Source organism: Hyperolius riggenbachi, chromosome 2, assembly GCF_040937935.1.
Source record: "Hyperolius riggenbachi isolate aHypRig1 chromosome 2, aHypRig1.pri, whole genome shotgun sequence".
In the NCBI taxonomy this organism is placed as follows: Eukaryota; Metazoa; Chordata; class Amphibia; order Anura; family Hyperoliidae; genus Hyperolius; species Hyperolius riggenbachi.
The window spans coordinates 220,331,664-220,446,578 of NC_090647.1; the positions used below are offsets into that span (position 1 = coordinate 220,331,664).

Here is a 114,915-nt window from a genome sequence, read left to right on the forward strand (position 1 = left end):
AGCTACAGTTTTTCGTTTTGAACATGTCAACCTCCACTATTATCTTAGGCATGCCTTGGTTACAGGCCCACTCTCCACAAATCGACTGGGCCACGGGTCAGGTAACCAGATGGTCTGATCATTGTCACCAACAGTGTCTAGGAAAGGTGACATTGGGTCAGACCAAGGTGTACGTGGAGGGTGTTCCCGAGGTGTATTCCGATTTTTCTGATGTCTTTTGTCCCAAGTCTGCTGATCAATTACCTCCTCATCGCCCGTTCGATTGCCCCATTGATCTTCGTGCTGGTTGTATGCCCCCTAGGGGTCACCTGTATAACTTGTCCGGTCCCGAGAAGTTGGCCATGCAGGAGTACATTCGTGACAACCTGGCCAAGGGGTTTATTCGGCCCTCTCGGTCACCTGCTGGGGCCGGTTTCTTTTTCGTTAAGAAAAAAGACGGGGGTCTTCGACCTTGTATCGACTACCGAGGTCTCAATAAAATCACGGTGAAGAATCGCTATCCGTTACCATTGATAGACGACTTATTCACGCAGGTCACGACTGCAAAGATCTTTTCTAAGTTAGATCTGAGGGGGGCATACAACCTAATCCGCATTAGAAGGGGCGATGAATGGAAGACGGCCTTTAACACACCCGACGGGCATTACGAATACTTGGTGATGCCCTTCGGGTTGTGCAATGCGCCCGCCGTCTTCCAGGAACTAATCAATGAGGTATTCCGGGAGGTATTGGGTAAATTCGTACTGGTATACCTCGATGATATATTAATTTATTCCAATAACCTCCCCGAACACAGGGTCCATGTGAAATTTGTCCTAAACAAATTAAGGCAGCATAGACTCTACGCCAAGTTAGAAAAGTGTATTTTTGAGGTGACATCCGTCACGTTTCTGGGGTATGTGATTTCTACCTCAGGTCTGTCAATGGACCCTGCTAAAGTCACAGCTGTCCTAGAATGGCCGCAACCTGTGGGCCTGAAAGCCCTCCAGAGATTCCTGGGTTTTGCAAATTATTATAGGAGGTTTATAAAAGGGTACTCCACGATCATTGCACCCCTTACTAGTCTCACAAAAAAGGGGGCAGATACTACCCACTGGTCTCCGGAGGCTCAGAATGCATTTTCTAGTCTGAAAAAATTGTTTTGTTCCGCACCAATCCTGAGACATGTCGACACCGCTTATCCGTTCATTGTTGAGGTCGATGCCTCGGAGGTCGGGGTAGGGGCTGTGCTGTCTCAGCGATCAGGGTTACAGGGAAGACTACACCCCTGTGCGTACTTTTCCCGTAGGTTCTCTCCGGCGGAGAGAAACTACGATATAGGCAACAGAGAGCTCCTGGCCATTAAATTGGCATTTGAGGAGTGGCGCCACTGGTTGGAGGGGGCAGAGCACACGATCACTGTTTACACCGACCACAAGAACTTGGAGTACATCGAGGGGGCTAAGAGGCTTAGTCCCCGTCAGGCCCGGTGGTCCTTGTTTTTTACGAGATTCAGGTTTATAATCACATACACTCCAGGTAGCAAAAACATCAAGGCAGATGCCCTCTCCAGGTGTTTCGAACCTGAGACAGCACAGCCTTCCACTCCTGAATCCATCCTTCCGCAGAAACTGGTGTTAGCCGCCACGGAGTCTTGGGAAGAGTGGACAGAGATCTTGGGTCCCTTTCAGCAGGAGGTTCCTGAAGGGAAACCCGAAGGGGTCTTGTTCATACCACTACCATTCCGGTTACAGGTTCTGCAACTCTTTCACGCCCATAAGAATGCTGGTCATCCTGGAGCTGGCAGAACGCAGGATCTGATTGCCAGGTGTGCTTGGTGGCCTTCCTTGGCAACAGATTGCAAGGAGTATGTTAGGGAGTGTGCGGTGTGCGCCCAGAGTAAGCCCTCCCGGCTGGCACCTGTAGGAAGGTTGCAGCCTTTGCCCACCCCGAGTGAGCCATGGACCCACTTGTCCATGGATTTTGTGGGGGAATTGCCCAGATCTGAAGGCATGTCGGTCATTTGGGTGGTAGTCGACCGGTTTAGCAAAATGGCCCATTTTGTGCCCCTGAAAGGACTCCCCTCGGCTCAAGAACTGGCTAAATTGTTTATCATTCACATCTTCCGGCTGCATGGCATTCCGGAAGACATCGTGTCTGATAGGGGAGTCCAGTTTGTGTCTGGATTCTGGAGGGCATTTTGCCACCAAATGGGCATGAAATTGTCTTTCTCGTCAGGCTACCACCCACAGACCAATGGGCAGACAGAACGCATTAACCAATCCCTGGAGCAATTTCTGAGATGCTACGTTGCTGAGGCGCAGAGTGACTGGGTGAAATTTTTGCCCTTCGCGGAATTCGCTCAAAATAATTTAAAGAATTCCTCGTCGGGGTTTTCCCCATTTCAGATTGTAACAGGGAGGTCGCCCAAATTTTCCCCTTTTCCAGTTGTCTCGTCTCCATTTCCAGCACTGGAAGATTGGCAGAGATCACTCAGGGACAATTGGGGAATTGTTAAGGGGAATTTACAGAAGGCGTTCCAGAGTCAGAAGGGTCAAGCAGATAAGAGATGGTCCGTGGAATGGAAGTTTCGGCCAGGGGATCTAGTCTGGGTGTCCACACGTCACTTGACCCTGAAGCAGCCATCTGCCAAACTGGGTCCCAGGTTTGTGGGCCCATTCTCCGTGACCAAGAAGATTAATAATGTTACTTATTCCATTGACCTTCCCACCAGCATGCGGGGGGTGAGGTCCTTCCACGTGTCCCTTCTTAAACCAGCAGTCCAGGTGGGTCCTACTCCTCCTCCTCCCGTGTTGGTGGATGCCCAACCCGAGTACGAAGTGGAGAAGATCATAGATTCACGTACTGTACAGAACTCGGTACAGTACCTCGTACATTGGAAGGGGTACGGGATTGAGGAGAGGCAATGGGTACCTAGGAACCGCATGCATGCGGACGAGTTAGTGAAGGAATTTCATGCTGTACATCCCGAGAAGCCTGGTGGGAGTTGTCCGGAGTCCACTCCTCGGGAGGGGGGTACTGTGAGGAAACGCGGAAAAGCCGCCGTCTCTCGAGGTGAGGCGGCTGTTTCCGCGTCCAGCATGGCGTCACAACGCGGAAAAAATGCTGCATGCCGCATGGGCAGTGCGGCGGAATCCGCATTGGTAACGGCGGAATCCACTTCAGAGGCGACCCCCGCATTAGATACATTGCAAAACAGTACTGGTGTGGCTGGGACTGATAGTCCACCAAGATTTAGACTTACACGCGCGCGAGCACAGAGGCAGAGTTTAAATAGCAGTTAGAAGGGTGTCGGCTGACCAGCTGGGTCAGCTGACAAATTCCACTGCTCCCATTGGACCAGCAATTAGGGAGGTCCTGGAAAGGTCCTAGAGTATATATACTGCTGGTTGTTCACTTGCTCCTTGTCTGGCGTTGCGTTCACATATGTGGGAGCACCCAGATCCGTAGTCAGATCCGTTAGTGTGCCGGGACCAGCTGGAGCTGTAATCCTACACTAAGCTAGATTCTGTTGATAGCTAAAGTACTAGTTTGATTGTGATTATCTGTTATGACTTTTTGCCTGCCTTGACTATCCTCCTGAACTCTGATCTTGCACCTCGATATTTCTGATACTCTGTTGCCGAACCCCGGCTCGTTCCTTGACTCTGCTTCTGCCTACTGATTTTGTACCCCGATATTTCTGATACCCCGTTGCTGAACCCTGCCTGTACTTTGACTCTGCCTTTGCCTCCTGATCCTGTACTTTATCTGTCCGTGTGTGTGCGACCTGGCTTGTCCGACCTCGAGAACCGACCTTACCGTTAGAGGCGGTTCCTCGCTCTGTTAGCGATCCTTCCTCCTGAGGGTCACTTTCAGATATCCCTTCCTACTGTCAGACTGACTCCTCCCGTCTTGGAGAGCTCAGGTCTGCGGAAGGAATCTGTGCAGTACTCCTTACTGCATTGAGGCCTTGTCCTCTTAGTGTTACAGTTACACCAAACACTACACTCTACTCGGGTGATCAGAGGTTAGTTTGTATATCGGATTATCGGTGAGACTGCAGTTCACTTATAATCTGGTATATATCTGTATTTCCGGTGATACTGCAGATCACCGGTAATCAGATACTCTCTGCGCCCACCGATCGTTACAGATGTCATGTAATATAGGTATAGGTAGTCATGGCTAGACCCCTCCCCGGTATAGGTAGCAGATGTGACCCCCAAGTATAGGCAGGCAGATATGCCCCCAAAATTGGTTAACTCCCCAGTATAGGTAGGCAGATGTGCCACCAGTATTAGGTATCTTCCTCCCCCAGTATAGATAGCAGATGTGCCCAATTATTAGGTAGCCTTTTTCAGTATAAGCAGCCTTCCCTCAGGATAGGTAGACAAATGAGCCCTCAGTATTAGGTAGGCCCATCCAGTAGAGGTAGCAGTTGTGCTACCCCCAGTATAAACGTGTCCCCACTATTAGGTAGCCACCTCAATATAGGTAGCCAGGTGTGCGGCCATACCCAATATTAGGTGGGTCCCCCTCTTCCCCATATAGGTAGTAGATGTGCCCCAGTAATAAGTACCCTTAACTATAGATAGCAGAGGTGCTCCCCAGTATAGATAGCCAAATGTGATCCTTCTACTAGGTAGCCACCCTGTATAGGTAACATAGGTATAGGTAGCAGTGCACCCATTATTAGATGACCTCAGTAAGGAACCCAAATAGAATCGCATTAGTTAATTGCTACATGGCGGTGTAGTGCTGAAGTACTGTGCTGTGTATAGTGCTAAGGGGGGTTAGCAAATTATCAGCTCTGCATGTTAAATAAGTAAGAATGTTCAGCTCTACATGCCATAAAAAACGATGTACATATTTCACATTTTACCTAGTGTATATAGGATGGCAATAGTGATACATCCACTGCAGAATACATACTTTATTTTAAAATCCTCACCCTTCAATATTTTCATCCCACACATCTGAATCAGATTTATTCATTTGATGTCTCCCTTTATGATATACGCTGATATAATGTAACAAACTAGTTAATATTGCCAACATTGCAGTGCTGACATTAAATATAAAACAGACTGTGCTACACAAAGAGCATGTTAAGCAGTTTATCATAATCACAACACAGGAGTGCACGGGAGAGCTGTTTTTGTTCAGCACTGGCACAATCATAGGAGGAGGGAAAGCAGCAGGGCTGGATCAGTGTGTACTCAGCAGGTCGGAGAGCACTCGGGGGTCACACAGGAGCTGTCCACACTTATTGTGCTGAAGTCAGAGCGCACTCGGGAGCCATACAGGAGCTGTCCACACTCATGGTGCTGAAGTGTTCTTCACGGCACACAGCTGTACGTGCAGAGCTCAACACCGAGGAAAAGAGTCCCCAAATCAACTGCAAACGCTGTCACTGCTTGTATCCAGTCCATTACCCATAATGTAACCGGAGAGGGCGCTATTTGTCTCATCACTACAAGCCGAGGACGTGGTATGGACGGCTGCCGAAGTCTCTACAGCACAAATAATATGGAGAACTCGGGATGAAAGAGTCCATTGTGGGAAAAAAAGGCAGTGGAAACAGCGTCTAGAGTGGTAAGGCAAAGCTAGCATGATATCACACAACAGCAGCAGATTCTATGAGGACCAACCCGAGACGCTCTACCATGCCAAAGAGTTGTTGCAACTGCCTTTCCCCATCAACAGCAACATGAAACTTTTGAGAATGCTGGCAACGTGGATTTAAGGTAGGTACAGTGAAGGGATCTGGGGTATAGCATTTCATGTGGGACAACATAGACACAAACTTCCTTATAGTGCAGTGTGCATCCTCTTAGTAGACGGTCAGTTACCATGGAGACCGTAATTAATAAAGCACTTAATAAGATAGCTATCCCAGATCTCTTCTCTGTTCAGGGGAATTAGGCTTTCACCATAATTGTGTCATTGTCCAGACAAGTTTATCGTGATGTAATTTCAATTGCAAAGCAATGCTGTGTAATGAGATTATATATATATATATATATATATATATATATATATATATATATATATATATATATATATATATATATATATATATATATCCTCTCTCTCTCTCTCACACACACACACACACACTCAGACTGCATTTGCAAATGTCACTTAAATATTTAAAAAAATGGCACATTTGACAATGTTATGGAAGACACAGATACATATGGCTCTTGTGTACACACCAACAGAGGTACAACAACAATAGTTACACAAGCAGCATTCTGGACAGAGTATGTGATATTAACAGACCCACACATCAAGCATGTGTAGATGGCTATGGCTATAGTATATGATAAAGCTGTGATTTTTTTTTAACATGAAAGCATCACATTTTTACATTCTAAACATGTAAAACTACAGGTGGATTAAATAAATATGTCCTCCCTCCATTTTTGCAGTTGGAATCACTTTTGTTTTTGCTGGCAGAGATCAAAGGTAGACATTGACAGAAATGATACAGTGGTTGTACTATTTGCATGCAGGCATGGATGTCTATCCAAAATGGCCCTTCATTTCTAGAGAAATAATGCATTTTAGGGGGTAATCGATGTTACAGCTAATATTTGCCTATTTGTTATTTCCAAACAATATGTGTACCTGCAGGATTACCTATTGTGTTTTGTGAGGTAAAATTAAGTCGATAACGGATCGAGGTCTTTAACCCTCAGCTGTGAAGGGAGAATTGAAGTAATGCTTACTTTGTGATATTGTTATGGCAATTGATACTGTAAAATGTTATGGCATACCTGATGATGCCTTGTTTACTAACAGTTACATAGACCTTGACTGCCTTGTTTCCTCAGTAATTATTATTGCTGTAATACGGGTGATATATAGCACTGTGTGTGCAGAGTCAAAAACTCAAACAATGCTGGTCAATAATTTTACATAATATGCTCAGGGCACTGTCCCTCATTAAAAGTGTTATTGTTAGTTTATGCAGTGATATGACCAGGTTATTTATTTGGACAATGAATCCTCTTGTAAGTAAGTAAACAAACATTACGAATTTGCACATTACCATACTGCTTACGTTGATCTGCTGTATTCAAGTATGTGTGAACCAAGAATCCCTGCTTTAATAATAGAGTAAGCTGCATGTGCTGACATGAATAGTAGGGAGAGTGCGCGCACGCACGCACGCACACACACACACCGTAAGTAAATACAAGCTCCAATTTGTTTCCTACTATTTATCTTTGAAATAGAATCAGAGCAGGGCATGTTTATTCTGTACAAGTATTATGTCAACAAGTTTCAAGTAGAGAAGTAACATATGATGCAGAAACAATTTTACAGCAACTCTTCATTCTAGAAACATGCAAGTTATTTAAAATTCATATCATTAAATGTGTTCTTATTGGAAATAATAGAAATTACTATAGCTGTGCTCCTTATACAAAATACTAATCCTGTTTACCCCCTGCACAGCACGATATTTCAGCTTGCTTACACTAATATGCCAGCAAATATCAAACTGCACTTCAAACTGGTCTACAACTGAATGTGCTACCAATGTCCGTCTATAGTGCATAGTCTTCCGGCAGGTAGAGCAGGACTACGGGAAGATGGCGCCCGAAGCCCTGCACTGGAGACAATTTGTGTCTCCAGTACAGGGCTTCGGGTGCCATCTTCCCGTAGCCCTGCTATTCCATTCAGTGCGGGAGATTGCAGGAGCAAGATGGTCTGGGGAGTTGTGCGCCAGAGGCCGGCAGGTGAGGGGACCTTTGTCAGGTGAGTAAATTCCTTTTTTTGCAGGTGAAATGTTGCCCACTGCATTATTTTCTGTTGAAATGTTGCCCACTGCATTATTTTCTGCTGAAATGTTGCCCACTGCGTTACTTTCTGCTGAAATGTTGCCCACATTGCATTATTTTCTGCTGAAATGTTGCCAACATTGCATTATTTTCTGCTGAAATGTTGCCCACATTGCGTTTATTTTCTGGTGTCTGGGGTAACTGTTGCTGCATTTATTATTTAATGGTCATAGTTGGCTATATTTGCTGCTTCGGGGTTACGGCGGGTATACTAATAAATAGCATCACACAGTTTCTGCACACCCATGCGAATCTTTGTTTCACCACATCATGGCGGAAACACTGCTTTCTTATGCCTTGCTGTTACATCATTACATTAGCTCCGCCCATACAATGTCATGGCTACGCCCATTTTTTTTGGCGTGGAACACACCAACCCCCCCCCCCCCTCCTCCCCTGTCCAAGGTGGAACCCAGAAAAATCTGGTCACTGTAGGTTTGAGGGCCTGGTATTTGTCATCTCTTATGTTCTGAGGAGGGGGTCATTTTGTTCAAATTGGCGTGTTGGCATGTTACGAGAGACAAGAGACTTTTGAGTTAAAGTTTGGGCACTCGGTCTCGAAAAGGCTTGCCACCACTGGGCTAGACGGTTATCTGCTGCCTCTGCTGAGAATGTAACATGTTTATAGTGGCACCAGTTTTCTAAAACTCTAACCTATAAACTCTACTTGGTCCCAATACACAATGGCCTCGATTCATAAACAGCAGTGCGATAACAAAAATCTTGTCGGGAAAATACCGCACTCGGTATTTTCCCGGTCTGTGTGCTAATTCATAAAGATTTCCCCAGCTGCCCTTGGAGGTCGGTAAATTACCGCAGCCCATTGAGCGGTAGAGTAGAGCAGTGTCCCGATTCCCTCTTTGCCCTGCAGAAATGAATCACACAGACGGCTCTCTCTGGCTCTCCCACTGATGACTCAGACAGATGAGTCACACAGTCTTTCCCTGCCTGCAGAAATTACTCACACAGCCGGCTCTTTCCACTGATGACTCAGACAGATGAGTCACACAGTCTTTCCCTGCCTGCTGAAATGATTCACACAGAGGGCTCTCTGGCTCTCTCCACAGATGAATCAAACAGACTTTCGGATCTCTGCACTTTGCATTAATCAGAGCTGTCAGAGCTGTCGGTAACTTGTTAAGACCTCACCAGAGGTGTCGGTAACTACCGCCAGGCTTACCGCATGTTGAAGGCTTTATGAATTGACATTTGCTGACAATTTACTGACATGTGTTGTCGGTAACTGCAGCCAAGTCGGTAATTTAGCTCCCTGGTCGGTAATGTCAGCTTTTCATGCGGTAACAGCCTTTATGAATTGACATTTTGCTAAGTGGTCGGTAAAGTCTGCTGTTTTCAGCATTACCGCATGAGGTAATGCTTTATGAATCGAGGCCAATATAACAACTTCTGGTAAAAGGAGAGCAGATGAAACAAGCAAAAAGAGAACCAGCGAAAAACACTTTGAATAAAAAGTGATCGATAACTTTATTACATTGTTTTTGAAAATAAAGAATCTCCCATGAGGAGATGTACTAGTCCAGATCTGTGAGCTTTTTACAACCTATTGTGAGTGATAGTAACATATGAAAAATAAACTTATTGTGCATTTTATTCTGGGACAAATGTTCCAAACACATGCATATTAATTGATTACTTTTAGTGTCTGGAATACTAAATTGTTATACAGATATTCTTTTTCTGATAACTGCAAAATATCCACAGTACCAAAAACAATATATCCTGCTAAATTGTGACAACATACATGTAGACATACCACAAATTGTAATAATGTAAATGCTGATAAACAGGACCACAGATTGCTTTGGTGGAGAACCTAAATAATAGTCCATCTGATGGATTCAGAATCACAAGACGTTATTACAAAAAAAGGTGCTTTAAATTGACAAGATGCCCAGGCTCTATTTGTGGCAACTAGTATACAAAGTTAATGGAGCTTCCCAGGCCAATTGTAACCCTTTCCAATCCATTTTTGCCATCACCCATGTCCCCTCCCTTCCCCTATCCACCCCCAACACTTACTTTTGTGCAGTGTGGGGAGGGGACATGGGTAATCAGGCCAGCTAAATCCTTAACCCGGCAGTACCAGCTCGTCTGCTGTAGCCCCACCCCCATTGTACACGTGCCAGTATAATGAAGATATTATGTGCAGCAATGGGGGACTCTTATCCACATTGGCTGATGCCATGCTGGACTGGATCCAACAACAATGCCCTAAGTGTTAAGTCCAAATGCACCCACGTAATATCTATATATCATGGTGGAGCGGTGGGCCAGTGGCAATCAGTGTCAGACTGAGTCGGAAACTTTGGTCTAGAGGGGCCAATGCCGTGCCATTATCCAGCAACAGCAGCCCTAGCGGCAGCCATATTTTCCTGTTTCAGGCTATCTGTGACATTGGGCTTATTCTAGAAAATGCCACCGTCAGACATAGGATTGGAAGTGGTTAATAATCCTGCGTAGCACTGCCCATTTATAGAGGCACCAGGCAAACTTGAGCAAGTGTGTATCGGGACATAGTTGTTAAATCACAATGTATAGCAGCAGAATTCAGTGTTCCTGTAGGTTATAGAGGGCATGAAACATGTGGTAGTCACTTGTATATAGGATATCAAATACTCCTAATGTGTGCTAGGTGTGGTGAAGTGATGTCTCAAACCACACAACAGCTATGTATGGATTTGAATGGGCATTGCTGAATGCCTTGGCTGCACAGTGTTTGTACTTCTCATGTATCTATGCTCCCCATTATTCCACTGTTGTTTTTGTACTATGTACAGTGCTACTGAAGATGTTGACAAAATATAAATAAAAATATTTACCCCCCCCCCCGAGCATTGCGTACATTGCTGAACATACTGCGAGTTGTGCTATGTGTGGTGTTCATATATCTGGCCCATAGATAATACAATGCACACAATCCACATTACATTGCTTGCATTAACACTGGTAGATTTGCTGTGCACTAATAAAGACATGGCAATTTTCGGGAGGTTGTATGAATCAACCCCAAAAAGGGATAAATCACAACTTAAGATTTATAGGTGTCAATTCATTCAAAAACGTCTCATAAATTACTTATTTTTCTCCTTATTTTTCTCCTAATTAATACAAATAACCTTTCAGCACATTTACAAGCAAAATAATCACTCAGGCCTTGTTCACATTGTGTTCCGCTCGTGTGTCCGTCCGCGGTGGACTTTTTTTGAGGCTTTTTTTCTAATTTCCAGCGCTTGGGTGGGCGATTCGTTTTTGTTTATCGTTTTCCGACGTGTTTTTCCTGAGCATTTTGGTAATTCACTCCCTGACGCAAGTCAGGAAGTGAACTCTTTGATCCGGAAAAGAATAAATACATCACAATGTATTTATTCTTAAAAACGTGAACGCAATCGCTCCACAAATCGGTTTTGTGAGTGTTTTGCATTTTTTCTATACCTTCCATTGAGGCGAAATCACCTCAATAATGGCTCAAGCACCGCTTTACAAAGCGGAACACAAACGAGCCGCTCATACTGTATGTGAACTATCTCATACAGAATCATTGTGAAAGTGCTTTCAGGGCGATTTTGAAAAATCGCCCGCGCTTAAAAAATAACAAAAACGCCTGCAGTGTGAACAAGCCCTCAAAGTAAGTTGTTCCTTTGTGAATTATGTCCAAAATGGGATTTTCACTGGTCTGTATCCAAGTAACATATCTTGCATTGCGCTTCTGAGTGCTTTTCAAAACCCTAGCGTTGGCTAATGTATTTGTATGGGATGAACACACCAGAGCGATGATTTTTTCACAAATGGAAACGCGGGTCCTGCAGCATTTCTGAGGCGATTCAGCCTCAATGTTAAGCAGGGCCAGGCCGAGGCAAGAGAGGCTCCAGCCTCAGGGAGCAGTGTAGGAGGGGGCGCACAACTCACTCAGCTATCATTCCCCTATTGTGTTTGAAGCAGAGAGAAATAAGAAAATGGGATACATGGCAGTGACTGCAAGCCAGACAACTATAGATTAAGGTGAGGTGTTGGGGGGGGGGGGGGGGTTGGGGGCCCTGGGTCACCTCTCTCAGTCTGATAGCAATCAGTATGTGATAACTGGGGTGGGAGGGTTGGAGGGGTGCACTTTGGTGTCTCAGTCTTGGGTGCTGGAGGACCTTGTCCTGGCTCTGATGTTAAGTATAGGAAAGTGGAAAATTGCTCTAAAAAACGCTAGAATAGAGCAATTTTCCAAGCATTTTTTATACAAAAGCTGTATACTTGCAGCTCTACTGTTCAATGCCTCAATATGCATATCCGCATGCCTTGGCGTTCGCGATTCTATCAGGTGCCTCCAAGCACTTAAATGTACCCTTTTTGCCATAAATTGTGGCTTTACGGTGGGGATAGGTTAAGGAGGGTGGTTAAGTGTTTAGGGGAGTTAGACATCTGTAGAGGGAGGTCTTAGGGTCAGGCATCAGTACAGGGAGGTCTTAAGGTTAGGCACTGATAGAGGGAGGTCGTAGGGTTAGGTATAAGTAGAGGGAGGTCTTAGGGTTTGACATAGGTAGAGGGAGGTCTTGGAGTTGGGTATCAGTAGAGGGAGGGTTGGGTTAGGCATTTGTAGAGGGAGGTCTTAGGGTTAGGCATCAGGAGAGGGAGGGTTGCGTTAGGCATTGGTAGAGGGAGGGTTGGGTTAGGCATTTGTAGAGGCAGGTCTTAGGGTTAGGCATCAGGAGAGGGAGGGTTGCGTTAGACATTGGTAGAGGGAGGTCTTAGGGTTATGCATCCGTAGAGGGAAGTCTTAGGGTTAGGCATTGGTGGAGGGAGGTCTTAGTGTTATGCATCCGTAGAGGGAAGTCTTAGGGTTAGGCATTGGTAGAGGGAGGTCTTAGGGTTAGGCATTGGTAGAGGGAGGGACCTGTATGAGAGAAGGGTTAGGTTAAGACATAGTAAAACATCAGTAAAGATCACTGATATTTTACTATTGGAATTAAGTAGACCAATATCAGTAATTTTACCAATATTCTACTAGTGGCAATTCCTGGCGCCCTTTTTTCCCAGAGCCTTTTTTATATGTTCATGAAACATAAAACACTGATTTAAAGAGACACTGAAGCGAACTAATTTTGCCCATTTTACCTGATAATTCGCTTCAGTGCTCTCATGACAAGTAAACCGCCAGGTCCCCGCCGCAAAACGAGGGCTGCAGAGCCCCCAGATCCCCGGGGGACAATCCAGCCGGCATTTCCTGGAAGGGGCAGAGATTTCAGCTTCAGCTCTGCCCCTCCTGATGTCAATCACGGCGGATGGCCACCTCTCCCCGACCCTCTCACTCTTCCTTCACAGAGAGGGGCGGGGAGAGGTGGCGATCCGTGCGGCGATTGACGGCAAGAGAGGCAGAGCTACAGCTCATAGCTCTGCCTCTCAGAGCAGCAAAATCCACGACCAAGAAAGTTGTAGATTTTGCAGGGGGGATTTGGGGGCTCTGCAGCCCTTGTTTTGCGGCAGGGACGCGGCGGTTTACTTGTCATGAGAGCCCTGAAGCGAATTATAAGGTAAAATGGGCAAAATTAGTTTGCTTCAGTGTCTCTTTAAACACTTGATGACTGAGGGTTTTAACATACCTACTAAACAAGGATCATAAGATACTAACATAAAGAGGGTGACTCATATTCCAGGTTTTCTAAGTGAGTGGATGACACCACACTGATAATCAGACAAGGAACCTGGTTAGGATGTGTTTGATGTGAGAGGGTACTTCTAGGACAAATACCGTAACTGAAATAGGAGGCGGCACATTTCACACTGATTCTTACCAGCTGATCAGCAGATGCAGGTTCTGTATTCTTCTGATAGTCACAGGTCTTCTTTTGTCCTGTGACTGAATTGTTGCTGCTGAAGTGGCACAATAAACAGTTCCCAAAATGTGTCCCTTAAACAAAACACTTTCTATTTCCATCATTGGGAAGATTTTTTTGTCACAACTATTATTCTTGGTGCTGAAAACCCATCATAATACCTCTTGATAACAAATGAGAATTGAAACAACGAAAACAGGTGAACTGGAAGTGCTATACAAATGTTAGAATTATTATTTTATAGAGGGAGAACAACAAGAGGCATCAGGCCTCTCTAGTAATTTTGTTACCTAGGGTGTCAAAATTTTTTAAAACAAGACGTTCAAAAATCTCAACGTGTTTCGTGAAACATCTATACAGTAGTGTTCATTTCTTCAGGAGAGAATCCTGTCATCATGTGAGTGAAGCAGGTTTAAGAATAAGTCCGGGTTCCCATGGCATTCAAATTATGACTGACCTGTTGGAAATAGATTATATCACAATCTGATGGAGTCCAAGCAATTAGATACACTTGCTACCATGTCCACAAGTTTGGCAGAGTAACTTAGTTGGATCTGTGAACATGCTTGTCTAACTGGTATTATGTAAAAGGAAATAAATATGGCAGCCTCCACATTCTTCGTTGTCCTTTAAGCAAGTCTTCTGTAATAAACTCAGCTACTATATATAGCTTTCACCTTATCTCCTTATTCCTAATTGCTACTGCCCTGACCTGAACTGCTTGTCTGAATTTAAACCTGATAAAACCTTTAAGTCCTTTTCAGACAGAGAAGGGTCCTTTTCAGACAGCTGTGAAGGGTGTTCAAGGCACCCTATAAAGAAAAATCACAGAGACAACGGGAGCCCAGGTGGTGCAGTATGTCACGATTGGGTAATGAGATAAAAAGAAGAGTAAATAATACAAAGGTGGGTTGCAGAAGGGCAATCAACCACTGTAGACAGGTGAAGATGTATAAACCAGACTCCACTCAGGTGCCCAGGCAAATGGATTCGGTTACGCTTTTGATATATAAAATAACCAGAAGGTCCTGGGTGTAGCTAAACCACTAAGGCCCAAAAGGTAACACCCCTCCCAAAAGAGGGTGAAAGGCACAGAAGGGGAAAAAGGTGCCCAGAATATGATAAACCTAGATTCAAGTCAATAAAAATAAGAAAAATAAGAAAAATATGGTGGCTCAACTCAATGAAGACAAATGCATGTAATAAATTAATTTTAATATGCATTGGCTATGCATTTCATGGGTCTGTGCCTACTTCCTCAAGCCAATTAAAGTAATTAAGGGTGCTACAAACTGCAATTAAGGCGCCTCTATAGAGGTCATTACCACTATTCAAAGCATATATAGAAGTGATCATTGCCAGCATAGCCCCAATAAGAGCTTAAACTGTGGTTGAGGGAGGGCCCCTATTGGGCCCCCCTGGCCCAGAGGCTCTGGTGTGGTCGCAGCCTCTCCATCCCCTATTGCTGAGTGTGTGTGTGTGTGTTACTTCATGTTGCCCACAGATATGCTGGGAGCTTTGTTAGGCCTCATGGGTGGGATTATCAGATAACTATTTTCTCTGGTATTCTTGTCTTTCCCAAGCAACAATATCATACAATAAAATCTTCTGTGCAGCTGGACTGTCAGGAAATGTAATAGAACATCAACTGTGACCCCTTTAGTATTTTCAGATTATGATCACCAGTGTCGTGATTCTTTCTTCATGAATAAGTAGACATGCATACTGGCCTACTATAGCAAGCAACAGCAATATTAGGTGCAATAATCCATAGCAACTAATCAGAAAGCACTCTTCTCTAATGTGACTTCACCAAACTAATGAAAGGTAAATGCAGGGCTGTATTTAGGGTTTGGGCTCCCCTAGGCACCCCAAACCTACGGCGCCCCCCAGGAGAACGTTGGCGGCGCGCTAAGCACGCCGCTGCGAAAAATGGGCGTGGCCACAGAATGCAGTGGGCGTGCCCATAACACAGTGGGTGTGGTTAATTAAAATATCCTAGTAAGAGTGCAGCCCAAAGTCAGTGGTGCCATGGTTTCTCCCTGGGTATGAGTACAGTGACCTTAAAAAAGCAAGTAGGAAATCTCCCCCCCCCCCCCTAAAAAAAAAAACCCACACATTAGCCAGTGTTCTCTCGCACAAAATAGTGGTAGGTATTAGAGTGTGAGCTCCCCTGAGAAAAGTCAGTAACATGACTGTTCTCTGCAAAGTGCTGCAGAATATGCCAGTGCTATATAAATACATAATAATATGGTAGGACATTAGACTATGGGAGAATTAGATTGTAAGCTCCTCAGAGGATAGTCAGTGACATGACTACGTACTCCGTGAAGTACTGCTGAAGATGTAAGTACAATATAGTACAGTGGTATGGCAGCATGATGGCGTAGTGGTTAGCACTCTCGCCTTGCAGCGCTGGGTTCCTGGTTCGAATCCTAGCCAGGTCAACATCTGCAAGGAGTTTGTATGTTCTCCCTTTGTCTGTGTGGGTTTCCTTAAGACACTCTGGTTTTCTCCCACATCCCAACAACATACGATACAGATAAGTATAATGTTAATTGGCTTCCCCTAAAAATTGGCCCTAGACTACGATACATACATAGACATATGACTATGGTAGGGATTAGATTGTGAGCCCCTCTGTGGGACAGTTATGTGACAAAACAATACATACTCTGTACAGCGCTGCGTAATATGTTGGCGCTATATAAATAATTAGTATAAGTACAGTAGCCAGGTCTAAAGGTGTCCAAATGTAGACATACTATATGGTGTCCCCAGTATAGATATCCAGGTCTATAGGTATAACCAGTTTAGGTAGTAGTAAGGGGCGTAACTAGAAATCACTGGGCCCCCTTGCGAGAATTTGGATGCCCCCCCTCATAGGTGCCAAATAATCATAATGGGGCAGTGTTTCACCATAAAATAATCGCAATGTGTGCAGCATTTCAGCAGAGCATAATCACGAGTGCAACATTTCAGCAAAGAATAATCGCAATGTGGGCAACATTTCACCAGAAAATAATCGCAATGTGGGCAGCATTTCACCAGAAAATAATCGCAATGAGTGCAACATTTCAGCAAAGAATAATCGCAATGTGGGCAACATTTCACCAGAAAAGAATCGCAATGAGTGCAACATTTCAGCAGAGAATAATTGCAATGTGGGCAACATTTCACCAGAAAATAATCACAATGTGGGCAGCATTTCAGCAGTAAATCACACAGTGGGCAGCATAACACCAGTGGGCTGGCTGAGTACCTGGCTGGGTGAGCGGGTAGTGGGCTGGCTGGGTAAGCAGTGGGCTGACTGAGTAATTAATTGCAGTATTTGTATTGCGCCTTTCTCCTGTCGGACTCAAAGCACTTGCGAGGCAGCCACTAGAGCGCACTCAGTAGGCAGTAGCAGTGTTGAGGAGACTTGCCCAAGAAACTCCTTACTGAATAGGTGCTGGCTTACTGAACAGGCAGAGCCGAGATTTGAACCCAGGTCTCCTGTGTCAGAGGCAGAGCCCTTAACCATTACACTATCCAGCCACTGCCTGGCTAAACGAGCGGGCAGTGGGCTGGGTACCAGGCTGGGCGAGGGGGCTGTGGGTTGGCTGGGTACCTGGCTGGGCGAGTGGGCAGTGGACTGGCTTGGTACCTGGCTGGGCGAGCGGGCAGTGGGCTGGCTGGGTAAGCGGGCAGTGGGCTGGCTGGGCAAGCAGGCAGTGGGCTGGCTGGGTACCTGGCTGGGCATGCGGGCTGGCTGGATACCTGGCTGGGCATGCAGGTTGGCTGGATACCTGGCTGGGCATGCGGGCTGGCTGGATACCTGGCTGGGCATGTGGGCAGTGGGCTGGCTGGGTACCTGGCTGGGCATGTGGGCAGTGGGCTTGCTGGGTACCTGGCTGGGCATGCAGGCAGTGGGCTTGCTGGGTACCTGGCTGGGCATGCAGGCAGTGGGCTGGCTGGGTACCTGGCTGGACATGCAGGCAGTGGGCTGGCTAGGTACCTGGCTGGGCATGCGAGCTGGCTGGGCATGCGGGCTGGCTGGGTACCTGGCTGGGCAGCGGGCTGGCTGGGTACCTGGCTGGGCATGCGGGCTGACTGGGTACCTGGCTGGGCATGCGGGCTGGCTGGGTACCTGGCTGGGCATGCGGGCTGGCTAGGTACCTGGCTGGGCATTGGGCTGGCTGGGTACCTGGCTGGGCATTGGGCTGGCTGGGTACCTGGCTGGGCATGCGGGCTGGCTGGGTACCTGGCTGGGCATGCGGGCTGGCTGGGTACCTGGCTGGGCATGCGGGCTGGCTGGGTACCTGGCTGGGCATGCGGGCTGGCTGGGTACCTAACTGGGCGTGTGGGCTGGCTGGGTACCTGGCTGGGCGTGCGGGCTGGCTGGGTACCTGGCTGGGCGTGCGGGCTGGCTGGGTACCTGGCTGGGCGTGCGGGCTGGCTGGGTACCTGGCTGGGCGTGCGGGCTGGCTGGGTATCTGGCTGGGGCGTGCGGGCTGGCTGGGCGTGCGGGCTGGCTGGGTACCTGGCTGGGCATGCGAGCTGGCTGGGTACCTGGCTGGGCAGCGGGCTGGCTGGGTACCTGGCTGGGCAGCGGGCTGGCTGGGTACCTGGCTGGGCGTGCGGGCTGGCTGGGCGTGCGGGCTGGCTGGGTACCTGGCTGGGCGTGCGGGCTGGCTGGGTACCTGGCTGGGGCATGCGGGCTGGCTGGGTACCTGGCTGGGCGTGCAGGCTGGCTGGGTACCTGGCTGGGCGTGCGGGCTGGCTGGGTACCTGGCTGGGCGTGCGGGCTGGCTGGGTACCTGGCTGGGCAGCGGGCTGGCTGGGTACCTGGCTGGGCATGCGGGTTGGCTGGGTATGCGGGCTGGCTGGGTACCTGGCTGGGTACCTGGCTGGGCAGCGGGCTGGCTGGGCACCTGGCTGGGCAGCGGGCTGGCTGGGTACCTAACTGGGCGTGTGGGCTGGCTGGGTACCTGGCTGGGCGTGCGGGCTGGCTGGGTACCTGGCTGGGCATGCGGGCTGGCTGGGTACCTGGCTGGGCATGCGGGCTGGCTGGGTACCTGGCTGGGCATCGAACTGGCTGGGTACCTGGCTGGGCGTGCGGGCTGGCTGGGCGTGCGGGCTGGCTGGGTACCTGGCTGGGCGTGCGGGCTGGCTGGCTACCTGGCTGGGCATGCGGGCTGGCTGGGTACCTGGCTGGGCGTGCGGGCTGGCTGGGTATCTGGCTGGGGCGTGCGGGCTGGCTGGGCGTGCGGGCTGGCTGGGTACCTGGCTGGGCGTGCGGGCTGGCTGGGTACCTGGCTGGGCATGCGGGCTGGCTGGGTACCTGGCTGGGCATGCGGGCTGGCTGGGTACCTGGCTGGGCATGCGGGCTGGCTGGGTACCTGGCTGGGCATCGAACTGGCTGGGTACCTGGCTGGGCGTGCGGGCTGGCTGGGTACCTGGCTGGGCGTGCGGGCTGGCTGGGTATCTGGCTGGGGCGTGCGGGCTGGCTGGGCGTGCAGGCTGGCTGGGTACCTGGCTGGGCATGCGGGCTGGCTGGGTACCTGGCTGGGCATGCGGGCTGGCTGGGTACCTGGCTGGGCAGCGGGCTGGCTGGGTACCTGGCTGGGCGTGCGGGCTGGCTGGGTACCTGGCTGGGCGTGCGGGCTGGCTGGGTACCTGGCTGGGCATGCGGGCTGGCTGGGTACCTGGCTGGGCAGCGGGCTGGCTGGGTACCTGGCTGGGCATGCGGGCTGGCTGGGTACCTGGCTGGGCAGCGGGCTGGCTGGGTACCTGGCTGGGCATGCGGGCTGGCTGGGTACTGGGCTGGCTGGGTATCTGGCTGGGCAGCGGGCTGGCTGGGTACCTGGCTGGGCAGCGGGCTGGCTGGGTACCTGGCTGGGCACGCGGTCTGGCTGGGTACCTGGCTGGGCATGCGGGCTGGCTGGGTACCTGGCTGGGCATGTGGGCTGGCTGGGTACCTGGCTGGGCAGCGGACTGGCTGGGTATCGGGCTGGGCAGTGGGCTGGCTGGGTACCTACCTGGCTGGGCGAGCTGGCTCCTGGCTGGGTAGCTGGGCTGCAGTTGCCAGCGGCTCCTTCGCGCTTCTCCTGACTCGCTCCCGCCCTCCAGCAGAGTGGCAGACATGATCCTGAACTCTGCATGCCGCCGCCTGGTCTCGTGACATCACCAGACCAGGCGGCGGCATGCAGAGTTCAGGATCATGTCCTGGCCGGCCGCTGCCACTCTGCTGGAGGGTGGGGGTGAGCGAGCTTCCCTCATCTGTTGGTGCACTCTCCGCCGCTCCCCCCGCACCCCCCTCCTTCTCCCCCCCCCCCCCCCCCCCCCCCAACTAAAAAAAAAATATTTTGGATTTTATGAATAAAAAAATAATAATAATTAAAAAAAAAAATTTGAACTTTAGGTGGCCGCCCCCCCCCCGAGGACCCGCCAATGGCACCAGCCCATGGGTGCCTCTTAATACATACGGCCCTGGGTAAATGTCCTCCTTTGCATATCATCTTTGCTGCCGAATTGTCTATTGTTTAGTCTAACTTTATACCTTGACTTCATATACATAACAACTGATACGGGGCACCAAAACCTGCCAATGACAACTACAGTGTCAGAGGTGCAAGAAGGGGATAGAGAGCAGTTTGTTAATGATTACCACTATTCAAAGCATCTATAGAAGTGATTATTATGAGCACAGGACCAATAGAGAGCTAATATTGTAGTTGAGGGAGGGCCCTTTGGGGCCCCTCTGGCCCAAGGTCCCCGATGTGGTGGCTACCTCTGCACCCCCTATTGCTACGCCCCTGATCAGCTGTGTTGTGGATGTGATAGAAGAACAGATAATAAGCATTATGCCTTGCATGGCTCACAAATCGACTGTCATTTTCTTTTTCAAGCTAGAATTCATAGTAGGAGAAGAATCGGTCAAATCTGAAAGCATTTTGGTTAATCGGGTTAATTGGTCAATTTGGTTAATCAGTGTTTTAGTAGCCTTTCAAATTAAAAGTAACCCACTGTGAAAGTGACATCACCAGGTCTGTCATCTTGTCAAATCATCAGGCCCTGAGACTTTATAGCAATGTGTAATTTAAGCCCTGTTTTTGCCGGCTCAGGCTTTGGGCGTTCTAATGGCACTTTGGCGTGTCAACTGCTCCCAAAAATTAAAGCAGCACTTTTTAATCAGAATATGGCATCAAGTCAATTGAATTTCTGGTTCGTTAAAAAGCAGACTGGGGTTGTCAATCAGTTTCAACTGCTTTGGTGTTAATGAAATTGACAACGAATGGACTAAACAAGAATGGTTTAGCAGGTGAAGGCCACCAAGACAGGCACAACTGGCGCAGGGAAATTTGGGCACAACATGTGAATGTGAATTATGGCTATAGTGGCGCTCAGACAGCTTTACATTTATTTTACTATAAAAATAGTGTCATTCAGGCCGCCAGCAATAGCTGGCAGCCGAATTATGTCTTCCCACTGAGTCCATGGTGGCTTGGAGGGGCAATAGTAATAAACACAGTTTATAGGGAATAGTAATTAACTCTGGCACTACTGGTAGCATACCTGGACCCTACCGAGGTTACACAGGTAGCCCAACTCCTCCAGGATAGCTCATTAATATGTACCATAGTCAGAAAATTTGCTGTCTTCCAGCACAGTCTGAAGGGTATGGAGGAGATTCCAGGAGACAGGAAGTCACTATAGGAGAGCTGAACAGGGCTGTAGAAAGGTATCTGCTCCTCTGGGCAAGGTGGAACAGGATCAGCACTGCCAAAGTCCTAAAAAATGATCTCCAGCAGGCTGCTGGTTTGAATAGCCAAAAAAAATCAGAAACAAACTTCATGAGGGTGATATGAGGACCCAATGTCCCTTAGTGGGCCTGGTCCTTGCTGTCCAGCACCATGAAGCTCAGTTGGGATTTGCCATAGTATACCAGAATTGGTAGGTTTGCTACAGGCATCCTGTGCTTTTGACAGAAGTTATCAGGTTCACACTGAGCATTTGTGATAGATGTGAAAGGGGCTGGAGAAGCAATGGAGAAAGTTATGCTACCTGTAACATTGCTCAGCATAACCAGTTTGGTGGTGGGTCAGTGTTGGTCTATAGAGGCATATCCATAAAGGGACACACAGCCCTCTAAACTGCCATTAGGTATCGGGATGAAATTCTTGGACCCATTATTAGACTCTACACTGGTGCACGAGAATGCCTTGCCTCATGTGGTGAGGGTATGCAGTATATTGCGTTAAGCAGATTACATGCAGTAAGTCCTGCCACCTGATAAGTAGAGTGTAATACATTGCATTCTGCTCTACTCATCATGTGGTGAGACTTTATGCACATAATTCTGCTTAATGCAGTTTTTTGCATACACATTATGTCTAAGTCTGTCCAAAGCTGCCTACTTATACATCAGACTATCCAGGACCTCAGTGAAGCCTGTGTCTAGATCTGGGGGTAGATATCCGAGGGCACCATCCATAGTCTCATTAGGAACAAGCCTCAACATTGTTAGTTATGCATACAAACATGTGGGCGCCATAAAAAACACTAAGTATGATTTTGAATTATTGCAATGACATTTTGGAAAAATGTATTAGCCTGCCACAATATTTTTCACTTTAATTTTGGGGTGTCTTTGAATTCAGCCCTCTGTAGGTTGATAATTTTCATATACATTAAATGGTGCGACATGCTTTCGTCCCTCGCACATTGCCTAGTCCGTATCAGCATAGATATCCAACATGATGCGGTTGCCAAGTATTTTTCAATGTTGTTGTGAGCAGTGTATTTAGGAAAGATGCTATTAGCTAGTAATCTTTCTATAATGGATTTCCCACAGAAAAAAACTACATAGTAGCAGTGTATTAACATCTAACAGTAAATTAACAAACCCTTATTTCCATACCAGTGTAAGTGGTGTTGTTGTGATAATCTCCTAGTCAGTGTCTGTGATGGTGTAATGGTAATGTCCTTGTCAGTGTCTTTGATGGTGAAGTGGCAACGTCCTTGTCAATATTTGTGTGGAGGTGTAGTGTGAATATTCTTGTCAATGTTTTTGATAGTGGAGTGATAATGTCCTTGACAGTGTCTGTGGTTGTGAAGTGGTAATGTACTTGGCAGTGTTTCTTTTTTTATTGTATTTTTTGTATAAAAAAAAAAAAAACTGAAAAAAATGACATACAGTAGCAGTGTACTAACATCTAACAATAAATGAACAAACTCATACTTCCTTACCAGTGTAAGTGGTGTTTTTGTGATAATCTCCTTGTCAGTGCCTGTGATGGTGTGGTAATGTGCTTGCCAGTGACAGTGGTGGCGTAGTGACAATGCCCTTGTCAGTGCCTGTGGTGGTGGAGTGGTATTGTCCTTGGCAGTGTAGAGGTCATGCCTTTGTCAGTGTCTGTGGTGGTGGAGTGGTAATGTCCTTGCCAGTGTCTGTGGTAAAGTAGTAGTAATGTCCCTGTCAGTGTCTGTGGTTGTGGAGTGGTAATGTCCTTGCCAGTGTATGTGGTAAAGTAGTAGTAATGTCCTTGTCAGTGCCTGTGGTGGTGGAATGGTAATATCCTTGCCAGTGTCTGAGGCAGTGTAGTGGTCATGCCTTTGTCAGTGTCTGTGGTGGTGTAGTGGTCATGCCTTTGTCAGTGTCTGTGGTGGTGTAGTGGTCATGCCTTTGCAAGTGTCTGTGGTAGTGTAGTGGTAATATCCTTGTCAGTATCTGTGGTGGTGGAATGGTATTGTCCTTGGCAGTGTCTGTGGCAGTGTAGTGGTCATGCCTTTGTCAGTGTCTGTGGTGGTGGAGTGGTAATGTCCTTGCCAGTTTCTGTGGTGGTAGAGTGGTAATGTCCTTGCCAGTGTCTGTGGTAAAGTAGTAGTAATGTCTCTGTCAGTGTCTGTGGTTGTGGAGTGGTAATGTCCTTGCCAGTGTATGTGGTAAAGTAGTAGTAATGTCCTTGTCAGTGCCTGTGGTGGTGGAATGGTAATATCCTTGCCAGTGTCTGAGGCAGTGTAGTGGTCATGCCTTTGTCAGTGTCTGTGGTGGTGTAGTGGTCATGCCTTTGCAAGTGTCTGTGGTAGTGTAGTGGTAATATCCTTGTCAGTATCTGTGGTGGTGGAATGGTATTGTCCTTGGCAGTGTCTGTGGCAGTGTAGTGGTCATGCCTTTGTCAGTGTCTGTGGTGGTGGAGTGGTAATGTCCTTGCCAGTGTCTGTGGTAAAGTAGTAGTAATGTCCCTGTCAGTGTCTGTGGTTGTGGAGTGGTAATGTCCTTGCCAGTGTATGTGGTAAAGTAGTAGTAATGTCCTTGTCAGTCCCTGTGGTGGTGGAATGGTAATATCCTTGCCAGTGTCTGAGGCAGTGTAGTGGTCATGCCTTTGTCAGTGTCTGTGGTGGTGAAGTGGTCATGCCTTTGCAAGTGTCTGTGGTAGTGTAGTGGTAATATCCTTGTCAGTATCTGTGGTGGTGGAATGGTATTGTCCTTGGCAGTGTCTGTGGCAGTGTAGTGGTCATGCCTTTGTCAGTGTCTGTGGTGGTGTAGTGGTCATGCCTTTGCAAGTGTCTGTGGTAGTGTAGTGGTAATATCCTTGTCAGTATCTGTGGTGGTGGAATGGTATTGTCCTTGGCAGGGTCTGTGGCAGTGTAGTGGTCATGCCTTTGTCAGTGTCTGTGGTGGTGTAGTGGTCATGCCTTTGCAAGTGTCTGTGGTAGTGTAGTGGTAATATCCTTGTCAGTATCTGTGGTGGTGGAATGGTATTGTCCTTGGCAGTGTCTGTGGCAGTGTAGTGGTCATGCCTTTGTCAGTGTCTGTGGTGGTGGAGTGGTAATGTCCTTGCCACTGTCTGTGGTGGTGTAGTGGTAAGGTCCTTGTCAGTGTCTGTGGTAAAGTAGTAGTAATGTCCTTGTCAGTGTCTCTGGTGGTATAGTGGTAATGTCCTTGCCAGTGTCTGTGGCAGTGTTAGTGGTCATGCCTTTCTCAGTGTCTGTGGTGGTGGAGTGGTAAGGTCCTTGTCAATGTGCTTGGTGCTGTAGTCCTTGCCTGTGTATGTGGTAGTGTATAGGACAATATCTTTGGTGGTGCATTTGTGATTTCCCTAGAAATGCCCCTATTGGTGTCTTGGCCATGCCTCTGGCGATGTAATGGTGCACTTGGTGGATCACAAAATTTCCCTAGGTTTTGTAGTGATTATCGTTTTTAGAATTATTTCTGTTAACGTATAGAAAATGGTTTAGCTATATAGTACCTACAAATGACCATACAATGTCTGTGACTATTATTATGATATGTATTAGATTTTGAGCTCCTCAGAGGGACACTTAGTGACATGCAATGTTTGATGTATTCTTTGAATCACTGTGGAAAATGACAGTGCTATACAAATGCAGACTACTACTACTACTAATATTGCCTCTATGGCTGAGCTCAGAAGCCACTTCAGTAGGTGGCTTCTCCTGGGTTGTGAGATCAGGATTGATGAAGCAGGAAGGGAGTGTGAGGAAGGCTTTCAAACAGCTCAACCCACAGAGGTGACCAAAAGAATGTGAACATTTGCGGCAACCAAATTGCACTGTTTATACCACTGCGTGGCCATAGATGTAAAACTATTACATCTACAGTGATGCCCAGGTCAGTGCAGCTCCAAAGTGACCTGCTTCCATGAAAAACACATTCGGATCAAATGCACATTATACAGATAACATATAAATGATTGTGTTTCCAGATGTATTAGGCACAATTTGTACAAAACAGTTTCCTGCCTCTGTAAAGACATACAGGTTCATTTTATATTTACATATCTGACATTTTATAAAAAGCTGAACAGAAATTGAATAGTTGGAGTCAGAGCAAGCAGTTGTTGCTGAGTTGCTTTGTCTTATGTGTAATGTACTGGAATTATTCATGGCTGCATGGCTGTTTTGAGTAATCCAGCAACCTGTCTGGGTCACAGATGTCTGCTGAATACACTGTGAAGAACTGAATGCATTAAAAGAATGAAGAATCTAAAATAGCGGATAAGTGAAACACAAACATTTGTTGAGATTTGTGTGGCAAAGGGAATTCACCCGACCCGACTAATGAATAATATATGTTCCTTATTTGCAATAGTAAAATCATATGATTAGATTCACAATTTAAAATGTCTGGCTTTGTGCAGTTGTCAAACAGGGTTAGCACGGTGTGTACATGGTTTGCTAAGACTATACCAGATGGTCTCTGATCTCTATACTCCTTTATTATGGAGGTAGACTTTACTTTCTAGTATATACCTAATTAGTTGATATATAGACCTTTTTATTGACATAATTATGACCTCCATTATTTAGTTGTATGTTCCTGATGATGTGTACACTGATTCATAAACCACCTAGGGGGTTGATTCACTATAACAAATAGTGTGCCTTATCAGAGTTACCATGCCTTATCAGAGTTAACATGCCTTGTCGTAGCATAGCGAGTGCTAGGAACTTGTGCCTGCTAATTGGCAATGACGAGACCTCCACTCGTCCTGTCCTGAGCCCCTGCTGGTCCAATCAGTTTAAAGGACATTATCCCCGCACTTTGATTGGCCCAACAGGCTGCCTGTCAGGTTTCCTGTCAAGTGACAGGCAGCCTATTGGGCCAATCAAAGTGCGGGGATAATGTCCTTTAAACTGATTGGACCAGCAGGGGCTCAGGACAGGACGAGTGGAGCTCTTGTCATTGCCAATTAGCAGGCACAAGTTCGTAGCACTCGCTATGCTACGTTAAGGCATGTTAACTCTGATGAGGCATGTTAACTCTGATAAGGCACGCTATTTGTTATAGTGAATCAACCCCAAGAGCCACTCTAGAGACAATTATAAATCATATAATATTACTGTGGCATTGTGCTATATTCAAGTAAGTTACCCTCTAGGTGTCATGGCATCACATCAACTGCTGAACTTGGTGTTTGTTCATCCTTTACAATGGATATTGATTACAGTGTAGGTACTCAAACTGTTCTCCACCCCTGCCAGTGAGGATTATGTTATTTGATTTTATTTATATTATGTGTGTCATTATGATCAAGCCTGGCCCTACCATGAAGCTGATTGAATCACATGAATCAGGGCAGCGGACTGTAGGAGTTGGCATCAGCTCTACACGCAGCTGATCTTTTTCAGTTCCTCCCTCGGCTGCTTCTGCCTGACTCCCTGAGCACAGAGGTTGCCTGCTGTGTGTCTGGGCGTGCTGGTATGCCCCTTGATTAAATATGGACTGCTGTAACGATACAACCTGATCCCCGTGCCTGCGACGAGTCGGGCTCTTCCGGCTTGCGTTCCACGCCAGCTCAGTCTGCGGCTGCGGGCGGAGGCGTGCGTTCCAAAGGACGCATGGGACGTACGCGTTCAGCCTATGCAAGCAGGCGGCAGGCGTACCGGAAGTGACGCGTCGGAACGTACGCGTCTGACGCGGCGGAAGTGACGCATGCGGTAAGCTTATAAGCGTTTCCGGAACGCGGCCGCACGCCTGTTATAGCGTGTATTTTGCCGCATATAGGCTAGTGTGAGCTTGCTCCAGATATTGTTACTGTGATAAGCCTCTGTTTGGTTTCTGAGTCCCAGCATTGCTCTTGGCTAGGTTAGCCTGAGTTCCTGGCTGCTGCGACTCAGTTCCAGTCATTGCTCCCTGATCTGATACCTGTGAATGACCCGGCTTGTAGTTAGACCACTCTCTGTTTTGTCCCTTTGTACCTCAGTCATCTGACACCAGTGTTTGACCCGGCTTGTATTTGACCATTCTTGATCTTGTCCCTGTCTGCCATCTGACTCTGATAACGACCCGGCTTGCATTAGACCTTCCGCCTGTCTCTCTGCAACTCTGCAGGGCAGGAGACGGTGCCAGCCGTAACAGTACGGTCGGCCGACCGTTACATTATAACAGGCCCTAAAAATTTAATACCCCCTTGGGGATAGACACATTTACATGGAGGATTTGCAAAGGCAGATTGATCAGCTGGCCGCGGTGGTCCAGGGCCTCGCTGATATGGTGACTCCATTGGCACAGGCTGCGGCTGCGGCCATTCCTGTGGGAGAGGAGCTGGATGATGCTGCTGAATCCCCGGTGGCTCCGGCGGCCCAAGCAGTCCCACCACCTATTCCACCGATAGCACCTGCAGCACCAGTAGCACTTGTTGCAGAACCCAAACTTCCACTCCCTGAGAAGTTCTCAGGAGATCGTGGCACGTTTAGCAACTTCATGAACTCTTGCATGATGTATTTCTTTGTCAGGCCGCAAGCCACGGGAACAGAAACACAGAGGGTGGCCTTGGTAATCTCGCTGCTTCAGGGAGACCCACAGGCCTGGGCCTATAGCCTTCCTCAGGGGCATCCTGCTCTCACCACAGTGGAGGGATTCTTCCAAGCTATGGGGGTGCTGTACTCAGACCCCGATATTACCACCACCGCTTCACACAAGATCAGGGCCCTAAAGCAAGGGAAAAACACGGCTGAGGTATACGCGTCTGAGTTCAGGCGTTGGTCCGTGGCCTCCAGATGGAATGATCCAGCACTGGTGGATCAGTTCAATTTCGGCCTCTCAGAACCAGTTAAGGACCATTTGGTCAATTACCCTCCAGCGGAGACGCTGGATGAGACAATCACCCTTGCCATCAGGGTGGACCGCCGGATACGCCAGAGACGCTCTGAGCGGTCAGGAACAGGGAGTGTTGCACCCATGGTGGCAGGCCTACTCAGTCCACCTACTCCCACCGAAGAGCCCATGCAGATTGGGGCATCTAAGTTGTCAGCTGCGGAGAAGACACGCAGACGATCCCAGGGACTATGCCTGTACTGTGGGGGTGCCGGTCACATGGTCCGGGCTTGCCCCGAGAAGAAGTCGGGAAACGCCAGCGCCTAGATGAATTGGAGGAAGTTCATCCGGGCGGGCAGGTAATTCCTCTCAAAAGCCAACGTTTTTTAGTACCTTTCAGTCTGGATTGGAAGGAAAGGGGGATAACAGGGCAGGCATTTATTGACAGCGGGGCTGCAGGGAATTTTCTGGATATATCCGTAGCCGCTCGGTTAAATATTCCCTCGTTGCCTCTCCAAAGTCCGCTACAGGTCACAGCCATCGATGACTCCCCATTAGAGTTAGCCACTCCGGTAGCAAGAACCCCGGAGTTGCACCTGAAAATCGGGGCTCTGCATTCAGAGAAGATAACTTTCTTCCTTCTGAACATGCCATCCACACCGTTGGTACTTGGTTTGCCGTGGCTGAAACAACACAATCCAGTGTTGGATTGGCGTACAGGGCAACTGGTTAAATGGTCGGGATCCTGTTACCAGAATTGTCTGCAAACATTACCTCTCCTCAGCACCCAAGTAACGCCGTCCCAAATTCCATGGCCTTACAGGGAATTTGCTGACGTTTTTTCTCCCCAGGCAGCAGAGAAGCTACCGCCACACCGCCCCTACGACTGCCCAATAGATCTGTTGCCGGGAACCATGCCTCCCCGGGGTCATTTGTATAGCTTATCGGGCCCCGAGCGCTCGGCGATGCGGGAATATATCCAAGAAAACCTGGAGAAAGGGTTCATCCGACCTTCCAGCTCTCCGGCAGGGGCGGGATTCTTTTTTGTGGAAAAAAAAGATGGTGGGCTCAGACCCTGTATTGATTATAGGGGGCTGAACACCATCACTATAAAAAACCGCTATCCGCTTCCGTTGATCGAGGATCTATTTGGACAGGTGGCCGGGGCTCGAGTGTTCACTAAGTTAGACCTAAGAGGGGCGTACAACCTCATTCGTATGCGGCAGGGGGACGAATGGAAGACTGCGTTTAATACTCACGACGGGCATTATGAGTATTTGGTGATGCCTTTCGGGCTCTGTAATGCCCCCGCAGTCTTCCAGGAGTTCGTCAACGACATCTTTCGAGACTTCCTCGGGAAGTTCATCATTGTCTATCTAGATGATATTCTCATCTATTCCCCAACTCTCACAGAACATAGGCACCAGGTCCGTCAGGTGCTGCAGAAACTGAGAGAGAACCGTTTGTACGCCAAGCTCGAAAAATGTATCTTTGAAACCAACCAGGTACCATTTTTGGGGTACGTGGTATCGGATTCGGGGCTGACCATGGACGCAGCAAAAGTGTCCGCGGTCATCAACTGGCCACAACCCGGCAATCTCAAGGCTCTTCAGAGATTCTTGGGATTTGCCAACTACTATAGGCGGTTTATCCAGGGATATTCATTAAAGGTGGCGCCCTTGACCAATCTAACTAAGAAAGGAGCCGATCCCAGTCAGTGGTCACCTCAAGCCCAACTAGCATTCAAGACCCTAAAGGAGGCGTTCAGCTCCGCACCCATTCTCACGCACCCCGACGTCACTCGTCCCTTCATTGTGGAGGTGGATGCCTCTGAGATTGGGGTAGGAGCGGTCCTCTCTCAGTATTCAGGAAGCCCAGAAAAATTACATCCCTGTGCCTACCTGTCCAAGAGGTTCTCCCAGGCGGAGCGGAACTACGATATCGGGAACAGGGAGCTATTGGGAATTAAGTGGGCTTTCGAGGAATGGAGACAATGGCTAGAGGGGGCGACCCATCCTATCACCGTATACACAGATCACAAGAATCTGGAGTATATCAAGTCCGCCAAGAGATTGACTCCTAGACAGGCTCGGTGGGCGCTCTTTTTCTCTCGGTTCTATTTCACCATCACATACAAGCCAGGCCCTAAGAATGTGAAGGCAGACGCCTTGTCACGGGCGTTTAGACCCAGTTCCAAAGAAACCCAAAACCCCGAACCGATAGTGCCCGAGCAATGTATCATTGCAACTATGTCCACCTCAGTACCTGACACAGACTTAATGGATATTCTCTCTCCCTATCAAGGTGATGCTCCTTCGGGAAAACCTGCCGGACGGTTATACGTTCCCCCCCAGTGGAGGCTCAAGGTCTTACAGCATTTCCATGAGGATAAAGCAGCAGGTCATCCGGGAGAAAACAAGACAAGGGAGCTGCTGTCGCGTTGGGTGTGGTGGCCATCGTTGAATCAAGATTCCAAAGCATTTGTGAAAGAGTGTTCCACTTGTGCCCGCAGTAAAGTATCCCGGACTGCGCCCAGCGGGCTGCTACGGTCCTTACCTATTCCATCTAAGCCCTGGACAGACATATCCATGGACTTTATTGTAGATCTTCCTGCCTCCAAAGGGTATACGGTTATTTGGGTCACTGTGGACCGATTTAGCAAAATGGCACACCTTGTTCCTTTGATTAAATTACCTTCGGCAAAAGAACTGGCTGAGCTTTTTATTTCACATGTGTTCAGACTCCATGGGGTACCAGAAAGGATTGTCTCCGACAGGGGAGTCCAGTTTGTCTCTCGGTTCTGGCAGGCCTTTTGCTCCCGGCTGGGAGTTACCTTGTCCTTCTCATCAGGGTTCCACCCTGAAACCAATGGCCAGACCGAGAGAATAAATCAATCAATAGAGCAATACTTGCGATGCTATGTAGCCAGCAACCAGGAGGAATGGGCAGCATACCTCCCATTCGCAGAATTCGCCCTGAACAACCAGGTGAGTTCTTCTGCAGGCATGTCCCCGTTTCAAGTAGTCACTGGACTGAATCCAAAATTTTCTCCACTCTCAGGGACCCCGTCGAATCTACCCGCCGTCGAGAATTGGGTAACCCATATGATGGAAATTTGGAAACAGGTTCGGGCGAACCTAAGTAAGGCAGTAGACAAACAGAAACGTTCTTTTGACAAACGTCGGTCACGGGAACCGGATTTGTCTCCGGGGGATCTTGTTTGGGTATCCACCAGAAACATCCCGTTGCGACAGCCTACACCCAAGTTAGGTCCACGATTTATCGGACCATTCCCTATCATTAGAAGGTTGAATGAAGTGGCCTACAAGGTTAAGTTACCCGACTCCCTCAGAGTTGGAAATTCCTTTCACGTATCTCTACTGAAACCAGCTAAAGAGTCTCAGACCTCCACGTCCCCACCACCTCCCGTGTCAGTATTAGGTGAGACAGAATACGAGGTGGAGAAAATTCTGGACTCAAGAAAGGTTAGGAACTCTTTGCAGTATCTGATTGACTGGAAGGGATACGGACCAGAGGAGAGATGCTGGATTCCGGCAAGACAGGTGCATGCTCAAGAGCTGGTACAGGAATTTCATACGAATTTCCCCAGTAAACCAGGGGTAGAGTGCCCGGAGGACACTCCTCAGGGGGGGGGGTAGTGTAACGATACAACCTGATCCCCGTGCCTGCGACGAGTCGGGCTCTTCCGGCTTGCGTTCCACGCCAGCTCAGTCTGCGGCTGCGGGCGGAGGCGTGCGTTCCAAAGGACGCATGGGACGTACGCGTTCAGCCTATGCAAGCAGGCGGCAGGCGTACCGGAAGTGACGCGTCGGAACGTACGCGTCTGACGCGGCGGAAGTGACGCATGCGGTAAGCTTATAAGCGTTTCCGGAACGCGGCCGCACGCCTGTTATAGCGTGTATTTTGCCGCATATAGGCTAGTGTGAGCTTGCTCCAGATATTGTTACTGTGATAAGCCTCTGTTTGGTTTCTGAGTCCCAGCATTGCTCTTGGCTAGGTTAGCCTGAGTTCCTGGCTGCTGCGACTCAGTTCCAGTCATTGCTCCCTGATCTGATACCTGTGAATGACCCGGCTTGTAGTTAGACCACTCTCTGTTTTGTCCCTTTGTACCTCAGTCATCTGACACCAGTGTTTGACCCGGCTTGTATTTGACCATTCTTGATCTTGTCCCTGTCTGCCATCTGACTCTGATAACGACCCGGCTTGCATTAGACCTTCCGCCTGTCTCTCTGCAACTCTGCAGGGCAGGAGCCGGTGCCAGCCGTAACAGTACGGTCGGCCGACCGTTACAACTGCTCTCTGCTAGCCCCACCTCCTCTCCATGTGTCTTTCTGCCCTCTGGTTTCCCAGATGTACAAGAAAGCTGCTGTTTATATTGGGTTTGTAAAGTAAAAAAATGTCTGTACCTCAGTTAAGTAATCGATCTTCCCAACACTCCAGGAAATCTCATAAGTTAATAATTAATAATTATTACCTAAACAACTGTTGTTGTTATACCTTCAGATTTTCTCCATGACTAACACCAGACGACATCCAACTGGTGATGCTAAGTTTTAACTTCAATCGCCTCTGTGGATATGTAATATATCTGTAATGATCCGCTCAGCTGGCTGCACAGGCAGACAGCTGTTTGACCATTCCTCTTGTCTGTGGGCTGCAGGTCTCTGGAAGAGAGACCTGTCTTTCCTTTGCAAGTTTCTGATCTGCTCTGCTGCTGAGGAATTTGCATACATTGGTTATGCAAATCACCTAGCTGCCTCCTTTGTAACCTGGCAGTATAAAAAGCTATGTTTTCCCAGAGTCCTTGGCTGGTCATCCCTTCAAGGTTTGTTGAAACACTCCTAGAGTGTCAGCCATGCTATTTCTTGTCAAAGTTATCTTAGAGTAATTCTTGGGACTGCACTAGGCAGTTTCCCTAGTGCAGTTAGATTGTGATCTGTTTTGTCTGTATTGCCTCTCTGCTGCGATTGTCCTGTCGCCAACGGTGGGCGTCAGGAAATCGTTCTGTCTGTCTGGGGGTGCTAACCAGAGCAGCGGTTGCTACTGGTAGCCCCTTCTGTTCATCTTGCTTGGATCGCACTAGCCTCTAGCGGTAGCGGCTGTGGATTCTTCTGATCTATGTTCTTGGAGTGAAAGCTGAAGCAGCGGTTGCTACCGGCTACCTCATCTGTCTGTCGTGTTTGGATCGCACTAGCCTCTAGCGGTAGTGACTGTGGATCCTTCTGATCTGCTTTCTTGGAGTATAGCTGGAGCAGTGGTTGAAACCAGCTATCTCATCTGTCTGTCTTGCTTGGATCGCACTAGCCTCTAGCAGTAGCGGCTGTGGATCCTTCTGATCTGCTTTCTTGGAGTATAGCTGGAGCAGCGGTTGCTACCAGCTATCTTATCTGCCTGTCTTGCTTGGATTGCACTAGCCCCTAGCGGTAGCGGCTGTGGATCCTTCTGATCTGCAATCTTGTTTCTGTACCTGGATCGCACTCGCTCTGGCGGAAAGAGCAGTGGATCTTCCCTATCTTGTTTCTGGACCCAGATCGCACTTGCTCTGACGGAAAGAGCAGTGGATCTCTCCTTTCTTATTCCTGTTTTCCGTTTGTCTGTTTTGTCTGATACGAACGCTTGCTGTAGGCTCGGTGAGGTAACCGTTAAGCAAGCGCTCACGTCCTCTGTTTTGTGTTGGTCTGTCGGTGGTCAGTTAGGCGTGCTGTCTCTGTTGCGCTTAACATGCGGAGATCGCGCTGTAAACGCGTTCGCTGTTGCGAATGAGTGCGGTGTTCGTGTTTAGTTAGCGTTTGTTGTTTTCATTGTTTTCTCATTGTTGTTTGCTGTGCCTTTGCTCTTCTCGTGTTCTGTTCTGATCTGTCTTGTGTCACTTCTGGCGATCGCCTTTCTCGCGATCGCATTCTTGCTTTTGTTTCTGCTGATGTGTGTTCACCGTCGCAGGGTGGCGACTAGATTGGGGAACACATTCATCCTGTATCTGTGCTCCTTCTCTTTAAGGGCTGTTCAGCCCCGTATTGTCTTAGTTCTGTACAATTCTCATCTGGCATTTGTGGCTGTGCAGAGGCTGTGCTCGTCTGCACTCCACAGCGCCATCTGCCGGTGGGAGTTGCCCTCTGCTGGTGCATTGCACTTAGCCTGGGTTCACTTAATTATACGCTTGTGGAGGGTGTTCGTTGGGTCAGTGCGCATCTCGTGCGCTGACCGCGAATACGACTCTGCAAACATTACAATATCCCCCCTTAAAAGCCCAATTGATGCACCTGCAATGTTGATATCTATGTACATTCGGGATGTTGGGGAGGTTGATATTTAACTGAGGTATAGTCATTTTTTTACTTTACATACCCAATATGCTCATAGGTCCATATCTTAGCAATCTAATGCTATGTAACCCTAAGCGCCTATTGTCATATCCCAACAAGGACAAAGCACACAGTTTGTGTGTTTCCCAAGTGCAGAAGCTTTGATAGGTTCCTAAATGATCTGGCACTCCTTGCAAACCAGGAAAAAGACAATGTAAAGAATACAAATTGAGGATAGCGTTCAAACAGGTGTTAGTGCTTCCAAACCTAACTACAGGCAGTCAGCGCTATACTAGCATTTGCTAAAGCATTTGATTCAGGGCAGGACTGGCCAGGGGAGAATGGGGGAGATTTCTCCCCAGGTTGCCTCTCATTTAATGATTTAGGACTGGTGCAGGGGTGAGCCTTGGGGAATTAAGGTGGCCATACATCTGTTGAGTTGCTGATCAACCAATTGTTTTAATAATTACTATCAAATTGGATGAAAATTGGTGCTGCCACAAGCATGCTCAATTGACGATTTGACTGATTTTCTGTGGAAATTGGTCAAATGTGATATGCTGGAAATCTCAGGTCGATGTGGTTGCATGGCGGTAACATCGTGCGATAATCATGAATGACAGACACAATGGAAATCCATGGCTCCAAATGTATTATGTGACCCCCGGTGCCTGTGCATTTATACTTTACCTCTCACACTGTCCCTTGAGTGTCCTTGTTGTATTTTCTCAATAGCGCTCCATGTGACTACTGGCATACAGCATGTGGGGCATATGTGTGACGTCATTTCAGCTGAGGCTGCCATGAAAGTCTAGTTTGTGTTTCCCCCCCAGGCCGAAAGGTCCCAGTCCTCCCCTGATTTGATTGGCTTTTTCCAAACATTCACCAACTGTTTCAGGAAGCTTGTCTAATGCATGCTTGACATCAAGAAACTGTGATAATGGAAAGTCTAAAAACATTTATGAAAGGAACACTTAAAACCCGTATCGCATGTGAAATGCGATGGAGCGTGAAATGCAATGGAGCATGTTTTGTGATAGTGGTGGTTACAATTAAAAAAATTTAAATTTTACAAAAACTTGTAAATTTAAATTTTTTTGTGATAGTGGTGCCCCTGCTTCTAAGGGTCAAAAGAGAAGTAAAGGAGAGAAAGACAAGTGGCAGTAGGAGACCTGACTGATGTTTAAACTGATCCCAGGTCACACTGGTCAGAGGGACATCTGTGCAGATCATATTAGAGGCTCTGTTCCTTTTATGATTCTTGCCTGTGTACTCTCTCTTTACACATGCGACAAAGGTAAGTTTCTACATGAATGCTAAATTATTGTTATAAATCAGTAAATAAAGAAGATGAATACAGTGGTGTAGGATCTTGTGCCATGTACAGAATTAAGTGAATCAGAACTGATTTTATATTGAATCTTTGTAAGTAAAACAGAGTTCTGGTTCACAACGAGCTTGCTGGGCAAACTGTAACTCTTTGTAAGTACTAATTGTAGCATTTTTCCACAGCCATTTCCCACACTGTAAAGACCATTTGACTGTGACTCAAAATGGCTGCTCCTGTCAACACACACACATCGTACCCAGTGCTGCATAGGCTGTCTGTCAGAACTATCGATGAAGATATAGAAAGAACTGAATATGGGAACAGCAGGTAAGCTTATGTTGTGCAGCTTACACAAACATCAGATTTGAAGAAGAACAGATTTTTATTCAAATACAAATAAGGTACTATTTCTATAAATACTAATTTATAGGAATAATTTTTCCAGAACAAAAAGAACATCCCACTGTCATTTTGGTACAAGGATATGACAATACATTGTAACCAACAGGTAATTTTACAGCAGGTAGTACACATAGCATACGAGAAACATATCCAAGGGATCAATACATATGGTTAACCTAGTGTAAGGCCTCAAAGAGCTAGGGGGCCAGATATTAATGACCTGGATGTAAAAACAAAGGGGGTATTATAGTGGTTTTAGGACCTTAGGCCAAAGTGGCGTATCAAACCCTATAGTTCGAGGTGGGTATTACCATAAGTATAGCCATATCTGTTTTTATTTTAAAAGCACATTTATCAAATTCTGTATGACAGTGATAAGGTATAGGTAAAGAGAGGAAAGGAAGAGCACAGGAGATAGAGCTGGAACAACAGAGGGAAGGGGAGAAAAAGAAACTGAAGGAAGAGTATAGGAGTATTAGAACATAACTGGCAGAATCCGGGTAATTGGTAGCCAACATTATCTTAATGTAAGAGTATATGGTGGTGCTATTATTCAACATCTAGGGGGCGTCCTAACAGCTGGTTTCATGGTTGAGCTAGGAAGTTTTTGAATTCGTTCAATTCTCTGCAAAAAGGTCCAGAGTCTTCAAGTTTTAAAATATTGATCAGATTGGTCTTGTAAGGTCATTACTGTGTTTTCCATATCACTGATGTATCTAAGCTCATGGTCTAGTTCTTTTAAAGACGGTATATCACATGTTTCCCATTTGTGGACTATAAGTGACTTTGCTGCGTTTAATTAAGATATGTCTCACTATGGAATGTTTATAGGCTTTCATACTCCAGTTATTAAGATAGAGAACAAAAAAATCGTCCCTTGCTGTCATTTCTCTGATTAGGCGTTCCACCTTCTTCTAAAAAAAGGGATAAGTAAAGTACATTCCCAAAGGAGATGGAGTAGTGAACCCGCTAGTGGGCAGCCTCTCCAGCAGAGAGGATCTCTACTGGGAAAAATGCGGTGTAATTTCTGTGGTGTATAGTACCATTGTGATAATATCTTATAGTTTATCTCCTGTATTTTCACTGTAATAGAGGTTTTATGAGTGAATACACATACTTTAGATCTTTGGGCTTCAGAGAATGTGCATTGGAGGTCTCTCGTTTATTAAGATATGAAAGTGAGTTAAAGTGAAGTAGAGACAAAGCACCCTCATGTATTTTACCATATACAGTATATCAGTGGGAACATTAGAGAAAACACCTACCCTGCTTCTCTGCTTCATCCTTCACTGCTCAGCCTGCTTGTTAACAGCCATGATAAAATCCTGGACTGAGCATTCAGTCTGGCTTTGCTCAGGAATCATTATAGCTGAGTCTGTCTTCTCTGATGTCTTTTCAAGCCCAAGCCTGCCCTCTTCTGGCTCTGCTATAATGACGTAGGAACGAGTTAGGGATGTAGACTGGTAAAGTCTGAAATAAGTATAATAATCTGGGCATAATATTAATTTTTAGTATGGCGATTCTCCCCATCAAGGAAAAATGAGGATGGTTCCATTTTGCTGGTCTGTTTTTAGAGTCTCGAGGAGAAGAAAATATTTTAATCTACTTGCTCAATATTTAGTATAGTCTAAGATTGTTACTAGCTAACAATGTGAGTCTAGCTTGGTTCCAGAGCTACAGATAATACTTAAAAATAGGTGGTGATTGTGTAACCCATATTACCATATGTGCTTGAATAAAAAACAATATGAGCATCAACTGTGTCCTCATTTTTTACCTGGAAGTAAAAGTAAAAATGGTTGACTCCCATGTGCCTTCTGGCAAGGTATAGGTAGGATGGTTTGTGATTTTTCATTGACAATGGTGATAAAGCCACAACTAGTAAAGCATCCACACACAAGTTGTTCTGTGGATAGTCAGTTAAGTTTGAACCATTGAGACTTGTAACACCTTTAACCACTTGAGGACCTAGGGCTTTCTACCCCTTAAAGGAAAGGTTCAGGGAGGGTGGGTAAAAAATCAAAATCAATTTCCACTTACCTGGGGCTTCCTCCAGCCCGTGGCAGGCAGGAGGTGCCCTCGCCGCCGCTCCGCAGGCTCCCGGTGGTCTCCGGTGGCGCGCCCGACCTGGCCAGGCCGGCTGCCAGGTCGGGCTCTTCTGCGCTCTAAGGCCCGGAACTTCTGCGTCCCACGCCGGCGCTCTGACGTCATCGGACGTCCTCCGGGCTCTACTGCGCAGGCGCAGAACTACTGCGCCACCGGGAGCCTGCGGAGTGGCGGCGAGGGCACCTCCTGCCTGCCACGGGCTGGAGGAAGCCCCAGGTAAGTGGAAATTGATTTTGATTTTTTACCCACCCTCCCTGAACCTTCCCTTTAAGGACCGGCCACTTTTTTTCCATTCAGACCACTGCAGCTTTCACGGTTTATTGCTCGCTCATACAACCTACCACCTAAATGAATTTTGGCTCCTTTTCTTGTCACTAATAAAGCTTTCTTTTGGTGCTATTTGATTGCTCCTGCGATTTTTACTTTTTATTATATTCATCAAAAAAGACATGAATTTTGGCAAAAAAATGATTTTTTTTAACTTTCTGTGCTGACATTTTTCAAATAAAGTAAAAATTTTTGTATACATGCAGCGCGAAAAATGTGGACAAACATGTTTTGGATATAAAAAAAAAAACCATTCAGTGTATATTTATTGGTTTGGGTAAAAGTTATAGCGTTTACAAACTATGGTGCAAAAAGTGAATTTTCCCATTTTCAAGCATCTATGACTTTTTTGACCCCCTGTCATGTTTCATGAGGGGCTAGAATTCCAGGATAGTATAAATACCCCCCAAATGACCCCATTTTGGAAAGAAGACATCCCAAAGTATTCACTGAGAGGCATAGTAAGTTCATAGAAGATATTTTTTGTCACAAGTAAGCGGAAAATGACACTTTGTGACCAAAAAAAAAAAAAAGTTTCCATTTCTTCTAACTTGCGACAAAAAAAAATGAAATCTGCCACGGACTCACCATGCCCCTCTCTGAATACCTTGAAGTGTCTACTTTCCAAAATGGGGTCATTTGTGGGGTGTGTTTACTGTCCTCGCATTTTGGGGGGTGCTAATTTGTAAGCACCCATGTAAAGCCTAAAGGTGCTCATTGGACTTTGGGCCCCTTAGCGCAGTTAAGGTAGCCATACACTGGTCGATGTGCCATTAGATCGACCAGCTGACAGATCCCTATCTGATCGAATCTGATCAGAGAGGGATCGTATGGCTGCCTTTACTGCAAACAGATTGTGAATCGATTTCAGCCTGAAACCGATTCACCATCTGCTGAGCTGCTCCTGCCGCCTGCCCCCCTCCGTATACATTACCTGATGCTGGCTCCGGGTCCTCTTCTCCGCATTGCACGGCTCTGTTCCGGATCCATTACGGCGCTTCCTGTGTTACTCCGTGACCAGGAAGTTCAAATAGAGCGCCCTCTATTAGAACTTCCTGGTCACTGCAGTGACACAGGAAGCGCCGGGATGGATGGAGGCGGAAAAGAGCCGTGCAGCACGGAGAAGACGCCCGGGAGCCAGCCTCAGGTAATGTATACCTGATCGGATCGGCCGCCGCTAGCGACGATCGAGGGTAATTTCCCGCACGGCGCGATCGACGGACCGATCCGATTCCGGGAGGGATCGGATCGGCGGCTGCGTTTACCGCGAACGATTGGCAGCAGATTCGATCCCAGGATCGAATCTGCTGTCGAAACGGCCGGGAATCGAGCCAGTGTATGGCTACCTTTAGGCTGCAAAAAAGTGCCACACATGTGGTATTGCCGTACTCAGGAGAAGTAGTATAATGTGTTTTGGGGTGTATTTTTACACATACCCATGCTGGGTGGGAGAAATATCTCTGTAAATGACAATTTTTTTATTTTTTTTACACACAATTGTCCATTTACAGAGATCTTTCTCCCACTCAGCATGGGTATGTGTAAAAATACACCCCAAAACACATTATACTACTTCTCCTGAGTACGGCGATACCACATGTGTGGCACTTTTTTGCACCCTAACTGCGCTAAGGGGCCCAAAGTCCAATGAGTACCTTTAGGATTTCACAGGTCATTTTGAGAAATTTCGTTTCAAGACTACTCCTCACGGTTTAGGGCCCCTAAAATGCCAGGACAGTATAGCAACCCTACAAATGACCCCATTTTAGAAAGAAGACACCCCAAGGTATTCCGTTAGTAGTACGGTGAGTTCATAGAAGATTTTATTTTTTGTCACAAGTTAGCGGAAAATGACACTTTGTGAAAAAAAACAATAAAAATCAATTTCCGCAAAAGTTAGCGGAAATTTGTTTTTTGGTTTTTTTCACAAAGTGTCATTTTCTGCTAACTTGTGACAAAAAATAAAATCTTCTATGAACTCACCATACTCCTAACGGAATACGTTTGGGTGTCTTCTTTCTAGAATGGGGTCATTTGTGGGGTTCCTATACTGCCCTGGCATTTTAGGGGCCCTAAACCGTGAGGAGTAGTCTTGAAACAAAAATGACCTGTGAAATCCTAAAGGTACTCATTGGACTTTGGGCCCCTTAGCGCAGTTAGGCTGCAAAAAAGTGCCAATCATGTGGTATCGCCGTACTCGGGAGATGTAGTATAATGTGTTTTGGGGTGTATTTTTACACATACCCATGCTGGGTGGGAGAAATACCTCTGTAAATGACAATTGTTTGATTTTTTTTACACACAATTGTCCATTTACAGAGAGATTTCTCCCACCCAGCATGGGTATGTGTAAAAATACACCCCAAAACACAATATACTACTTCTCCTGAGTACGGCGATACCACATGTGTGACACTTTTTTGCAGCCTAGGTGCGCTAAGGGGCCCAACGTCCTAATCACAGGTCATTTTGAGGCATTTGTTTTCTAGACTACTCCTCACGGTTTAGGGCCCCTAAAATGCCAGGGCAGTATAGGAACCCCACAAGTGACCCCATTTTAGAAAGAAGACACCCCAAGGTATTCCGTTAGGTGTATGGCGAGTTCATAGAAGATTTTATTTTTTGTCACAAGTTAGTGAAAAATGACACTTTGTGAAAAAAAAATCAAAAAACAAATTTCCGCTAACTTTTGACAAAAAATAAAATCTTCTATGAACTCGTCATACACCTAACAGAATACATTGGGGTGTCTTTTTTCTAAAATGGGGTCAGTTTCTGGGGTTCCTATACCGCCCTGGCATTTTACGGGCCCAAAACCGTGAGTAGTCTGGAAACCAAATGTCTCAAAATGACTGTTCAGGGGTATAAGCATCTGCAAATTTCGATGACAGGTGGTCTATGAGGGGGCGAATTTTGTGGAACCGGTCATATGCAGGGTGGCCTTTTAGATGACAGGTTGTATTGGGCCTGATCTGATGGATAGGAGTGCTAGGGGGGTGACAGGAGGTGATTGATGGGTGTCTCAGGGGGTGGTTAGAGGGGAAAATAGATGCAATCAATGCACTGGGGAGGTGATCGGAAGGGGGTCTGAGGGGGATCTGAGGGTTTGGCCGAGTGATCAGGAGCCCACACGGGGCAAATTAGGGCCTGATCTGATGGGTAGGTGTGCTAGGGGGTGACAGGAGGTGATTAATGGGTGTCTCAAGGTGTGATTAGAGGGGGGAATAGATGCAAGCAATGCACTGGCGAGGTGATCAGGGCTGGGGCCTAAGGGCATTCTGAGGGTGTGGGCGGGTGATTGAGTACCCTAGGGGCAGATAGGGGTCTAATCTGATAGGTAGCAGTGACAGGGGGTGATTGATGGGTAATTAGTGGGTGTTTAGGGTAGAGAACAAATATAAACACTGCCCTTGGGAGGTGACCTGACGTCGGATCTGCGGGCGAACTATTGGTGTGGGTGGGTGATTAGATTGCCCGCAAGGGGCAGGTTAGGGGCTGATTGATGAGTGGCAGTGACAGGGGGTGATTGATGGGTGGCAGTGCCAGGGGGTGATTGATGGGTGGCAGTGACAGGGGGTGATTGATGGGTGATTGACAGGTGATCAGTGGGTTATTACAGGGAAGAACAGATGTAACTAATGCACTGGCGAATTGATAAGGGGGGGTCTGAGGGCAATCTGAGCGTGTAGGCGGGTGATTGGGTGCCCGCAAGGGGCAGATTAGGGTCTGATCTGATGGGTAACAGTGACAGGTGGTGATAGGGGGTGATTGATGGGTAATTAGTGGGTAATTAGTGGGTGTTTAGAGGAGACAATAGATGTAAACACTGCGCTTGGGTGGTGATCTGATGTCGGATCTGCGGGCGAACTATTGGCGTGGGTGGGTGATCAGATTGCCCGCAAGGGGCAGGTTAGGGGCTGATTGATGGGTGGCAGTGACAGGGGGTGATTGATGGGTGGCAGTGACAGGGGGTGATTGATGGGTGATTGACAGGTGATCAGTGGGTTATTACAGGGAAGGACAGATGTAAATAATGCCCTGGCGAATTGATAAGGGGGGGGTGGTCTGAGGGCAATCTGAGCGTGTAGGCGGGTGATTGGGTGCCCGCAAGGGGCAGATTAGGGTCTGATCTGATGGGTAACAGTGACAGGTGGTGATAGGGGGTGATTGATGGGTAATCAGTGGGTGTTTAGAGGAGAGAATAGATGTAAACACTGCGTTTGGGTGGTGATCTGATGTCGGATCTGCGGGCGATCTATTGGTGTGGGTGGGTGATCAGATTGCCCGCAAGGGGCAGGTTAGGGGATGATTGATGGGTGGCAGTGACAGGGGCAGGGGGTGATTGATGGGTGGCAGTGACAGGGGGTGATTGATGGGTGATTGACAGGTGATTGACAGGTGATCAGTGGGTTATTACAAGGAAGAACAGATGTAAATATTGCACTGGCAAATTGATAAGGGGGGGTCTGAGGGCAATCTGAGCATGTAGGCGGGTGATTGGGTGCCCGCAAGGGGCAGATTAGGGTCTGATCTGATGGGTAACAGTGACAGGTGGTGATAGGGGGTGATTGATGGGTGATTGATGGGTAATTAGTGGGTGTTTAGAGGAGAGAATAGATGTAAACACTGCGTTTGGGTGGTGATCTGATGTCGGATCTGCGGGCGATCTATTGGTGTGGGTGGGTGATCAGATTGCCCGCAAGGGGCAGGTTAGGGGCTGATTGATGGGTGGCAGTGACAGGGGGTGATTGATGGGTGATTGACAGGTGATTGACAGGTGATCAGGGGGGATAAATGCATACAGTACACGGGGGGGGGGGTCTGGGGAGAATCTGAGGGGTGGGGGGTGATCAGGAGGGGGCAGTGGGCAGGGGGGGAGATAAAAAAAAAATAGCGTTGACAGATAGTGACAGGGAGTGATTGATGGGTGATTAGGGGGGTGATTGGGTGCAAACAGGGGTCTGGGGGTGGGCAGGGGGGGGTCTGAGGGGTGCTGTGGGCGATCTGGGGCAGGGGGGGAGAAATCAGTGTGCTTGGGTGCAGACTAGGGTGGCTGCAGCCTGCCCTGGTGGTCCCTCGGACACTGGGACCACCAGGGCAGGAGGCAGCCTGTATAATACACTTTGTAAACATTACAAAGTGTATTATACACTTTGTATGCGGCGATCGCGGGGTTAACATTCCGCCGGCGCTTCCGTATAGCCGGCGGGATGTTGCGTCGGGCGAGCGGTGACAGGCGCCGGCGGAGGATCGCGTCACGGATGACGCGATCGCTCCGCCCATGCCCTTACAAGGACCGCCGCCTCTGTGGGTGAGCCGGTCCTTAAGGGCTCCACTTCCCGGCCGCCCCTGTGCGTTAGGCGGTCGGGAAGTGGTTAAAGTTCTCATTGGCCTCTTGGTGGCCTTTTTCACAAATCTCCATTATGCAGTGTCTGTGAGCCATAGAAACATCCCATACCGAACATTTAGCCTTTGGTGACACCCTGAAGACAATGACCTTGGATGTTTAAACTTTACTGGATAAAATATTCCTTTTCAGTTTGCAATGGCAGATCAGACTTTCGATTGATAAACTGCACACAGTTGATCAAAAGTGAATTGATTACATATGTTGGAACAATAGATAACTGGCAAATTCAATTCAAGAGTTTGAATTGCCCAGTGATAGGTCAATTTATTGATTAATGTGTGTATGGCCAGCTGTAGGAGGTGAAATTCTTCTATCACATGGTCAGGAAGAATTCATACTATGAAGATATTCACATTGCCTAGAATGTAAGACTTTTACCAATTAAGGTCACTAAATCACAACTGGAACCCCTACAAAAGGAAATGATCTGTTTACCTGGAAATACAAAAAACGACCCAACTGACTTTGAACTTTAGTCTAACACAGTAACCAAGCAGCTCTGGGAGACCCAAAACCACAAGTAAAGTATAGGGGACTAAAAGAGACAGAAAAGCCCTCCAGATCAACTGCCTGTGGAAATGAGCCCTTAAAGTGGTCTGAAAGCCAGCATTTCTACTTTGCTCTAAAAGATTCCTCACAGCTTGAAAGCTACTATCCCAGATTTTTTTTTAGCAGAGCATCACTGAAATGGTTAAACAAAAGCACATTGTCTTGCTATTCAGCTTCAATCCGCATCCAAACTGTAGATAACAGTATCTTTGTTTACATTCCAATCTTGTTACATTATGTATAAACAAAGTAACAAGTGAAAAGGAGCTCTCTGTACTTCAGACACACACACAGTTCAGAAAAGCTCATTAGAAGATGTTAATATATAATAAAAAGCAGTTGGAATAAAATGCAATGCCAGCTTTCAGGGTACGATAAACTACACTTTGGAAACTTGTAATTTGTAAACAGACAATATTACTTGTGCACAAAAGCAAATACGATAACTGTATGAGTAATAAAAAGTAGAAAAACACATTTTCATTGAATGTCATGTCTGAGTTTCAGACCACTTTCATCAGGTTGTTTGCTGGAGATCACCTGTGCTCTGTGTTCTGTGCATTTGGATTTGTGTCTACTCCCTGTATCTATTTGTTTGGACGTTGCTAAGAGTCCCATTGGTGTTGTGTGGGGTGTTTTACTGTATACTGTGAGGAGAGACAAGTGATAGTTGTATCCGTATAAATGCGTTTTTTTATCTGTGGTATCCTTGGTAATGTGTTAATGATCTGTAGGCTTACTCAATACACTGATTATTGTTAAACAACTAGGCTGCGCCGTCCACAATAATCATGCAATTTAGAGTATCAAAATTATATGTCACAATAAAGTTGTTTCCTAAATGTCCACAAACTTCAATGGGATCGCTGTCACACTTTTCCAAGGGATAATGTCAGTACAATAGCTGGACTGCGCTCTCCAATTCCTATAACAACACAAAATTGCACATAGCGTGACTCTGTTAGATACGTATTCACACCACCCGTGCTTCAGTGATCACAAGTGCAACACACGTGCCCGCACACTCCTTCTTTGAATCTGCTCACCGGATCTTTGCCACCTCAAACAACAGGTGGATCTAGCGTATGCATAAACTCCACAAGGCACTTTCTTTCTTAAATCTTCATCTCTTCTTTAATGTAAAACATCCTCAATAAAACACATAAAAGTACAATAGTGTAATCCTGTTTAAAATATAGCCACAATGCCCGCGCACCAGAGCGCACTCACATAATTCTTTCTTGAAATATAGCACATCAAAGCCTTAACAGCAAGGTCTGCCCGGCACCTGAATGGATGGCTGAGCGGCGTCCCGACTCCCCGTCCCTCCGCGGCGGGCCAGCTGCTTATACGGCGCTTGGATTTCCCTCTCCGAGCTCTCAATACATGATAGACCACGGACTACCCACTATAATTTAACACAAAGACATCCTGTTGGACAGGTGGAAACTGATAATTATGGGGAGGCCCCTTTAAGGAATAGATATCAAGAACTGGATGAGGTTGAGGATCAGGGGGATTATGATGAACATTTTTTGGGACTGGACCAGAGAGAATTATGGGACCAACGATACATACAAAACGAGAACGATTGGGAGGAGACGAGGCAAAAGGGGGGGGAGGAAGCAACAGGCCAAGATGAGACCAAAAGGGGGAGGGATTTTTAATATCAGTGGAATACCCCTCAACAATGAACAATTATCCTTATTGGATAAAGACCTCAACTTTGCCCCACCCAAAACACTAAACAAATTTGAGACTTATTTGGGGATAAACAAATATGTTAGGACCCTAAATATCAAAAAGTATTTTCTAAACAAACAGGGATTAACCACTAGAGATAAAGAGGTGCCACAGGAATATGTGCATACAAAATTAAAAAATAGATCACTTTTTAACCCACAAGATCAAACTAAAGGGGGCACCATAGAGACCTTTAAGAGAGCTGTGCTGACCGATCTGGAAACCTTAGAAGTAAAAAAACAGAGGAATAGTAAGCGATATGGAGAACAAATTAAAACATTAGTTCAGGAGAAGAATTACATCCTAAAGCCTGCGGACAAAGGGGGGGGGGCTGGTCATCATGAATAGGGAGCAATATAAAAATGAAATGACCAGAATTCTCGGTGATGAAGCAACATATAAAATTTTGAGAAAAAACCCCATCGTCGAATATAAGAATTCTCTAAAGGTCAAATTACTTGAAGGAGAGAAGGAGGGAATATTATCCACAGATGAATTAAAATATTTACTTCCCACGAATCCCCGCATACCAGTGATTTACTTTAATCCAAAGATACACAAGGATTTAGAAAACCCACCTGGAAGACCTATAGTAAGCGGGATGGGATTCCTTACACAAAGATTAGGAGAATACATAGACCTATACTTGCAACCAGAAGTAGCCAAGTTACCCTACCTTCTAAGGGATACGAAACACCTTTTACAAAGAATTAGCAACATAAAGGTGGAACCGGGGGATCTGATGGTAACGGGGGACGTTACATCCCTGTACACAGTAATACCCCATCAAAAAGGAGTACATATTGTTAAGGAAGCCCTCCAACAAGGAGGAAACCTTAAGGAAACCCAAATAGAGTTCTTGGTGGAATTATTACAATACTGTCTTTCACATAATTATTTTTGGTATCAGGGGGAGTACTATTTGCAACGGACTGGCTGCGCCATGGGGGCGAAATTCGCACCAAGCGTAGCCAACCTGTATATGGGGGTATGGGAACAAGAGGTCCTACGACGGAGGGGGAGTGAAAATATAGTGGCCTGGAATCGTTTTATTGATGATCTATTTTTCATCTGGAGAGGCCCTAGAAGTGCCTTGGAGGTTTTCTGTGAGGAAATCAATAGACATTGGTCAGAAGTTAAGATAACAGTAAAGATTGATGAGGGGAAAGTTGAGTTCCTGGATTTAAACATTTATATACAGGAGAATAAGTTATGTACTAACACTTTTTTCAAACCGACTGATAAAAATGGATATATTCCTAGAGATAGTTGCCACCATAATAGGTGGCTAAACAATATACCTAGAGGCCAATTTATGAGAATTCGCCGGAACTGTACGGAAATGAAGGATTTTAGGAGACAAAGTGGGGTGCTGATGCAGAGATTCTATGAGAAGGGATATAGCATGGGAGAATTGGAAGTAGAAATAGAGAGGGTAGCAGCTATGAATAGAGAGGAATTACTGCAGGATAGGGCTGGACCTGGTAAACAAGCAGGAGAATTTGATGTATTACTGGACTTTAATAGTCAGCATCGAGATATAGAAAATATTGTCAAGAAACATTGGAATATCCTGCAGCTAGACAATGCTCTTGGGAAGACACTGCCAGCAAAGCCGAGTTTCATCTACAGGAGGGCCCCTAACCTTAAGTCAAGACTAGTTACCAGCTATATAGACCCCCCTGTAACATTAACTGGGGACCTTCTGGGACAGAAGGGTTTCTTCCCTTGCAGGGGATGCAGAGGATGCAGGGAGGCCAAATCAATTAGGGGGAAGGAAATAACTTCCAGGAACACGGGGGCCATATGGGACATAAAGCAGTGTATCACCTGCAATAGTGCGGGTGTAGTGTACATACTATGGTGCCCTTGTGGGATGGAGTACGTGGGGAGAACCACGAGGGCACTCCATAAGCGTATTGGGCAGCATATTTACAATATTTCCAAGGGACTCCAGACACATAGTGTATCAAATCACTTTAGATTAAAACATGGGTCCAATCCCAGCCTTATGAGGTTTATGGGAATAGAAAAATATGTGAAGAAATGGAGGGGATCCAGTTTAGTCAGGGAGATATCAAAAGCTGAAGGGAGGTGGATTTATAATTTAAAAACTATGCACCCGGGAGGACTGAACATCGAGTTTGATTTAAATTGCTACATTAATAATGATTTGTAATTATATGGGAGGGGGTTGATGAGAGAAAAAAGGGGGGGGGGGGTGAATATGAATATGTGGGTAAGTGGTTTGCAGGGTAAATATTCACACTATACAGGAGATATAATGGAGCTTAGATTAATTGAATTTCCTTATTTCACCACAAGATGGAGAAAGAGGCAGTACCGGATTGATGTTATACTTAGACACAATTTATGCATTTTACTTGATCATTTTAATTGAATTTTTATTATAATGGTTGTTAACATTGATTACTGTGAGTAGTAATGTAAAACAGCAATGTCCGCCTGAAGTTGTGGGCTTCTGCTTGACGACGGAATACCAAGTGCCCGCAGTACAGCGGTAGCCATTTTGCCGAAGCCCATGTGTAAGGGGTGTAGTTTTAAGCACATCCTGGAGGAGGGGTTTATCACTATAAAGGGACGTTGACGCGCTGGTGACGTCAGCCCCTGATGAGACCGATTGGTCGAAACGCGTAGGGCGGAGCCACGTCCAGCGCGTCTGACGTCACCATACCGGAACTGTATTGAGAGCTCGGAGAGGGAAATCCAAGCGCCGTATAAGCAGCTGGCCCGCCGCGGAGGGACGGGGAGTCGGGACGCCGCTCAGCCATCCATTCAGGTGCCGGGCAGACCTTGCTGTTAAGGCTTTGATGTGCTATATTTCAAGAAAGAATTATGTGAGTGCGCTCTGGTGCGCGGGCATTGTGGCTATATTTTAAACAGGATTACACTATTGTACTTTTATGTGTTTTATTGAGGATGTTTTACATTAAAGAAGAGATGAAGATTTAAGAAAGAAAGTGCCTTGTGGAGTTTATGCATACGCTAGATCCACCTGTTGTTTGAGGTGGCAAAGATCCGGTGAGCAGATTCAAAGAAGGAGTGTGCGGGCACGTGTGTTGCACTTGTGATCACTGAAGCACGGGTGGTGTGAATACGTATCTAACAGAGTCACGCTATGTGCAATTTTGTGTTGTTATAGGAATTGGAGAGCGCAGTCCAGCTATTGTACTGACAATACACTGATTATTATTGACATCATTTAAGTAGCATTTATGCTTTTTTTAAATTGGTTTTAGTTGAAGATTTTTTTTACCCGTTTTTCAATACATGTCTATTAAGGCTTTTTTTTCTTGAAGTAAGCACTCCTAGTGCTGTAAAGTTTTTTACCATGTATTTTTTTCATCCATAGCTAAAGATAATATGGAAGTTATGTTAAGTTTCTAAGTTGTAATCCATTAGTTGAACCCAAACCCAGGCAGTAAAATTTGTCATAGACACATTTTGAAAAATTTGTGGGTAGCAGGTATGACTCTGACCCACAACCTGTACCAAAAGCATTTGAATATAGTTAAAGTGGACCCAAACTAAAAATACAAGATTTCAGAAATAAAATCTATTTTCTAAATTATAATGATAAATAGCAGCCTTTTTTCAGCTGCATGATGACAAATATAAAATATTTTACATTTATTGGAGAAACCCCTCCCTTCCTTTCATATTGCCGGCAAATAATCCGGCAAACTGGTGGAGTAGGTGGTGTCCGGCAAAGGAGGAATTGCTAATGGTTGCAACCTGTATAACCCTAGTTATGAAAAGAGAAGGGTGAAAAGCATGCACTGAAATGCTCATATGCTTGAAGGAGTGTTACTTTATCTTTGTATGTGTCAGAGTGGTGCAACTAAATATTTTGAATTAAAAAATGTTTGGTTTGGGTCCACTTTAATGCAGTTCTTTAGTGCAATGTGCATTGTGTATGCATCTTTCAGTTGTTACATGGTTAAAGTAAAGAGTAAAAAACACAATGGCCCATATGCAATTAACTTTTTCTCCTGAGTTTTCTCCTAGGTAATATTTTTAAACTTTGAATAAGAAGCTGAAAAATTATCTCTTAGGAGAAAAATGGGGAAAAATGGGGAAAAAGTGAATTGCATATGGGCCAATGTGATTTTATTGTTTGTCCCCAGGTAGCAAATGTGATGAGGATAAATGGAGTTGGCATGGAGAGGAGGTGGATCCATGTGCATCTGTACTATGGAGACACCCTGACATTTTTAACTTCTAAAAGAATCTGACTGTAATTCTGGCCATCTAACCAAGGCCTGATTTTCTGCAAGGTCCCAGAGGCCATGGCTTAAAGAGTCTCTGAAACGAGTATAAATTTACTTTTTTAACATGGAGTCATGTTAATCAGTAGAACCGCTGCTAAAACGCCGCTATCCCGCAGCAAAACGAGGGGTTTATATCCCCCAAATCCCCCTCTGCAAAATCCATGACTTTCTTGGTCATGGGTCTTTCTGCTCATGGAGGCAGAGGTTACAGCTGCAGCTCTGCCTCCATGCGCGTCAATCGCCGCACGGATCTTCGCCTCTCCTCCACCCCTCTCCGTGAAGGAAGATTGAGAGGGGCGGGGAGAGGCGGCGATCAGCGGGGATTGACGCGCTGAGAGGCAGAGCTACAGCCATAAGCTCTGCCTCATCAAGAAGTGCTCCCCGGAGGTAGGAGAGGGGATGTGAGGGTATAAACCCCTCGTTTTGCCGCGGGATAGTGGCGTTTTAGCAGCGGTTATACTGATTAACATGACTGCATGTTAAAAAATAAATGTATACTCGCTTCAGGGTCTCTTTAAAGAATGCTGCACATGGGGATGGCTGCACATGCATACGGTGCTAAAAATAGGATAGGCAAGTTCCTCATAAAATACTGTACATAGAAAAGAGAGGCAAAAGCACTAGGGGCAGAGCTTGAACATGGAAGAAGAAGTGTACTGTACATATAACAATGGCTTCACATGTAATAAAAGCTTCTGTTGCACATGGGTAAGAGGAGGAAGGAGAGTAGCTGCACATAGAAAGAAGAAGGGGCAAGGGAGCAAAATACATTTAGCCCAGAAAGGCAAAAGGTATAAATATGATAAACAGCTGCCAATAGTAATTTGTAAACCCTCCGTGTAGATCAGGTGTTTTTACTTTCTCTGGCCTTTCTGATCTGCACATGTATTTTAGAGGAGTGGCTGAACAGTTATTACAGTCAAAGGATTGGCGTTATGGCCAGGAAACTATCAAGTCAAACACAGTAGCCTCCATAACTCTCTATTGACATATAGGCCCATATGTAATTAACCTTGTTAATATAATGCTTTTAAATCCACCAGCAAGCAAGAAAATACTCAAAACAATTGCTAGTACTTTTTCATCTATTTTTTGATACTTTTGCAGTTGCAATATGCTGAAACGGTATTTCAAGGAGAAGATGAAAAATTCTCTCCTGAGAGAAAACTCAGGAGAAAAGGTTAATTTCATATGGGCCATGTTCTTTATTCTCTGTGAGGACCACTGAGACGGCACCTCATCAGTCTTGCCAACTATGGCCATGTTAATGTACTATAGAAAAATAAATCATCCACTGTGTAAAAACTTAATAAAATCATAAAGCAATTGTAATAATTTTATCAAAAAGAATTAGTTCTGAACTCTATGGAGCCTGTGCATTCAATTCATTACCCATTGGATATTTCTTCACTAAATATACTAGAACAGTTCTAACAGTTGACCAAGTAGAACTTACACTGTATTTCTGTATTGTGTCAATAGCTTATATTTTTCTTCCAGTAGCTTCTCCAAGCAAGGTGCTAAATGCATAGCTGACACATGAACTGCCTTAAAGGGAACTTAAACTGAGAAGGATATGGATTTTTCCTTTTAAAATTATACAAGTTGCCTGACTCTCCTCCTGCTGATCCTGTGTGTCTATTACTTTTAGCCACAGCCCCTCAACAAGCATGCAGATGAGGTGCTCTGACTGAAGTCAGACTGGATTAGCTGCATGCTTGTTTCAGGGTTGTGATTCAGCCACTACTGCAGCCAGAGATCAGCAGGACTGCCAGGCAACTGGTATGGTTTAAAAGGAAACATTACTATCCCTCTCAGTTAAGGTTCCCTTTAACTGCCAAAAGATGATATTTCTTTCAGTGACACTTGTGATTCTCCCAGACCTACTAGGAACATACTGTAAGTAGCTTAATTGCAGTTAGATTCCTACTTGAGCTGTATCAGCTGCAGTGTCTCTGAATGGAAAATAATATAATCATAACAGTTTATCAGCATACCCTATTAACTGTTCATTAGGGAAGTCATTGACACGGAAAGCTGCAAAGATGAAGAAATGAGGTGTCTCTTGAATGTGTAGTTAAGTATGCTGCTGAATAAATCACAGGACTGACTCAGTGCTACTGCTAACCAGTCACATATATGTTTTTCACCTTTGAAATTGGTTTGTTTACCTCAGTATCCGTTTAACGTGAAACTAAGCATGCTTTGGTTACAATGTCTGCCTTGTTTCATGACTGGTCACTGGTGATGGAGGGGAGATGCTGAAAGTGCATACTCTACAACTAAATCTGGAAAGTGTCACTCTTTGCAATGGCTACCTTGCCTTTGTATTGTTACAGAGGGTGGCACAGGAGTACTGGAACAGAATGGAAAACAATGTGACATGCACAATGATTTCATCATGTGTATTGAGGTGCAAATGGTGGTGGTGGAGGTGGGGTACTTCAGAAGGAGAGGGCTGCTAAGCAGCTGGAGAGGTAGGACTTAGATTGGTAGTTACTTTGAGAGTGCTTCTGGCATGACTATATACTCTTTACAGAGACACTGAAGCGAAAAAAAAAATATGATATCATGAATTGGTTGTGTAGTAGGTGGTAATTACTAGAACATTGGTAGCAAAAAAAAAAATATTCTCATACTTTTATTTTCAGTTATACAGCTTTTTTATAACATTGCATCATTCTCTAATACTTGCAGTTAATACATTAATCAGCAGTTTAAAAGTTTTTGCAGGCAGTGAACTTTTGACCTGTCCTGAACTGTTTTCTGCAAAAGAAAAACACAATACAGCTGAGATAACCTAATCAGAAGTCAGAGTTCTCCACCACTTTCAAAGTGGCAGAGCTCAATTGCTATTTGCATAGATAAAAACTGGAGTTTCTTAACTCTTCCTGTACTGGAAATAAATATTAGACTTATGTCTCTGCTCCTAATGCTTTATTTCTGAGCTATACTTACAACCCATTCATTAGATCATAATTTTCTCTCGCTTCAGTGTCTCTTTAAGTACTTCAGAAAATGCCAGCACTATTTAACGACGTATAATAAGTCTTTTTCTGCTTTCAAGTGAAGAAAGTGGACAAATGTCCATTAGAGGCCACCCTGCCCAGAGTCTGGGGCATCCCATTTGGACCTGCTTGGCTGTTTTTGGCAGAGAGGGAAGGTGCTGCTGCTTTACTAGTTTTTATGGAAGGAAGTGTTGACACTGAACAATACACATGGCATGGTTTCTCAAAGGAGATCTCCAAGGCAGAAAGTGTAATGTGACTGCATTCATTAAAGGTGGCAATGTGTGAAAACTCATTTATTTTCCAATCACAGACATGGAGAGGATGCTAATACAGTCACAGCACTGTAAACTAATAATGTCCATGCTCTCTGTTCAATCCTATTAGCTGGCAGAAATCCCTGAGCTGCATCCTCTTATAGAACACTGCCACCTACAGCATGCTTCACATCACAGTGCTACTGATGGAAAGCAGCAATTCTTTCTAACCAAGCCAGCCTGAATTCTGCAAGCCTGAATTCTAATTGTGATTTACGTTTTATACATTTAGACATTTGGCTGTTTATTGTGCAACTATCACATAGTATGTAAAGAAGCCTCTAAATACTATCGGGATAAGACTTTTACACATTTATGTTGAAAGAACTAAAATATCCTAGCTGAAAAATCTGCATGCAGAGGAGTAACTAGATGGGAGCAGCACCTGTGATCACAGGGGGAATCAGAGCTAGAGGATCCCTAACTACCAACCTTCCCTTCCTCCGATACAGGGGACTGTACTTCAGATCAGGCGTTTTGGGGCTACACTTGTTATGGGTGTGAAGATGATGATGGCCACACTTGCTTTATGACCCTTGTGAGATGGGTCCCTAGGCCGTGGAGGGCATCAAGGGGAGGCAAGCAAAGGGGTGTGAACATTGAGGGAGCCAATCAAAGTTTTGCAGGGCGGCCCCATGAATTATAGTTATGCCGCTGTTGCATATACTAGTGAAGTATCGCAACTGCAACACCCAAGTATACAAAACAACACTGCTTTAAAGAATAATAAGGAATGTAAAGAAAACTGAAACTGTAAAAAGGTAATCAGACTTGCAAAACTGGAAGAAGAAAAGCAAGTGACTAGTGATATATCATTTAAATCCCAAAAGGTTTTAAAATATTTAGATTCAGAAAGAATGAGAATAGCTGAAACTATTAGAGGATCAGGCAGGGAATTGGAATGTGGGATCACTGAGCTAAAGATGAGATTTAAAATGCATGCTTTCTTTACAAAACTGTCTGAAGCTTCATACGCAGATCTCCACGCATCCAGAAGAAAGCGGCATCTAGCAAATGAAAGGTTAATTAACACTTCCATAGGTAAACTAATCAGCACCTAGTAGCTTTCATTCGCTAGCTGCGGTTTCCTCTTCTCAGATTCGCATGTAAGTGTTTGTTCCCCATAAGGTGCCATTCAAAATTCAAACGCAGCACTTCAAAATCACAACTCAAAAGCATAATACACATGCCCACATGCACAACCCTTAGTGGAACAGTTTTCTTGGTTATATTGCAGGGCCCATTCCCTCTGTGAGGACACATCATCAGAACTCCAGCGTGTCATTACAATGGATCCCAGAGGCCTTACTGATTCTCGAAGAAGCTCTTTCACGGGAAGACAAGGAGTGGCCAGGTAAAAAAAAAAAAAATGAGGCTGGGGGAGGGGAGCATAAAAATATTATATGAGTAATTTATTTTGGAAGTAACAAATATATCTTAGGTAAAATACCACTGCTAAATCATAAACACATACTGTACTAATAGCTCCAGTGCACTAAATGTTTCCCATTAGGCTTCTCATTGATTCAATAAATTTTCCTTCTAAACTTTCTCACAAGATATTTTTATATTTTACCAATAAAATACCCCCTTTCACTCACTGGCAAGTAAAAAAGGTACTCACAATTTTATATGTTTAATAGCATTTTTGTACTTTTTAGTGTCTAGGTGCTGAAAAAGCATTTTTATTATTGAAACTAAGAAAACATATCTTGCAAGAAAACTCAAAATGCAAGCTGACTAAGTTAGCCAGTACATATTTTTGTTTATATATTCTTTAATAATCTGATGTGAAATCACTATAGAGGACATGCAAGAAACAGTAAACAATCTAAATGAAAATTAATATGCTCAATCTATTAAATACATGTAATAGGCACAAATATTATTGTTGTCATTTTATATAGTGACAATTAGTCCTTCAGTACTCAGTCAATAAACACTACACTGTATAATACAACACACAACATAGACAACCATCGGCAGTGCAGGTAAAACATAGTTAGAGATAAAAACTTGTATAATATGCATGTAGCTCAGGCAGCAAATTAAACATACTGATGCAGTACAAGTATACAATTTAAGAGACTTGAATGAAGCAAAAATGCAATATCTTTGTGAAGTGTTTAATATGAAGCATCTGAATGATTTTTTGTATTGCTCCATTTTGCAAAAAAAAGATCAGTTCAAATGTTTAGTGATAGCTGGAGTGGGTTTTTTTCTTTTAAATACATTTGTGTTAATTAGATTAGAGATGGCACAAACTTCAGATTTTCGGTTCGCGAACCATGGTAGCGAAATTCTGCGAAAGTTCGGTTCCCGCAAACTTTTGCGAACCGCAATAGACTTCAATGACCTCCCCACCTGCCTATACCTCTCTCTGCCATGTTGACTGGAATAGTAATGTATGCCTTTTAATCTTTTTCTAATAAACCTACAAGTTTTACATAGGGATGTGCAAGGCCTCTTTCTCTTTTTGATATAATAGACTTCAATGGGGAGGCGAACTTTGAAAACTAGAAACACTTATGCTTGCCACAAAAGACATGGAAAAGATGTTTCAAGGGGTCTAACACCTGGAGGGGGGCATGGCGGAGTGAGATAAACGCCAAAAGTCCCGGGGAAAAATGTGGATTTGACGCAAAGCAGCGTTTTAAGGGCAGAAGTCACATTGAAAGCTACATTGCAGGCCTAAAGTGCTTTAAAACATCTTGCATGTGTATACATCAATCATGGAGTGTAATTAGAGTACTGCTTCACACTGACACACCAAACTCACTGTGTAACGCACCACAAACAGCTGTTTGTGTAGTGACGGCCGTGCTGGACTGGTGCACACCATGGCGAGATTGCTCTTCCTCAGTGATATCAGGTGATGTCTGACTGCCTTATCAACTTTCGATGGTTCTTTCTCTACCATTGTTAAAGCTTACATCTATTTTTTTTATTACATTTTCTGCTGGCTGTTAAGTACCTGCAATGAGAATCTGTTATGGAGGGCAAGTCTGCCATTGTGAGTGACCACGGGTAATGGCCGGGGAATCAGGGTTCTATTCCAGTCTGGAGTGGGAGCCTGAGAACTGGCTACCACCACCACACATCCAAGTAAGGACCCATTTGCTGTATAAATAATGTACCTGCCCTGACCGTGCTTTGCAGACCAGGCATCTGTGGTCAGATAGACCCTTGACCCAGCGCTGTGTGCCAGAGATGACACCACTTGCCTTTAACGAGAATCTGTTATGGATGGCAAGTCAGCCATTTATTCAACTGTGTGAAACTTTCGATGGTACTTTCTCAGTAGCATGGTGACCACAGGTAATGGCCGGGGAATCCTGGTTCAATTCCGGTCCGGAGTGGGAGCCTGAGAAATGGCTACCACCACTACACATACAAGGAAGGCAGCAGGCACGCTGTGGGCAAGGAAGCAGGAATGGCTACCACACATCCAAGGAGGAAGTGACCAAAAATAACAATACAGGAGGACTTTCGAGGCCCTGCTGTATATAAGATGAATCAACTTTAAATCCTTTAACGAGAATCTGTTATGGAGGGCAAGTCTGCCATCCATTCAAGCGAAAGGTATGCACTGACTGGCAAGTATAATACAAGGTGCAGTGAAAGGCTATATGTGACTGCAAACAGCTGTTTTTGTAGTGACGGCCGTGCTGGACTGGTGCGCACCATGACGAGAGTTCAGGTTATGGCGTCTTTCCAGCCCATATGGTCGCCGTGCTGAGGTAGCTGAATGACAGAACAGAGACTGTCCAGCTGATCAAATTTGGTCTGTCCGCAAAGAAGCAATGACCTTATTATCTTGCGTGTGCCCCCCCCCCCCCCCCCCTGAGATAATCATATAGCCGGCTGTCATTGCTTCATTGTGATACGCAAGCCCCTTCACCGCGGCAAGGTAATGATCACAAAGGGGAATTGGCACATGTACATGCCTTTTGTTTTGTTGTTGCAGCTGCAGTGCAGCCAGAAAAATTAGGCAGGAAATGTACACGCACCAGAAAAATTAGTAGAGCGAAAAATTCAGGAATCCACCTGGAGTCCTGGACCCTGTTGGTGGTGGCGGAGAAGGCAGTCAAGCGGCCTGCAGGCAGAGATGCTGTGTGGGTAGCGACTTAGTCTTGGGGCAGGCAGTCACACGGCGTGCAGGCAGAGGTGCTGTGTGTGGGGACTGACTTAGTCTTCGGGCAGGCCTGAGCGTGCTTTGCAGACCAGGCATCCATTGTAAGATGGGCCCTTGACCCAATGCTGTGTGCCAGAGTTGTCACCACTTGCCTTTCAACATCACGGTACAGTTTAGGTATAGCATTTTTTGAGAAAAAATTGCGGCCTGGTATCTTCCACTGCGGTGTGTGGCTTTGCTTTTGTGTGCTGCTTTTCCTCAGGTGGTCATCCCATTGCAGTTTGTGCTTTGTAATCATGTACCTTCGTAAGGTACTTGTCCCTACACGGGTCTTGGTCTTTCCATGGCTCAATTTTCTATGGCAGAGAGTACAGATGGCATTGCTCTCATCTGAGGCAGACACACAAAAAAATTTCCACACCGCTGAGAGGGTGTTGGCACTTTGGTGGTGGCAGCCAACTGAGTGTTAAGTGGGGTGCCAGAATCCGAGCAGGAGGAGGAAAATATGTCACGCTTCCGTGCGGAAGCTGGGAAAGATGAGTTGTTCTGTGTTAAGTAGTCAACTACGTCCTGACAATATTGGGGGTTGATGGCACGTGCCTTCTTCTGAACACTGTACTTTGGTCGAGGGCTGCACAAGATTACGACAGCGCGACCTCGAACAGACCTGCCAGGTGGCCTGCCTCTGCCTTTTGTTTTGTCCATATTAGGGGGGATGAAGTGAAAGGTATGCACTGACTTGACTAATACAATGTGCAGTCACACAGGTGCAGTTAACAGGTACAGGCACTCACGTGGGTAGGTGGGTGCACTGAACACAACAGGTAGGTATATGCAGTGATGGGTTTCACAATGTGCTCCTGTCACACACAGACAGGTACCGGGCAGGCACAGTGACACTGCGTGCGCTCACATAGGTAGGTGGGTGCACTCACTGAAGTGAACAGGTAGGTATATGCAGTGATGGGTATTACAATGTGCACCTGTCACACGCAGACAGGTACCGGACAGGCACAGTGGCACTGCGTGCGCTCACGTAGGTGGGTGGGTGCACAGTGAACAACAGGTAGGTATATGCAGTGATGGGTAATGTGCGCCTGTCACACACACAGGTAGTCACTGAATGTGCTGGGGCTGGCAGTGGCACACACAGTAGGAATTACCAAGGCTGTCTATGCAACACAAGTGTCAGTGGGACACACACACACACACACACACACACACACACACACACACACACACACACAAAAACAGATCACAAGAACAAGATTAGCTCTCAAAAGAGCTGTTGTGGGGTGCTTTTTCAGCAATAAGAATCAGCAAGGAGCAAGCTAAGAAGCCTACAAGAGCCTAACTAAGCTTTCCCTATTCACAAAAGATACCGTGGTGCCCCAATTAGATAAGAGTATGTTGCTGCTGTGTAGGGATGAATCCTCACATCCAAGGAATAAATGTAATGTTGCTAATTAACAGTGCAGATATACTTTTCATTGAAGATGTATCTCTCCAATTCACCACCTGTATGCACTCAAGGTGCAAATAGAATAAACAGGGATGCTCTCAGTGGATAGTATGAATTTGTTTATTTCTGGATAAAATCAGGTACAGGCAATTCAGGGTGGGCACTTCCTTCTAGAGGGTCCCAATCCACTTAGGACCCTCCCTGGCTTGTTGTGCTTCCCACTTATGTGGTGCTCAGACCTCACCACTCGATCCTGTTTCTGTGTTGCCCGCTCTTGTCCCTACTAGTTTCGGCTCTTGCCGTCATCAGGGGATAAGCTTTCCCTATGACAGTCTCCAGCAGCTTTCCCTTTTCTAATTAATGCAGACACACGAGTGAGTCCAAAGCCTGACGCTGCTTGCCTTTTATAAGGGGCGGAGTAGCTCCAGGAGGGAGTGTAGCCTGATTGGCTACAATGTGCCTGCTGACTGTGATGTAAAGGGTCAAATAGACCCTCATGATGCACTATGGGCGTGAACCGAACTTCCGGAAAAGTTTGCAGTTCTCCGCAATCGCGAACCCCGGAAGTTTGCCGGGAAACGTTCGAAGGCGAACCGTTCGGGCCATCTCTAAATTAGATCTATTTAATTGGTTGGTCATTCATCTGGCTTGTTTAGACTATTCTGTATATGATCACACAAAAGAAAAATATGAATTTTTAGCTGCAAAGGTTTTTTTTTTTAATTTCAGCACCAAGGCTTTGCTTTTTTGCTGAAGAAAATACTTTGCAGAGACTTATTTGGATTATTGGACTTATTTACATTAAAGAACCATGGTTCACAGGGCCAGATTTACCCCTAGGCTCTGCAGTTGTGTCCCTAGAGGACGCTGAAGCTGAAGGGGTGGCTACATTTGCCAGCCCCACTCCCTTTCCACTGTTGGTTCATGTTTTCTCACATAGTAACTCTGACCTAAATCCATATAGCTTCAGATTAGTGGGCCCCGATGCAGAACTTACACATGGGCACCCCCACCCCGGTGACAATTCCCTTGCCACCTAGTTTGGCAAAGCCACCAACATTTGATTTCTGGGCAGCTGCACTCAAATTTTTCCCCTTCACCTGTATTTAGCTAGGAGTTTTGAATCAAAACTCCTTGCTTTTACTGATGGCTTCCACTGTACAACCTCTACTGTATTTAGCTGTAAAGTACACTTGTCTATGGCAGGCACTTACTGGCAGGCAGCAGACACGTGGACAGCATGCACTCTGGGCTCTGGCTGGCTCGCTCTGCAGCTCACTCACTCGAGAACGATTGGGAGGAGCCAGGCCAGCCAGAGATGACATCACTGAGGAGCCAACTAGAGGGGGCGGTGCAGAATGACAGGAGTGACTGACGTCACTACAGCAGCCGCCCAGCCACAGGAGACAAGTTGGAGAGGAGAGGGAGAAAGCGAGACGCAACAGAGGAGATTGAGGAGAAGGAGACCAGGCAGCAATCACGTGTCTGCGGTGCTGCAATATAGTAAGTGCCTGACGGCCGCCGTAAGCACACGTGCACAGGCAGGGGGGCCACTCCTGCACACGCCCCCGGGCCCCATCAGGAGACGGGCCCGGCTGCCATGGCGACCGCTGCGACATCAGGCCCTACGCCCCTGGATAAATCACACTTAAATGAGCACAAATGATTATATGGCTGCACAGGTTGTACTTGATATAGCATTGTTACCTCTTCTTCCTTAAAGTTAATTTATATCAGCATAGTTTTTTTCTGTTTATCAGCATAAAGGAGGCATGCCTGATGGTTTGGCATCTTCACATCAAAACACATTAAAAAAACAAAACCTAAAAACATTGTCAGAGTTATCCAAAAGTAAATAATGTAACCTATCGGTGTACACCATTGTCTTTATTATTATGTACCACATGTTTGTTTCTTACTTTGTACAGCGCCACGGAATATGTTGGCGCTTTATGAATCAATAATAATAATAATAATGTTCCAGTATGTATAACATGATTTGACTTACAATCAACATCCCAGAATGGATGTTGTTTGTAAGTGTGGGACTGCTTGTATATGGTTCTGATGACTTCTTAACCGAGACATGTTGGAAATAGAACAAATCAATACAGCAAATTTATCATAGTAATTTTCACAGACTGTCCAGATTTCTTCTCACGCTAAGGAACTGGGCGGTGAGACACCTTGTACGGGAAGATCAACGTCCAGACTCATTTCTGGAGCGTTTTCGAGGTCCAGAGATGAAAGAGGCTTCCAGCAGGAACAGCAACACTCATTCAGTGGTGGGAAACCAAGAGCGGATTGACAGAGCAAATAGGTATGTAGAGAGCAATACAAATGTTGTCTTTAATTGTCCTGTAAGAAACAATTGATCTTCCATTGGTCTAGCACAGGGGTAGGGAACCTTGGCTCTCCAGCTGTTAAGGAACTACAAGTCCCACAATGCATTGCAGGATTCTGACAGCCACAGTCATGATTAATAAAGGCAAATGCATGCTGGGATGTGTAGTTTTATCACAGCTGGAGAGCCAAGGTTCCCTACACCTGGTCTAGCATATCAACATAACTGCTAAATAAGTCAGGATTTTGTCTTAAAGAACCTCTTCATAAAAAAATGGTTGACACTCCCCACAAGTTGTGTTGCTATCACTGTAATTCTGCTGACAGAAAGACTCACTCTCACCCTCTGCAGGATCCTAATGGTAACACAGGTCACTGGCTGCATCTCTTTCCAGGCAACCCAATGGGTGGCAGGTTTAGTAGAATCTCATCTAGAGTTCCTTCTAGAAAGCAATGCAGTAGAGAGGTAGAGTTGTAGCCTGGACTAAGCTTGCGAACACGCTAAAACCAGCGCGTGGAGACTTGGGCGCAGCCGGCGCCACCATAGGCCATAATAGGAATTACGGCTATAGCAGCGCACAGGGAGTAACTTCGGCGCGGTCAGAAGACAGAGCTGAAGTTACTTTTAAAACACAATAATTCAGTTTCCAGCAATTGCTAGAAGCCAAATTATTTCATTCCCTACCATCCATGGAGGGGGAATAGTATTTCACACGGCCTGGAACTTGTGCGCTAGCAGGATCAGCCATATACCAGCTGAATCCTGCGCCCAAGTCTCCCGTGCCATTATCTCTCGTACGCCTAAGCTTGCCCTCCATTGCCCACAATGGGTAGGAGAGTGAGTGGCAATTAAGCCATGTGTCCTCGGTAAAGGTAGTGCACGTGGCCCAGGAAAGAAAGTGGAATACATCTACATCACCCACAAATAACACAACTACAGCAACACAAGAAGATATTTGGGCTTTTTGTTTCAATCTCACCATTTATATGTATTGCCTATACAGGTGCAAGGGGCACAGGGAGGCGTAAGACTGTTTACATGAAGAGGAGACTTTTAAGCATACCTAAAGTGAATATTAACAATAAATGAAATACATGCCTCAGTAGAGGGAAGCCTCTGGATAGTCCAGATGTTTCCTGGATGCGTCTGGTTCCCTCATTCCAGCGCTGGGTCCCTCACAGCTTATTCAACAAGGGCTTGTCAAATATGTTCTCGTGGTAAAGGTTAAAAAAAAATCTGACAACTCGGTTATGGACTAGTCCATCTCCTCATGGGGGATTCTCAGTGTTTCCTATATTCTGTATAAATGTATTCCTTGGAGGGGATCTATACAAAGATGCCAGCCATCTTCCACACACTGCTTTACCAGTTGGACTGAGCAATTGCCATTCAGTAGATGCTTTTGAAAATAAAATAAAAAAGACCCCTGTGAGGAGATGGACTAGCCTAAAATCTGTCAGATTATTACTACCTTCTGTGGGTAACAGTATTCTGGAATAAATGTACATTTTATACACATGCATACACATGTATTTTACATTTAACAATTTTTCATGATAGTGGTACTTTAAGGAATGTCTAATGAAAGAGTGTGGTTTCCTCTGACTTTCTCAAATGACAGAGTGGCAAAACAAGCCTAACGAGCCTAAACACTGTAAGAAAACCAGTTACCTATTCAGTAAGGACTCCTTGGGCAAGACTCCCCAATGTTCCAAGAAGGCGTATTGAGCACTTCGAAATTTGTGGGAGAGCTGGCAGGCACTCGGGTTATGCTGGAAAATTCAGGTGATTGTACACAGCACCCAGTAAAACTATGTGCTCAAGACTAATAGCAAAGTCCATGCAAAGTATCTGAGAGATAGAAAAGTCTGGCACTATAGCAGCAAAAATTGGAACAAACATTGTGAGCGTGATGCAGTGAAATGACACAGCGTGCAGTTGTAGGCTGACATACATCAGGATTGTGAAATCACAAATGAATGGTCACAAGAATGCTCAAAATGTTGTACCTGGGTGTAGGGAGGTGGCAGGTGTGGGCGCCAAATGGTGCACGGCCTTACAACCGTTTCGCAGGGCTCAACCCTAAGCTTCATCTGAGGTGTGGTTTGAGCACTTCCTTAGTGGCTGCAGCTCTCAAGGGCTTTGAGTCTGACAGGAAAAAAGCACTATACAAATATTAACATTATTAGTTATAAGTACATGATAGGGGTTTCTGTTGATTGCTGGTTCATAATCATTTGGTATCTGTATAACCGGTTCATTACCATGTAACTGATCCATAACCATCTGGTTACCGCATGGGATCTAGGCCTTAGGCCTGGAACCCACTAGCAGTACGTTACTAAGCCATTTCTAAGCACTTGTGATTTGAAAAGATCCTACTAATGTAATGCTATGGGTGTGATCTCACTTGAAGGATGTGATTTTATAAAAATCGCCCATAGCATTGCATTAGCAAGAGCTTTTCAATTCACTAACACTTAGAAAAGGCTGCTAGTGTTTTGAGCCCTTAGAGTTGGGTTAACATAGCTGCAGTAGGTAAGTGTTATGGCAGTAGCTGAAGATGAATTTCTAAGTAATTAAAAATAAGGGTAGGCAGGAAGATAAAAAGGCATTGTTAAGAAATGGGTTTTTGGTGCCTGTTGGAACTTGTTAGAGGTGAAGGCATGTTTAAGAGGATGAAGACGAGAAAAAAAGAGAAAAAATACTGTAAGTCCTCCGAAACATAAACTAAAAAACAATCTGCAGTGTAACATACAAGTGATTCTTTCATAGTGTACAGTAAGGCATTATTGGTTTGTTGTTCACTATTAACATAGAGTAACTTTATGTTACATACACAATTAGGTAAAGACTTATGCGCCCTGGTGGATAAAAGCTTTTAAAAGCAGTTTAAGATCCAAAAAGGAAACGAGGTAGCTTACCTCAATGACAAAATCTTTATTTTATTTAGCACAGGCAACGCGTTTCACGGGTCTTTAAACTGCTTTTAAAAGCTTTTATCCACCAGGGCTCCTCTTTCCCTAATTGTGCATATTATACCCACCTACATATCCTGTTCAAGGGGTGGAGACAGAACACACGTGGTTTCCACCACGGTGGGCATCTGTCCCTTTTTTTTTCCAGGAGTGCGACCAAAGCCAGGTCCGTAAGGGTCACCCCAAGTTTAGACGGGTTAAAGGTCTCCACCTGCTTCTTGTGGTCGGTTGCCCCCATGCAACTCTCCTTTGTGAGTAGTGTTTTACTTATTATCTTTACATTTATACTCAACATACCACACTATTGGGCTCCCGGTTTTGTTTCCTGTATCTTTTACTACAAGGTGTCAAGACATCTCCACTACACTATATATTTATGTTACATAAACCATTAATGTTCACTGAAAAGTAGAACCAGTGGCCATTGTACAGTAGATTTACTTTGAAAATATTTTTATTTTGCTTAGAATTTGTCACAAATCTGATTCCGATTTCTGCTTTTACTGTTTCTATTTAAATGTGGTGAGTACTACAAGGCCTGCAGATTTAACGGACCTCTGCAGAACTGTTAATTCTCAGTTGCTTGTATTAATAAAAACAAGTTTCACAGCACCCTACCGTAATAGTTACTTGGCACCTGGCCACAGTGTCTTGAGTGAGAATTGGTGCCAGAAGACCCATTTATCCATAACGTTTGCCCACACAGACAGATCTTGGTTATTGAGTTTATATATATGGCTACATTGTTTAGCAGTATTATGTTAATGGCAACAGTCTTATCTCAGTGTTGAGCTACCAAATGCTCTTATGCAGAGAATACTCAGGAAGTTAGTGTGTAAGTATAAGCAGTCTTGCACATGAAGAGGAGGAGTCAATCCATACATCACTGTTAGTTCTATAATGAGGAGAACATACTTGGCATAACCACCCCTGGGCAAATTGTGGCGGCTAGAATTTCTTGATGATAATAAAATGCCCAGTGTGCTTCCAGGTTGCTTCATAGGGTTCGTGTTTCTGTTCCACGTATTTTCTTAGCCTTTAATAAATTCATATTGGAGGATTGGCTGTGCTGCGGATCCTTTTTTCCCATCTTCATAATAAGAGGTGTGAAGGATGATGAAACCTGCTGGCAATAATAAGCTAAACTATCCATTTGTGGTGGATTGACAGAAGTTATAGTTAGTAAAATGATTCATTATATGTGAGAAGAGCATACTATTCTTGTCAAATGATGCTGTTTTCAGTTAGTAAGTATTCATTCTTCATGTATGTCTTCATTTCATTAAAGTCAGCACACTGTCTGGGCTCATGCCAGTTTCAATGTCAACAGGAACAACAACACGGATGAGTAAGTTAACATTAGATAATCCCTAGAAGGAAAATGCCTTCCCTAGTTGTGAAAACTGTGCTACTTTTTACAGCTCAAATTATGTTGTAGATGTGGTAGAATCCATAGCGTAATCCCGTAGGATGTGGTGCCACACCTTCCATGATCCCTGTTCTTTTTCCCTGAATTATAGTTAAAGTGACATGTTTTCAGCGAGGACAGACATTTCAGTTTATTAAAACTAACCTGGGTTTAGTTTGTACTTCAGAGATATTTTACATTGCTCCTAAAACTCCTATGTTGCTGGTCAGGTTCTCTTTAAAAAGAAAACTTGACACTTAAAATAAAACTTCACTTTTCGTTAGGAAAAGTAGAACTGCAGATCTGCATGCATTGCAAACATTTTTTATTAGAAAAACTAGAATTGCAGATCAGTTGCATGTGGTGCAAGCATTTTTTATTTTAAGCAAACTTTAACATATATTCTTAGATACTTTCGTAAAAGAGATGTTTTATAAACATGTTCCATGACAAAAAATGTCAGATATGATGTCTGTAAAATATTACTGCAAGCTGAAATAAGTAACATTTACATTTTTTTATAAAAAAAAAAAGCAAAGCCCCTTCCACTCCATCTAAACCTTTTATACACGAGGTAGTCTGGTGCTGACCAGGAAGAGGGAATTTGCAAGGGGCTAATAAAAAACTAAATGGCTATTAACATTGGGGGTACCTTCTTCTAATATTGCTGAAAGTCCTCTAATGGTGCTTGAAGAACCTTGTCAGCTTGCTTAAAGCCATGATTGAAGAGGTCCCATGCATGTTCATCGAAGTGTAGATGTAGCTGCACCTAGACGTGTTGTCTTGAAGCTCTCAAGCTCAAACCATGCTGATGGCCCACCTCAATTTATAGAAAAACGCATCTAGGTTACATCAGTGAGGTGGCAAAATCAAATAAGCCCTGACCAGTCATAATCATGTTAAATTATTTTCCCGACTATATACTAAAATGTAATATCATTGTAGAGTTCTGAAAATATCAAAGTACATTATATGTTACATACAGTATGCTAAACAAGAAATGTCCAGTAATCATACAGTAAAGCCATGGATGCAAGAAAGTATTTATATTATTAAATCAGAACTTGCTGAAAAATGGAAAACATTTACTTATAACAAGAAGTTACAAAATCGCTTCTATAGGAAATATAAATAACCTATCAATGTTTTTCATCAAAAGTGAAGTTTTCTTTTAAGATTATTCATGGGAGATGGGAGTTAACGTTAGAAAAACTGTAAGTTGTCACTAGGGGGCACTTTGTAGTCACATTATTTTTCAGCTGCAACATTATTTTTCTACTGAGTGCACCCTTGGTGGCTGCAGTTCTCAAGTGCTTTGAGTCTGACAGGAGAAAAATACTATACAATTGCCAGAATTATTTATTATTATTCACCCAAGGCTGAGAGACCAATGCGCGCCCCTCCATCCCTCCCACCCCATCCATCACACATTGATTGCTATTAGACTAAGAGGCTCCCCAGAACCCCTAAACCAACCAACCCCTTAATCTTTAGTTGTCTGGCTTGCAGTCACTGCCGTGTATCCCCTTTTCTTATTTCTCTCTGCTTCAAACACAATAAGGGAAAGATAGCTAAGTGAGTTGTGCTCCCCCTCCTATACTGCGCCCTGAGGCTGGAGCCTCTCTCACCTCTGCCTCGGCCCAGCCCTGAGCTGACAGGTGGTGGACATACTGCTTGTGGGCTGCTTTCAGGAATCTGCTGGGCAATGGCAATGGCTGGGCAATGGCACTCAGTAGAGGCAGTAGGGTGGAATCTGTCCCATGCATGTTCATCGAAGTGTAGATGTAGCTGCACCTAGACGTGTCAAGAAGCATTTTTTGGCTTATGTAGCCGCATAGTGAATCAACCATTGATACACATGTAGATACAACAACTGCCTTTTTGGTTGCAGCAACTTACAGCCCAAAGGTTCTTGTTGGTTAACAGATCATAGGCTGAGCCCAATGGCAAACGCACAGTTCGCCTATCTGTGTGAAAGAAGCCTATGGATAACACATCACTTCATTTTCAACTTGACCACTGCTATAGTGATGTAACAAGAGGGAATGCAGAGGTTGCGACCGCACAAGGCCCTCCGGCGCTGAGGGGCCCTCCTTCAACCACAGTATTAGCTCTCTATTGGTCCTGTGCTGGTAATAATCACTTCTATAGATGCTTTGAATAGTAGTAATCAGTAACAAACTGTTCCTCATACCTTCTTGCACCTGTGGTTGTCCTTAGCAGGTTTTGGTGTGCCGTATCAATTGTTTTGTAAAGTGTACTTGGGGGGGCCCATAGCACTGAGACTCGTAGCTCCTTTTTGGGGTAGGACATAGCTACACCACTGCACTGCTCTCTGAACAAGTTGGTTATACATAACGTTCCTCAATAATCCACAAGTAGCTCATACGAGGGTCCTTTAGTAGGAATTGATTATTTTATAAAAGCATTGGATTTGTAAGGATGAAGCAGAGTTACCGTATATAAATAATCTACATGCTCTTTTTTGCAGTCTCAAATGAAATAGCATATGTAGCTCGGTTCTGCTCTATCTAACAGCCGCTGCTCACGCTGGCTTTGCAAGGAAGCAACACATGAAATATGCATCATTTCAGATTGCATAATTATGGGTCATTCTTTTCTGTTCTCTTTTAAATAAGGCCATTTGTGAGTTCAGAGAAGGTGCATTAATAAAGTGGTTGCTGAAGAGCAGAATTTATACATTTATTATAAGGGAAAATCGTTACAAGATGCAGCTGAAACTAAGTAGCTAGCTGGTTTTGTTATTCTCCTCTGCTGAAAAGCCTCTGTCCCCTCTGCATGTAAAATCTAATGCATTAAGCAGCACAAAGAAAGAACAGAATGCTGTCAACAAGGACAAAGAGCAAAAAAAAGAAGACAAAAAAGATGCAAAAACGGATGATAAGAAAGAAAACGAGTAAGTACTGCACCCTTTCCTACACTCAGATTTAGGCCCGGTTCACATTAGCATTGTTTTAGGGAACCGGACATACAGATTAGGCCAGCTGGATGCGGTGAAAACGGTCCGTTTTACAGCCAGTGTGTTGTAAAACATCTGTTTTCATTGGTTCCTATACGCTGCAAAACATTCCGGTTCCGTTCCGCTGAGCGAAGCGGTCCAGAAAATTGGGTCCTGCAGTATTTTTTTGTCCGTTCAGCGTAACGGACCATGGATCCGTATGGCTGGTTCCGTTGGCAAACACTAATGTGAACCGGGCCTTATAGGAACTATGTTTTCATGTCAGCAGGGTTCACACTTGACTGCACAGAAAACACGCACATTTTTTATACACACAAATTCTGGGACACTTTTTGCGTTCATCTGCATTACGACACATGGTTTTACCATAGCATCTTATGATTTTTAATGAGAAAATGCATGTAGTGTGCAAAAATCGCATTTACCGGTAGATGTTAATGAGTTTGTTGACTAAAGGTGGCCATACACTTATAGATTAGCAGCAGATTCGACCATCAGATAGATTTCTGTCAGATGCGTGTCAAGTCGAATCTGACAGGAATCTATCTGATATGTGCTACACACTAGGAACACATTTCCAATAGATTTCAGAATGAAATCTATTGGAAATCGATCTAAATGCATTATTGGACCATTAGATCCAATGCAACTCTATAGGTGGCCATACACTTATAGATTTGCAGCAGATTCTACCATCAGATAGATTTCTGTCAGATGCCTATCAAGTCGAATCTGACAGGAATCTATCTGATGTGTGCCACACACTAGGAACATATTTCCAATAGATATTAGAATGAAATCTATTGGAAATATATTGAAAATTCATCTAAATGCATTATTGCACCATTAGATCCAAAGCAACTCTATGGGCCATCGATCTGCTGTCAGCAGCAGTTCGACCTAGATTTTCTATCCTGTCAGATAGATCAAATCGATAGAAATCGGCTGCATATCAATCGATTTGCTGATTTGAAAGAATCGTTTTCCGATCAATCGACTCTATAGAAACAATTGAAGACTGAAATCGACCAGTGTATGGGACCCTTTACATTGGTTGTAAATTCTAATGCAAATTCACATACAGGAAATGCATGTGAGTTTGACAAGTGTGAACCCTGACTCAGACATGACATTTCTTGAGCAGACTTAAAGTGACACAGAAGCGAGAGAAAAAAAACCTTATGATATAATGAATTCTCATAGCTCTAAATCTCATATTTTTATTTTCAGATACAGTATATAGCTTTCTTTTTTTTTAAATTACCTTATCTGAAGCTGTTTTTCACTGTTTCTTTGATGTATAAGTGCTTCAGAACATAGCACTGTAGCTGACCACGCTTGGAAGCTCTTTTGCATAGATTATAACTGAAGTTTTTTAACTCTTCCTGTACTGGAAACATGAGAATCATTCATTTTATTACTAAAGCTCTATTTCTTAGCTGTTCTACGCATACAATTCATTGTATCATACGTTTTTTTTGCTTCAGTGTCACTTTAAAAGAGTAGTTTAACATTTTTATTTTAATAACATGGAATGCTTGTAACAGAAGAATGGAAGTAAAAAAATATGACACAGAGAACTAATATGGAGCTTTTCGGAGAGATCTGTACATGAAAACCCCATTGGAGAAATGTCCATTTACTGTCACTGAGGAGGTGACGGCTAGGGCTCTGCTCATTCCTTCCTCTATAATACTTTGTCTATATGATTGTGCATAACCTCCATTAGTAACTGACCCTTGCCCATAAGGGTACACAAGAAAAAAAAAACTAAACTTTAGAAAAGTACCTAAAAGAGTTCTGTACAGGATACATGTTTACTGCCCAAGCACTGGTCATGGCGCACAAAGTCCTTAAACAGATCCGAGATGAAAAACAAACTATAGCAAGTAGCTTGTATATATATCTTCTCTAAAGTTTAAATGGTTTACACAGTAAATCTAGCCACAAACAGCTTCAACAGTATATGATTATTTCTTCCTGTGATCAAATGAGAGCAGCCATATTCTGCTTGTCATCATTACACAGGCAAGCTACTCTGCATCTGCACTGCTCAGCCTGTGAAAACTTCACTCCCCTCTTCTCCTCTCTCCTCCCCTCTCCACCCCCTTGCCTCTAAAATTTCGAGCATGCTTCAGCAAAAACCTCCTCCTCCCCAGGCTAAGCTCCCATGAGCACTTGCAGCATGGGACTTAGAATGCGTAGGCACTGGAGGAGCTGGGGGCATGGATACATTCATTAAAGGACCGCTACAGCTAAAAAAAAAGGAAGCAGTGTAAATCTGACAGAACCAACAGAGTATTGGACTAGCCCAAATGTGCATGGAAATCCTACACCATATTAACATACTGTACATATATATTATATATATATACACACACACATATATATATCATATCATATATCAGAGCAGGATTATCCACCAGGCAACCTAGGCAGGCACCTTGAGCCTAGTGGGTGTCAAGGGGCCCACCTGCCACCTTCTTTGACTTCTCTCCACTTCAGCTTACCAAAAGGACCACAAATGGATATACATAATGTACCATGCAGCTACTATTATTGATTGGTAATGTTAGTAATGTAATGTTGAAGTTCACCATCTAATCTGTATTACAGCACCTTATTAACTCATACATATTCAGAATGAAGTTGGTAGCGCAACTGTATTCAATCATTATTATTTTGGATGTATATAGCACCAGCATCCTCTTGGTGCAATACAATAGGGAATGCAAGATAACAGACAGAAAATGGCCTACATGCAATTCACTTGTTCCTGAGAGATTTTTTTTCATCTTCTCATTAAAATAACATTTCAGCACTCTGCAACTAAAAAAAAAAAAGAGCCAAAAAGTAGGTGAAATGTACTAACAAAATGATCCTGGGTATTTTCTTACTTACTGCTGCTTTAAAGGGCATTTATTATTATTATTATTTAGTATTTATATAGCACCAACATCTTCTGCAGCGCTTTACAGAGTATATTGTCTTGTCACTAACTGTCCCTCAGAGGTAGGGATGGTCGCTGGATTCTGCACTGGTATTCTGGGCGGAATTTGGTGATTCCGGCTCCGATATGACGGAACGGAATTGCTATAGCTCTAAAATGGAATTCTGCGGAAATTTTTTTAATTCCGCGGAGTTTTACGGAATTCAAATTTACTTTCTCACCTAACTAATACCTTCTTTCCTCTCCTCTCCTCCTCCCTCCTCCCGGAGGGAGGAGAGTCTCATCTTCCAGGGAATTGTAGTATTTCAAAAGTCAGCTTACATACCATGGCTGGGAATTGAACCCAGGCTGGGCTGGGAATTGAACCCAGGTCTCAGTGTGTGGTAGGTAACTCACTTAACCACTATACCACCACCAACACTACATGCTGAAGCCAGCCTAGCATGTACCATTATGATCTATCCAAGAGAAAAATTAGTTTGCTTAAGGATTTGTAGCATGTCAAAAGCCAACTCACATTGCCTGGGAATAGAACCTAGGCCTACCGCTCTGTAGGCTGCTATCCTAACCATTATACCACCAACACTACATGCTGAAACTTCTTGGAGCAGACTTACTACCTCCCTCCAGAAGACACACATACATCCCCATAAAATCATTCAACAGCAACTGCATGCACAGTCTTTGTGGTACACAGTCTGTGTGGCACAATTGGTTAGCGTGTTTGGCTGATAACTGCAAGGTTGGTGGTTCAAGCCCACCCAGGCATGGCCTTGCCTTTTGTTGTTCAACAGTTGTCCGAAGAGAACCCCAGATAGCCAGGTAGATTCATCTCTCTCTCTCTCTCTAGTGGGGATGGTCACCACTTTCCGCGGAATTGTATTTTCTGGAATTTTTAGGTGGAAGTTGGTCATTCCGTTCAATTTGGTCGGAACGGAATTGCCTTTTCAATCTGGTGGAATTCCGAAATTGCCTGTGATATTCTGCCGGTATCCGTTGATGGTTTTAAGCTGAAAATTCAGTTCAATGGCATCAAGTCCTAGAGAGAGAGAGAGAGAGAGCTCATTTTTCTTTTGGGTATATCACAATGGTACATGCTAGGCTGGCTTCAGCATGTAGTGTTGGTGGGGGTATAGTGGTTAAGTGAGTTACCTACCACACACACAGACCTGGGTTCTATTCCCAGCCAATGTGAGTTGGCTTTTGACATGCTACAAATCCTTAAGCAAGCTAATTTTTCTCTTGGATTGATCATAATGGTACATGCTAGGCTGGCTGTTGGTGGTTGTATAGTGGTTAAATTAGTTACCTACCACACACTCAGACCTGGGTTCTATTCCCAGCCAATGTGAGTTGGCTTTTGACATGCTACAAATCCTTAAGCAAGCTAATTTTTCTCTTGGATTGATCATAATGGCACATGCTAGGCTGGCTTCAGCATGTAGTGTTGGTGGTGGTATAGTGGTGTAACGATCGGTATCAGCACACAGAGAGAATCTGATTATTGGTGATCTGCAGTATCACCAAGAATACAGATATATACCCGATTATTGATGATCTGCAGAATCACCAATAATACAAGTATAACTAACCTCTGGACACCTGACAAAGTGTAAGTGTTTGGTGTGACAGTATATGAGCCAGTGATTCCCTGACTGCTGGGAATCAGACTCTACTGCAGTCAAAGGACACCTAAGAGATGGAGTCCCTGACTGGATTACGGAGAGGTCCCTTGAAGAGACAGGGAGCCTCTGCAGACAGTTAGAGGGGTCGGCCAGGCTGGGTTGGTAACACACGAGCAGATAAGGTACAGAGACAGAAGACTAATTCGGTAACCAGGGACAGGCAGGGTTGGCAACAAGTAATCAGATATGCGTACTGAATCAGAAAGCAGAAGGAGGGTCTGGAAAGCAATAGGTCATAACAGATATCAAGCATAGGCCTAGTCTAGAGTGTGAGGTCAGAGTTCTCAACATCCAGGAGCTGGTATAAAGAATAACACAGTAATGACACAGTATCCCTAGTCTTGGGTGTGAGGTCCGTGGTCTCAACACCCTGGAACTAGTCTGAAGTATAACAGTAATAGCACAGTATCTCTAGTCTTGGGTGTGAGGTCCGTGGTCTCAACACTCTGGAACTAGTCTGAAGTATAACACAGTAATCTGGTTAAGTGTGGATTCCCAGGTCCACCTGATTCAACCACACTGAAGGATCTGACTATGGTCTGAGTGCTAACACATAAGCATTCAAAACGGCAGACAACCGGCAACTGACAGGGAAGAAGTATATATAGCAGAGCGCTCCTCAGCACCGCCCAGTCCTATTCACCTGCTGCGCTGGGATCAGCTGATCGTCCAGATCAGCTGATCCCTCTCCTATTGGCATAAAGGGCTTGCCTGTTAGCGGGCGCGCGCGTAGCTCTCCATCTGTGTGCACTACTAGGCTCAGACAACCCAGGCGCACGTTGCTGTTGCGGAGAAACCGCCGGTCTAAACGCGGCCTCAGCCGCCTCGCTGTCAGACCGTGCGGCGGTGTCTCCGCAGTCCATTACAAGTGGTTAACCTATTTTAGTTCCTGGATGTAGAAACTACGTCCTGGAACCATGCGCACTCCCGCAGCCGATCGCGCGTGTGCACGCGCACTCCCGACCCCGCGGTTCGTTAGCCAGGCAATCAGTGAATTGGGCTATGGTGCCCGATCACTGATTCCTCTCCCCCGCTGAAAAAGCGACAGCTTCTCTCGGAAGCTAAGCTTTTTCTGGCTGTTGCCTCCCCCATGCGTCTCTCTAAGCGTATGTTATGCTTAGAGTGACGTCATGTAAACAAACTCATGGCCGCCATCTTGTGGCCAAAAAGTAAAACTACATCTAAAAGTTAAAAAAAATAGAACTCAAGACACATTTACATTATAAAACTATTGTTTACATCCCACCCTCCCAAAAATACCCAAATAAAAAAAAAAAAAAAAAAAAACATGTAAATATTTACCTAAGGGTCTAAACTTTTTAAATATCAATGTAAAGATGAAATATTTTTTTTTATTTTAAACTTGTAAATAGTGATAGATGCAAAACGGAAAAAATGCACCTTTATTTCCAAATAAAATATTGTCGCCATACATTGTGATAGGGACATAATTTTAATGGTGTAATAACCGGGACATATGGGCAAATACAATACGTGAGTTTTAATTATGGAGGCATGTATTATTTTTAAAACTATAATGGCTGAAAACTGAGAAATAATGAATTTTTTCAGTTTTTTTCTTATTCTTCCTGTTAAAATGCATTTACAGTAAAGTGGCTCTTAGCAAAATGTACCCCCAAAGAAAGCCTAATCGGTGGCGGAAAAAACAAGATATAGATCAGTTCATTGTGATAAGTAGTGATAAAGTTATAGGCTAATCAATGGGAGGTGAACATTGCTCAAGTGAAAATGACGGAACGCGAATGGGTTAAGTGAGTTACCTACCAGACACTGAGACCTTGGTTCAATTCCCAGCCCAGCCTGGGTTCAATTCCCAGCCACTGTATGTAAGCTGGCTTTTGAAATACTACAATTCCCTGGAAGACGAGACACTCCTCCCTCCGGGAGGAGGGGGAAGGGATAATAGGGTCTATGGGCTATCATATAGGATATCATATCATATATGATAAACAAGGTTACTTTAGCGATTTTTTCAATTTTTCCGACAGAATCCGGAATTCCGTACAAAGCGGAATTTTCATAGCGATGGAATTTAACACTGACGGAATCCGTGATTTCCGGCGGAACGGAATTTGTTCTTTCCGATCATCCCTACTCAGAGGTGCTCACAATCTAATCCCTACCAGTCATAGTCTAGGGCCAATTTTGGGGGAAGCCAATTAAACCTATCTGTATGTTTTGAGGGTGTGTGAGGAAACCGGAGTACCCAGAGGAAACCCACGCAGACAGGGGGAGAACATACAAACTCCTTACAGATGTTGACCTGGCTGGGATTCGAACCGGGGACCCAGTGCTTGCAAGGCAAGAGTGCTAACCACTACCTAGGAACCTAGGAGAAAACTCAGGAGAAAAAGTGAATTGCATATGGGCCAATGGGTTACGGATAAAAGACAATTCAACGGGTCAGCTATGCATCGTTCATGGATGTGGAAAAATATGTAACCACTTTACACTGTGGTAATAACACATAACGAAAAGAGAGCCCCACACATTTGAGCTTACAGTCTAAGGGGAGAACAACAGCTAGGAGGAAGATGTGTATGAGGTGGTAGTGTGTTGGTTGATGGCTAGTTTAAGTGTACCTGAGGCATAAAAAGGTTAAAAAAGCAAATACCTAAAAAGAGGGAAGCCCCTGGATCCCATAGAGGCTTCCCACACTGTCCTCCAGTCCCCATTGCCAAGTGTGGACCCCCTAAAGACAAGGGCTTGTCGTTAATCACATCAGAGCCAGCCTCCTCTTCAGGCACAAGCACGGCCATACTGTGCTTGTGCAAGTACATCCGCACCTGTGCAGTAAGCCAGTGCTGCTCGTACTGTCCTCTGGGCCCCCACAGCTCACTGGGACCCTCAACAACGGAGAGGTGTTCCTCCTCAAAACCAGAGAACAGCATGGGAAGATTCTGGAGAATCCAGAGGCGTACCTCTATGTAGGTGAGTATTTGCTTTTTCAACTTATTTACACAACGGGTTCTCTTTTAAGTGTAAAAATGGTAGACGTTACAGAGTTAAGTCAATTAATACATCTAGGCAGCAGGTTTGAGGAACAAGGATTATTGTATCGTCAACTTTAATAGTTTTGCCACGCACAGGAATTAAATCACGTGGTGGGAAAATAACTATTTCATTTGTTCATGTTAAGTTACAGAACGTGGGAGGATATGAAGGTGGAAATTGTGTTGAGGCTGTCGGGGACACGAGCTGTTAACATACCTAAATTAGGAGTCAGGAGATAGATTTGGGAGTATATGTGATACTGAAAATTAAAAGAACTGATAAGTCTCCCACATGACTATAAATATAGCGTAGAAGCAGTAAGAAGACCAAGCATTAGGATACCCCAACAGAGAGGAGGGTGAAGAGGAGATAGTGATGGAGTGAGAAACTCTGGAAGGCTCTATCTGAAAGTCCCAATATGGAAGATAAGATGAAAACCAGCAGGAAGCAAGACCCTAGACACCCAGAGCGGACAGGATTTGGAGAAGCAAAGGATGGTTTACATTGTCAAAGCACTCACTCATTTACTGTACTTGCCTAAGAAAAAAAAAAGAGATATTTCTGTGTTCTTCTGACTTTGTCCACTGAGCCTGTCACAATCGGTGCATATGGATGTAATTTATCAGTTATAAAGTTATAACAGGCAGCTCAAGAAATACATTTTAGGTTAAACCCTGAATGATTGCAGTTCTGACCTGTATACTCTTTTCTCAGTTGTCCTAATAACATATTTTACATATTTGTAAATAAAATAAGCAAGTTATGGAGTTCAAAGTCATGCTTACCTGCCTTTTGTAACTGCCTTCGGCCAAGTTCACAGTAGTGCGTTGCGGTGCAATGTAATGGAGGCATTTTAACACACAAAATTACACTGCAATAGTAAGTCCATGGAAATTTCAGAGTGCCATCCAATGCGATCCACTGGACTACAGTATCCCAGCACAGTGCATTATCGCATAACGGGCATGTTTACAGTGGCATTTTATTGACTGTATGCTTCACTTTATGTGACGCAATGCTTTCATAATATGCAATGCAACTTTTCCCTTCCATTGCAATGCAACGTAAGCCCCACTGTGAACATATCCTAAATGTATGTAAATATATTTGTTGTAAAAATGAATACATTGGACCATATCTACTGTATATCTGTCTTACCAAGAAAATTAACTAAAAAGCATTCACTGAAAGAAAATTAAACATGTAATTTGTTTTGCACATTAGAAGCTGTGGGGTTTTAAAGATGAATCAAAGGCCCTTATTCAATTCACTTTTTCTCCTACGTTTTCTCCTAGGAGATTATTTTTCATCTTCTGTTTAAAATAACCTTTCAGCACTCTGCAACTGAAAAACGACCTAAAAGTAGGTGAAGAAGTACTGGAAAAATTATTCCGAGTACGTTCTGGCTTAAAAGGCACTTTATTGATAATATGTGAAATATCACCTTGGAGAATACTTCAGAGGAAAAATTAATTGAACTGGGGTTCAACCTCCTTAGCGGTATGGACGAGCTCAGCTTGTCCATTACCGCTGCAGGGTGCCGCTCAGGCCCTGCTAGGCCGATTTGCGCCAAATAAAAAGGAGCACACGCAGCCGGCACTTTGCCAGCCGCGCGTGCTACCTGATCGCTGCCGCTGTGCGGCGATCCGCCGCGAGCAGTGGCGAAAGAGGGTCCCCCCAGCCACCCGAGCCCTGCGCAGCCGGACCAATCAGTTAAGGGCTGGATCGAAGGCGGCTGACGTCAAGACGTCGGCTGACGTCCATGACGTCACTCCGCTCGTTGCCATGGCAACGAGAAAAGCAAAACAAGGAGGGCCACTCATCGCGGCCCTTCTTGTTACTTCTGATCGCCTGAGGCGATCAGAAGTACGTGGCAGGAGCGCCCTCTAGTGGGCTTTCATGCAGCCAACTTTCAGTTGGCTGCATGAAATAGATTTTTTTTTTAATAGAAAAAAAAACCTCCCGCAGCCGCCCTGGCGATCTTGATAGAATGCCAGGGAAGTTAAGGCCCATATGCAATTAACTTTTTCTCACGAGTGTCCTAGGTGATATTTTTACAACTTGTCAATAAAATGCCTGTTAAAACCCAAGCTAGCAAGAAAATGCTCATAATTATTTCAATGGCCTTTTTTACTTACTTTTTGTTACTTTTTCAATTGCAAAGTGCTGAAAAATTATTTTAAAGAGAAGATGAAAAATGATCTCATAGGAGAAAACATAGCAAGAAAAGTTAATTGCATAAGGGGTCTAGTATTGGAGTAACACTGCAACTTGCAGCAAAGAGGAGCCGTGTATAAATCGACATCTTACCACTGCTTTATAAATTGTCCCCTTCATGGGGCTGAAGTTCATTTGCAATCTACATTTTTTTTCTTTTTTATTCTTGGTCACTTCTCAATATGTACCGTATGTCAAATACAAATATAATATGTATATTGTCATTAGAAACTATCTTAAGTTCTAATATATAGAAGTAAAGGTAAAAAGTTGTTACTAGTCAGCCTGGCACGGTGGTAAAAGACAAAATGTGTTGTCCTCCATTTCTGACAGAGATACAATATCAGGAGACAATAATACTGTATAACAATTATGCACATATATTCACATTAACCATATGTATTTTCAGAAAGAAAAGGGAAATATTTGTTGTTGATCCGGCAAGCAATTTCTACTACAGGTGGCTATCCATCATCTCAATACCTGTGCTTTACAACTGGTGCTTTCTTGTGTGCAGGTAAGATATATATATATATATATATATAGACTTTGCATGTAGAAAGCCACACAGGCATGAGGTATGATAGAGCTGTAAGAGTCTTTCCTTCTTTTTATTTTTTACAGAGCATGCTTTGATGAACTGCAGAAAAACAATATTATCCTTTGGCTGGTTTTGGATTATAGTGCTGATTTTGTCTACATTTTAGACGTACTAGTGAGATTCAGAACAGGTGAGTAGCCATGTTAATTGTGAGTGTCAGCAGCATATTTACAATTTACATTGATATGAGCTTCTAGAAATGCAGCTGTGCAGCAAAAAGGAAGCTATCACCTGGATTTCCCTGGTGTTACGCTTTGCAAAAATTAACTTCATTACCATTTACTATGAATGCAAAGGATAAGCACACTTGCTGCAAAAAAATAGGACCCATTTCTACTTGTGCCTGGTGTGCATTTCGGAATCAGATGCCGGCACTAGTTACAATGCATGTACGCATGCAATTCCTTCTAGCCACGTCATGCACGGCTATGCAGAATCGCAGGTGTGATGCAAAATTATGCTGCATGCCGTTAGTTTTTTCCACCGCATGTGGTTTGGACAGCAACCTATTGAATTCAAGTGGCTGCATTTCCTCGTTCGAATTGCATGCAGGGAACAGCCATGAATTCACAGCAGTGAAAACTTAGTGAAAAAAAAATGTACCAATCACAATATGTAAATACAATGGCAAAGCTGAGCAATTGCAAACACAATGGCATAAGTATACACTGATGCCATTAAATTAAATTGGAGAATATCTGTGTTTTTCACAGACATGGCCTTCACAAATTCAGAGTTCCTTCCCCTCTGGCTGCACACCTGGAAATAGAATCTCATTTGTGCGTGATGGTCTACAGTATATAACAGCTTTCTTTTGTCTAGTCATCCACATCTAGAGGAACTTAATTACAAAAGGAGGTATGGAGTGGTAATACTGCATTCCTTCAGAATAATATCAAGCCGCATGGCTGGCTCTATCTTCCCTTCAAGAATAGTAAGCAGCATGGTTGGCTCCATCTTCCATTCAATAGTAGCAAGTCACCTGGCTGGCTCCATCTTCCCTTCAGTAGTATAGTAAACTTCCTGGCTGGCTCTATCTTCCCTTGAAAAGTATAGCAAGAAACCTGGCTGGCTATTTTCCTTGCAATAATATAGCAAGCCACCTGGCCGGTTCCATCTTTCCTCCAATAGTAGCAAGTCACTTGGCTGGTTCCATCTTCCCTCCGATAGTAGCAAGCCACCTGGCCAGTTCCATTTTCCCTTCGATAGCAGCAAGCTGCATGGCCGGGTTCCATCTTCTCTCCAATAGTAGCAAGCCGCATGGCTGGTTCCATCTTCCCTCCGATAGTAGCAAGCCACGTGGCCGGTTCCATCTTCCCTCCGATAGTAGCAAGCTGCATGGCTGGTTCCATCTTCCCTCCGATAGTAGCAAGCCACCTGGCCGGTTCCATCTTCCCTCCGATAGTAGCAAGCTGCATGGTTGGTTCCATCTTCCCTCCGATAGTAGCAAGCCACCTGGCCGGTTCCATCTTCCCTCAGAAAGTAGCAAGCCGTATGGCTGATTCCATCCTCCCTCCGATAGTAGCAAGCCACCTGGCCGGGTCCATCTTTCCTTCAGAAAGTAGCAAGCCGCATGGCTGATTCCATCTTCCCTCCGATAGTAGCAAGCCGCATGGCTGGTTCCATCTTCCCTCCGATAGAGGCAATCTGCATGGCTGGGTCTATCTTCCATTCAATAGTAGAAAGCTGCCTGGCTGGCTCCATGTTCCTTTCAATAGTATAGCAAGCCACCTAGACGGTTGCATCTTCCCTGTGATAGTAGCAAGCTGCAAGGCCAGTTCCATCTTCCATTTAATAGTATCAAGCCACCTGGCTGGCTCTGTCTTCCCTTCTATAGTAGCAAGCCGCATGGCCGGTCCCATCTCACCTTCAATAGTAGCAAGCCACCTGGCCGGTTCCATCTTCCCTCATAAAGTAGCAAGCCGCATGGCTGGTTCCATCTTCCCTCTGATAGTAGTAAGCCGCATGGCTGGTTCCATCTTCCCTCCGATAGAGGCAATCTGCATGGCTGGTTCTATCTTCCATTCAATAGTAGAAAGCTGCCTGGCTGGCTCCATGTTCCTTTCAAAAGTATAGCAAGCCACCTAGCCGGTTGCATCTTCCCTGTGATAGTAGCAAGCTGCAAGGCCAGTTCCACCTTCCATTTAATAGTATCAAGCCACCTGGCTGGCTCTGTCTTCCCTTCTATAGTAGCAAGCCGCATGCCGGTCCTATCTCACCTTCAAAAGTAGCAAGCCGCTTGGCCAGTTCCATCTTCCATTTAATAGTAGCAAGCCACCTGGCTGGCTCTATCTTCTCTTCAATAGTACAGAAAGACACCTGGCTGGCTCTGTCTTCCCTTCAATAGCATAGCAAGCCTTCTGGCTGGCTCTATCTTCCCTTCTATAGTAGCAAGCCACATGGCTTGTTCCATCTTGACTTCAATGATATAGCAAGCCACCTGAATGGCTCTGTCTTTCAGTTAACAGTAGCAAAATACACTCCATCCTGTCACAGGTTCAAGGTTCACAGCAGCCATTTCACAAAGGAATGTCCTAGCCCAACACCTGACATTTTTAATCAAACATAAAAAAATCAAGATTGCAAGCAAAATGAGTAATAGAGGCTTAGAGTTGGCTCAATACCTGTATATGCCTTTTTTCAATTTTCCTTTTCAAGTCCCCTAAATCTTCATTTAATGGCTTGTAAATTGGTAGGGAATGAGAACTGGTGACATAGCTTTGCCTAGCCGTTGTAAGTGCACCAGCTTTTTGGCACTATAGAGAAAAGTGTTCTACAAAAGTGTTTCTAAAAATTAATGAATGTACCCTCTTTGAAAATGGTTATTATGACATCTAAATTACATTAGAACATTTATTCACAGTACACCCTAATTGTTCACCACAATATTAAATCATACCTGAAGTAAACAAACAAAAAAATCTAGATACTTAACTGAGTAGAAAGAAGCCTATGGAAAGTCTGGAGGCTTCCCTGATCTCCCCTCCATTGTAGCGCTTGCTTCCTCTGAGACATAATTGACAAAATTGTCAAATGTGTTGTTTGTGACCACGCTCCCAACCATGTAGGGTTAACGCCTGCACAATAGCACAAAGTCACTCATGAACAGAGAAAAACGCTGGGCGCAAGTGGCTTCATGCTAATGCTAATCTAAGTCCAAAGGACAAACCTATAAAGGTACTAGAGGTCAATAGTTGTAAGGTACACAACTTATAATATACAGGTGGAAAGGGAGATGAGGTGTAGCCAGCACTGCGATTCAAATGATTGTTTATTGAGATAAAAAGATGCACTTACAATTAATTCAGGTTGAGTCAGGTGGGATGCAGTGCGGATGTGGTGGGCGCCAGGTCTAGATCCCCCTGCGGACGTCCATTTCGCGCGTCTAGCGCTTGTTCACCGCAGTGGGGGAAAGGATGGGGGCGGGCCGTCTCGGCGCGAGTTTTATACTCGCGTCCTGGCGGCACTTCCGCCTACGTCGACCAACCACGCCCCCAGTTTCCATGGCAACCCGCGACGCCCGCCCGCCTAGTAAAGAGGACGAAGAGCGTCCCAGTAACAACGCAATACGACCATGCCTCTAATACAGTAGGCCCCCTGGATGCATGTTTTGCATCTATGTCGTCTGGCAGCTGGGCGTGGATTGGCTTGGCTGGCCGCCCCTGGCTGATACGTCACGTATTGCGTTGTTACTGGGACGCTCTTCGTCCTCTTTACGAGGCGGGCGGGCGTCGCGGGTTGCCATGGAAACTGGGGGCGTGGTTGGTCGACGTAGGCGGAAGTGCCGCCGGGACGCGAGTATGAAACTCGCGCCGAGACGGCCCGCCCCCATCTTTTTCCCCACTGCGGTGAACAAGCGCTAGACGCGCGAAACGGACGTCCGCAGGGGGATCTAGACCTGGCGCCCACCACATCCCACCTGACTCAACCTGAATTAATTGTAAGTGCATCTTTTTATCTCAATAAACAATCATTTGAATCGCAGTGCTGGCTACACCTCATCTCCCTTTCCACATCGATTTGCTGCATCTCACCCAGCCCGTGCACGCCCTTCAAAGAGACCACACTTACGCATTCAATGGTGCATCAGGCCTAAGTCCCATCTCCTACTGCAGTTAAGAGAGTGCTGGAACTCTCTTCTTCTTTCTCTTGATTCATCAATATAATATACAGGACATGTGAAGGGACCTCTCCACCTGAGTACATGTGGGAGTCTCACATGCCCTACAGGTGTCAGAATTCTAGCAGTTTATTTATGCAGGAAAAGCTGTAATATGTATATGCACAATTCAGTGTAAACTGTGATGTTAGGGTACCACTTTAAATATTACTCTGTGACTTTTTAACTAATGGAAATGTTCATTTGAGACAGTGAAACTTTCATATGAATATTTTACATTACTTTACATTACATTACTTGTAAGCTAGAATTTGTTGACATGTACTTGTTACAAAGTCGTTAAAGCCAGCAAAAAAAGCAGAGAAAGTCAAAATATGAAAAGCATAAACAAATTGTCGTTTAATACCATTGTCTTAAAGAGGAACTCCAGTGAAAATAATGTAATAAAAAAAAGTGCTTAATTTTTACAATAATTATGTATAAATGATTTAGTCAGTGTTTGCTCCTTGTAAAATCTTTCCTCTCCCAGATTCACATTCTGACATTTATTACATGGTGACATTGCTACTGTGGGCAGGTTATTTAGCTGTTTCTAGCTGTTCTGTCTGTTACAGACAGCTAATAACAGCTATTTCCTGTCTGTGAACATTGTTACATTGTAGCAGTTTGCCAGCAGTACCGCGGTATTCAGAGGTTCTTGTGGGAGGGGTTTCAGCACAAAATCAGTCACACAGCGCCCCCTGATGGTCTGTTTGTGAAAATCATTGAATTTCTCATGTAAAATGGGGTATCAGCTACTGATTGGGAAAAAGTTCAATTTTTGGTTGGAGTTTCTCTTTAAGAAGCACTGTTGCCACTGTTGAAAGAAATAGTTATTGTTAAACCCCATAATTAAATATAATAGAATTTATTACTTTGAATTACATTTAAAAGCTGAATTATGCCAGTAAAAGTTTGAGACGCATATTAGCAAGAATATTTTCATGTCATACAAGAAGATTGAGGGTGAGTATATGCACCCTATGGAAAAAAACACTGAGACAACGGGAGCCCAGATGGTGCAGTACGTCACAGAGATTAATGAATAAATCTAAATGGTGTTGAAATAATACTCACAAAGGCGGGTTGCAGAAGGGCAACCGACCACTGCAGGCAGGTGGAGATGCACAAACCCAACTCCACATGGGGTACCAGGAGACCTGGCGAAGTTCGCTCTCTTGTGAAAGCTCTTACACACTGGCAAACTAGGTAGTGGCAGAGACCACCAGTGGTCTGGTATAGGAGCACTCGACGAATGGGGTGAGACACAGTAAAAAGGGGGGTAAAGAGGAGCCCAAGGTGAATAAAATACATTAAGAGCAACTAAAATATAAATAAATGAGGTGGCTTACCTCAATGATGACACACCCATATAGGAATGGATATTTATTAGTAAAAAAAAAAAAAGCACAGGAAATGTGTTTCGTGGGAACTCGCCCACTTCCTCAGGCCAAATAAAGTGCCTACAACCATCCATAGAGGTGCTTAGTGCTACAGTTCAGCATTATAACAAACATATAGGTTAATAAATACATACGTAATATATAAATAAAAAACAAAAATTGCAAGTAGAAAACGTAATGCGACAATAAAACATGAGGATACAATGTGCTGTAATATGTACGAACAGAGGCGCCAAGCAGCGTAAAACAATGTTCTAAAAATAATAAAAAGAGGGAAGTCGAGGTGGACTTACCTCCCTCTGGTAGTGGATATATACTCAAATGCAGAGTAAAAAATATACAATTTATTCACATCTCCATAAAATCGCAACGCGTTTCGCGGTCAACAGTCCTGCTTCATCAGGCAGTACAGGCAGTACAGGAGCATATAAAACTGGTTCAGGTCCATAAAGTGTGTGAGCGTGTGAGCCAGAGGCGCTCACATGCTTTATGGACCTGAACCAGTTTTATATGCTCCTGTACTGCCTGATGAAGTGGGACTGTTGACCGTGAAACACATTGCGATTTTATGGAGCTGTGAATAAATTGTATATTTTTTACTCTGCATTAGAGTATATGTCCACTACCAGAGGGAGGTAAGTCCACCTCGACTTCCCTCTTTTTATCATTTTTAGAACATTGTTTTACTCTGCTTGGCGCCTCTGTTCGTACATATTACAGCACGATTAAGTCCACCCCTGGTGGAGGGGTTCTTTCCCCATTTTCCTATCTACAGAGAGCGACTTTTATACCTGAGTGGGGTCAGGTACTAATACTCCCCACCTGCCTGTCAAGTGGTTACCTGATGGTAACCCACCTTTGTGAGTATAAGAACCTTTGACATTACATTATATATTGAGCTTACCAGACAATATTGCACTATTGGGCTCTTGGTGTCCTCTGTTTTGTTTTTACAAATGAGGATACAATGGATGCATACAAGTCTATTCGATCAGATCAGCAACTTATTGATCAACTTCTTGATCAACTGCACCAAAAATGACCCGAAAAGCAAATGTCAGTATGCGTAAACATCCCAAACTACATCCATTCCCATAGATGATTTAAAGAAGGAATTTATAAACAAAACTCACTTAGGTATTTAAAACATGATAAAGAATTGGCACATGGAAATTTCAGCCAATCAGAACCATAGATTGAGGGAAATTCAAAATTAGGCAGCCATATTGGATTTATGTGTACAAAAATAGGTGGTTCTAGAGCTATTTGGACACATCCCGACCGAATCTCTCCTGAAAGACACCTACTCAGCTTCAAGCCAGAAGCTACCTTCCCACACGTGGTTCTAGATGCTGAAGAGATGACAGAGAAGGGGTAATCATTTTTCAGCATTAAGTTCTATTAAGATGTTAGCAAGAAATTATTTTAGAAACAGTTTTTCATGCTATTTCTTTAAGAAGATTACTACAAGTTTTTACACAGCTACCAATACAGATGAGACTACTTTTGATCCTATTCTACATAACACAACTGTTATATTCTTTTTTGAATGTATTTAGAAGAGTGATGATTGCTTGGCTATAAAGGTGTCACGATCTGTTCCTGCTGGTGACGTTTGTGAACTGTATGGACTTCCTCTGTTCACCAGCAGATGTCCCCTCATTTCAAGAACATTTTACATTCCTCCTGAAGTTCCCTCTGCCCACCAGCAGAGGTCTCTGTATTCAAGAACTGTGTCTCTGCAGCCTTGGAAGAGGTCACATGACCATCCTGCAGAGTATATAAGTCCAGCTACAACAGAACACTGTTGCTAGTTCATTGATGTGGATAGCCCTAGAGCCTGTGTTCTGGTCATTGCTCCTGTTACCTGCTTCCTGATACCTGTTTCCTGTTACCTGTAACCTGTAACCTGTCTGCCTGTTACCTGATTGCTTGATTCCCTGGTTTATGATATTGGCTTTGTCTGACTATTCTTCTGCTCACTGATTGTATTGCTTGATGTCCTGGTATCTGATCTCGGCTTGTTGACTAACCTATTGCCTGCTGCATATGTCCTGCGCTTGGTTGTATATTATCCTGTGTATATATTAGTTAGTTAGCTTAGTTAGACAGGGTTCGGGGTTCACTGTGTGCACACTGTATATATTATTATTGGTTTGTGTATGTCTGATCGCAAGACAATTGCCTGCAATCATATTGCTAGTTGTACAATTCATTTGTATTTATGTTCATGCACCAATTGCAGCATCACTTGTGTATATATCCTGTCCTTGTAAATAAATCATTACTTTATTTCACATTTACCCTGGTTTTGGTCTTCAGTATTTCCACATTAAGTGACATTCTGCATTCAGTGCAAATCTGCATGCACTGCTCGTTACAGAATGAACTAGCCAAAACAGTCACTAGGAAATACTGAAGGTTCATTTGTTCCAGCCATGGGGTTAAACTGGACTCCGCAGGACATAGATTACTTTGCCATATTTGCAGAGGAGGATAGAAAACACTGTTATAAAGAGTTTTTAGATTACTCTTATGATGAATTGCAGCAATTAATTTCACAAATTAATTATTTTGTGCAGCAAAATATTTTTTCAGTGTCTGATGTACAAGCCCTGCTGAAAATTCTGCAAAGTCTCTTGGTAGCTAAAAATCCAGCTACAACAACCTATTATCAGCCTAATCAACAGATTAAGCCAATTAACCCTTTAAGCTATGTTCAGAGTAATCTATCTGCTCCCATTAAAAGTGACTGGGACCCTCCGTTTGGAAAATGGGAAATTGAGTGTCTGTTTAATGATTTGAATGATGATTGGAGGTCTTTTATTAGCTATTATGCTCAAAAAGATGAACAATTTGTTTCCGCATGTATAAAATCTGCAAAAACTTTGGTTGATTTGGGTGTGTGCATGCAAAGGTCTGTTTCTCCTTTAATTGATGCATGGGAGAGAGTTCTGTCCACTTACTTTCCTTCTGCTAATATTTCTAATGACCAGCTCACACAGTGCTCAGTGGCTAAACCTGCTTCTAATCACAAGTCAGTTCCCCTTCAGACTGCAAAAAGATCTACACCTTGGTTAAAGCAGTATCCAGTTACATACCAAGAGCCTGTTCTCGCTTTGAGAACTGTCAAGAAAGCAAAGCATAAACGGAAATACTTCCCAACTTCATCTATTCACCATTCACTACCTGTTGCACCAGATCCAGGTGGAATCACCTTACAAACTTTGACACCAAAGCCTGCAGAACCTTGCTTCCAGCCACCTGCAGACTCTTGCACCCAGCCGCCTGCAGACTCTTGCACCCAGCCGCCTGCAGACTCTCGCTTCCAGCCGCCTGCAGACTCTCGCTTCCAGCCGCCTGCAGACTCTCTCGTCCAGCCTGCTGCAGACTCTCTCGTCCAGCCTGCTGCAGACTCTCTCGTCCAGCCTGCTGCAGAACCTCTCGTCCAGCCTGCTGCAGAACCTCTCGTCCAGCCTGCTGCAGAACCTCTCGTCCAGCCTGCTGCAGAACCTCTCGTCCAGCCTGCTGCAGAACCTCTCGTCCAGCCTGCTGCAGAACCTCTCGTCCAGCCGCCTGCAGAACCTCTCGTCCAGCCGCCTGCAGAACCTCTCGTCCAGCCGCCTGCAGAACCTCTCGTCCAGCCGCCTGCAGAACCTCTCGTCCAGCCGCCTGCAGACTCTTGCACCCAGCCGCCTGCAGACTCTTGCACCCAGCCGCCTGCAGACTCTTGCACCCAGCCGCCTGCAGACTCTTGCACCCAGCCGCCTGCAGACTCTTGCACCCAGCCGCCTGCAGACTCTTGCACCAAGCCTCCTGCAGAACCTTTCATCCAGCCACCTGCAGAACCTCTCATCCAGCCTCCTGCAGACTGTTGCACCCAGCCTCCTGATGAACTTTGCATACAGCCATCTGCAGAACCTTGTCTCCAGCTTCCTGCAGACTCTTGCTTCCAGCCGCCTGCAGACTCTTGCACCAAGCAACCTGCAGAACCTTTCATCCAGCCACCTGCAGAACCTTTCATCCAGCCACCTGCAGAACCTCTCATCCAGCCTCCTGCAGACTGTTGCACCCAGCCTCCTGATGAACTTTGCATACAGCCATCTGCAGAACCTTGTCTCCAGCTTCCTGCAGACTCTTGCTTCCAGCCGCCTGCAGACTCTTGCTTCCAGCCGCCTGCAGAAACTCTCATCCAGCCGCCTGCAGAAACTCTCATCCAGCCGCTTGCAGAACCTCTCATCCAGCCTCCTGCAGACTGTTGCACCCAGCCGCCTGATGAACTTTGCATACATCCATCTGCAGAACCTTGTCTCCAGCTGCCTGCAGACTCTTGCATCCTGCCAGCAGAACTTTGCATCCAGCTTGCAGAAACCTGTATTCAGCTCACAGTCTTCTTACTTTCGGTACAGCAGTGGTTAACTTCATCTCTTCCTGCCAGATCTTTGCAAACTACAATTTCTGACATGTCTACACAGCCTACAGCTCCTGCCAAGTCTGCAAGGGACAGCACTTCGCTCCAGCCACTGCCAACCAGTTTACCAGCCTGTCCAGGTGCATCTTTGCCAACCAGTCCAGCTGCATCTCTGTCACCAGGTCCAGCAGAAAGTTTGCTATCCTGCCCAGCTACATCTTTACTATCTTGTGCAGCTGCATCTTTGCCAACCAGTCCAGCAGTAAGTTTGCCAGCCCGTCCAGCTGCATCTCTGCCCTCCTGTCCAGCTGCATCTCAGCCATCCTGTCCAGCTGCATCTCTGCCAACAGGTACAGCGGAAGTTTTGCGTCAGCCCGCACAGACTTTGCTTCAGCCCGCACAGACTTTGCTTCAGCCCGCACAGACTTTGCTTCAGCCCGCACAGACTTTGCTTCAGCCCGCACAGGTTTTGCTCCAGCCCGCACAGGATATGTTTCAGCTTGCACAGACTGTATTGGGGTGTCTACCAACGGTCCAGCCAGGTGCTCAGCCAACGGCCCAGCAAGGTGCTCAGCCAACGGCCCAGCCAAGCGCTCAGCTAATGGTCCAGACCCCTGAAGCCAGCCAGCCTGTTGCCACCCTGCCTGAAGCCAGCCAGCCTGTTGCCACCCTGCCTGTTGCCAGCCAGCCTGTTGCCAGCCAGCCTGTTGCCACCCTGCCTGAAGCCAGCCAGCCTGTTGCCACCCTGCCTGAAGCCAGCCAGCCTGTTGCCACCCTGCCTGAAGCTTTCCAGCCTGTTGCCACCCTGCCTGAAGCTTTCCAGCCTGTTGCCACCCTGCCTGAAGCTTTCCAGCCTGTTGCCACCCTGCCTGAAGCTAGCCAGCCTGTTGCTACCTTGTTTGATGCCCACCCTCTAAAGACTTTTGTTGATGCCCACCCTCAGACTTTTGTTGTTCCTCAGCTCCTACAGACTTCTGACAACAAAGCCCAGTTTTGCAGACCTCTGCTAAAGCCAAATTGGTTGTCCTGGTGGAGGTATACTATTGAACTGTTTGGCTGGAGACTTGTTTACATGCTGTCCTTCCTGCTGGTGTCTAGTCCACTGCCCTGCTTGATGACATCTGCTACCTGGTTCTGCCTGCTGCCTTTCCTGATATCTGGTTCCTGGTCCTGCCTGCTTCCGTTTCTGATGACATCTGGTTCCTGGTTCTGCTTGCTGCCTTTCCTGATGACATCCAGTTCCTGGTTCTGCCTGCTGCCCTGCTTGATGACATCTGCTTCCTGGTTCTGCCTGCTGACGTTCCTGATGACATCTGATTCCTGGTCCTTCCTGATGTTCTTCAGACTGCTGTGCATCTTGCCTTGTTGCCTGACAGTCTCCAGTCTGCTGTCTGCCTTTTCGCCCAATGTTTCTTGGGACCCAGGTGGATGTGAATTGGTAGTCTGGTGGAGCGTCCTGAGGCCGCTCCTCAAGGGGGGGGTACTGTCACGATCTGTTCCTGCTGGTGACGTTTGTGAACTGTATGGACTTCCTCTGTTCACCAGCAGATGTCCCCTCATTTCAAGAACATTTTACATTCCTCCTGAAGTTCCCTCTGCCCACCAGCAGAGGTCTCTGTATTCAAGAACTGTGTCTCTGCAGCCTTGGAAGAGGTCACATGACCATCCTGCAGAGTATATAAGTCCAGCTACAACAGAACACTGTTGCTAGTTCATTGATGTGGATAGCCCTAGAGCCTGTGTTCTGGTCATTGCTCCTGTTACCTGCTTCCTGATACCTGTTTCCTGTTACCTGTAACCTGTAACCTGTCTGCCTGTTACCTGATTGCTTGATTCCCTGGTTTATGATATTGGCTTTGTCTGACTATTCTTCTGCTCACTGATTGTATTGCTTGATGTCCTGGTATCTGATCTCGGCTTGTTGACTAACCTATTGCCTGCTGCATATGTCCTGCGCTTGGTTGTATATTATCCTGTGTATATATTAGTTAGTTAGCTTAGTTAGACAGGGTTCGGGGTTCACTGTGTGCACACTGTATATATTATTATTGGTTTGTGTATGTCTGATCGCAAGACAATTGCCTGCAATCATATTGCTAGTTGTACAATTCATTTGTATTTATGTTCATGCACCAATTGCAGCATCACTTGTGTATATATCCTGTCCTTTTAAATAAATCATTACTTTATTTCACATTTACCCTGGTTTTGGTCTTCAGTATTTCCACATTAAGTGACATTCTGCATTCAGTGCAAATCTGCATGCACTGCTCGTTACAAAAGGCCATGATGAGATGGAATACTGTTAAAAGGAAATGCTACTTGGAACTGTTCATATTTTGTATATATGCTGAATGATAAGCAAATACATTTTTTATATAAAATCAAATACTGAGTGCTCTGATTCATTTCAATCTATAATTACGGTTATAGAGGGTTCAGACCCCGCTATGCCGGATTTATAGGGTAGCAATGCTTTAAAGGCCGGACCTTTACTGAGTTAGCGATCATGCAAAAGGCAAGAACCGCTCAGGTTCTTGACACAGGTGTGCTTGGGTTCTCGCTGATCCCCCACCTTCCTAATATGTGATTTGTAGGGAGGGGTGTAGCTATCTCACACACATGTAAGGCTGTGCAGTGACAGATGTAGGTCAGTAGGCCAGTGTAACCTATGGGTGAAGAATTACTGCCCCAATTGGACACATCAAAGCCCTGTACAAAGTCTACTGCTCACTAAACTGTGGAAATAACATAAGAGAGTGCAAATATATACAGTGACACCAGCTTCAACATGTTTCACCCCGAACGGCTTTGTCAGGATTCGAGCCTGACTTGGGCTGTTGCTGTTTTGGATTTTGTTGGGGGGGGGGGGGAGGGGTTGTCATGTTTGTATTGTATATTTTGTTGCACTGTACAGCATTTTCCCGATGAAGCCTTATGGGGTGAAACATGTCAAAGTTGGTGTCACTGTATATATTTGCACCCTCTAATGTTATTCCCACAGTTTAGGGAGAAGTAGACTTTGTACAGGGCCTTGTTGTGTCCAATTTGGTAGTGATTCTTCACCCATTGGTTACACTGGCCTACTGACCTATATCTGTCACTGCTCAGCCCTATATGTGTGTGAGATAGCTACAACCCTCCCTACAAATCACATATTAAGGAGGTGGAGATCAGCGAGAACCTGAGCACACCTGTAGAGCATGTGAGCCTCCCACACATACTCATGTGGAGAGGTCCCTTCATGTGTCCTGTAAATATATGTTGTGTACCTTACAACTATTGACCTATATGTTGTGTACCTTACAACTATTGACCTCTAGTACCTTATAGGGCTGTCCTTTGGACTCAGTATAGTAGTACATGTCTCCTGGTACTCTATTTGGAAACGTTTGCTTCATACTAATGCCCAGGTGCAAACCCTACTGGCGTCTGCACATTACGGCCGCGCCTTTCCATGGATGGGAGTGTGGCCACAGAAGTAAAGCGGGTCCTGGCCAGCAGGGGAGGGGTCAAGGAGGACCTGGGAAGCCTCTGGACTTTCCAGAGGCTTCCTTCTACTAATGTAAGTATCTAATGATTTCGTTTTTTTTCAGGTATGTATCTGATATTCACATTTTTGGACATTTATTTATTTATTATTGTATTTATAAACCGCCAACATATTACGCAGCGCTGGTCATTAGTTAAAGTTATAGACAATATTTAGGGGTGACATACAGCAATAAGACAATACAGGAATACATGCAAACCAGATCACACAGCACAGTATAAGTACAAGGTAATGCTTAGTCAGTCACTGGATGGGAGCATGGAGATTAGGCAAGTCGAGTTCACTCAGATGCATAGCATGGGTGCACAGTAATGTAGGTGCATGATCAGGTAGGACACATAAGGAGGATGACCCTGCCGAAGGCTTACAATCTAGAGCAGGGGTGCTCATTGGGTAGATTGTGATCTACTGGTAGCTCGCAAAGGACTTCATGGTAGATCCCAACCGCACTACATTTTCCATTCTGACCGATGTTACTCAGAGGTACACACCTAGCCGCTCACTTCGCTCCTCCAATGAACTTTGCCTGACTGCCCCCCGCATCACCCAGTCCCATGCACGCCTCAAGGACTTCTCAAGAGCTGCTCCAACACTATGTAACTTCCTACCTCCACCCATTAGGGCCCCTCCTTCAACATCTTCAAGAAGGCCCTCAAAACTCAGCTTTTCACTCTTGCCTACCACCCCTCACTGGTGCTCTAATCCCGCAGCTGAACTCTGGTCCCTTACCTTTTGTGTCCCTACTTCATTAATGGCCAAATTACCGCTAGCCAATTTGATTCAGATTAATGGGATCGATCCATTTTTTGGATCAGTCCTATTGATCTGATCAGATTGGTTAATAGTAATTTGTTCATTAGTGGGCACAACTAATTGTTTCACTTTCAATTGTATCGATTACCTCAGCAATTGGAAGTGATCGATAAACAGAAAAATTGTACTGTTAATGGGCACCTTTAGGAGGAGGAGGACAGCAATAACAGCCTACATACAAAGCTTTTCTCTTACCCTTGTAGTTCTGTAAGCACAGACCTAATTGTTTAATTAATTAATTTCAATAATTGTTGATCAGTAAAATGGTGTACCTTCATTTTTATTAACATGTTTTGCTTTTTCTTGGTGTTTTCGAAATATACAGTATTTATATGCTATGCTGTGTTTATATATATTATCAGGATAATGACTCCGTGTTTATGTTACCTTAAAATTCTTATTTGAATTTTTATGACAGTTTTTGTCCTACCTGTAGTTTACACTAACCATCCAAACACTGTTATATATCCTTCAACTTCCAGTATTAGGTAAAATTTCCCATTCAGCCTTTAAAAACCAATAATGGTGTCAGAGATTCTTTGCATGTAGTTTATACAATTCACCACTGTCAGCTGTTAATTGACATATTGAAAAATATATGAAATCTCCATTTCATGACTGGCAATAATGAAAAAATATTTGGACATGTTCACTTAAAGAGACAATGAAGCGAAAAAAAAATGATGATATTATGATTTGTATGTGTAGCACAGCTAAAGCTGGCCATACACTGGCCCGATTTGCGCCCGTTTCGACAGCAGATTCGATCACTGGGATCGAATCTGCTGCCAATCGTTCACGCTACACGCCGAATTTCGATCCATTTCGTCCGATCCCGTCGACCGCGTCGTGCGGAAAATAACTGTCGATCGCCCGCGGGTAAAGAGCGCATCGCTAGCGGCATTCGAGTGCCCGACGACCGACGCAATAGAGCCCGCATACATCACCTGCTCCGCCGGCGCGACTCCAGTCTCCCGGTCACCGCTGCTCTGTCTGCGCTCTGGTCTCCAGGTCTGGCATGCCTCACTTCTTCTAGCCCAGCAGGAAGTTTAAACAGTAGAGCGCCCTCTACTGTTTAAACTTCCTGCCGGGCTAGAAGAAGTGAGGCATGCCGGACCTGGAGACCAGAGCGCAGACAGAGCAGCGGTGACCGGGGGACTGGAGTCGCGCCGGCGGAGCAGGTAATGTATGCGGGCAGGTGGGGGCAGCAGCAGCAGCACCACCACAACAGATTGTGAACGGTTTCAGGCTGAAATCGGTTCACACACGAAAAAAGGAAGTAACTGGGTCTCAACCTGGATTTTGCAGTTATAGCTTTGGCTTTATTAGCACCATAGTAGCAAACAGCACGACGTTTCGGCCCAACAGCCTTTATCAAGTGTTCACACTTGATAAAGGCCGTTGGGCCGAAACGTCGTGCTGTTTGCTACTATGGTGCTAATAAAGCCAAAGCTATAACTGCAAAATCCAGGTTGAGACCCAGTTACTTCCTTTTTTCGTGTGTTGACTTCCCTCACCCTTGATGGATCAGGGTGCTACTGGTCGACTCCCTGGTACTTAAAGTCTGTGGTCGAGCCCGGAGACATTGCTTTTTCTTCAGGATTGAAATCGGTTCACAATCTGTTTGCTGTAAAGGTAGCCATACGATCCCTCTCTGATCAGATTCGATCAGAGAGGGATCTATCTGTTGGTCGAATCTGATGGCAAATCGACCAGTGTATGGCCACCTTAAGAAATAAAACATTAAGATCAGATACATCAGTGTAATTGTTTCCAGTACAGGAAGAGTTGAGAAACTCCAGTTGTTATCTCTATGCAAACAAGCCATTAAGCTCTCTGACTAAGTTAGTCGTGGAGAGGGCTGTTATCTGACTTTTATTATCTCAACTGTAAGTGAACTGTTTACTTTTTCTCTGCTAGAGGAGAGGTCATTACTTCACAGACTGCTCTGAAAGACTCATTTTGAATGCTGAGTGTTGTGTAATCTGCACATATTATAGAATGATGCAATGTTAGAAAAAACACTATATACCTGAAAATAAAAGTATGAGAATATTTTCTTTGCTGCTAATCTTCTAGTAATTATTCATAGTACACAACCAATTCACTATATCATATATTTTTTTCACTTCAGTGTCTCTTTAAATAAAAGCTTTCTACAGTGCATAATTGAGAATAGGAACAAATGTTGGTCTAGAATGAGCAATACAAAAAACTGATGTTCTTTTTGTACAATCTCCACATTTAGGTTTCCTCGAGCAAGGCTTGCTTGTGAAGGATGCCAAGAAGTTAAAGGACTATTACACAAAGACTTTGCAGTTCAAACTTGATATGTTATCCCTGTTGCCAACCGATCTGGCCTACGTCAAGCTAGGACTAAATTTCCCAGAGCTACGATTTAATCGTCTGTTGAGGTTTGCAAGAATGTTTGAGTTTTTTGATCGTACTGAAACTAGAACAAATTATCCCAATATTTTCCGAATTGGGAATCTTGTCCTCTATATTCTAATTATCATACACTGGAATGCCTGTATCTTCTTTGCAATATCTAAAGCCATTGGGTTTGGAAATGACACTTGGGTATATCCTAACATTTCCCATCCAGAATATGGACGTCTGGCAAGGAAATACATATATAGTCTTTACTGGTCAACTCTTACCCTCACCACTATTGGGGAAACACCACCACCAGTAAAGGATATAGAGTTCCTCTTTGTAGTATTTGATTTCCTTATTGGTGTCTTAATATTTGCCACAATTGTTGGTAATGTCGGGTCTATGATTTCAAACATGAATGCATCCAGGGCCGAATTTCAGTCTAAAATTGACTCTATAAAGCAATATATGCAATTCCGTAACGTATCAAAGGATCTGGAGGCAAGGGTGATCAAGTGGTTTGACTATCTCTGGACAAATAAGAAAACAATGGATGAGAAAGAAGTCCTAAAAAACCTCCCAGACAAGCTTAAAGCTGAGATTGCAATCAATGTTCATTTAGATACTTTGAAGAAGGTGAGAATCTTTCAAGACTGTGAAGCTGGATTGCTGGTAGAATTAGTGCTAAAGCTGAGGCCTCAGGTGTTTAGTCCTGGAGATTATATTTGTAGGAAAGGAGACATTGGGCGTGAAATGTACATTATTAAAGAAGGTAAACTGGCAGTGGTAGCAGATGATGGTGTGACTCAATTTGTGGTCCTAAGTGATGGTAGTTACTTTGGAGAAATCAGCATCCTCAACATCAAGGGTAGCAAAAGTGGAAACAGACGGACTGCAAATATTCGAAGTATTGGCTATTCCGATTTGTTTTGTTTATCTAAGGATGATTTAATGGAGGCCCTTACTGAGTACCCAGATGCTAAATCAGTGCTAGAGGAAAAAGGACGGCAAATCCTAATGAAAGATGGTCTAATAGATGAAGAAGCAGCAAAGGCAGGAGCTGACCCAAAGGACACAGAAGAAAAGGTGGAGAGGCTGGAAACTGCTTTTGATAGTTTACAGACCCGATTTGCCAGGTTATTAGCTGACTACAATTCCACACAATTAAAACTGAAACAACGAATGACTAAAATTGAGAAAAAATTAAAAACTCATAGTACTGAACACATGTCTGAAGGGCCAGACAGTGCACCAGAAATGGAAATTGTCAAGGAAGAGGGCACCAGCAAGGACAAATAAATGGCTGCACGCTGATGTTTTTATATTTCAAACTTATCACCAATCACAAATTTTATATATGCTTTGTAAAAGCCTGCACACAAGTTATTTTAACAGCTTTAGCAAGTTGGCAGCTTATACAAGAAAGCTTTTCTTTTGATATATTTTAATTTTTCTTCAATAATATATTTTTATATCTCTAAGCCTTTAGAATGCTTTAGACAATAAAATGTAATTCAGGTTTTTTAAAAACTTTTAAATTGCTTATTTATTTAAAAAATAGTTTTGTGCTGTAGGTACCTATTTTCTAGTTTTGTATTTTTAAAACATAAAAATTTGCTTTGTAAATATTTTGTGTTACAATAATGCAATGCAATACTTTGTTCTCAATTTTCTGAAATGATGATGATGAATGTTGATAAGATGTAAGTGCTAAAATACATATTAAAATGACTAGTTGTATACTACATTATATATTTTATGCAATATGCCGGAGAGCCACTGCTTACACCTTCAGATGTCCACATTGGAACCTCCATAGATTAAATCCCAGCAATCACCTTAGAGTTCTTAAAACAGTTAAAGACAGTAGCTAATACTACCGTGAAGGATTGTAAGGTTAGTGCGGAAATCTTACCAAACTGTTACTGGTAAAATTCCCACTACTGTACATTTCTAGGTTTAAAGGGAACCTGAATTAAGTTTTTTAAAAAGAGTTTCACATACCTCCCAGCCGCCTGCAGCCGTCCTGTCCCGTGCTGGTACACAACGATCCTCCGGTCCCCCACTGCAGCTCTTGCAGTTTCTCTTTCTTCAGTCGACGGCCCTGGCCACGCGCGTCCTCGTTCATGCTCTCGTTGCCTGGAGCGTCTTGCGCAGACGCAGTAGAGATTTGCGAACGAGGATGCACATGGTCAGCGAAACGCAGTGACCGTCGACTTGTAAGTTGGCAGTAAAGAAACAGAGCCGCGGTGGGGGACCGGAGGATCTTTGAGTACTGGCGTGGGACAGGATGGCTGCAGGGGGCTGGGAGAAGCCCCAGGTAAGTGAATTTTTTTTTTTCTTTACTTATTTCAGGTTTGCTTTAAAGGACACTTGAACTCAGAGGGATATCGAGGCTGCCATATTTATCTCCAAGCTGCCTGATTGTCCTGCTGACCTTCTGCCTCTCATACTTTTAGCCATAGACCCTGAACAAGCATGCTAATCAGATGTTTATTACTGAAATTTAAGTGGGTTTGCCACTGCTTGTTTCAGATGTGTGATTCAGACACTACAGATGCCAGCATGATCAGCAGGATGCCAAGCAACTGGTATTGCTGTCTGCTGTAGCTGTGAGGAATCACCATTGCACAAGTAGCTTTATTTTACTGGGCAAGCGTGAACCTTAGCCATGCATGTACTGTAACAAAAAGGAGACGGCACACAAAAGGCTTCTTCAAGTATTAGCAGCATACAGAGCAAACAGAGGCACACAACATGCTTTGGGCGTAGCCCTTCCTCAGGTGTGTTAGTCACGCATGTCCAGCTGGTATGCGCTTGTCCATGGCTGGGTGCTTGACCAGAAGATAAAGAAAGGCGATATTATGTTTAGTTCTGAAAGGAAGCATCTTATTCTGCAATATATTGAGCGCATCTTCTTTATTATGGCAGCCTTTTGCCACATGTAAACAATGGACATAAACAAGAAATCCTGTTGCTGCTGAAACGACAGCTCTCTTCACTGCAGCACAGCATCATATTTAGATTTTTGCTGCTCTGCAACTGTCAGCGTAAGAAATATCTATAATTATGCATGTTAGTACTGTCTCACCCTTCCTGAACGCATATAAAAAGTTAATTACCTCTCTCATCTCAGTGATGCTGCTTAGATATTGTTAACCTCTGTTTAGTTCTCCCTTACTCCGTGTCATCACTTGTAAACAGTAAACAACATTCTCTCATAGCTATCAATTTAGGTGTGGATCCCTGGAGGGCAGATTCCAATGTAGTGGCTATACTTTTGCCATTTGAAGAAAATAAACAGACACTTTCTTATACGAGCGGCTGGTTCTGCAGGAAACCAAATAGGGAGCCAACATCTGGTCATTGAAGTCCACCCCTCCCATGTTGAGGTTATAGTCGTGGAGGGCGAGGGTTTTTTCAACCTCAGTTGCACGTTGAATTTGGACTATCGTGTCTGCGTAAATGGTGGAGAGAAGGTAAACATCCCTCTTGTCCTTCCATTTCACCGCGAGCAGGTCTTTGTTACACAAGGCAGCCCCCGTGCAAGTCAGGGTACTGGTGAGCCGTTAGGTGAAGCCCTGGCTACTAGGCCGCATGGTTCCACAGCAGCGAATTCTGACTATCTGTGAATGCTGATAGTGGGCCACGCTTATGTAGTAGTTGTCCACACATAAATGGTTCCCCTTCTGGAACAAGGGGGACACCAAGTCCTACACAATTTTGCCACTGCACCCCAGGTAGTCAAGGGCCAAGGCATCTGACCGGCTCCAATTTTGAATCTTTTCCATCATAGACCCTAAAACGATATGTACAGCCTGTGGCCCTTTCACAGAGCTTATACAGCTTGACCCCATACCGGACATGCTTGCTTGGGATGTACTGCTTAATGCCAAGGAGCCCGGTAAAATGTATCAGGGACTCATCTATGCAGATGTTCTGTTGTATAAGCATCTGCAAATTTTGATGACAGGTGGTCTATGAGGGGCCGAATTTTGTGAAGCCGGTCATAAGCAGCGTGGCCTCTTGGATGACAGGTTGTGTTGTCATTGAAATGCAGGAAGCGCAGGAAGTTCTCAAACCGTGCCCTGGACATGGCATCAGAGTACATCGGCGTGTGATGTATTGGGTGCGTAGACTAATAGGACCGCAATACATTCTTTTTAGTTAGACCCATCTTGAGGAGAAAGCCCTCCAAAATTTTAAATTCTGAAACTTGAAGTTGTTTCCACCGAAAAAGGCTGGGCATAGTAGCTTTCTCGGATAGGCGGTGATATTTTGTGTGGCGTAACGGTTGGTCTCTGCCACGACTAATTCGTAGAGATTCTCGGTGAAGAACAGATGAAAAGCGTCTAGGGTCGATACTAGATGGTCTGTCTCACCTGGACTCTAGACAGATGAAAGGGGGCACTATGGGTGCGGTGGAATCAGAAGATTTCCAATCAGGGTTTGCCAGCACTTCTAGGAGTCTAGGGGTACTATGGGCCGTGTTTCTGGTGGCTGCGACCGGGGTCTTACTATACGTGCCACCGAACCAGTTTCAACTGCCATGCTGGTGCTCACCACTTCACCAGGGGATACGGCAGTACTGGTTGCAAGTCCAGGATGTGCTGTGCTGCTGGTGTATGCCTCACCATGAAAATCTAGATCAACGCTAGCGCCATTCTGCTGCTCTTGAGGTTGATCCTGCGCCACTTGCGGTCCACTGACATGGAGTTTGGTACACCTGGCGCTAGCAGGGACCTCAACCTCGTCATCAGAACTATCAGTCACAGAGCCATTGCTGTCTACAGGTTTTCTGACCATCAAAAACACCAGCTTTAATTATGTGCATCAACCATGTTAGGAATTATTTGTACCTTAAGCTCCTCCCATCCAGAGCGTGACACAGCCCTCAAATTAGGCATATACAAAAAACAAGTGAAAGCTCGGGCTCCCAGTGTCACCAAGGAATACAAATTTTATTAATACAAAACCTGACACAAATTATCTCCATGAACAATACATAGCAGCCTGTTGTAATCAACAACTCAGATAGTTAAAAACAGAGAGCAAAGCAGATAGCTTCATAAGTCAGCTGTTTAAAGAATCATACATCTCAATTACATACGTGTATGGCATAACTTAATACATCATCCATCAATCGCCCGCGCATTCATGACCCAAATGCACTGTGCCCAGTACTGTGTTATATACGTTGGGGGGCCCCCTTAGAAGGAATCTGTCGGCAACTATAGTCCGATCACTACAGTGACTTGAATTTGGTGCTTGTGCGGATTACATCCCATACTGGTTTGCATATTGCACAAAAATGACAGCCTTAATGGGCTGAAGGGAGAGCTGCAGCGAGGGACATGCTGGGAGCTTGGGGCTGGTGGAAGCCCTGGGTAAGTAGCACTTATTTTCTTTTATTTGCCTGATAACTCCTTTAAGCAAAATTAGGCAGGTGCATAAATTTGGGCACCACAAAAAAGAAATGAAATCAATATTTAGTCGATCCTCCTTTTGCAGAAATTAAAGCCTCTACACGCTTCCTGTAGGTTCCAATGAGAGTCTGGATTCTGGTTGAAGGTATTTTGGACCATTCCTCTTTACAAAACATCTCTAGTTCATTCAGGTTCGATGGCTCCCGAGCATGGACAGCTCTCTTTAACTCACAACACAGATTTTTAATTATATTCAGGTCTGGGGACTGAGATGGCCATTCCAGAACATTGTACTTGTTCCTCTGCATGAATGCCTTAGTGGATTTTGAGCAGTGTTTAGGATTGTTGTCTTGTTGAAAGATCCAGCCCCGGCACAGCTTGGCTTTGTCACTGATTCCTGGACATTGGTCTCCAGAATCTGCCGATATGGAGTGGAATTCATGCGTCCCTCAACTTTGACAAGATTCCCAGTCCCTGCACTGGCCACACAGCATGATGGAACCACCACATTTTACTGTAGGTAGCAGGTGTTTTTCTTGGAATGCTGTGTTCTTTTTCCTCCATGCATAACGCCCCTTGTTATGCCCAAATAACTCAATTTTAGTTTCATCAGTCCACAGCACCTTACTCCAAAATGAAGCTGGCTTGTCCAAATTTGCTTTAGCATACCTCAAGCGGCTCTGTTTGTGCTGTGGGTGGAGAAATGGCTTCCTATCCATCACTCTTGCATACAGCATCTCCTTGTGTAAAGTGCGCCGAATGGTTGAACGATGCACAGTGACTCCATATGCAGCAAGATGATGTTGTAGGTCTTTGGTGCTGGTCTGTGGGTTGACTGACTGTTCTCCCCATTCGTTGCTTCTGTTTATCCAAGATTTTTCTTGGTCTGCCACTTCGAGCCTTAACTTGAACTGAACCTGTGGACTTCCATTTCCTCAATATGTTCCTAACTGTGGAAACAGACAGCTGAAATCTCTGAGGCTGCTTTATGTATCCTTCCCCTAAACCATGATGATAAACAATATTTGTCTTCAGATCATTTGAGAGTTATTTTGAGCCTCCCATATTGCTACTCTTCAGAGAAAATAAAAAGAGGAGGGAAACTTACAACTGACCCACTTAAATTCTCTTTCTCATAATTGGATTCACCTTTGTATGTAGGTCAGGGGTCACTGAGCTTACCAAGCCAATTTGAGCTCCAATAATTAGTTCTAAAGGTTTTGTAATCAATAAAATGACAGTGCCCAAATGTATGCACCTGCCTAATTTTATTAAAAAAATTATTGCGCACTTTCTGTAAATCCAATAAACTTAATTTCACTTCTCAAATATCACTGTGTGTGTCTCCTTCCTATATGATATATTTAACTGACATTTTTTATCGCAACAATCAACGATTTATATAGGAAAATCATGACGATTAACAAGGTTGCCCAAACTTCCGCATCCCACTATATCAGAGGGGGTCTGAGGGGGCTCTAAGGACGGGGGGGGGGGGTGATTAGGGCTGATTGGGGCCTGATCTAATGGGTGAGTGACCGGTGCTGACAGGAGGTGACAGTGAGTGCTTGGGGGCCAATTAGCGTTAGGCGGTCCTGGGGCTGCTGTCTCGGTCATGCCCATCAGCGTGACACCGTCATAAGATAGTTAAACAGCGTGCGCAGTATGGAGCCGCCGGCCTTCGGGAGCCCGAGTGCTTCCAAAGTCCCCGCGGCGGCGATTTGCACGGAGGATCCACCGGGCACCGGGAGAGGAGAGGGTAGGCTCATCAGGACTCGGAGCCTTCCCTCTCCTTAGGTGAGTATCTGACTTTTTTTTTTTACTGGGGTTACATTAGCTTTAAGCCCAACCCAGAACATGGCGGCCAGCCCTAGTGATGTAATGATGTTAAGCAACAAATGTCATGACATCACTTTCTGACATCACCAACCTACACAAAGTGGCCAATCCATTCTGCCATCCTTGCTGCTAGTTAAAATATAACGGCCACCCATGCACTCGGATGCGTCTGTGACACATTGTTAATAGTAGAGAGACATATGCAAAACCAGAGAAAGTAGTTAAAGAACCGCACCAAACCAAAAGATTTCTCATAATAAAGATACGTTTATTGTAAACATGATTTAAGACAGCTAAAAACACACAATATCCACAGTGGGGTCTAGAATAATCAAATGCAAAGTATTGCACAATAAAATTGCACGCACCCAAATATTAGTGGTATGAATATATTGCAAGCCTACCCAAACAGGTGAGAAAAAAGTACAAATACCGATAGTGCTAATGATGGGCAATCAATACTGCCAGCAAAAAGTGCCAGGAAGATAATGCAATGCTGGAAAAATAAACCACAACCCATAGATGATGCAAATGTGAAAGTAAGAATAATGGTGAATGGTTCCAGGTGAACTTTGGGGGTTCGCGTTCGCCTGCACCAGGCGAACTTTTGCGGAAGTTCGATTCGCCCCATAATGCACTATGAGGGTCAACTTTGACCCTCTGCATCACAGTCAGCAGGCACATTGTAGCCATTCAGGCTACACTAAGCCCTGGAGCCCCACCCCCCCCTTATATAAGGCAGGCTGCGGCGGCCATTAGCCTCACTCGTGTGCCTGCTAGAGAGTAGAGACACACTAGGGACAGCTGCTGCAGACTTGTTCTTCTAGGGACAGATTAGTTAGGTTCTTGGCTGCTTAGCTTGCTCCTGGCTGATTGTTATTGCTTTTATAGCACCCCTCAATAGCTCTTTTCAGAGCTCATCCTGTACTTTTTTTTTTTCCTGTGTGTCAAACAGACACTTTTGTTGCATGCACAGCCTTGCTAATTGATAGTGTGTGTGCCACTGCCAGCAGCCCAGCACATTCAGTGACTACCTGTGTGTGTGACAGGGAGCTGCACATTGTACTACCCAGTACTGCATATACCCAGTACCTGTTGTGTTTACTTAACCCACCTCATCACTGCATATACCTAGCTTTGTGTTGAGTCAACCCAGCTCACTGCATCTAACTAGATGTTGTGTTGAGTGAACCCAGCTCACTGCATCCAAGTACCTTTATTGTTCAGTGAACCCAGCTCACTGCATCCAACTACCCGTTGTGTTGAGTGAACCCACCTCACTGCATCTAAGTACCTTTACTGTTCAGTGAACCCAGCTCACTGCATATAACTACCTGTTGTGTTCAGCAAACCCAGCTCACTGCATCTAAGTACCTTTATTGTTCAGTGAACCCAGCTCACCGCATCCAACTATCTGTTGTGTTGAGTGAACCCACCTCACTGCATCTAAGTACCTTTACTGTTCAGTGAACCCAGCTCACTGCATCTAACTACCTGTTGTGTTGAGTGAACCCACCTCACTGCATATACCTAGCATCCCCTGGGATGGACAAACCAGGTAGAGGAAGAGGTAGAGGCAGACCCAGAGGAAGGCCACCAGGCACCGGCAGGTCTGTGCGAGGTGGTGTTGCTGTGATTTCGTGCGGACCCGGCCCAAAATACAGTGCTCAGAAGAAGGCACGTGCCATCACTTCCCAAGATCAGGACATGCTTGACTATTTAACACAGAACACCTCATCTCCCGCAGCCACCAGCGCTACAACAAGCACCACATCTGCTGCATTTGACACTTTGCAGGAGTTATTTGGTGGTGGTAGTGAAATCACTGATTCACACCCACTACTGCAACAACAACAAGAAGGCGCAGGTACACCACCTCATACGTCTGAGTTAGGTGGCGATAGTATGGACGTAACGTGTGAGGAGGGGGATGATGAACCACCTGAAGTTGGTGCAGTTGAGGAGGTGTCTGAGGAAAGCGAAGCTGGCCAGGAGGATTATGATGACGATTATACGGATACCACATATGTTCCCGGTAGAGGAGATGACCAGGGGGACAGTTCAGAGGAGGAGTCAGAGAGGAGTAGGAGGAGACGACTCCATGATAGAAGCAGAGGGAGCTCGTCCTCAGAAACAGCTGGGGGCAGTGCCCGGTGCCATGTATCACCAGCTATGGCCAGCCAGCCAGCCAACATGCCCTTCAACGTCAGCTGCTGATGCCGCCGTAGCGCCATCACCCCAGGGGGGCTCAGTGGTTTGGAAATTTTTTCACATGCGTGTCTCAGATCGGAGCAAAGCCATCTGTTGTCTCTGCCAGCAAAAATTGAGCCATGGAAAGGCCAACTCTCACGTAGGGACAAGTACCTTACAAAGGCACCTGGAGAGAAGGCACAAACAGCTATGGCAAGAACACCTGAGGAAATGCAGCACCCCTCAAAAGACAAGCCACCCTCCTTCTCCTCTTCCTCCTTCAGGTGCATAGTCTTCATCCACTTTCTCCCTTGCACCTTCACAGCCACCCTCCTCCACACCACCTCTTCCCTTCAGCAGTTCCTTCTCCTCTGCCCACAGCAGTACCCAGCTGTCCGTGAAGGAAGTATTTGAACTTAAGAAGCAAATGTCTGCCAGTCACCCTCTTGCCCGGCGTCTGACAGCTGGCGTGGCGGAACTATTAGCTCGCCAGCTATTACCATACAAGCTGGTGGAGTCGAAGGCTTTCCGTAAGTTTGTGGCCATTGGTACACCGCAGTGGAAGATACCAGGCCGCAATTATTTTTCACAAAAGGCCATACCCAAACTGTACCGTGCAGTTGAGAGGCAAGTGGTGTCATCTCTGGCACACAGCGTTGGGTCAAAGGTCCACCTGACCACGGATGCCTGGTCTGCCAAGCACGGGCAGGGCCACTACATTACATACACAGCCCATTGGGTCAACCTGGTGACCGATGGCAGCAAGCAGGGAGTACGTGGCTGCGCAGCAGACCGACTTGTCACACCTCCACGGCTTGCAGGCAGGCCTCCAGCCACCTCCTCTCCACCGCTTCGCTGTTGTCATCCTCCTCCTCCTTGGCTGGTGCCGCGATCTCCTCTCCAGCTACACAGCCCCAGCACCCCAGGGCCTATGCTGCATGCCAGGTACGACGGTGTCACGCAGTGTTAGACATGCCTTGCCTGAAAGCGGAGAGTCACACTGGAGCAGCTCTCCTGGCTGCTCTTAACAAACAGGTGGAGCAATGGCTGACCCCGCACAAGCTTGAGATCGGCAACGTGGTGTGTGACAATGGCAGCAATCTCATCGCTAAGTTGAATTTGGGAAAGCTGACACACATACCCTGCATGGCACATGTGCTGAATCTGGTCGTGCAAAGATTTGTGTCCAAGTACCCAGGCTTAGAGGACGTCCTGAAGCAGGCCAGGAAGTTGTGTGGGCATTTCAGGCGCTCTTACAAGGCCATGGCACGCTTTGCGGACATTCAGCGTAGAAACAACTTGCCGGTGAGACGCCTGATTTGCGATAGCCCGACTCGCTGGAATTCCACCCTGCTGATGTTCTTTTGCCCGCTAGACCAGGAGAAAGCCGTCACCCAGTACCTGTATCATTACAGTACAAGGACACAATCTGGGAGGATGGGGATGTTGTGGCCCAACAACTGGACACTGATGCGAAATGCATGCAGGGTCATGGAGCCCTTTGAGGAGGTGACCAAACTGGTGAGTCGCGATGAGGGCACCATCAGCGACTTAATCCCCTACGCCTACTTCCTGGAGCGTGCCGTGCGTAGAGTGGTGGATACAGCTGTGGAGGAGCGTGAACGAGAAGAGTTACGGCAGCAGGAGTCGTGGGAGCCATATACACCCGAACCCGATGTTTCCACAACACCTGCGGCAACACAGAGGGGGAAGGAGGAGGAGGAAGAAGAGGAGTCGTGTGGGGAAGGAGAGGAGTCAGACTCTGATGATGGTGATGATGAGGAAGGTGTTTCTGTGGAGGAGGAAGAGGCGACGGAAGAAGAACAACCGCGGCAGCCGTCACAGTGGGCTTCTGCTGCTCCACGTTCCCGTGGTATTGTTCGTGGCTGGGGGGAGGAAGAGGAGTTGCATATTGTCACTGAGGAAGAGCAAGAGGAGATGGAGAGTACGTCTGCATCCAGCTTTGTGCAGATGTCCTCTTTCATGTAGTCCAGCCTGTTGAGGGACCCCCGTATCAAAAAACTCAAGGCGAATGACCTGTACTGGGTGGCCACACTACTAGACCCTCGGTACAGGCACAAAGTGGCGGACCTGTTACCAACTCAACACAAGGCGGAAAGGATGCAGCACTTGCAGAACAAGCTGTCGATGATGCTTTACAATGTGTTTAAGGGTGATGTGGCTGCACAACGCAATCAAGGTACCACTGGCAGTAACCCTCCTCCTCCCAAGTCCACGCAGGCAAGGACAGGACGCTCCAGCGATCTCAGGGTGATGTCGGACATGCGGACGTTCTTTAGTCCAACTCCTCGCCATAGTCCTTCCGGATCCACCCTCCACCAACGCCTGGACCGGCAGGTAGCCGACTACCTGGCCTTGAGTGTGGATGTAGACACTGCGAAAAGCGACGATGAACCCTTGGACTACTGGTTGCGCAGGCTTGACCTGTGGCCAGAGCTGTCCCAATTTGCCATACAACTTATCTCTTGCCCTGCCGCAAGCGTCCTGTCAGAAAGGACCTTCAGTGCAGCTGGAGGCATAGTTACTGAGAAGAGAAGTCGCCTAAGTCACGACAGTGTTCAGTACCTGACCTTTCGTACAAAATACACAGCGCTAGCAAAGTTAGATCAATGTCAACACTAATGGTGGTGCGCGTTCTAACAACCAATCTCAATTAACACACTTATACAAACTAGATCGCGCTACTGCTTCAATGAGTCCTTGCTACCATATACATGAATCAATTGTCCATAACCTATCCGGTGCGGTTTCATATATTTCTTCAAGCTCGATCGTGGGCGTTCAATAATGCTTAGGCTTCTGTGCATATACACCTCCACCACACCCTTAAGACTGGGCACTCACCCTTATCCACAGACCCTCTGCCAGATGGGTCAATTGCGCCTTGGGATACTCTTAGGCGATCCCCAGCCTTTACGATCCACACTTGAATGGTAAACCAATTTCTTCATAAAGCATGCACCTCAAAGTAAAGCACAAAGCCTCTCATAGCGTAAAACCGTTCAGTTAGTTTAATAAAAGTTAAAATTGCACACTCACATGTCCATACGATAAAATAGCGCACAGAGTTTTTTGGATGGGCTCTCCCCCATATGGTGGCCGTCAGGCAGGGCTAGAAGTGAAACCGGACCTCAGAACGTCTCATCCCCCTCGCCGCTGATCCACCACGCCAATTCACTTCCTCTCAGGTGTCCCCGCCCTACTAGTTTCGTCGATAACGACTCATCAGGAGCTGACCATAGAGGTAAGTGATTGTATCTATATACGTCAGTCTAGTCCCTCCCTCCCCTACGTCACCTCTGCTTTCCCTGATGGCAGCGCAACTACCCAGCGGAAAACCAAGGGACGCCACCCGCCGCCTCCTTCCACGTAAGGACGCTATGCCCGCCCCTTCTGCACCGTCATTGCAATCCTTCCCCAAAAGCGTACCGCATCATCATGACGCCTGACGCTGGTGTGCCTCAGCACGCATAACATGCGGCTGCTATGGCAACGCACCCAAACATAAGCTGGAAGCCCCGCGTGACGTCCAGATATACGGACAATTGATTCATGTATATGGTAGCAAGGACTCATTGAAGCAGTAGCGCGATCTAGTTTGTATAAGTACCTGACCTTTATCAAAATGAATGAGGAATGGATCACGGAGGGCTACTGCACGACCGAAGACTAAGTCAGTCCCCACACACAGCATCTCTGCCTGCAGGCCGCTTGCCTTCTCCGCCACCACCAACAGGGTCCAGGACTCTAGGCGGATTCCTGAATTTTTTAGCGGCCACTACACTAATTTTTCTGGTGCGTGTACATGCCTGGCTAATTTTTCTGGCTGCACTGCGGGTGGCTGCAACAAAAAAACAAAAAGCATGTACATGTGCCCATCCCCCTTCGTGATCATTACCTTGCCGTGGTGAAGGGGCTTGCGTATCACAATGAAGCAATGACCGTCGGCTATTTGAGTGTCTCGGGTGGGGGTGGCACACAAAAGATAATAAGGTCGTTGCTTCATTGTGGTCAGACCAAATTTGATCAGCTGGACAGTCACTGTTGTTCTATCATTGAGCTACCACAGCCCGGCGACCATATGGGCTTGAAAAACGCCACGGCCTACACTTTGGCCACGGTGCGCACCAGTCCAGCACGGCCGTCACTACGCAAACAGCTGTTTGCGGTGCGTTACACAGTGAGTTTTGTGTGTCAGTGTGAAACAGAACTCTAATTACACTCCCTGATTGATGTATACCCATGCAAGATGTTTGAAAGCACTTTAGGCCTGCAATTTAGCATTCAATTTGATTTCTGCCCTTAAAACGCTGCTTTGCGTCAAATCCAGATTTTTCCCCGGGACTTTGGGCATGTATCCCACCCAGCCATGTCCCCCTCCAGGTGTTAGACCCCTTGAAACATCTTTTCCATCACTTTTGTGGCCAGCATAATTTTTTCTATTTTTCAAAGTTCACCTCCCCATTGAAGTCTGTTGCGGTTCGCGAACTTTTACGCGAACCGAACCTTCTGCGAAGGTTAGTGAACGGGGTTCGCGAACCGGAAATCGGAGGTTCGCGACATCTCTAGTTCTCTGGTATTGCATGTTATTTCTGGTTATGCTGCACATTCCAGGGTTGATTTATAATTATAATTATGTTGATTGGATGGTGCTTATCTGCTAAATTTTTGTGTAAATAGTAAAGAGCCATATAGCTGCTGAAAAGTACATCTTTGTGAGCACAACTTGCAATAATTCTGACAAAAACTAGGACACTCACTGCAGGCGGAATAGACACAAGGTCCAAAACCATCAAAATTACTTTAATTACTGCTTCATGTCTCTCTATATATTGTAAAGCATCTTTAAATTGATTCAGCTTTCAACCGCATCACTTTACAACATTTACTCCTAAATTACTCAAAACCCCCCAAAACTGGACAGAGACAAACCAAGAAGCGGAAAAACAAAATTGTATAGCGCAAAACAGCAAGTGTTAGTCCTGTAGTGGGTACAAGACCTTAGGGTGGATTCACATTGTGCGCATGTGTTATGTGTGTGAACAGCAAAGGATACCATGTGCGTTATAACATACAAGTTAATTCAAAGCTTGCATGCAGCAAGCATGTGCACTGTGAGAGATCTATTTTGTAGACACACACCATATTTCATTCCAGAACTAAAAATGTGCTGCAGGCCCAGAAAGAAAAAAGACTAGTGTTGGTGGATGGGAGGAGTTTCAGTTTGGTATTCTCCATTTAAGACCATTCAGAAGTCCAAAACATTTTACATGACAAGAACACTCCCACTGGTTCTGCTTTTAGGTTATTAAAAATTATCATTTAATTCCTACTTCCAACCAGATGTAAACCAGCTATAAATTTATAAAACTGCCAGGCTTTTTTTTTTTTTTTTTACTTTTGCCACTACTCTTCTTGCTTACTGTTGCTGCAATAACTCACAGGCCGCCAATCAGCCGACAGATGCAGGGACCCAGGCATCTAGTCGGTACAAAAATCATGAGACTCCAACTCCTCAGTATATTGAAACTTACAACCCTCGACTCTAGGTACCCAAAATTGCTCTGACTCTTCCTCCTTAGTCTAATTTTTACAAAGGCTATGGATTCGGTTTCAAAAATCATCTGACTCTGACTCAGTTTATTGAAACCACTGACTTTAGGTACCCAAAATTGCTCCGACTCTGACTACTCAACTCCGACACCACAGCCCTGTCAACAAGACTGAGGAACTTCCTAAAAACTTGGCATCTCCATGGCAACTGCATCATTTAACAATCTGATGTCATGCAACAGCGGAGAAGCGGCTGCCAGAGGGAGTGTTAAGTAGCTTAACAAAAGGAGAAGGCTGCCAGTGGGACTCTGGAGAGGACCAGAGCTGCGTCGAGGGACCCAAATTACTTCTAGGGGGTGGAATGGAAGAAGCCCCAGGTAAGGTAAAACATTTCTTTTCTGGCCTTGTGAGTCCTTTAATAACTGTTAATTAATGTTTCGACTACAGTATTATTATTATTATTAATTATTTATATAGTACCAGGATCTTCTGTGACGCTGTACAACAGCATACAGGGTATAACAATACAAAATAAACAATACAACCGGTAATACAAGACAAGAGTGCATAACAGCTAATGCAGTGAAACAAATTAACTACATATTTTACACAGGGGTGGGAGGTATGTACACCCATTACACAGCATTGTGAGACAAAAGGGGAGGAGAACCCTGGTCAAAAGGCCTTACAGTCTAAAGGTTTAAGGGATAGGACACGAGGTAAAGGGAAGCTGTTTATGGGGTGGTAAAAATGGTGGTCAGTGGGCAAAGTGTCCTAGGTAGGAGAGTATGCTTGCCTGAAGAGGTGAGTTTTCAGATTTTGCCTAAAAAGAGTAAGTGTGGGAGAATGGCGGATGTGTTGAGCAAGAGTGTTCCAGAGGAGGGGAGAGTATCGAGAGAAGTCTTGCAAGCAGGAGTGGGAAGAGGTGACCAGGGGGGAAGACAGGATATTGTTAGTAGAGTGGAGATTGCGTGTAGGATGATATCTGGAAATAAGTTGATTTAGAAAAGGAAGGAGCTTGGTTGTGGAGAGCTTTGTAGGAGAGAGTTCAGATTTTAAATTGTATCTTTTGTGTAGCTGGCAGCCACTGAAGGGACTGATAGAGGGATACTTGGCTGGAGAAGCAGGAGGAGAGGTGGATGAGTAGTGCAGCAGAGTTCATGATGGGCAGTAACAGGGCTAAACTGTTGGCAGGGAGGCCGTAGAGCAGAGAGTTGGAATAGTCTTGCCGTAAAATAATCAGGGCAAGCACCAGAAGTTTTGTAGTGTCCTGTGTGAGAAAAGGGCAGATGCGGGAGATTTTTTTTTAGGTGGAGGCAACAAAAGGAGGGTAGTTTATCAATGTGTGGTTTGAATGAGAAACTGGAGTCCAATATTACAACTAGGCAGCAAGCCTCGAGGACAGGTGTTATGGAAGTGCCATCAACAGAAATAGTGATGTCAGGCAGGGGCACTAAATTGTGAGGTGGGAAGATTACCATTTCAGTCTTGTCAATAGAGTTTTAAAAAACTGGAGGACATGAATGAGGCAATTGCGTTGAGACAGTCATGGACACAAGCTGTTAATGTATCCAGGTCAGGTGCTGAAATGTACAGTACAGACCAAAAGTTTGGACACACCTTCTCATTCAAAGAGTTTTCTTTATTTTCATGACTATGAACATTGTAGATTCACACTGAAGGCATCCAAACTATAAATTAACACATGTGGAAGTATTGTACATAACATACCAAGTCTTGGAGAGTAGTGCGGTGCGGTGGGTGCTGGACACAGGTGCCTTACAGCCGTTTCACACAAAATGCGCTTCTACGGAGGCTGCACTGTATCTTCATACATCAAGACTGTTGGAAGACCATTTCAGGTGACTACCTCTTGAAGTTCATCAAGAGAATGCCAAGAGTGTGCAAAGCAGTAATCAAAGCAAAAGGTTGCTACTTTGAAGAACCTAGAATATGACATATTTTCAGTTGTTTCACACTTTTTGGTTATGTACTATACTTCCACATGTGTTAATTCATAGTTTGGATGCCTTCAGTGTGAATCTACAATGTTCATAGTCATGAAAATAAAGAAAACTCTTTGAATGAGAAGGTGTGTCCAAACTTTTGGTCTCTACTGTAGATCTGGGAACACAGTTCCCATTCACTGATTTATAGTTAATGGGAAACGCATTTAAAAAATGAAGTAGATACTTACCTAAGGAGAGGGAAGGCTCTGGCTCTACCAATTGAATCCCCCACTGCGGGGGACTTTAGAAGTCTTCGGGAGCTGAGTCCTCCTTCAGACCGGCGACTCTGTACTGCGCCAGCGTGATCGCGCGAGAGAGCGTGCAGGCGCAGTACAGAGCTGCCGCCCATCTTCAGGAGCACTCGGACTAACTGATGACTTCCAAAGCCGGGGAAAGCAGTATTTGACTATTTAAGTCAAATACTGCTACAGAGGGAGCCAGCGCAGGAACAAGGGCACTGAGAGAAGAGCGGCAAGGCTCCATAAGACCCAGAGCCTTCCCTCTCCTTAGGTAAGTATCTGCTTCATTTTTTTTAAATGCAGTTCCCATTGACTTTAAGTAACTGTGCCTGTAATCAGTGAACACCGGAATCAATGAGATGTTGATGATCATTGACAAAAGTGAAAGTAAAACATACACACATTACCTCCTCTGTGTACTGTTCAGTACACAGCAGGAATAAAGTGGGGGGACATTTGCAATCTTTCTAAGTGTTACGTCCCCTCTGCACTTCCTGTAAGCTTACTTGTTATGCTTGCAAGACCCCCCCAAAAAAATCACTGTGGCCATCTTGTGGCCAAATAGTAAAACTACAACTATTTTTTTTAAAATAAATATACATACACTTACAGTTTACCTCCTACACTGTCCCAAAAATACCCAAATAAAATTTTTAATTAAAACAAAAAATTACAATAGAGTACAATACAAGAGGGTATATTACTATTTTTTTTTATTATAAGCTTGTAAATAGTAAAGGACGCAAAACTGAAAAAATGCACCATTATTTCCAAATAAAATAGTGGTGCCATACGTTGTGATAGGTACATAATTTAAATGGTGTAATAACCGGGACAATTAGGCAAATAAAATATGTGGGTTTTAACTATGATAGGATGTATTATTTTAAAGCTACAATGGCCGAAAACTGAGAAATAATGATTTTTTTTCCATTTTTTCACAATATTCCTGTTTAGATGCATTTAGGCCCGGTTCACATTAGCATTCGCTATCCGGATTTTCCGGATCTGATCCGGACCGCATACTGTACAAACGGAACGTACGTTCCGCATACCAATGTAGAGTCTATGTGGACGTTCACACGTGTCCGTTCCGTACAGAACGGAGCCGGATCGGATCC

The 114,915-nt window shown here is 45.0% G+C and overlaps 1 protein-coding gene across 3 annotated transcripts; it reads left to right on the forward strand.

Moving 5' to 3' along the window:
- Positions 1 to 5,159: 5,159 nt before the first annotated feature.
- CNGA3 (cyclic nucleotide gated channel subunit alpha 3) lies at positions 5,160 to 98,030 on the forward strand. 3 transcript variants are annotated; one of them, XM_068268167.1, is made up of 9 exons: positions 5,160 to 5,729; positions 36,056 to 36,200; positions 55,265 to 55,381; positions 61,765 to 61,944; positions 66,235 to 66,294; positions 69,176 to 69,271; positions 79,611 to 79,718; positions 79,826 to 79,932; positions 96,390 to 98,030. In XM_068268167.1, the coding sequence occupies exons 2-9, from the start codon at positions 36,097 to 36,099 to the stop codon at positions 97,814 to 97,816; spliced, it is 2,199 nt and encodes a 732-aa protein (XP_068124268.1). In that variant the 5' UTR covers positions 5,160 to 5,729; positions 36,056 to 36,096; the 3' UTR covers positions 97,817 to 98,030. The 3 variants fall into 3 exon arrangements, with proteins under 3 accessions (XP_068124268.1, XP_068124269.1, XP_068124270.1); XM_068268168.1 differs by having other exon boundaries at positions 69,179 to 69,271; XM_068268169.1 differs by lacking the exons at positions 66,235 to 66,294; positions 69,176 to 69,271.
- Positions 98,031 to 114,915: the final 16,885 nt, after the last annotated feature.

Excerpts from the sequence above, each read along its gene's own strand:
- CNGA3 (XM_068268167.1), top strand. The coding sequence starts at position 36,097 with ATGGCTGCTCCTGTCAACACACACACATCGTACCCAGTGCTGCATAGG. Across the intron at positions 36,201-55,264 it reads ACTGAATATGGGAACAGCAG|GGCCCATTCCCTCTGTGAGG; the intron begins GTAAGCTTATGT and ends GTTATATTGCAG. Across the intron at positions 66,295-69,175 it reads AGGAACAACAACACGGATGA|CAGCACAAAGAAAGAACAGA; the intron begins GTAAGTTAACAT and ends TAATGCATTAAG.